We start from the raw sequence: 144,179 nt of genomic DNA, 5'->3' as shown, positions 1-144,179 counted from the left end.
TGGACTTCGACCGTGTCTGCATGTCAAAAGTTTTGCTTATCATTTTTAGTCGGAAATCATCTGCTTATCATTCTTAGGAAATTACCTGCTTATCATTACTAGTCTAGACACGTCTTGCTACATTAATTGCATGAGTAGTGTATAGACAAAATTCATATCTTAGCGTATCTGCTAAATCATATCTTATCGTATCTGTTACTTTAAACTTTACCTGACATATCCCGTAAATTCCTCCGTAATCTACGAAATCTTTTGTTCTATATCTATGGATATTCTATGTAATTAGAATACCATCCGATAATCGAAAATCATTTCATATCGAAAAAAATCCTTATTCAATCGTACGAAATGGAATTCATCATTAATTTAAGTTCCTCGGATTCCGAAATGGAATCCCACTCCAGCTCTGAAAGCAGTGTGACCGGAATGGATCAACCAATCAGCCATCATCTATTCTGGATGAATTGGGGATGGGTTCGTAGCCTCCTCAATCATTGGAGACAAGAAGAAGGTGATACCTTCCATCCACCCCATTGCCCTCTTAACGAAGAACCTGAAGCACTTACCGGCGAACCAATCTGAAACACCATTTTCTCTCTCATTTCCAGAGTATCTCGTCACGATTATATACTACATCAAATTCTAGATTATATTTATCCGCTCGTCCGAACCGACAATCACCCCGGTATAATAGAAGAAGTCAACGAGCTTGGCGCTCGGGTAGTGGCTTTGCAGAATATGGTGCAAAGATTACAAACACCAGCAGCAGCACCAGCAGCATAACCAGTACCACCATCATCAACGCCAACAGTACCATTACCACCTCCAACCACAACCGCGTCGTAAACCTCAACTTCACAATCTGTCCTATGAGCATCAACGTCATACGCACCATAGATACCAAGGAGTACCAACAACAATAACTGACGAAGTATTAATTCATAACTTCATTGGAGAAACATTCCGCGGCGATTATGTAATCTCTAAAGTCTTAGAGATTATCTAATCTAGCCCTAACCATAAATCAGTTAAACGAATCAAAATGATAGAAGGAAGAGTAGAAACCCTGACAAAAATGGTGTGTGATTAACAAGCTAAACTTGCTTTACCAACAGCATCAACAGTATCGTCAGCGTTACCAACATCGTCAGTACAGTCAACATCCGAATCAACAACACCGATAACATCACAAACTCCGTCAATTCAAGAATCACTGTGGACATCATTACGAATCAATAACGTGTATATTGTATCAACGAGTTATGAAGAATTAACTCATTCCCTCTTAAGAAATTATATGTTTATTATATATATATATATATATATATATATATATATATATATATATATATATATATATATATATATATATTTTGAAATAAATCTTTCCGTGCTAAGCTATTGTGTGTGAATCTTAACTACTCGGTTAATTCATATTACAAATATGCAATAATGTACGTCCTTCGGCCGCAACTTAACCAGCATTAACTACAATCTCTGTCGCAATTCAACAAATTCCAATTCATAATAAATCAAGTATATATTTGATTTTACACTTTCATCATCGATGTACTCGAAACTTTTCAGATAACATCATTCGTACTTTGCGAAATTCACAAGAATTCCACGAACCGAACATCATACATCAACAAATAACGAAGTATTGATTTATAATTTCAATGTCATTAAAGAAATACTGCGTAAAAGTTATGTACTTTTTAAAGCCTTTAGGGATTATTCAATTATAGTTTTAACCGTAAATCAAATGAGTTTAATTTAACATTAACTCATTAAATCTATGTTACATCTGAAGAAAATATACATATATATATTTTCATAAAGACTGTAATAAAATTCTTTTGTACAAAATATTAATTGTGAAATTTTTTTTAACTGGTAGGTAATACCCGAGAGATATATAAATTCACAATTAATATGTTACATTCTTCGAATCTGATTTAGCAAATCATCCATTATACTCCCTACTTTCACAACAATATACATTCTTTTATAGAAATCAAAACAACCATACTCATTCAAAATTTAATTACATATTCTGATTTTGAAATCTCAAAATTCAACTTGAGATAAGACCAAAATCATCACTCTTAGATCCTTACATCTTTCATAAGCTATATTTTGACTTCAAAACTGTGTTAGAACATCAAATGTATGTTAACGATTACAATATGTGTTCAAACCCTTCGAAAATTTCTGAAGACACTTCGAATGATGAGCAATCGAGATGATGATCCAACCACATGTTACCCACAGTTATGTACCCGAAAAACTCTTGAAACCAAAGTAAAAGTTTAAACAACGTATCCGCGTCAGATTCTTTGGCATTTATTAGCAAAAATAACTTTGCGACTCCTATTCAAAGTAGCCAGTTTTGTCACAGCTCCAGCAAGTCAACTTCGACTTTTCAGTCAGACTAACCTTATTATAACCTTGAGATATACACCATCGTTACCAGGGAACCTTTTACATTCCACCGCATTATTAGCAGATGTACCAACAACTTCATTACCCTTTGACTTTAGCCTCTCCAAAAAGTCATTATAATTATTCATTGAAACCCTATCATTTACTCATTCGCATCTTGTAATGAGAATTGCCATACGAATCATTGGGAATTAGCAATCAGTATTTTGAAATCTCGCAGGATGTCTACGTCAACAGTTATATGTGTATATATAACGTCTATCTTCTGGACTTAATTTGAATGTGAAGTTTCTGAAAAACACTCCGAACTACGAATTGGTTCTCCGAAAATGGAAAAAAAAATGCTGATGAAGCAGCGAAAACTATAAACGACTTTAAACGGTAAAAGCTGGATTATAATGATGAAGTGTGCTGGCAAAGCGCAGAAAAAGAGAAGTTTTAGAACTGGAAAACGGATTGAGCAAAGTAGGAAAGAGGCTGTGGACAAATTACAAAGACTGGACCTGACTTGAAAGGATCCAAATGATTCAGTACCTTCTGAAATCATTAACGAATAACTTGCTCCTGACTCTAAACCCCTGCGAACAATATTCTTCATCATCCTCTGATATTAGAAATTCTAAAATATCATCACATCTTTCATTATAAATATCCTCCATATTTCTGAAGATATTTTCTTAATTTTTCTTATTTGAAATCATTTACCTCTTCGCGCTATCTGTATTACATCATAAAAGAAACTATTTTACTTTCTAAATTCTGAAACATTCAAGTTTAAAATAGGAATATTTTGAAGTAATGTTGGGAACTGAAGCATGAATTAGTATAATATAATGACACTTGATCAATGTGATTATATTACAGTAAGTCATGCTGAGTTTCTAAATGGAACGTGATGATTCACAGATCATAACATCATCATGTGCCATGTTATACGACTCTTGTATTCTATTTAACCTCTAAAATTTCAAGAAAATATTTCTTGATGATTCGGCCTTTTCTAAGGTATTCTAGTAATTTGACAAGTCAAGATCGTGCCATCACAATTTCCTTCCTAGAACATTAACAATGTTCATTCCGAAATTCATATCTGTGAATTCTGGACCATTACAAGCGTTGCTTAATCGCAAGAAGAAGAAACGAAAGGACAAAACTCCGAAATAGAAATTGGGGTATAAATTGCAGCAAATAAAATAGAGCATTAACTGTGAATGATAATGATTATAGAAGACAGAAGCAGAGACTTTGAAATATAAGGGAACATATAAATCCTAACGACAAACCAGAAATTATAAACCATATATATCGATGCATATAACAATATAAAGACACGGGAGAACTAGAACACTATAAACCCAAGAGTATAGTAGAAGTAAATAGATTCTTCTGGCGGTAGATGAAAAAAAAAAAGAATGACCGATATGAAAGTTAGAAGTATATCGAGAATCAAAACTGGATGGAGCATATTGATGAATACTTTAAAATATGAGTTGAGGGGGAAAGAATAGAAGGTGATGAAACATGACTAGGAACTTAGAAATCAACAGATTTAACTCACACAATGACGGAATAAGTGAATCAAACCCTCTAGTGAATAGGTTAAGTTTTTTTTTAATTAATTTAGTCAAATCACAACTAAATCAAGTGTGATTAGATCAACACCTAGAGCTATTATTCACCACCTGGGTGATTTGGACTGAGAGAGAATCGGAGGAGCTCACTAGATCTGAGTGTGTGTAACAAATGAGAGGCTTAACCTAAAATGAAGAACATAAGACTTTATATACCCCTGCTGTTGACTCACCCATACGATTCATTCATCACACGTACGAGTTGGCTTCATCAGCCGTACGGGTGATCACTCACTCGTGTCTTCTCATTTAGATTGTAATTGTGATTTAGCTCAGCATCAATCGTGCGTATGAGCCTATCAGCCGTACTAGTGAGGCTTCACTCGTACGTCTGACTAAGTCTAACATAGTTAAACATCTAAATCTCGTTCCTGCAGTTCCTGTAACCACATACAAACACGGATAGGATAATAACGAGCAATCATGGTGGCCTGTAAACTGTTGTACCTGCAATGGACGTGGGTAGATGTCTAGGGAGTTGCATAAAATGCATCAACAGAAGGTGTGAGTTGTAAGGAAATGAAGGAGGTGAATTTATAAGAAAATCTCCGATAGAACAATTAAAATGGACGATCGCATTTAAAGCGGATCCTAATTTCCTTGATTACCGGAGAGTCAAATCTTATTAAGAAGATTTTCTTCAAATCCCTTGAAATCTGGGAATCAATCATATCTACGTCAAATGATAAGATGAATCTACACTTACTCATTTCACACTTCTATGTTAGCTTCATTCGTACTCTTCATATAAATGGATTGTTTATCCAAATTATTCGCTGATGAGAAAACTCTAATTTTCAGCCCGTATGCATCATGAAAACATACTTATTATCATTCACGACCTTTCCACTCAAATTTCGGGACGAAATTTCTTTAACGGGTAGGTACTGTGACAACCTGGAAATTTCCAACCAAATTTAAACTTTAATCTTTATATGTTTCCGACACGATAAGCAATATTTGTTAAGTTAAATTGCAAGGATTTTAAACTATGTTCATACATTCATTCAACCTCGACCAAGTTCCAACGATTCACGAACCATTAAATGAATATGATTATATATGTATATGTGTATATGTGTATATATATTATAACTTGAAACGTAAACAAAATATTAGATTAAATACTTTATATGATTGTATCTGTTTCAAAATGTTTATCAATGGAATTAGAAGATAAGATCAAATGATTGAATTATCAGATATATTGAATTATGATTACAAGTCTCTGTTGAAAGGCCCACGTTGATTTGAGAAATCTTTCCATTTTAACAATATTCGGAAAATGGTAAAGTGATTTATAAATAAGAATAAATTGTCAATCATTAAGAACTAGACAAAGGATAGTGGAAGATTGAATCTCATAAAGACTCGATTGATCTATTTAGTTTCAAACGTACAAAAACGTTTTCAGTTTAAAAAGAACTTTATTATTAAAACGTATATAACTTTTATAAATATCTAGAACCACTTTTGACAACTCATTACTTAACTAGTATGATAAAGATAACGATATTTATATTTTATTTTATTAAATATATATAATGATTTAAATTAATATTATATATATTTATACGCGTATTATACGTACATAGTTTTATACTTTTACTATACTTAAACTTTACCTTTACTTTACTTTAACTTTAATAATTCACTTTAATAATTCATACTTTAATAATTCACTTTAATAATTCACTTTAATAATTCATACTTTAATAATTCACTTTAATAATTCATACTTTAATAATTCACTTTAATAATTTAAAAATCTATTATAAATAGAATTCAATAGGTTTCATTATTTCATAGAAACTTGAAAATATTTTTCTCTAAACTCTCTCAATCGATTTACATATATATTTACTCCGTATTATTTCAAGATATTATTAGTATACATAAAATATTACGACGGAGTGCTGTCCAAGTGATTTCGAAATTGTTTTTCGTGTAGGATAGGATTAAGAAAATTATGGGTTATAGCTATGGAGGTGATTGAGTATGGTTCATGGGTATGCTCGTGAGGTCAATATAGTGTTTATCATTTTCGTTGCGTCTACGTACCTTTCCTGCAATATTGAATCTCAATATTGATACGTGAGTACTCATAATTTAACTTTTACATACTAATAGTGTATCCCTGACTAGTGCTCGAGTATTTTGGATTATGCATGCTTGTACTTTTGATATTGCCCTTAGACATGTTAGGTTGAATATTGAATTAGTTACACTTGTGGTTGAGATAAGGTATAAGATATGCATGTCCTTGGAAAGCTAGCGAAAAATTAAGAACTTTTCCTTTAGATATCGAATGGTTTCGATGAACGGATTAGAAGTTATAATCAATTGAATTTTCGATATTTTTATTAAAAATGATTATTATTATCGTTGTTTTTTTATCGTCGTTCTAGTTTTATCTTATTATTATCATTATTATTATCTTTATAAATAAAAGGGATTTATCATTAAAAATTGTAATTTTTTTTATTATTACTATCGTTATTATCGTTAAAGTTATAATTAGTATTATTATTATTATCCAATTATTATTATTATTATTATTATTATTATTATTATTATTATTATTATTATTATTAGTATTATTATTATTATTATTATCATTATTAATATATATATATATATATATATATATATATATATATATATATATATATATATATATATATATATATATATATATATATATATATATATATATATATATATCATTATTTAAAAATGGTTATTGTTATTGTTATTATTATTATTACTATATTATCATTAAGATAATTATTAGTATTATTGTCAATAATGTTATAGTAACTATCATTATTAATATAAGTGTAATTAAAACAAATATTGGTAACACCTAATTATTTTGATTACTATTATTATCATTATTATGAACACGATATAAAAGACGATTAAAAGCTATTTAACGAAACGATTAGGAAATAATGAGTAAGAATTTCATGATGAAATTAAAATATTATAAGATATTGATTTAGATAAAATTATCGTTCTTATTATTTTTATCATTACTATTATTATTAAAAGTATCGTTAGTATTAAAACTATCATTTTAACAAAAATTATCATTTTAATAGAAATGTCATTGTTACTATAAAATATCATTATTATTATTATTTTAAATAGAATTATTATTTTAAAGATAATATTAAAAATTATCGTAAATATTAAAGTTATCATAATTAGAATTATCGTTTTATCATAATGTCATCTTAGTAATTATAAATATTGATATTTTTATAATAATATATTTTTATAATAATAATTATTATTACAAAATAATACAACTTTTACTTACTATCATTATAGATATTATTTTATCAAATAAATATGTGATATAAACATATTTTACTACTTGTAATAACTTACTTTAATAATACCTATCATATTATCTTTTTGATATTAAATAAACCCGATAAATTTTATTACTTAATATATATAAAAGTATATTTTATTACATAAATTTAATATAAAATTTTATTTATTAATAAATAAATTATATTATTACTCTAATAAATCTTTTAAAAATATTTAAAAATATAAAATGACGATATTTAAACTATATATTAATCATGTATAGATTTTTGGAAATTATTTTGAGTCAAATTTACTTTTGTTGACTTTTGCATATTAGTCTCGAGCATTAGAATTGTGGTACACTATGACTTGACCTAATTTGTTAGACAAATATTGACCAACACATAATTATATATAATTAATTTAGGTTCGTGAATCCGAGGCCAACCTTGCACTTGTTCAATGACGTTATATGTATTTTTACTACGAAATACAGTATGGTGAGTTTCATTAATCCCTTTTTAAATGCTTTTGCAATATATATTTTTGGAACTGAGAATACATGCGCTGTTTTTTAACTGTTTTACGAAATAGACACAAGTAATTGAAACTACATTATATGGTTGAATGATCGAAATCGAATATGCCCCTTTTTATTAAAGTCTGGTAATCTAAGAATTAGGGAACAGACACCCTAATTGACGCGAATCCTAACGATAGATCTATTGGGCCTACCAAACCCCATCCAAAGTACCGGATGCTTTAGTACTTTGAAAGTTATATCATGTCCGAAGGAGGATCCCGGAATGATAGGGGATATTCTTATATGTATCTAGTTAATGTCGGTTACCAGGTGTTCACCATATGAATGATTATTTTTGTCTCTATGCATGGGACGTATATTTATGAGAACTGGAAATGAAATTCTTGTGGTCTATTAAAATGATGGAAATAAATGATTATGATAAACTAATGAACTCACCAACCTTTTGGTTGACACTTTAAAGCATGTTTATTCTCAGGTGTTAAAGAAATCTTCCGCTGTGCATTTGCTCATTTTAAAGATATTACTTGGAGTCTTTCATAGCATATTTCGAAGAACGTTGCATTCGAGTCATTGAGTTCATCAAAGATTATTATTAAATCAATTTATAGTTGGATAGTGGATATTATGAAATGGTATGCATGCCTGTCAATTTTCAATGTAAAGAAAGTTTGTCTTTTAAAAACGAATGCAATGTTTGTAAAATATATCATATAGAGGTCAAATACCTCGCAATGTAATCAACAATTGTGAATCGTTTATAATGTATATGAACGGGTCCTTTCAGTTGGTATCAGAGCGGTGGTCTTAGCGAACCATGTCTGCATTAGTGTGTCTAACTGATAAGTCGTTAGGATGCATTAGTGAGTCTGGACTTCGACCGTGTCTGCATGTCAAAAGTTTTGCTTATCATTTTTAGTCGGAAATCATCTGCTTATCATTCTTAGGAAATTACCTGCTTATCATTACTAGTCTAGACACGTCTTGCTACATTAATTGCATGAGTAGTGTATAGACAAAATTCATATCTTAGCGTATCTGCTAAATCATATCTTATCGTATCTGTTACTTTAAACTTTACCTGACATATCCCGTAAATTCCTCCGTAATCTACGAAATCTTTTGTTCTATATCTATGGATATTCTATGTAATTAGAATACCATCCGATAATCGAAAATCATTTCATATCGAAAAAAATCCTTATTCAATCGTACGAAATGGAATTCATCATTAATTTAAGTTCCTCGGATTCCGAAATGGAATCCCACTCCATCTCTGAAAGCAGTGTGACCGGAATGGATCAACCAATCAGCCATCATCTATTCTGGATGAATTGGGGATGGGTTCGTAGCCTCCTCAATCATTGGAGACAAGAAGAAGGTGATCCCTTCCATCCACCCCATTGCCCTCTTAACGAAGAACCTGAAGCACTTACCGGCGAACCAATCTGAAACACCATTTTCTCTCTCATTTCCAGAGTATCTCGTCACGATTATATACTACATCAAATTCTAGATTATATTTATCCGCTCGTCCGAACTGACAATCACCCCGGTATAATAGAAGAAGTCAACGAGCTTGGCGCTCGGGTAGTGGCTTTGCAGAATATGGTGCAAAGATTACAAACACCAGCAGCAGCACCAGCAGCATAACCAGTACCACCATCATCAACGCCAACAGTACCATTACCACCTCCAACCACAACCGCGTCGTAAACCTCAACTTCACAATCTGTCCTATGAGCATCAACGTCATACGCACCATAGATACCAAGGAGTACCAACAACAATAACTGACGAAGTATTAATTCATAACTTCATTGGAGAAACATTCCGCGGCGATTATGTAATCTCTAAAGTCTTAGAGATTATCTAATCTAGCCCTAACCATAAATCAGTTAAACGAATCAAAATGATAGAAGGAAGAGTAGAAACCCTGACAAAAATGGTGTGTGATTAATAAGCTAAACTTGCTTTACCAACAGCATCAACAGTACCGTCAGCGTTACCAACATCGTCAGTACAGTCAACATCCGAATCAACAACACCGATAACATCACAAACTCCGTCAATTCAAGAATCACTGTAGACATCATTACGAATCAATAACGTGTATATTGTATCAACGAGTTATGAAGAATTAACTCATTCCCTCTGAAGAAATTATATGTATATTATATATATATATATATATATATATATATATATATATATATATATATATATATATATATATATATATATATATATATATATATATATATATATATATATATATATATATATATATATTTTGAAATAAATCTTTCCGTGCTAAGCTATTGTGTGTGAATCTTAACTACTCGGTTAATTCATATTACAAATATGCAATAATGTACGTCCTTCGGCCGCAACTTAACCAGCATTAACTACAATCTCTGTCGCAATTCAACAAATTCCAATTCATAATAAATCAAGTATATATTTGATTTTACACTTTCATCATCGATGTACTCGAAACTTTTCAGATAACATCATTCGTACTTTGCAAAATTCACAAGAATTCCACGAACCGAACATCATACATCAACAAATAACGAAGTATTGATTTATAATTTCAATGTCATTAAAGAAATACTGCGTAAAAGTTATGTACTTTTTAAAGCCTTTAGGGATTATTCAATTATAGTTTTAACCGTAAATCAAATGAGTTTAATTTAACATTAACTCATTAAATCTATGTTACATTTGAAGAAAATATACATATATATATATTTTCATAAAGACTGTAATAAAATTCTTTTGTACAAAATATTAATTGTGAAATTTTTTTTAACTGGTAGGTAATACCCGAGAGATATATAAATTCACAATTAATATGTTACATTCTTCGAATCTGATTTAGCAAATCATCCATTATACTCCCTACTTTCACAACAATATACATTCTTTTATAGAAATCAAAACAACCATACTCATTCAAAATTTAATTACATATTCTGATTTTGAAATCTCAAAATTCAACTTGAGATAAGACCAAAATCATCACTCTTAGATCCTTACATCTTTCATAAGCTATATTTTGACTTCAAAACTGTGTTAGAACATCAAATGTATGTTAACGATTACAATATGTGTTCAAACCCTTCGAAAATTTCTGAAGACACTTCGAATGATGAGCAATCGAGATGATGATCCAACAACATGTTACCCACAGTTATGTACCCGAAAAACTCTTGAAACCAAAGTAAAAGTTTAAACAACGTATCCGCGTCAGATTCTTTGGCATTTATTAGCAAAAATAACTTTGCGACTCCTATTCAAAGTAGCCAATTTTGTCACAGCTCCAGCAAGTCAACTTCGACTTTTCAGTCAGACTAACCTTATTATAACCTTGAGATATACACCATCGTTACCAGGGAACCTTTTACATTCCACCGCATTATTAGCAGATGTACCAACAACTTCATTACCCTTTGACTTTAGCCTCTCCAAAAAGTCATTATAATTATTCATTGAAACCCGATCATTTACTCATTCGCATCTTGTAATGAGAATTGCCATACGAATCATTGGGAATTAGCAATCAGTATTTTGAAATCTCGCAGGATGTCTACGTCAACAGTTATATGTGTATATATAACGTCTATCTTCTGGACTTAATTTGAATGTGAAGTTTCTGAAAAACACTCCGAACTACGAATTGGTTCTCCGAAAATGGAAAAAAAAAATGCTGATGAAGTAGCGAAAACTATAAATGACTTTAAACGGTAAAAGCTGGATTATAATGATGAAGTGTGCTGGCAAAGCGCAGAATAAGAGAAGTTTTGGAACTGGAAAACGGATTGAGCAAAGTAGGAAAGAGGCTGTGGACAAATTACAAAGACTGGACCTGACTTGAAAGGATCCAAATGATTCAGTACCTGCTGAAATCATTAACGAATAACTTGCTCCTGACTCTAAACCCCTGCGAACAATATTCTTCATCATCCTCTGATATTAGAAATTCTAAAATATCATCATATCTTTCATTATAAATATCCTCCATATTTCTGAAGATATTTTCTTAATTTTTCTTATTTGAAATCATTTACCTCTTCGCGCTATCTGTATTACATCATAAAAGAAACTATTTTAGTTTCTAAATTCTGAAACATTCAAGTTTAAAATAGGAATATTTTGAAGTAATGTTGGGAACTGAAGCATGAATTAGTATAATATAATGACACTTGATCAATGTGATTATATTACAGTAAGTCATCTTGAGTTTCTAAATGGAACGTGATGATTCACAGATCATAACATCATCATGTGCCATGTTATACGACTCTTGTATTCTATTTAACCTCTAAAATATCAAGAAAATATTTCTTGATGATTCGGCCTTTTCTAAGGTATTCTAGTAATTTGACAAGTCAAGATCGTGCCATCACAATTTCCTTCCTAGAACATTAACAATGTTCATTCCGAAATTCATATCTGTGAATTCTGGACCATTACAAGCGTTGCTTAATCGCAAGAAGAAGAAACGAAAGGACAAAACTCCGAAATAGAAATTGGGGTATAAATTGCAGCAAATAAAAGAGAGCATTAACTGTGAATGATAATGATTATAGAAGAGAGAAGCAGAGACTTTGAAATATATGGGAACATATAAATCCTAACGACAAACCAGAAATTATAAACCATATATATCGATGCATATAACAATATAAAGACACGGGAGAACTAGAACACTATAAACCCAAGAGTATAGTAGAAGTAAATAGATTCTTCTGGCGGTAGATGAAAAAAAAAAGAATGACCGATATGAAAGTTAGAAGTATATCGAGAATCAAAACTGGATGGAGCATATTGATGAATACTTTAAAATATGAGTTGAGGGGGAAAGAATAGAAGGTGATGAAACATGACTAGGAACTTAGAAATAAACAGATTTAACTCACACAATGGCAGAATAAGTGAATCAAACCCTCTAGTGAATAGGTTAAGTTTTTTTTTTAATTAATTTAGTCAAATCACAACTAAATCAAGTGTGATTAGATCAACACCTAGAGCTATTATTCACCACCTGGGTGATTTGGACTGAGAGAGAATCGGAGGAGCTCACTAGATCTGAGTGTGTGTAACAAATGAGAGGCTTAACCTAAAATGAAGAACATAAGACTTTATATACCCCTGCTGTTGACTCACCCATACGATTCATTCATCACACGTACGAGTTGGCTTCATCAGCCGTACGGGTGATCACTCACTCGTGTCTTCTCATTTAGATTGTAATTGTGATTTAGCTCAGCATCAATCATGCGTATGAGCCTATCAGCCGTACTAGTGAGGCTTCACTAGTACGTCTGACTAAGTTTAACATAGTTAAACATCTAAATCTCGTTCCTGCAGTTCCTGTAACCACATACAAACACGGATAGGATAATAACGAGCAATCATGGTGGCCTGTAAACTGTTGTACCTGCAATGGACATGGGTAGATGTCTAGGGAGTTGCATAAAATGCATCAACAGAAGGTGTGAGTTGTAAGGAAACGAAGGAGGTGAATTTATAAGAAAATCTCCGACAGAACAATTAAAATGGACGATCGCATTTAAAGCGGATCCTAATTTCCTTGATTACTGGAGAATCAAATCTTATTAAGAAAATTTTCTTCAAATCCCTTGAAATCTGGGAATCAATCATATCTACGTCAAATGATAAGATGAATCTACACTTACTCATTTCACACTTCTATGTTAGCTTCATTCGTACTCTTCATATAAATGGATTGTTTATCCAAATTATTCGCTGATGAGAAAACTCTAATTTTCAGCCCGTATGCATCATGAAAACATACTTATTATCATTCACGACCTTTCCACTCAAATTTCGGGACGAAATTTCTTTAACGGGTAGGTACTGTGACAACCTGGAAATTTCCAACCAAATTTAAACTTTAATCTTTATATGTTTCCGACACGATAAGCAATATTTGTTAAGTTAAATTGCAAGAATTTTAAACTATGTTCATACATTCATTCAACCTCGACCAAGTTCCAACGATTCACGAACCATTAAATGAATATGATTATATATGTATATGTGTATATGTGTATATATATTATAACTTAAAACGTAAACAAAATATTAGATTAAATACTTTATATGATTGTATCTGTTTCAAAATGTTTATCAATGGAATTAGAAGATAAGATCAAATGATTGAATTATCAGATATATTAAATTATGATTACAAGTCTCTGTTGAAAGGCCCACGCTGATTTGAGAAATCTTTCCATTTTAACAATATTCGGAAAATGGTAAAGTGATTTATAAATAAGAATAAATTGTCAATCATTAAGAACTAGACAAAGGATAGTGGAAGATTGAATCTCATAAAGACTCGATTGATCTATTTAGTTTCAAACGTACAAAAACGTTTTCAGTTTAAAAAGAACTTTATTATTAAAACGTATATAACTTTTATAAATATCTAGAACCACTTTTGACAACTCATTACTTAACTAGTATGATAAAGATAACGATATTTATATTTTATTTTATTAAATATATATAATGATTTAAATTAATATTATATATATTTATACGCGTATTATACGTACATAGTTTTATACTTTTACTATACTTAAACTTTACCTTTACTTTACTTTAACTTTAATAATTCATACTTTAATAATTCACTTTAATAATTCACTTTAATAATTCATACTTTAATAATTCACTTTAATAATTCATACTTTAATAATTCACTTTAATAATTTAAAAATCTATTATAAATAGAATTCAATAGGTTTCATTATTTCATAGAAACTTGAAAATATTTTTCTCTAAACTCTCTCAATCGATTTACATATATATTTACTCCGTATTATTTCAAGATATTATTAGTATACATAAAATATTACGACGGAGTGCTGTCCAAGTGATTTCGAAATTGTTTTTCGTGTAGGATAGGATTAAGAAAATTATGGGTTATAGCTATGGAGGTGATTGAGTATGGTTCATGGGTATGCTCGTGAGGTCAATATAGTGTTTATCATTTCCGTTGCGTCTACGTACCTTTCCTGCAATATAGAATCTCAATATTGATACGTGAGTACTCATAATTTAACTTTTACATACTAATAGTGTATCCCTGACTAGTGCTCGAGTATTTAGGATTATGCATGCTTGTACTTTTGATATTGCCCTTAGACATGTTAGGTTGAATATTGAATTAGTTACACTTGCGGTTGAGATAAGGTATAAGATATGCATGTCCTTGGAAAGCTAGCGAAAAATTAAGAACTTTTCCTTTAGATATCAAATGGTTTCGATGAACGGATTAGAAGTTATAATCAATTGAATTTTCGATATTTTTATTAAAAATGATTATTATTATCGTCGTTTTTTTATCGTCGTTCTAGTTTTATCTTATTATTATCATTATTATTATCTTTATAAATAAAAGGGATTTATCATTAAAAATTGTAATTTTTTTTATTATTACTATCGTTATTATCGTTAAAGTTATAATTAGTATTATTATTATTATCCAATTATTATTATTATTATTATTATTATTATTATTTTTATTATTATTATTATTATTAGTATTGTTATTATTATTATTATCATTATTAATATATATATATATATATATATATATATATATATATATATATATATATATATATATATATATATATATATATATATATCATTATTTAAAAATGGTTATTGTTATTGTTATTATTATTATTACTATATTATCATTAAGATAATTATTAGTATTATTGTCAATAATGTTATAGTAACTATCATTATTAATATAAGTGTAATTAAAACAAATATTGGTAACACCTAATTATTTTGATTACTATTATTATCATTATTATGAACACGATATAAAAGACGATTAAAAGCTATTTAACGAAACAATTAGGAAATAATGAGTAAGAGTATCATGATGAAATTAAAATATTATAAGATATTGATTTAGATAAAATTATCGTTCTTATTATTTTTATCATTACTATTATTATTAAAAGTATCGTTAGTATTAAAACTATCATTTTAACAAAAATTATCATTTTAATAGAAATGTCATTGTTACTATAAAATATCATTATTATTATAATTTTAAATAGAATTATTATTTTAAAGATAATATTAAAAATTATCGTAAATATTAAAGTTATCATAATTAGAATTATCGTTTTATCATAATGTCATCTTAGTAATTATAAATATTGATATTTTTATAATAATATATTTTTATAATAATAATTATTATTACAAAATAATACAACTTTTACTTACTATCATTATAGATATTATTTTATCAAATAAATATGTGATATAAACATATTTTACTACTTGTAATAACTTACTTTAATAATACCTATCATATTATCTTTATGATATTAAATGAACCCGATAAATTTTATTACTTAATATATATAAAAGTATATTTTATTACATAAATTTAATATAAAATTTTATTTATTAATAAATAAATTATATTATTACTCTAATAAATCTTTTAAAAATATTTAAAAATATAAAATGACGATATTTAAACTATATATTAATCATGTATAGATTTTTGGAAATTATTTTGAGTCAAATTTACTTTTGTTGACTTTTGCATATTAGTCTCGAGCATTAGGATTGTGGTACACTATGACTTGACCTAATTTGTTAGACAAATATTGACCAACACATAATTATATATAATTAATTTAGGTTCGTGAATCCGAGGCCAACCTTGCACTTGTTCAATGACGTTATATGTATTTTTACTACGAAATACAGTATGGTGAGTTTCATTAATCCCTTTTTAAATGCTTTTGCAATATATATTTTTGGGACTGAGAATACATGCGCTATTTTTATAACGGTTTTACGAAATAGACACAAGTAATTGAAACTACATTATATGGTTGAATGATCGAAATCGAATATGCCCCTTTTTATTAAAGTCTGGTAATCTAAGAATTAGGGAACAGACACCCTAATTGACGCGAATCCTAAAGATAGATCTATTGGGCCTAACAAACCCCATCCAAAGTACCGGATGCTTTAGTACTTCGAAAGTTATATCATGTCCGAAGGAGGATCCCGGAATGATAGGGGATATTCTTATATGTATCTAGTTAATGTCGGTTACCAGGTGTTCACCATATGAATGATTATTTTTGTCTCTATGCATGGGACGTATATTTATGAGAACTGGAAATGAAATTCTTGTGGTCTATTAAAATGATGGAAATAAATGATTATGATAAACTAATGAACTCACCAACCTTTTGGTTGACACTTTAAAGCATGTTTATTCTCAGGTGTTAAAGAAATCTTCCGCTGTGCATTTGCTCATTTTAAAGATATTACTTGGAGTCTTTCATAGCATATTTCGAAGAACGTTGCATTCGAGTCATTGAGTTCATCAAAGATTATTATTAAATCAATTTATAGTTGGATAGTGGATATTATGAAATGGTATGCATGCCTGTCAATTTTCAATGTAAAGAAAGTTTGTCTTTTAAAAACGAATGCAATGTTTGTAAAATATATCATATAGAGGTCAAATACCTCGCAATGTAATCAACTATTGTGAATCGTTTATAATGTATATGAACGGGTCCTTTCATACTATTCATCATCTTCATCGATCTTCTTTCCTCAAAAACACCTTCAAGAAATCACTTGATCATAAAATCGTTTACATATTCGGACTCCTCTCGAAGAGCTCTACACATCTATACTAATAATTTCTTGATTAGGGTAAGTTTTAAAAACTCTAATTTTTGAGTTTTCATGTTTTTGATACATATTAGGGTAGATATAGTGTCTAGTGCTCAAGTCCTTGAATATTTACAAATGAAATGGTGTTTAATTGATCATTTGAGTAGTTATAATGAAATTCCATTTTTGAACTGATATGAACTCATTCTTACATGTTAAATACAGTTAATCAAAGTTCATAATTGAATTGCTATCGAAGAGTAGTTAATTTTTCATATAGATATTGCGCGATTTTGATTTCTAGATCAAAAATTGTGATTAATTGATTTTGATTTGAAAATTCGTATTTGATATTGCTAATCTGGAAAACTTGAGTTTACAATCTGTTCTTGGCATGATAATATTTGAAAAGATCTTGAAAAATTATTAACTTTTCGTTTAGATATCATATGTTTTCGATTTATAGAACTTAAGTTATGAACGATTGAAGTTATGTTTTTGTATGAATAAAGGTGAACGTTTTTGGCATGCTAAATGACATATAACTGATAATATAAGTTCATGGGGTTGTTGGACTTGAAAAACCACTGATATTAGACTCAAGAATCGGGTCGATTCGAATTTTCTTTAGACTTTTACGCTCGTTCAAAGTTTGGTACATGTTAATAAAAATGCTGTTTGATTTCTGAAAACTAAACGAACATAGTTTAACGTATTCTGTAACTGGGGCTATTCTGGGACAAATCAGACTATACGAAAAATTAGGTAGATTCTATACTTAAAAACGCCGCATCTCCAATTAGCAGTGACTGATTTGGAGTTGTGATGATTTTTCTAAAAATCACAGAAGTTGCTGCTGTAAACCTTGTTTTAAACTTGTGTTTTTACAAATGTTTCGGGTTATAAAAATAATGACCAATACTTGAGACTTGAAAATTTTTGTATGAACTTAATAAACTTATATTAACTATTTCATATAGTGTAGAGTGTTCTAAAGTGGTAATTTTGTATATGTATAAACCATGTAATTTAAACCGTCCGTTTGGACATTTAACCCGTTTAAGCCAAAAAGTGTCAAAATGGGTAACGGGCACCGAGGACACGTCCGATATATCAATTTAAGTAAGTTTGAAGTTTGTAATATTTTAAAAATGATTTTGGCATGTTTTGATCAAAATGGGTATTTATGACCCATTTGAGTTATACGCGTCTACTCTGACCAATATGCGAAATTTTGAGGATCAAAGGTATGTAACACGTCTAAAATATCATTTTTAAACTTATGACATGATTTTTACATGCTCAAGTATTATGGTTTGAAATTTGAGTTGTCAATGAAATTTTTTTATTATTTTAGTGAAATTGTCAAAATGACTCTCGGGCTCAATTTGTAGGCTCGTAAATTATAAATGATTAAGTTATGGCGAAAGCTATTAATTGGGTCAGACAGTAGATATGAGATGCTTCAAAATAATATAAGATATGTATGATTTTGTCGAGTCAAAACTAGTTTAAAACGAGCCTGAAAACAGGATGTTGGGGCTGACTTTTAGTTTTGGTAAAGTGTCAAAAATGACTCTTGGGTCTACTTTGCGGACTCGTAAGTTGAAATCAGTTAAGTCTGGATAAAAACTATTAATTGGCATTAAAAGTATTTATGACATGCTTTAAAACGATATATTATATGTATGATTTTGTTTAAGTCTAAACAGGTTTAAAATAAGCGTGAAAATGGGTAATCGTTGCTGATTTTGAACACTTAGCATTTTATCAGCAGTTTACATTTTATCAGCAGTTTATGTTTCGGGAGGCTATTTTCGCGAGGCCATAACTTTTAAACCGTAACTCCGTTTTCGTCAAATAAACTGTCTATAGAAAGGTGGGATGATATACTTTCCAATGGTCATGACCTAAGGTATTATATAAAAGTTTATGGGACTCGAAATCAGCTGCAAAATACCTAAAAAATACATATATGTAAATAATATTTTATCTAAGTAAAAATAGATAACCTAAGTTTGACTTATGTTTGACTATTTGACCAACTTGGGTAATATTATGAGATTGTTTATTTGTCTTGACCATGTTGACTGTGTTTGACTTGCGTTTGACTTACATTTGACTTACTTTGACTTCAGCTGACTTTTGTTGACTTTTGCTAAACTTTGCTAAATTTATGAGTCGGACTTGAGCAATAGGACTATACTTACCCTATGGACCGACCTAGCTTATTAGACACTTATTGACCAACATATGTTCTCTAGGTTGAGGTCTACGGTTACTTTCATTCCGATATTCGGTCACATCTCTGTGATTTATTTCTGAAGTTGTCAGGTGAGTTTCATTTGCTCCCTTTTTAATTGCTTTTGCAATATATATTTTTGGGCTGAGAATACATGCGCTGCTTTTATAAATGTTTACAAAATAGACACAAGTACTTAAAAATATATTCTACGTTGAGTTATACCACTGGCATATTTCCCTGTAGCTTGGTAACTACTATTTACATGGGTATTGTAAACGCGAATCCTGTTGATAGATCTATCGGGCCTGACAACCCCAACCGGACTGGACGACCAGTATTCAACGGTTGCACAGTACTTCGTTTTGGTGACTACACTTGGTACGGTGTAGTGAGATTTCATAATAAAGGGAATATGCGATGTTGATTAAATGTTAAGTATGGTTACCAAGTGCTCAACCACTTAGAATGCTTTACATACACTTGCGAGTGTATTATGTTTATGATTATGAAATCTTGTGGTCTATTGAAACTATCGATAACGGTTGTTACGATAAACTTATGAACTCACCAACCTTTTGGTTGACACTTTTAGCATGTTTATTCTCAGGTTTTTCAAAAGTGCTTCCGCTGTCTGCTTGCTATTTGCTCAAGGTGCTGCATGGAGTCTTTTATGCCATATTTTCAAAAAGACATTGCATTCAAATATTATTGTTATAATCTGTTATTAAATAAATTGATGATTTAGTCATTTTGTATAAGTTGTCATATATATTTGGGATATGTCTATATTTTGGTAAACTTTCTATGTATAGAAAGTATTTAAAAAAAAAAGAAAGCAATATTTTATCAAAACGTATCATATAGAGGTCGAAACCTCGCTGTGGGACCGTAGATAACGTACCGCGTCAATAGCGATTTTGGCGGGTCGTTATAATGTCCATTTAGGAAAGCGGTCTTGACATCCATTTACCATATTTCATAATCATAATGAGCAGCAATGGCAAGTAATATCCTAATAGACTTTAGCATTGTCACTGGCGAAAAGGTTTCATCATAGTCAACCCCTTGAGTTTGATTGAAACCTTTTGCTACAAGTCTAGCTTTATATGTATCCAAGTTTCCATGTATGTCAGTTTTCATTTTGAAAATCCATTTACAATCAACTAGCCTAGAGCCAGGAGGTTGCGCAACAAGTTCCCAAACTTGGTTGTCATACATGGATTGCATCTCAGCGTTCATGGCTTCCTGCCATTTATCTTTATCAATCCTTGATAAAGCATCTTGGTAGTTAGTTGGTTCATCCAAATCAACCACATAGCATCCATCCATGAGAAACCCATATCTCTCAGGTGGATTACTAATCCTACCAGATCTGTGAACGTCTTGTGTATTTTGATCATCCATTTGATCACTCTCAACATTTTCATGTTGAGTGCTAGTGTCAACCAATTGTGTATCATCTACTTGATCTTGAATCTCTTAAAGATTTATTTTCCTTTCACTTTCGCCTTCCATTAAGAACTTAGTTTCAAGGAATTCTGCCTTCCGAACAACAAATACATTTTGCTCGGTCGGATCATAGAAATAGTATCCCATATCATCCTTGGGATATCCTATGAAGATACACTTCGTGGATCGAGCATGCAACTTATTAGCATCATAGCGCTTAGGATAAGCTTCACATCCCCACACTTTCAAGTATGATAGAGAAGGAGGTTTTCCAAACCACATCTCGTGAGGAGTTCGTTCCACTTTCTTGGTTGGGGCCATATTTAAAATACGAGCCGCGGTGCTTAGATAATAACCCTAAAATGATAGAGGTAACGAGCTTCTTGCCATCATAGATCGAACCATATCCATTAGGGTTCGGTTCCTCCTTTCGAAAACCCCATTAAGTTGGGGTGTTCCTGGTGAAGTAAGTTGTGAGATAATCCCACAACTCCTAAGATGATCTTGGAAAGCATCGTTAGGTATTCACCTCCTCTATCGGTACGAAGTACCTTGATTGTCTTGTTGAGTTGATTTTGTACTTCGTTTTGATATTCTTTGAATGCTTCAAAAGTTTCATCCTTATGTCTTAATAAGTAGACATATCTGAAACGACTAAAGTCATCAATGAAAGTAACAAAGTATCTTTCACCATTCCTAGTCATGGGTTTAAAGGGTCCACATACATCCGAATGTATTAATCCCAATAAATCTTTAGCCCTTTCATAGGTCCCTTTGAAAGGTGATTTAGTCATTTTGCCTTGTAAAAAAGATTCACATACATCAAACGAGTCCATCTCATTTGATTTCAAAAGTCCATTCTTTTGAAGTGTACGCATTCGGTTCTCGTTTATGTGACCAAGGCGACAATGCCATAAGTAGGAATCACTCAAATCCTTTTTGAGTTTCTTGGTGCTAGTATGGTATATTGAGCTACTAGATGATGTATTATCATGAACCAATTCATAAATTCCATTTGAAGGCGAAGCCTTAAAATAGAATACATTATCTAAATAAACGTGGATATCATCATTAACAAAATTAAGATAAAAACCACATTGTTTTAAACGGGAAACTGAAATAATGTTTCCACATAAATCCGGTGCATACAAAACATTGTTCAAAATAAGTTCCAAACCACTTGGAAGCTTTAATACAAAGTCTCCTTGAGCCTTCACTTGCACTTTGGCTCCATTACCCATAAAGAGACTTGATGTTCCCGCTTGCTTGCTACTTCTTTTGAACCCCTGCAAACAATTGCAAGTGTGAGTTCCACATCCAGTGTCTAATACCCATGTATTAGAAGAAGTAATACTAAGCTCTATATATACCATATATATATTACCTGAGGTTTGCCCCGCATCCCTCTTTTCCTTCAACTCCGTAAGGTAGACCGGGCAGTTGCGTTTCCAGTGACCCATTTCACCGCAACCGAAGCACGGGTCTTCCTTGGGGTTTGCTTGTCCGGCAACCTTTTGCTTCTTGTTCTTTTTTTTGGTTGGGGTAACCATCTTCCCCTTTCCCTTGACTTGATGGGCGGGTCCTTTCCTCTTAGTCGCCTTTGGCTTAGAGGTGTTATTACCTTTGGACCCACCATCATTGACCATTAGCACGGGTGAAGCCCTCTTACCCATGCTAGTTTCCGCCGTCCTAAGCATGCCATGAAGTTCGCCAATGGTCTTATCCATCCCATTCATATTGTAATTAATTACAAATTGGTCAAACCTCTTTGACAAGGAGTTTAGGATAAGATCCGTGGCTAGCTCATTAGATATGTTGAGATTAAGAAGGTTTACGAGATCAATGAGGCTTTTCATCTTAACGACATAAGATGAAACGGATTAGGAGTCATCCATACGACATGCATGAAGCGCTCGAACGGTCTCGAAGCGCTCGGCACGTGCTTGTTGAAGGAACATCTCCTTCAATTGCGTGATCATGTCGTATGCAGTATGATGCTCGAAATTCTTTTGGAGTTCAGGTATCATAGTCCCAAGCATTAGGCAGGCGACTTGCACCGAATCGGTGCAATACTTATCCCAATAAGCCATGCCTTCCGTATCATCCTCGTCGGGTTGATCGAGAATGGGGTCTTCCAACACATACGCTTTATCCTCGAGTTTGAGGACAATCCTAAGATTGCGAAACCAATCCATAAAGTTCGTATGGTTGAGTTTGTCTTTCTCGAGGAGAGACCTTAACGATAGGTTGTTCAAGTTAATAGGTGCGTTTTGTATGTTGTTTTTATTGGCGGCCATCTACAAAATTTAACAAATTTCATTTAAGTATCGATTTTAAATTTATTAAACAATACCCTTTAAATATTAATTGACTTATTAAATATTAGAATCCAACGGTAAATCAAATTTCGGTTAGGTGACCTTTATCCCGTTATTTGATTTAGCTAGGTAGTCATTTATATGACAATTGCAATCCTTTTGCAACTTCTAAATTATGGGATCATGCAATCCTTTTGCATGGCATATTTATCCCATCAACGCCTATTTGTTCCTCATGCTTCGGTGACCCTAAGTTCATGATTCCCAAATCAAGTCGTCCTACTTGTGTAAACATGTAAAATTAACATACAAGTGATTAGGTGACCTTTATCCCACAAGAATGCGAATTTTACCTTAACCATATTAGTTAGCTCATAACGGTTAGGTAACCTTTATCCCATTATGAGTTGCCTACTATGTTTAAGTGTCCCACAAAAGGATGGCGTTAAACTTGTTTACCTTGTTTTAGTTTTAAAGGGATTTTCGGCTTTCTTTATTCTAGTTTAAGAAAACATATTGCCATACACCAACATGCATTTGGTGTATAGTACATTATGAAAAACCTATTTTAATGTCTTAGTAATAAAACCAATTACTTGATATAAACCATTTTATATACATTGTCATCTTGTTCTTAATAACCATTTATTAGTGTCCTTTTGTTGTTTTAAATATAACCAATTATAATGTCGTTTTGCAAGTTGTTAACATGTGATTTTCTTGTATCAACCAAACATACAAACACAATAATCATACAAGCATGCATAACAACAATGTTCACAATCAAGCCAAAGTGGTGGACACTTGTTTAGTCGAAAACAAGTGTCACCGGTAAAGGGTTAAATCACAAAGTAAGAGATTTTTAAAATCTCCCACTAACTCTTGCATCCATATGCTCCATCTTGTGATTTTCTTCATCATCTTGAATCTTCATTTCTTTTACAAAAAATATACAACCTAATACATTTTTTCTTGGAAAAAGAAATTACATCCTAATCTATTTTACATACCAAATATAAAATAAATTACATAACCAAATGAATGAATATTACAACCAAATGAATAAATTAATTATTACATACCAAATGAATAATACAAATCATTCAAACACACATGCATTCAAACATAAGGTCAAGGCATTGATTGTGAACTACAACATATGAACAAATATGACCAATTTGCAAGTTCCAAACCCTCTTGGAACCTCCAAGAATTCGGCCAAGCTTACAAACCCACCCAAACCCGAACATTTTTACATTCCATATTCATGCATGTGCATGGAATGCAAATATAGTGGGTTTAAAGACCATAAAAGAAGCATAATCCATAGACTTCGGTTCTGATACCATTGATGGAATTCAATGAGTTCATAAAACATGTCAATAAGGTTAACATAGTTACAAAACCAACTTGTAATTGTTAAGAAAGCGGAAGCATGATTATCAATAAAACAAGTTTATATGATTAACCATTTATAATGAATTCCATATAGTCATCAAGCCATGAATGTATGCTTACATAAAATAGCAAGGAAGTAAGATTATACCTCCTCTATGTTGAGTTAAGAGCTGAATTTGGACAGCAGCAAGTTTGGAAAGATGATGATGAAAGCAAGCTCCAAAACTATGGAACCTCAAGAGATAATACCCCAAACTTGTCACCAACACTTAGCCTTTGGTTAGGATTTAATTACCATTTGAAAATAAGCTTGCAAATCACAAAATAAACTCTCTTTATCTCCCTATACCTCACGGCCAGAAGACAGCAGCAAAGGAGCAGAATGCAGTTTTTTTTTTTTTGTTAGTTTTTTGTGTATTGCTAGTCACACTTGAGTCAAGGCCCTTGGTAAACTAATAGGCATGTACCTTGGCACTTGTGTGGTCATAAACTAAACAAAAAGAAGCATGGGTGTGGCATCTTGGAGACCAAAAAATCTGCACACCACATATATATTTTATAACAAGATTTATTTTATAAAACTTGTATTTATTTTATAAAACTTGTATAAAATAAACATGTATTTGTTACTTGTAATTATTTTATAAACTATTTTATAAAATATAACACAACATAATTATTTAAACCTATAAATAATTAAATCCACATCATATATAAATTATCCAAAAAATTTATCTCAAGTGATCATAATTTAGAAAACCGATTTTCTAAAGTTCAAGTGTCGCGTATTCATTTAACAATCCAACCGTTAAAATAAATACATATAAATTGTTGGTAAGCTTGTTATTGGGTATGACCTGACTTGGATCATAACATAGTGGCCACATTAATTTAATATGTCTCTCGGGCATACGAAATACCTTCAAATATCTCATAAAATTACAAAAATATTAGTAATCATTCATGACTTATTTACATGAAAACAAAATTACATATCCTTTATATCTAATCTATATACCAACGACAAAAAACACATACAAAAAATTTCATTCTTCAATTTTCTTCATATAATTGATCTCTCTCAAGTTCCATCTTCAAGTTCTAAGTGTTCTTCATAAATTCCATAAGTATAGTTTCATAAAAATCAAGAATACTTCCAAGTTTGCAAGTCTACTTCCAAGCTTTCTAATCCATTCCAAGTAATCATCTAAGATCAAGGAACCTTTGTTATTTATAGTAGGTTATCTTTCTAATTCAAGGTAATATTCATATTCAAACTTTGATTCAATTTCTACAACTATAACAATCTTATTTCGAGTGAAAATCTTACTTGAACTGTTTTCGTGTCATGATTCTGCTTCAAGAACTTTCAAGCCATCCAAGGATACTTTGAAGCTAGATCCATTTTTCTCATTTCCAGTAGTTTTATCCAGAAAACTTGAGGTAGTAATGATGTTCATAACATCATTCGATTCATACATATAAAGCTATCTTATTCGAAGTTTTAAACTTGCAATCACTAGAACATTGTTTAGTTAATTATAAACTTGTTCGTAAACAAAAGTAAATCCTTCTAACTTGACTTTTAAAATCAACTAAACATATGTTCTATATCTATATGATATGCTAACTTAATGATTTAAAACCTGGAAACCAGATGAACACCATAAAATCGGATATACGCCGTCGTAGTGAAACCGGGGGCTGTTTTGGTTTGGATAGTTAAAAACTATGATAAACTTTGATTTAAAAGTTTTTATTCTGGGAAAATGATTTTTCATATGAAAATGAAACTATATCCAAAAATCTTGGTTAAACTCAAAGTGAAAGTATGTTTTTCAAAATGGTCATCAAGATGTCGTTCTTTCGACGGAAATGACTACCTCTTTAGTAATTGACATGTAACTTAAATTTCTGACAATAAACCTATACTTTTTCTGTTTGGATTCTTAAATTAGAGTTCAATATGAAACCATAGCAATTTGATTCACTCAAAACGGATTTAAAATGAAGAAGTTATGGGTAAAACAAGATTGGATATTTTTTATCTTTTTAGCTACGGGAAATGTTTAACAAATCTATACAAATCATATCCTAGCTAACTTATATTGTATTATACATGTATTCTAATATATTATTTAATCTTAGGATACCATAGACACGTATGCAAATGTTTTGACATATCATATCGACCCATGTATATATATTATTTGGAACAACCATAGACACTCTATATGTAGTAATGTTGGAGTTAGCTATACAGGGTTGAGGTTGATTCCAAATATATATATACTTTAAGTTGTGATCTGGCCTGAGACGTGTATACACTGTGTCGTGAATTGATTCAAGATAATATATATCGATTTATTTCTGTACATCTAACTGTGGACAACTAGTTGTAGGTTATTAACGAGGACAGCTGACTTAATACACTCAAATCTTTAAAACATAATAAAAATGGTTGTAATTATATTTTGATCATACTTTGATATATATGTACATATTTGTATAGGTTCGTCAATCGATCCGTGGCCAAGTCTTATTTCCGAGGAAGGAAATATCTGTGAAAGTGAGTTATAGTCCCACTTTTAAAATCTAATATTTTTGCGATGAGAATACATGCAGGTTTTATAAATGATTTACAAAATAGACACAAGTACGTGAAACTACATTCTATGGTTGAATTATCGAAATCTAATATGCCCCTTTTTATTAAGTCTGGTAATCTAAGAATTAGGGAACAGACACCCTAATTGACGCGAATCCTAAAGATAGATCTATTGGGCCTAACAAACCCCATCCAAAGTACCAGATGCTTTAGTACTTTGAAATTTATATCATATCTGAAGGGTGTCCCGGAATGATGGGGATATTCTTATATATGCATCTTGTTAATGTCGGTTACCAGGTGTTCACCATATGAATGATTTTTATCTCTATGTATGGGATGTGTATTGAAATATGAAATCTTGTGGTCTATTGTTACGATTTGATATATATAGGTTAAACCTATAACTCACCAACATTTTTGTTGAAGTTTAAAGCATGTTTATTCTCCGGTGAATACTAAGAGCTTCCGCTGTTGCATACTAAAATAATGACAAGATTTGGAGTCCATGTTTGTATGATATTGTGTAAAAACTGCATTCAAGAAACATATGTCGATGTAATATATTTCTATTGTAAACCATTATGTAATGGACATGTGTAAACAGTATATTTTAGATTATCATTATTTGATAATCTACATAATGCTTTTAAAACCTTTATTGATAAAATAAAGGTTATGGTTGTTTTAAAAATGAATGCATTCTTTGAAAAACGCCTCATATAGAGGTCAAAACCTAGCAACAAAATCAATTAATATGGAACGTTTATAATCAATATGAACGGGACATTTCACCAAATTTGTTCAATTTAGCATTTATAGACCCATAATCATCATAAGCACCAGTGGTTTCGGTCCTCTTTACTGAAGCTGAACGGGGTAACTCATGATCTTGATGCCACTCATGAGTGTAGGCAGCTTACTTTTCAATGATCTCTAACGCTTCTTCTTCTGTCTTATCCATCAAAGCACCTCCTGCTGCTTGATCAATACTCTGGCGAGTTTGAATGTCACAACCCTTATAGAAAATCTGGATCTTTTGTAAATCATTCAACCCGTGTTGCGGACACGAGCGTAACATATTAGAATAACGGTCCCAAGCATCAAATAATGTCTCACTGCTCTTTTTTCTGAATTGCAAAATATCTGCTTGAAGTCTAGCAGCTCGAGACGCAGGGAAAAACTTTGCTAAAAACTTATCTACCAAAACTTCCCAAGAGGTAATCGCTCCCTCTGGTTGCTTATCTAACCATCTCTTAGCTTCTCCCTTAAGAGTCCAGGGAAAAAGCCTTATCTTGATCGAAGTATCGGCAACCTCATGCAGCTTGAATAAGTTGCAAACATCATTAAAAATACGAAGATGCTCGTTAGCATCCTCACTATCCTTGCCATGAAACTGGCAATCAGAAGAAATCAAACTCATAATAGGCCCTATGATTTGGAAAGGATGAGTGATGTTTGATTGAGTAATCAAATTGCTTTGGCCAGCTCGGGTGGTCTTCAACTTTTCTGCCATAGTCTGAGGACGAGGTGGTTGATCAGCCATCTCTTCAGTCTCGAAAATATCTAATAAAACGTAAGAGTCTTCTGCTTCGTTGATTTCAGGTGGTGTATCGAGCACCACAATCTTAGAACTACTACCCAAATGAATTATTTTATGACTTGAAGAAGCTGATGAATCCACTGTAGAATGTTTCTCTTGACTTAACGCTCTAAATAACTCTCTTTCGGGTTCGACAAATGGTTGAAGAATAGGAGAATTAGAAGAACGCGTACGTGGCATGCGCTACCTGTTATCTGCGAAATCACAACTAACAACAGATTAAACGCACCGATTCAACTTAGAATAAACGAAAAGTAATAATAAACTATAATTAAAACTAAACTAAGAATAATTAGATAACAATCTTAATTTTCGACACAACTATCCCCGGCAGCGGCGCCAAAAAATTGATGTGTATGTGACAACCTTGAAATTTCCGAACAAATTTAAACTTTATCTTTGTATTATTCCGACACGATAAGCAAAGTTTGTTAAGAATTTTAAATTGTGTTCATACATTCATTTAACCTCGACCAAGTTCTGACGATTCACGAATCATTATATAAATGAATATGATTATATATATATGTAAATATATTATAACTTGAAAACGTTAACAAAGTATTAGACGTATAATACTTTACATGAACGTATTTGTTTCAAAATATATTTAAAATAATTATCGACGGAATTAAAAGATAATATCAAATGATTAAATTATCAGATACATTAAATTTTGATTACGGGTCTCTGTTGAGAGGTCCACATTGATTTGAGAAATCTTCCCATTTTAACAATATTCGGAAAAATGGTAAGGTGATTTACAAGTAAAAACAAATATGTCAATTAACGAGAGTTAGACAAATATTAGTGGAAGACTAAATTACATAGTAATCAATGGATGTAGTTTCCAAATGTACGAAAACGCTTTTCGATATAATAGAACTTGATTATTTAAAATGTCTTTGATTAAATAAATGTGAGTTGGAATATTGGTTGTTAAATATATAGATAACTTGCAACGTGTATTTAAAACGTGTTCATTAAATATTTATGTTTTCAAATTAGTTAAGTACACGATAGTAAAACTAGCTTAGTGATGCGATTGATATTTAAAACGTTAGTACATCAATGAATTATATCTATTTAAGTTTTAAAATGAAAACGTTATATGATATAATATTTCTATTATGTAAACGATCTAAATTATATTTGGAAATATAATTACTTTTGAAAAACTAAAATATAATATTATTAAATAAATATTTCAATCCTATATAATATGTACAAAAATTATATTTTTCTTTGAGAATATATATATATATATATATATATATATATATATATATATATATATATATATATATATTTTACAAAGTGATTAAATATAATATTAACTATATACAAAACATTTTGATTTAAATTAATATTATCATATACAACGAGACGTCGATTTAAAGAAGCAAATGACCAAAACACTCTAATAAATAAGTTACATTTCAATTAGTATAATTATTGGTGAAATAAGTCTAGTTATTGATAAAGGTACGTATCGCGAAACGTAAAGTACAAGTTTTCTAAGCGTACGAAAGGACGTTCGAAAAACTGGAACCGGTACGTAAGTCGAGCGACGACGTACAATTCATCGGTGCAAAAATTACAAATCAACTGTGCACGAGAATATAATATAATATTTAATTAATTCTAAAGATTAAATATATTATAAATTAAATAATATATATATATAATATATATATATATATATATACACTAAATCTAAAGTGTCGATAGCATAAGTTAAAATGTACGTGGCCAGAGAAATGAAACCATGCGATCGCATGGCCATTTCACTTCAGCCCCATGCGATCGCATGGTAGGGTTAGGTGGCTCAACTCCTTTAAATTAGATTGATGCAGTTTTGTGAATTCATAAATTCTTCTATCTATCTCTCTGCAACATATATACATAAATATATATTATAATTTATATTATTATTATTATTATTATTATTATTATTATTATTATTATTATTATTATTATTATTATTATTATTAATAATATTATTAATATTATTATTATTATTAAGATTAATATTAGTATTATTAATCATATTATCAATATTAGTAGTAGTATTATTATTAGTATTATACATAAAATACTACGACGAGGTTCTGCTCGCATGTTTTCAAAATGGGTTTTTCAAGAGGGATAGAGCTAAGGAAATTATGGGTTATAGCTATGGAGGTTATGGGTATGGTTCGGGGGAATAGCTCGCGAGGTCAAACTAGTGTTTATCATCTCCGTTGCGTCTACGCACTTTTCCTGCAATATTAAATCACAATATTGATACGTGAGCACTCATAACTTAACTTTTATATATTAATAGTGTATCATTGACTAGTGCTCGAGTATATAGGATTATGCATGCTTGTACGTTTGATTTTGTCATTAGATAGTTTATGATAGATCATGAATTAAATACATATGCTACTAGGATAAGGTATATGATATGCATGTCGTTGGAAAGCTGACGAAAAATCAATAACTTTTCATTTAGAAATCGTGTGGTTTAGATGAACGGATTAAAAGATATAGTCAACTGAATTATAATTAATTTTAGTATTATTATTGTTAATATGATTATTATTACTATCATCGTTATTATCGTCGTTATAATTTTTATCTAATAATTATTATTATTATTACTATCACTATCGTTATAAGTATTATCATTAAGAAATGTCATTGTTATTAGTATTACTATCATTATTATCATTAAAGCTATCATTAATATTATCATTATTATTATTAAAGCTATCATTAATATTATCATTTCAGTAATAGATATAGACCACAAGATTTTTGTTTATAAAAGTAGATCTCGCAGGGATCTAAAAGTAGTGCCAAGTTTGTGATATTTAGACTAAACAGTTTCAAAGTTTGCCCCGTGAAAAGTTGTATTGTCCTTGTCGGTTTGAATCATTATTAAGTAATACAATGACTTGATCAAATATATCGGGGACGTTACTCCCGATAGGCCTACCCCCAATAATTAAGAATGCGTTATGTAAAAGCAATTAAAAATATCACAGTGGGGACTTGCAGGACATAGCCAGATATAGCACAGTTTAATAGTTGGTACTTGTGTCTAACGTGTAAAACAGTTATAAAAGTTGCGCATGTATTCTCAGCCCAAAAATATATATAAAAAGGGAGCTATGAAAACTCACGATACGATACGATAGTTTGTAGTAAATATGCATAGGATGGCACTGAACAAGTACAGAGTTGATCTCGGATTCACGAACCTTAATATGCTTTTCTTAAAATAAATGCCCAAGACGGGACTCGAACCTGTGACCTCTCGCTCACCCGCTAACACCCTCAACCATCCTTCTATTTCTGTTTTTCTGAAATTATACTAACTTAATATATATTTAACCCGTATTATTGTTATTCTCTTCTTCTTCCTCCTTCTCATCAAATCAATCGACCGGAGTAAACCATAACAGTTAGATTATTTGTTTGATGTAATACACGTATTTGAAACATAAACAATTAAATTTGGGTGTTTGAAGTATTATAACAGAAAAAAATAAAAAAAAATAAAAAGAAAAGTTGCTGCTCGCTGTGGAGTAAAAAGAAATTTTTTATTGATTTTGATTTTTGAGATCATTTTAGACTAAGATCATAACACGAAATACTTTGTAACTCACTCATAGAAACTATCTCAAACATCAATTGAACCAAAAACTGCAACACGATTTCGAATTTCGTGATGAACACAAAATTTGACTTTTTGTAAAATATCTTTGACTCGAAAATTAAAGCTTGATATAATGAATTGGAAGCTAAGATTTTGCAGAAAGATCGTTTAGAGGATTCCTAACAACACTGCATTTTTAGATTTTGAAAACGATTCGATATCGAGCTTTTGTAAAATTGAATTAAGAACAGAGGTATACGAGCTCTATATTTAAAAAAATCAATTTAATTCACTAAATTTTTTTTTGTTGTAATTGATAATTGATAGTGTGATTGCCATCGATTTATAATAGATTTAGTCAACAAGAGTTGGAACTAAAAAAATAAAAGCTCGTTCATAAAAATAAAAAATTTATCACGATGGCTAAAGAAATAAAAAAATAGAAGATCATGATCTAATATAAAAATAAAAGCAGATATGATTTAATTAAAATAATTAAAAAGCAGAAAAAATTACATGATTAGTTCATTGTTTTTGACTTTTAATTTATTTGATGTTAATAATTATTATTAATACTAATAATACTAATTATATTAATAATAATAATAATACTTTTAATAATAAAAATACTAATACTAATAATAATAGAATTGATAATAATAGTAATAATAATAATAATAATAATAATAGTAATAATAATAATAATAATAATAATAATAATAATAATAATAATAATAATAATCATAATAATAATAATACTAATGATAAAATTAATAAAAATAATGATAATAATGTTAATATGAAAATATTAATAATAATAACAATGATAATTTTACTTATAATTAATAATAATGAAAATAATCATTATAACATGTTAATAATACTAATAATATCATTAATAATAAATGATATTTTTATAGTAATACTTATTTTAATAATAATATTAATGTAAATAATAGAAATCATAATTTTATGACTAATTATAATATTGATGATAACAATAATACTAGTAATAATAATATAATAATTTAAATGTATCACATTTCATTATATTGAAAATAATAATATAACTAATACTAATATTAATATTAATATGAATTTTAATAATAGTAATAATATAACAACAATATTATCTTGTATATGATTTTTCATATTTGATTATAATTAAATCGTATTTTAAATTATATTTCAGGTTTTATATATATATATATATATATATATATATATATATATATATATATATATATATATATATATATATATATATATATATATATATATATATATATATATATATATATATATATATATATATATATATATATATATATATATATATTAAGTAATTAAAATTATTTGTTCGTGAATCGTCGGAATCATATAAATGTTAGGTTTAAATTTAGTCGGAAATTTTCGGGTTGTCCTATAATTTTTATCTAATAATTATTATTATTATTACTATCACTATCGTTATAAGTATTATCATTAAGAAATGTCATTGTTATTAGTATTACTATCATTATTATCATTAAAGCTTTTATTAATATTATTATTATTATTATTATTATTATTATTATTATTATTATTATTATTATTATTATTATTATTATTATTAGTATTATCATTAATATTATTTTTATACTTATTAATATCATTATCATTAAAAACTAATATTAGTATCACCTAATTATTATGATTGCTATTATTATCATTATTATGAATACGATATAAAAGAGGATTAAAAGCTATTAAACAAGTAGATTAGGAAATAATGAGTATGAGTATCATGATGAAATTTAAAATATCATAAGATATTGATTTAGATAAAAATATCATTTTCATTATTTTTTTTATCATTATTGTTATTAAAAGATTCACTAATGTCAAAACTATCACTTTTATTAAAATTATCATTCTAATAGAAATATAATTGTTATTATAAAATATCATTTTTATTATCATTTTAGTATTATTATTAATAAAAATTATCATTTGGAATAGAATTATTATTTTTACAAAATATTATTATTATTACAGCTAATATTAAAAAGTATCGTTATTATTAAGATTATCATAAGTAGAATTATCATTTTATCATAATTAATATCATCTTTAATAAATATAAATATTGTTATTATTATTATGAGTATAATAATAATAATTATAATTACAAAATAATACCACTTTCACCCATTATTATTATTATCAATATTATTTTATCAAATAGAGATGTGATACAAAGATAGTTTTACCACACGTAATATAATTACATTAACAATACATACCACTATATTTTTATGATATTATGTGAACCTTATAAATTTTATTACTTAAGATATATAAAAGTATATTTTTATTATATAAACTTAGAATTATTAATAAATGATTTATATTATTTACTTTAATAAAAACCCGTTAAATATATTTAAATATATAAAACTACTATATTTAAGTTATATAATAATCATGTATAAATTTTAGAAATCATTTTGGATCAGGTTGACTTTTGTTGACTTTTGCATATTAGTCTCGAGCATTAGGATTGTGATACACTACGGTTTAACCTAAATTGTTAGACAAATATTGACCTACATATAAATATATATAATTAATATAGGTTCGTGAATCTGAGGCCAATCTTGCACTTGTTCAATGCCGTCATATGTATTTTTACTATGAAATACAGTATTGTGAGTTTCATTTGCTCCCTTTTTAAATGCTTTGCAATATATATTTTTGGGACTGGGAATACATGCGCTGCTTTTATAAATGTTTTACGAAATAGACACAAGTAATCAAAACTACATTCTATGGTTGGATTATCGAATCGAATATGCCCCTTTTTAGCTTGGTAGCCTAAGAGTTGGTGTTTATTATAATTGCCACCAATTGATGCGAATCCTAAAGATAAATCTATCGGGCCCAATGAGCCCCATTCGGGTTACGGATACTTTAGTACTTCGAGTTTATCATGTCCGATGAGAGTCCCGGAATGATGGGGATATTCTATATGCATCTTGTTAAGGTCGGTTACCAGGTGTTCACCATATGAATGAATTTTAATTTACGGGTTACGCGTGTTATTATGTACTCGGGTTACGTGTACAATTAAATATCTGAAATCTTGTAGTCTATTAAAATGATGAAAATGAATGATTATGATAAACTAATGAACTCACCAACCTTTTGGTTGACATTTGAAAGCATGTTTATTCTCAGGTATTAAAGAAATCTTTCGTTGTGCATTTACTCATTTTAAAGATATTAATTTAAGTCAGTCATGGCATATTTCAAAAGACGTTGCATTCAAGTCATTGAATTCAATAAGGATTATTATTAAGTAAATGACAGATTAGGTCATTTATAGTTTGGATATTATGAAATGGTATGCGTACCTGTCAACTTTAGAAGAAATGAAACTTTGTCTTTTAAAACGAATGAATGTTTGTAAAATGTATCATATAGAGGTCAAATACCTCGCAATGTAACCATATGTTATTGTATTCGTCCTTATGGATTAGGACGGGTCGTCATATGTGGTATCAGAGCGGTGGTCTTAGCGAACCAGGTCTTTCATTAGTGTGTTTAACGGATAGTCATAAAGATGCATTATTGAGTCTGGACTTCGACCGTGTCTGCATATCAAAAAGTTTTGCTTATCATTCTTTGTCGAAAATTACCTGCTTATCATACTTAAGTCTAGACACGTTTTCCTGCATTTATTGCATACATAGTGTACAAACGAATTCATATCTTAGCGTATCTGCTAATTCATATCTTAGCATATCTGTTACTATAAACTTTGCCTGGCATATTCCGTAAATCCCTCCGTAATGTACGAAATCTTTTGTACTATATATATAGATAATCTATGTAATTAGAATACCATTCGATAGCCGGAAATCATTTCATATCAAAAAATCCTTTATTTAATCGTACGAAATGGAACTCGCCACTAGTTCTAGTCCCTCGGATTCCGATATGGAGTTCCACTCAAGCTCCGAAAGCAGTGTGACCGGAATGGATCAACCAATTAGCCATCATCTATTCTGGATGAATTGGGGATGGGTTCGTAGTCTACTTAGTCATTGGAGACAAGAAGAAGGTGATCCCTTCCATCCACCACATTGCCCTCTTGGCGAAGAACCTGAAGCACTTACCAGCGAACCTGTCCGAGACACCATTTTCTCTCTCATTTCCAGAGTGTCTCGTCACGATTATATATTATCTCAAATCTTAGATCTTATTCACCCACTCGTTCGAACCACCGATCACCCTGGTGTAATAGAAGAAGTCAACGAGCTTCACGCCGGGGTAGTGACTTTGGAGAATATGGTGCGAAGGTTACAAGCACCAGCAGCAGTACCGGTAGCAACAGTACCATCATCAACAACACTAACAGTACCATCACTGAAGTGTCCTGTTCTTATTGATTAAAAACGTTCCATATTAATTGATTTCGTTGCGAGGTTTTGACCTCTATATGAGACGTTTTTCAAAGACTGCATTCATTTTAAAACAAACCATAACCTTTGTTTCATCAATAAAGGTTTAAAAAGCTTTACGTAGATTATCAAATAATGATAATCTAAAATATCCTGTTTACACGCGACCATTACATAATGGTTTACAATACAAATATGTTACAACGAAATAAGTTTCTTGAATGCAGTTTTTACACAATATCATACAAGCATGGACTCCAAATCTCGTCCTTATTTAAGTATGCGACAGAGGAAGCTCTTAATAATCACTTGAGAATAAACATGCTTAAAACGTCAACAAAAATGTTGGTGAGTTATAGGTTTAACCTATATATTATCAAATCATAATAATAGACCACAAGATTTCATATTTCAATACACATCCCATACATAGATATAAAAATCATTCATATGGTGAACACCTGGTAACCGACATTAACAAGATGCATATTTAAGAATATCCCCATCATTCCGGGACACCCTTCGGATATGATATAAATTTCGAAGTACTAAAGCATCCGGTACTTTGGATGGGGTTTGTTAGGCCCAATAGATCTATCTTTAGGATTCGCATCAATTAGGGTGCCTGTTCCCTAATTCTTAGATTACCAGACTTAATAAAAAGGGGCATATTCGATTTTGATAATTCAACCATAGAATGTAGTTTCACGTACTTGTGTCTATTTTGTAAATCATTTATAAAACCTGCATGTATTCTCATCCCAAAAATATTAGATTTTAAAAGTGGGACTATAACTCACTTTCACATATTTTTACTTCGTCGAGAAGTAAGACTTGGCCACTGGTCGATTCACGAACCTATAACAAATATGTACATATATATCAAAGTATTTTCAAAATATATTTATAACACTTTTAATACATTTTAATGTTTTAAGTTCATTAAGTCAGCTGTCCTCGTTAGTAACCTACAATTAGTTGTCCACAGTTAGATGTACAGAAATAAATCGATATATATATTATCTTGAATTAATCCACGACCCAGTGTATACATATCTCAGTATTGATCACAACTCAAACTATATATATTTTGGAATCAACCTCAACCCTGTATAGCTAACTTCAACATTCACATATAGAGTGTCTATGGTTGTTCCGAAATATATATAGATGTGTCGACATGATAGGTCGAAACATTGTATACGTGTCTATGGTTCGAAGTAAGATCATCACTTGAAATAAGATCGTTATAGTTATAGAAATTGAACCAAAGTTTGAATATTATTATTACCTTGTATTAGAATGATAACCTACTATAAGAAACAAAGATTTCTTGAGGTTGGATGATCACCTTACAAGATTGGAAGTGAGCTAGCAAACTTGAAAGTATTCTTGATTTTATGTAACTAGAACTTGTAGAATTTATGAAGAACACTTAGAACTTGAAGATAGAACTTGAGAGAGATCAATTAGATGAAGAAAATTGAAGAATGAAAGTGTTTGTAGGTGTTTTTGGTCGTTGGTGTATGGATTAGATATAAAGGATATGTAATTTTGTTTTCATGTAAATAAGTCATGAATGATTACTCATATTTTTGTAATTTTATGAGATATTTCATGCTAGTTGCCAAATGATGGTTCCCACATGTGTTAGGTGACTCACATGGGCTGCTAAAAGCTGATCATTGGAGTGTATATACCAATAGTACATACATCTAAAAGCTGTGTATTGTACGAGTACGAATACGGGTGCATACGAGTAGAATTGTTGATGAAACTGAACGAGGATGTAATTGTAAGCATTTTTGTTAAGTAGAAGTATTTTGATAAGTGTCTTGAAGTCTTTCAAAAGTGTATGAATACATATTAAAATACTACATGTATATACATTTTAACTGAGTCGTTAAGTCATCGTTAGTCGTTATATGTAAGTGTTGTTTTGGAACCTTTAGGTTAACGATCTTGTTAAATGTTGTTAACCCAATGTTTATAATATCAAATGAGATTTTAAATTATTATATTATCATGATAATATGATGTATGAATATCTCTTAATATGATATATATATACACTAAATGTCGTTACAACGATAATCGTTACATATATGTCTCGTTTCAAAATCATTAAGTTAGTAGTCTTGCTTTTACATATGTAGTTCATTGTTAATATACATAATGATATGTTTACTTATCATAATATCATGTTAACTATATATATATATCCATATATATTTCATCATATAGTTTTTACAAGTCTTAACATTCGTGAATCACCGGTCAACTTGGGTGGTCAAGTGTCTATATGAAACCTATTTCAATTAATCAAGTCTTAACAAGTTTGATTGCTTAACATGTTGGAAACACTTAATCATGTAAATAATAATTTCATTTAATATATATAAACATGGAAAAGTTCGGGTCACTACAGTACCTACCCGTTAAATAAATTTCGTCCCGAAATTTTAAGCAGTTGGAGGTGTTGACGTATCTTCTGGAAATAAGTGCGGGTATTTATTCTTCATCTGATCTTCTCATTCCCAGGGGAACTCGGGTCCTCTACGAGTATTCCATCGAACCTTAACAATTGGTATCTTGTTTTGTTTAAGTCTTTTAACCTCACGATCCATTATTTCGACGGGTTCTTCGATGAATTGAAGTTTTTCGTTGATTTGGATTTCGTCTAACGGAATATGTCACGACCCGGAAAATTTCGATTAATTTTAAACCAAGCTCTCGATAAGATTTAATATTTTGACAAGATAAGGCAATCTGTTAGGATGAGTCTCAAAAATTTTGAACTGTTTTATTTCATTCATTTAACCTCGGCCAATTTTGACGATCCACGAACAAATAATTGTATATAGATATGTGTGTGTATATATATATATGTATATATATGAATATTACTTGTATACATATATATTGATATATTAAATTTAATTGTTTAAAATATTTAATTAATATATTTATTTACGTAGTAAAATTTGTTATTTAAAAATGTTCTTATATATATAAAGTGTATATTGAATAAAAATGATTTCGGATCTAAATTGTAAACATCTGCAACTCCCGATTGATGTTTCGTTGATTTTAATATAGACCTATATATATCTATGAGGGTTTAAATAAAAGTTGGTCCGCATAGTGATTAAAGAGAGTATGGGCTCGATAAAAATATTTTTACCCCTTTTAGTTTAAGTTTTAGTACTCCGTACACGTTAATTGAAATAGAAAATAAATAATTAGTGAACCTTTATGATCAGGTTTCAAACAGTTAATGAGTGAAATAATTAAATATACTTGAGCTAAAATTTGGGATTTTTTTAGAAACACTTTTATACGTTAACTGTTTAGCAATGGACACGATATATTAGCCCGTGAAAACTGTCAGTAGATATCTAAAGATTACTATTGCTCAAACACGTTTTAAAATTTTATAGAGATATTATAATAAAAACTTGCTTTCTCACTTTTGGCATTACTCATACTAAAATGATCCGTGATATTGAATTGTAAACAAACTTTCTGTTTACTCTCTTGTTTTCTTCTTTTCTCAAATACCTTTACAACATATATATCCATATCTACTTACATATACCCGTGATTATATGAATTATGACACAGACAAATTACAATCACCTTTTTCTTTCCTTTATATATGCATATACATATACACCTATATTTACATTTACAGAATTATATATAAACCACCACCCTCTCTTTCTAACTCCACCCTAGACCAAATAACCAACCTTCATCGGTGATATCCATCACTATCACCGTCATGTACCTTGAAACCACCCTACCACCATCATTATAACTGCAACTACTAACTTCCCTCTAATTATGTTGCGTTGTTATCACAAAACTGAAAATCACCATGTCCCTCATCAACCAAATATCACTTATGCTCATTGTTTCGAATCACCATTATCTACCATCTGCTACATCTTACTGCTACTTCTGTTTTTCTAATATAAACCGTCACACAAGCACTACCTATAGAACCATCATAACCGCCACTTTCTTCTTCACCTTCTATATTTAATCCAAAATCACCACCATTGAAACTCGTAAAATACCATCACCTTTGATTTCCTCTTCTACCTAATTTCCTACCACCATTTCCATCACCACCTCTCATCCACTGCTGAGAACCATCACCATCACCAAACCATCGCCACCTTGTTGTTCCCATCTTATTCTAAAATATATATATATATATATATATATATATATATATATATATATATATATATATATATATATATATATATATATATATATATATATATATATATATATATATATATATATATATATATATATATATATATATATATATATATTTAATAATAATAATAACACACACCGCCACCTTATATTGCAAGTGCAAGCTTTATATAAAGATAAAGTTCAAAACTAATTTGGCATGTTATATTTTTAAATGGCCAACCAATATAGGCTAGTCAAAAGGGACGTTCGAATTTATTTATTTAAGTAATCATGTTATGTACACAAGTGGCCATGAAGACCCTACCCATTTGATTCTATCGAAGGACTCGTCAAGTCTGGAGGATTTTGCTGTATTCGTTTATATTTTGAATTCCAACATTCATGATTCATTAAAGGAGTAATATGTTGGGCTAACCAATATTGGGCCATTTAATCCATTAATTTTTTTTTTTGTTAACCGGCTCATGATTTTTTTTTGGGCCGCGGGTTGTATTGTATCCTTTTGGGGTCATGACCTAGTTGAGTTTCTGTTTTGGCCAACACAATAAGAACATGGTGATGATGGTGTAAGAGTATGATGATGATAATCATAATAGTTAAAGATGATACATAATACGAAGGTGATGAAGGATGATGTACGAGGTTAATCATGATGATAAACATAAATCGTTGTTAATATTGATGATGAGGGTGACCGTGAGCTGTGAAGAATCGTGAATGAATCAAGATAATGTATAAGTGACTAGATGAAGATGTTAATGGGGTTTTGTCTTTAGAAGAAGATGAAGAAAACAGAAATAATCGGGTTAAATATATATATTATACAAGTTATTTCAGAAAAACACGCAACAGATGGATGGTTTAGGGGTGTTGGGGGTTAAGCAAAAGGTCGTGGTTCGAATCCCGTTTCGGGCATTTATTTTTAGAAGCTAGTTTTAAGGTAGTATTTCAATTATTATTATTATTATTATTATTATTATTATTATTATTATTATTATTATTATTATTATTATTATTATTATTATTATTATTATTATTATTATTATTATTATTATTATTATTATTATTATTATTGTTATTATTATTATTATTATTATTATTATTATTATTATTATTATTATTATTATTAATATTATCATTAATGCTATTAGTAATTATTATATTTATTACAAATATTAAAAATATAAATATTAGCATCATTATTATTATTAGTAAAATCAGCATTTTTTTAGTTATTATTATTAGTATTAATTACTATTAAGATTAACATTTTTATTAAAAAGCATTATTTTTATTAAAGTTATCATTTTATCATTTATACTAAAAGTATCATTTTTTTTAACTTTATCATTATTATTATTTTTACTAATATTATTTTAGTATTATTATACTTTTGACAAAACAAACGATATGTATATATATAAAAAAATATATATTTAATACATATAACATAACAAAATTTATATTTTTAATTATTTTGAATATATAAAATGAATCTATGAAACCTATAGGTTATTAATATAAAAATGATATGACTAATAAGCTGATATATACATAAATTGTTCGATTACAATTATATGTGTTAATATATATACAAATGATATAGGTTCGTGAATCCGAGGCCAACCCTATACTTGTTCAATGTCGTCATATGTATTTTTACTACAATATACAGTATGGTGAGTTTCATTTGCTCCCTTTTTAATTGCTTTTGCAATATATATTTTTGGGCTGAGAATACATGCGCTGCTTTTATAAATATTTACGAAATAGACACAAGTACTTAAAAAATATATTCTACGTTGAGTTGTACCACTGGCATATTTCCCTGTAGCTTGGTAACTACTATTTACATGAGTATTGTAAACGCGAATTCTGTTGATAGATCTATCGGGCCTGACAACCCCAACCGGACTGGACGACCAGTATTCAACGGTTGCACAGTACTTTATTTTGTAGGCTACACTTGGTACGGTGTAGTGAGATTTCATAATAAAGGGAATATGCGACGTTGATTAAATGTTAAATATGGTTACCAAGTGCTCAACCACTTAGAATGCTTTACATACACTTGCGAGTGTATTATGTTTATGATTATAAAATCTTGTGGTCTATTAAAATATTGAAAAGATTGTTATGATAAACCTATGAACTCATCAACCTTTTGGTTGACACTTTTAAGCATGTTTATTCTCAGGTACGAATTAAGTCTTCCGCTGTTCATTAGCTCATTTTAAGGACATTACTTGGAGTCGATCATCGCAATGGGACCAAATGTTGATGACTTCGTCCAGGTGGATAAGGACGGGTCATTACAGGTGGTATCAGAGCGTGGTCTTAGTGAACCAGGTCTTGAATTAGTGTGTCTTACCAGATACTGTTAGGATGCATTAGTGAGTCTGGACTTCGACCTTAGCTGCATATTATAAGTATTGTTTATCATTCCTTGTGGAAAAATTACCTGCTTATTATTCTTAAGTCTAGACACGTCCTACTGCCTTTATTGCATAAATAGTGTACCGACAAATCCATATCTTAGCGTATCTGCCAATTCATATCTTAGCGTATCTATTACGATAAACTTTGCCTGATATCTCCCGTAAATTTCTCCGTAATTTAAGGAATCCTGGTACTATATATATCTATGCATATTATGCATTGAGAATATCATCCAAGTATCAGTTGCTATCACTAAACGTTTCATACCAAAAATATTTTTCTGTGATCGCGAAAGATGGCCTCTACGAATCGTCCAAGTTCCTCTGACTCTGAAGACAGTGTGACGGGAGCACACCAACCAATCGACTACCGTGATTACTGGAGAAGATGGGGGTGGGTTCGCGACATACTCACCCTATGGAGAAGGGAAGAAGGTACTCCATATCATGAACCGAATCTACCACCTAACCTTGGAGTACTCGACCCGCTCACCGGTGAACCTGTTCGCAACACCGTTTATACCCTTTTTGCGAGAATTTTTCGTCTTGAGACTACCATTAACGGAACTAGAGAGGTTTCCGATCTCTACCTCACACTGATAACCAACCAGGGTTAGTAGAAGAAGTTAAAGAACTTCGAGCTCGAGTGCTAACCTTGGAGAATATGGTTCAAAACTTACAAGCACCAGCAGCATCACCGGTACTAACAGTACCACCAACATCAGTATCACCAACACCAGTAACATCACCAGCCTCAGCACCACCAGCACTAGTAACACCAACTACAACATCCACGTCACCAGCTTCGACATCTCATTCTGTACCTCGAGTATAATCATCGTTCTACATATCGTTCTACATCGATTATCTTTGCTCGACATGGCGATTACGTAATTTCTAAAGTTTTAGAGATTATGTAATCTAGTATTAACGATAAATCAAATGAGTTTAATATCTTATTGACTCATTAAATCCATGATTACATCTGAAGAAAATATATATGTATATATGTTTTCATAAAGAATGTAATTAATAATTCTTTTGTACAAATTGTTAATGGTGAAAATATTTTAACGGGAAGGTAATACCCGAGGAATATTTAGATTTCACATTAATAAGTTACACTGTACATTCTTTCAAATCTGATTCAACAGTCATTTACTATCCTGTTTACATCTACAGATATACGTATCCATTCACCGTAGAATAATCATATTCATCCAATTTCATATTTGGATTTTGATTTATCAAAAATCAAGTGGCTTAATGAAGGAAACATTTGACAAAATAAAATTTGTTAGAAACAAACAAATTAACAATGAGAAATTTTGTTAAGAATCCATGCTAACTGTTCCTAGCTAATTGTTCCTAGCTAACTAATTACATTTTATTTATCGCAATTTAATTATCGCAATTTACATTCTCGCAATTTTATTTATCGTCATTTAATTTATGTTATTTACTTTACGCATTTTATTTATCGTCATTTAATTTCTGTATTTATTTTACGCACTTAAAATATTAGGACACGTATACAAGGTTTTGACATATCATGTCGACGCATCTATATATATTATTTGGAATCACCATAGACACTCTATATGCAGTAATGATCGAGTTCTCTATACAGGGTTGAGGTTGATTCTATAATAATATATATACTTTGAGTTGTGATCGAGTCTGAGACGTATACGGGTCACGACATGTATTAATTAATTCGAATATAATATAATAAAATATATATGAATTAATGGACTGTTAACTGTGGACTATCGACTGTGGACTAATAACATTGGACAATTAAAATGAATTAAAATATTGATTATAACATATGAAACTAAACAATTCTTCAAGTTTGCCACTTGATTTCATCTTAAACCTCATTTGAATCTTGACGACCCCAATTCATGTTCAAATCTTTCATGATTTTTGAAAACACGTCGATCGAGAGGATGAACCAGCTGCACTTCATCTACGGAAGAAAAGATTGATGCATATAGTTATGCACCTGAAAAACTCTCAGAACCTGAGTAAACATTTAATACATATCTGTGCTAGCTCCTTTGGCGATAATATTACCAAAAATAACTTTGCAAATCCTTTCCAAATTAGCCAAATTTTGTCACAGCTCTAGCAAGTTGATTTCGACTTTTCACTCAAAACAACCTTATTATAACCTTTATATATATATATATGCGTACTCTTATATCGTTACCGGAGAACCTTTCATATTCCACCATACTACCATCAGCGTTTAATCATCTAAAAACACAATTCTCCTGAAACCACCTCGGTTTGATAACCGATGACCCAGATCTGTTAACTTTGAAAATGCTGACGAAGTAGCATGTTATAGATGGTCTTAATGGCCAAAAGTTGATGATAAAGAAGGAAGTGTTAGGAACGCTCGATAGAAAATTTGGTACTAAAAATCGGATTGAGCACACCATGAAGGAGATCAAGAACAAATACAAGGACCAAACCCTATATTCAAAGAATCCAGGTAATTCTAGATTCGATGAAATCTTTAGAGAATATCTTGCTCCAAAGTCATGTTAAAATCTTGCGGAAAATTTTTCTTTATCAACCTTCGAACTTAGAAATTCCAAAATATCGTCATAAATATCTTCGATATTTCTGAAGATATATTCATAAATACTCTGGTTCGAAATTATCTATCTCTTCGTGCTATCTGTGTTACATCCTAAAAGAAACTATTTTAGTTTCTATATTCTTTAAAATTCAAGTTAAAATTATGAATGATTTCCTAGAGAAGTGTTGGGAATTGAAGCATGAGTTAGTATAATATAATGACGTCAGGCCAACATAATTATATTACAGTAAGTCATGCTAAATTTTTAATGAAACGTGATGATTCTCAGTACCATCATCATGTGCCATGTTACACAACTCTTTCATTCTACTTAATCTCTAAGCATATCACGAAAATATTTCCTTGATATTTCTGTTCTTCCGTAATTCCAACAAATTGCTAATAAATCGTGTTATTACATTTTCTTTCTGATTAGAAGATTTTCTTCAAATTCCATGAATTCCGAAAATCAACCTTGACTATGTCAGAAGTTAAGACGAACCTCTAATCACTTCATTTCACTCTTTTGTGATAGCTTCACTCGTACGCCTCACATAATCAAATCATTTTATCTATATTACTCAATGATGATAAAACTCTATTTATCCACTCATATTTGTCATGAAAACATACTTATTGTCAACCATGACGATCTCTACCAAATTTCGGGGACGAAATTTCTTTAACGGGTAGGTACTGTCACGACCCAGAAAATTTCGATTAATTTTAAACCAAGCTCTCGATACGATTTAATATTTTGACAAGATAAGGCAATCTGTTAGGATGAGTCTCAAAAATTTTGAACTGTTTTATTTCATTCATTTAACCTCGGCCGATTTTGACGATCCACGAACAAATAATTGTATATAGATATGTGTGTGTATATATATATGTATATATATGAATATTACTTGTATACATATATATTGATATATTAAATTTAATTGTTTAAAATATTTAATTAATATATTTATTTACGTAGTAAAATTTGTTATTTAAAAATGTTCTTATATATATAAAGTGTCTATTGAATAAAAATGATTTCGAATCTAAATTGTAAACATCTGCAACTCCCGATTGATGTTTCGTTGATTTTAATATAGACCTATATATATCTATGAGGTTTTAAATAAAAGTTGGTCCGCATAGTGATTAAAGAGAGTATGGGCTCGATAAAAATATTTTTACCCCTTTTAGTTTAAGTTTTAGTACTCCGTACACGTTAATTGAAATAGAAAATAAATAATTAGTGAACCTTTATGATCAGGTTTCAAACAGTTAATGAGTGAAATAATTAAATATACTTGAGCTAAAATTTGGGATTTTTTTAGAAACACTTTTATACGTTAACTGTTTAGCAATGGACACGATATATTAGCCCGTGAAAACTGTCAGTAGATATCTAAAGATTACTGTTGCTCAAACACGTTTTAAAATTTTATAGAGATATTATAATAAAAACTTGCTTTCTCACTTTTGGCATTACTCATACTAAAATGATCCGTGATATTGAATTGTAAACAACCTTTCTGTTTACTCTCTTGTTTTCTTCTTTTCTCAAATACCTTTACAGCATATATATCCATATCTACTTACATATACCCGTGACTATATGAATTATGACACAGACAAATTACAATCACCTTTTTCTTTCCTTTATATATGCATATACATATACACCTACATTTACATTTACAGAATTATATATAAACCACCACCCTCTCTTTCTAACTCCACCCTAGACCAAATAACCAACCTTCATCGGCGATATCCATCACTATCACCGTCATGTACCTTGAAACCACCTTACCACCATCATTCGAACTGCAACTACTAACTTCCCTCTATTTATGTTGCGTTGTTATCACAAAACCGAAAATCACCATGTCCCTCATCAACCAAATATCACTTATGCTCATTGTTTCGAATCACCATTATCTGCCATCTGCTACATCTTGCTGCTACTTCTGTTTTTCTAATATAAACCGTCACATAAGCACTACCTATAGAACCATCATAACTGCCACTTTCTTCTTCACCTTCTATATTTAATCCAAAATCACCACCATTGAAACTCGTAAAATACCATCACCTTTGATTTCCTCTTCTACATGATTTCCTACCACCATTTCCATCACCACCTCTCATCCACTGCTGAGAACCATCACCATCACCAAACCATCGCCACCTTGTTGTTCCCATCTTATTCTAAAAAAAATTATATATATATTTAATAATAATAATAACACACACCGCCACCTTATATTGCAAGTGCAAGCTTTATATAAAGATAAAGTTCAAAACTAATTTGGCATGTTATATTTTTAAATGGCCGACCAATATAGGCTAGTCAAAAGGGACGTTCGAATTTATTTATTTAAGTAATCATGTTATGTACACAAGTGGCCATGAAGACCCTACCCATTTGATTCTATCGAAGGACTCATCAAGTCTGGAGGATTTTGCTGTATTCGTTTATATTTTGAATTCCAACATTCATGATTCATTAAAGGAGTAATATGTTGAGCTAACCAATATTGGGCCATTTAATCCATTAATTTTTTTTTTGTTAAATGGCTCATGATTTTTTTTTGGGCCGCGAGTTGTATTGTATCCTTTTGGGGTCATGACCCAGTTGAGTTTCTGTTTTGGCCAACACAATAAGAACATGGTGATGATGGTGTAAGAGTATGATGATGATAATCATAATAGTTGAAGATGATACATAATACGAAGGTGATGAAGGATGATGTACGAGGTGAATCATGATGATAAACATAAATCGTTGTTAATATTGATGATGAGGGTGACCGTGAGCTGTGAAGAATCGTGAATGAATCAAGATAATGTATAAGTGACTAGATGAAGATGTTAATGGGTTTTGTCTTTAGAAGAAGATGAAGAAAACAGAAATAATCGGGTTAAATATATATATATTATACAAGTTATTTCAGAAAAACACACAATAGATGGATGGTTTAGGGGTGTTGGGGGTTAAGCAAAAGGTCGTGGTTCGAATCCCGTTTCGGGCATTTATTTTTAGAAGCTAGTTTTAAGGTAGTATTTCAATTATTATTATTATTATTATTATTATTATTATTATTATTATTATTATTATTATTATTATTATTATTATTATTATTATTATTATTATTATTATTATTATTATTATTATTATTAATAATATTATTATTATCATTAATGCTATTAGTAATTATTATATTTATTACAAATATTAAAAATATAAATATTAGCATCATTATTATTATTAGTAAAATCAGTATTTTTTTTAGTTATTATTATTAGTATTAATTACAATTAAGATTAACATTTTTATTAAAAAGCATTATTTTTATTAAAGTTATCATTTTATCATTTATACTAAAGGTATCATTTTTTTAACTTTATCATTATTATTATTTTTACTAATATTATTTTAGTATTATTATACTTTTGACAAAACAAACGATATGTATATATATAAAAAAATATATATTTAATACATATAACATAACAGAATTTATATTTTTAATTATTTTAAATATATAAAATGAATCTATGAAACCTATAGGTTATTAATATAAAAATGATATGACTAATAAGCTGATATATACATAAATTGTTCGATTACAATTATATGTGTTAATATATATACAAATGATATAGGTTCGTGAATCCGAGGCCAACCCTATACTTGTTCAATGTCGTCATATGTATTTTTACTACAAAATACAGTATGGTGAGTTTCATTTGCTCCCTTTTTAATTGCTTTTGCAATATATATTTTTGGGCTGAGAATACATGTAGTGACCCGAACTTTTCCATGTTTATATATATTAATTGAGATTGATATTTACATGATTAAATGTTTCCAACATGTTAAGCAATCAAACTTGTTAAGACTTGATTAATTGAAATATGTTTCATATAGACAATTGACCACCCAAGTTGACCGGTGATTCACGAACGTTAAAACTTGTAAAAACTATATGGTGACATATATATATATATATATATATATATATATATATATATATATATATATATATATATATATATATATATATATATACAGTTAACATGATACTATGATAAGTAAACATATCATTAAGTATATTAACAATGAACTACATATGTAAAAACAAGACTACTAACTTAATGATTTTTAAACGAGACATATATGTAACGATTATCGTTGTAAAGACATTTAATGTATAAATATATCATATTAAGAGATATTCATACATGATAATATCATGATAATATAATAATTTAAAATCTCATTTGATATTATAAACATTGGGTTATCAACATTTAACAAGATCGTTAACCTAAAGGTTTCAAAACAACACTTACATGTAACGACTAACGATGACTTAACGACTCAGTTAAAATGTATATACATGTAGTGTTTTAATATGTATTTATACACTTTTGAAAGACTTCAATACACTTATCAAAATACTTCTACTTAACAAAAATGCTTACAATTACATCCTCGTTCAGTTTCATCAACAATTCTACTCGTATGCACCCGTATTCGTACTCGTACAATACACAGCTTTTAGATGTATGTACTATTGGTATATACACTCCAATGATCAGCTCTTAGCAGCCCATGTGAGTCACCTAACACATGTAAGAACTATCATTTGGAAACTAGCATGAAATATCTCATAAAATTACAAAAATATGAGTAATCATTCATGACTTATTTACATGAAAACAAAATTACATATCCTTTATATCTAATCCATACACCAACGACCAAAAACACCTACAAACACTTTCATTCTTCAATTTTCTTCATCTAATTGATCTCTCTCAAGTTCTATCTTCAAGTTCTAAGTGTTCTTCATATATTCTACAAGTTCTAGTTACATAAAATCAAGAATACTTTCAAGTTTGCTAGCTCACTTCCAATCTTGTAAGGTGATCATCCAACCTCAAGAAATCTTTGTTTCTTACAGTAGGTTATCATTCTAATACAATGTAATAATCATATTCAAACTTTGGTTCAATTTCTATAACTATAACAATCTTATTTCAAGTGATGATCTTACTTGAACTTGTTTTCGTGTCATGATTCTGCTTCAAGAACTTCGAGCAATCCAAGGATCCGTTGAAGCTAGATCCACTTTTCTATTTTCCAGAAGGTTTATCCAAGGAACTTAAGGTAGTAATGATGTTCATAACATCATTCGATTCATACATATAAAGCTATCTTATTCGAAGGTTTAAACTTGTAATCACTAGAACATAGTTTAGTTAATTCTAAACTTGTTCGCACACAAAAGTTAATCCTTCTAACTTGACTTTTAAAATCAACTAAACACATGTTCTATATCTATATGATATGCTAACTTAATGATTTAAAACCTGGAAACACGAAAAACACCGTAAAACCGGATTTACGCCGTCGTAGTAACACCGCGGGCTGTTTTGGGTTAGTTAATTCAAAACTATGATAAACTTTGATTTAAAAGTTGTTATTTTGAGAAAATGATTTTTATTATGAACATGAAAGTATATCCAAAAATTATGGTTAAACTCAAAGTGGAAGTATGTTTTCTAAAATGGTCATCTAGACGTCGTTCTTTCGACTGAAATGACTACCTTTACAAAAACGACTTGTAACTTATTTTTCTGACTATAAACCTATACTTTTTATGTTTAGATTCATAAAATAGAGTTCAAAATGAAACCATAGCAATTTTATTCACTCAAAACGGATTTAAAATGAAGAAGTTATGGGTAAAACAAGATTGGATAATTTTTCTCATTTTAGCTACGTGAAAATTGGTAACAAATCTATTCCAACCATAACTTAATCAACTTGTATTGTATTTTTTGTAATCTTGAGATACCATAGACACGTATACAATGTTTCGACCTATCATGTCGACACATCTATATATATTTCGGAACAATCATAGACACTCTATATGTGAATGATGGAGTTAGCTATACAGGGTTGAGGTTGATTCCAAAATATATATAGTTTGAGTTGTGATCAATACTGAGATACGTATACACTGGGTCGTGGATTGATTCAAGATAATATTTATCGATTTATTTCTGTACATCTAACTGTGGACAACTAGTTGTAGGTTACTAACGAGGACAGCTGACTTAATAAACTTAAAACATCAAAATATATTAAAAGTGTTGTAAATATATTTTGAACATACTTTGATATATATGTATATATTGTAATAGGTTCGTGAATCAACCAGTGGCCAAGTCTTACTTCCCGACGAAGTAAAAATCTGTGAAAGTGAGTTATAGTCCCACTTTTATAATCTAATATTTTTGGGATGAGAATACATGCAGGTTTTATAAATGATTTACAAAATAGACACAAGTACGTGAAACTATATTCTATGGTTGAATTATCGAAATCGAATATGCCCTTTTTTATTTAGTCTGGTAATCTAAGAATTAGGGAACAGACACCCTAATTGACGCGAATCCTAAAGATAGATCTATTGGGCCTAACAAACCCTATCCAAAGTACCGGATGCTTTAGTACTTCGAAATTTATATCATATCCGAAGGGTGTCCCGGAATGATGGGGATATTCTTATATATGCATCTTGTTAATGTCGGTTACCAGGTGTTCACCATATGAATGATTTTTATCTCTATGTATGGGATGTGTATTGAAATATGAAATCTTGTGGTCTATTATTATGATTTGATATATATAGGTTAAACCTATAACTCACCAACATTTTTGTTGACGTTTTAAGCATGTTTATTCTCAGGTGATTATTAAGAGCTTCCGCTGTCGCATACTTAAATAAGGACGAGATTTGGAGTCCATGCTTGTATGATATTGTGTAAAAACTGCATTCAAGAAACTTATTTTGTTGTAACATATTTGTATTGTAAACCTTTATGTAATGGTCATGTGTAAACAGAATATTTTAGATTTTCATTATTTGATAATCTACGTAAAACTTTTTAAAACCTTTATCTATGAAATAAAGGTTATGGTTTGTTTTAAAAATGAATGAAGTCTTTGAAAAATGTCTCATATAGAGGTCAAAACCTCGCAACGAAATCAATTAATATGGAACGTTTTTAATCAATAAGAACGGGACATTTCAGTTGGTATCAGAGCGTTGGTCTTAGAGAACCAGAATTTTGCATTAGTGTGTCTTATCGAGTTTGTTAGGATGCATTAGTGAGTCTGGACTTCGACCGTGTTTACTTGAAAAGATGATTGCTTAACAAATTTTGTTAGAAACTATATATTTTTAACATGTGAATATTATGTGATATATTAATCTCTTAACGCGTTTGATATTATGTGATAGATGTCTACCTTTAGAACAAGTCCCATTAACTCACCTAATAATAATGAAGAGTCAAATGTAAATTGGAATGATTCGTGGACTGATTCACAAGTTCCCGAAGAGGAACCGGAAGAAGAGTCGGAACCGGAAGAAGAAACAAGCGAGTCGTAATAAGATAGTTGTATTCGTGTGGTGAAATATATGTAATATAGTGTGCTTATGCTTTATGATATATGTAAAAATTGCTTGTATTAATAAGTATTTTTTTTATGAATCTAACTCTTGTCTATTATACAGTATAAAAACACAAAATGGATAGACAACCCAATATTTTAAGAGACCTACCCGGAGACATGATTGATGAAATCTTGTATAGAGTCGGTCAGAATTCTTCGGCACAACTATTTAAGGTGAGATCAGTTTGTAAGACATTCGAAGAACGTTCCAAGAATTCCTTGGTTTATAAAAGGCTTTCGTTCGAAAGATGGGGGATATCACATTGGGAAATCTATAAGTTACGATGTGTTTACTTTGATGCATATATTGCGGGAACCCAAATGCTATTTTATGCAATGGGTTAAGAAATTATTTTGACTCAATATATCCGAATATTGGACTTCATGATTTAGAAAAAGCGGCTAACATGCAACATAAAGAAGCATGTTATGCTTACGGATTAGTAATGTTCGCTTCTCACCAAAGTGAGAACAAGAACATCGGGCTACAACTATTAAACAAAACGTTTCCACAAGTGACAGAGTCGGTAATTGGGGTAAGAAATGAGGTTTTTAGATTGTTACGGGACTGTTGGACATTACGTAACCCTCGTCCCTTTGACGACGTTACAACACGCTGTCTTATCAACGGCCATAACGGTTATGTTCCACAAGACCAAGGATGGGAAGTAATCCTAGTAAAACCAGAATGCATGACTTGTTTCTGGACGTATGAATTACGTTTCTTTATTGCCTTTGCTGAACGACTTGTGTACTAGCTAGAATTATCTTCACAACCATCTTGTATCAAATTTATTGTGTGCTATATTTCATGCTATATGTAAAATAAGCGGTGTTGTAAGTTTGTAAAATATTGTGTAAAAGTTTGAATGCGAAATATTATTATAATCAGTTTTTCATATAGAATTGTAGTAGTTGAATTGTATATTAGCTACGAAGTATGAACTTAACGGGTAGGTACTACCCGAATTTAAACTTATAAAACGCTAATATGAAGAAAAAGCTTTTATAAATGAGTTCATATTATGCTACGAAATACTATTAACTTCTCTTAATATTCTGTATGATTAACTTGTTCCATTTGACTATTTTGAAGGAAATGGCACCGACTACTCGACACACCGTGAATATGAATGAAGAGGAATTCTGTACTTTTCTAGCTTCAAACATAGCCGCAGTACAGGCTGCGCTACATACCAACAATAACCTTGGATCTAGCAGTACAGGAAATCGTGTAGGATGCACCTACAAAGAATTCACTGCCTGCAAACCTTTGGAATTTGATGGAACCGAAGGACCGATCGGATTGAAACGGTGGACCGAGAAGGTCGAATCGGTGTTTGCCATAAGTAAGTGTACTGAAGAGGACAAAGTGAAGTACGCTACGCATACCTTCACAGGTTCTGCGTTAACATGGTGGAATACCTATCTAGAGCAAGTGGGACAAGACGATGCGTACGCACTACCGTGGTCAGCATTCAAGCACTTGATGAACGAGAAGTAACGTCCCAAAACCGAGGTCAATAAGCTCAAGACAGAACTTAGAGGGTTACGAACCCAAGGATTTGATATTACCACGTACGAAAGACGATTCACAGAATTGTGCCTATTGTGTCCGGGAGCATTCGAAGATGAGGAAGAGAAGATCGACGCATTTGTGAAAGGATTACCGGAAAGAATCCAAGAAGATATAAGTTCACACGAGCCCGCCTCCATACAACAGGCATGTAGAATGGCTCACAAACTAGTGAACCAGATTGAAGAAAGAATTAAAGAACAGACTGCTGAAGAGGCCAATGTGAAGCAAGTCAAAAGAAAGTGGGAGGAAAACGGTGATAAGAATCACCAATACAACAACAACAGCAATTACAACAATAATCGCAACAATTATCCCAACAATCGCAACATCAATCGCAACTACAACAAACGGCCCAACAACAACAATAACAACAACAACAACAGCAACTACAACAATCATCCCAATAACAATAATAACCGCAACAACAACAATAATCAGAAGCAGCTATGCCAAAGGTGTGAAAAGTATCACTCGGGGTTCTGCACCAAATTTTGCAACAAGTGTAAAAGAAATGGTCATAGCGCAGCGAAGTGTGAGGTCTATGGACAAGGGGTTAAATAGAACGAAAGGAACAAATGGTGTCGGAACGAGTAATGGCGGAGCAAGTAGTGTCGGAGCAAGTTATGCCAATGTAGTTTGTTATAAATGTGGAAAACCGGGCCAAATTATTAGAAATTTCCCGAACCAAGATAACACGAATGGACAAGGCCACGGAAGAGTTTTCAATATTAATGCGGCAGAGGCACAGGAAGACCCGGAGCTTGTTACGGGTACGTTTCTTATTGACAATAAATCTGCTTACATTTTATTTGATTCGGGTGCGGATAGAAGCTATATGAGTAGAGATTTTTGTGCTAAATTAAGTTGTCCATTGACGCCTTTGGATAGTAAATTTTTACTCGAATTAGCAAATGGTAAATTAATTTCAGCATATAATATATGTCGGAATCGAGAAATTAAACTGGTTAGCGAAACATTTAAGATTGATTTGATACCAGTAGAGTTAGGGAGTTTTGATGTGATAATCGGTATGGACTGGTTGAAAGAAGTGAAAGCAGAGATCGTTTGTTACAAAAATGCAATTCGCATTATACGAGAAAAAGGAAAACCCTTAATGGTGTACGGAGAAAAGGGCAACACGAAGCTACATCTTATTAGTAATTTGAAGGCACAAAAACTAATAAGAAAAGGTTGCTATGCTGTTCTAGCACACGTCGAGAAAGTACAAACTGAAGAAAAGAGCATCAATGATGTTCCCATTGCAAAAGAATTTCCCGATGTATTTCCGAAAGAATTGCCGGGATTACCCCCACATCGATCCGTTAAATTTCAAATAGATCTTGTACCAGGAGCTGCACCAATAGCTCGTGCTCCTTACAGACTCGCACCCAGTGAGATGGAAGAACTGCAAAGCCAATTACAAGAACTTTTAGAGCGTGGTTTCATTCGACCAAGCACATCACCGTGCGGAGCTCCTGTTTTGTTTGTCAAGAAGAAAGATGGTACATTCAGGTTGTGTATCGACTACCTAGAGTTGAACAAACTTACCATCAAGAACCGCTACCCACTACCGAGAATCGACGACTTATTTGATCAACTACAAGGCTCGTCTGTTTATTCAAAGATTGACTTACGTTCCGGGTATCATCAAATGCGGGTGAAAGAAGATGATATTCCAAAGACTACTTTCAGAACACGTTACGGTCATTACAAGTTTATGGTCATGCCGTTTGGTTTAACTAATGCACCAGCTGTGTTTATGGACCTTATAAACCGAGTTTGTGGACCATACCTTGACAAGTTTGTCATTGTTTTCATTGATGACATACTTATTTACTCAAAGAATGACCAAGAACATGGTGAACATTTGAGAAAGGTGTTAGAAGTATTGAGGAAGGAAGAATTGTACGCTAAGTTTTTAAAGTGTGCATTTTGGTTGGAAGAAGTTCAATTCCTCGGTCACATAGTGAACAAAGAAGGTATTAAGGTGGATCCGGCAAAGATAGAAACTGTTGAAAAGTGGGAAACCCCGAAAACTCCGAAACACAAACGCCAGTTTTTAGGACTAGCTGGTTACTACAGAAGGTTCATCCTAGACTTTTCCAGAATAGCAAAACCCTTGACTGCATTAACGCATAAAGGGAAGAAATTTGAATGGAATGATGAACAAGAGAAAGCGTTTCAGTTATTGAAGAAAAAGCTAACTACAGCACCTATATTGTCATTGCCTGAAGGGAATGGTGATTTTGTGATTTATTGTGACGCATCAAAGCAAGGTCTCGGTTGTGTATTAATGCAACGAACGAAGGTGATTGCTTATGCGTCTAGACAATTGAAGATTCACGAACAAAATTATACGACGCATGATTTGGAATTAGGCGCGGTTGTTTTTGCATTAAAGACTTGGAGGCACTACTTATATGGGGTCAAAAGTATTATATATACCGACCACAAAAGTCTTCAACACATATTTAATCAGAAACAACTGAATATGAGGCAGCGTAGGTGGATTGAATTATTGAATGATTACGACTTTGAGATTCGTTACCACCCGGGGAAGGCAAATGTGGTAGCCGATGCCTTGAGCAGGAAGGACAGAGAACCCATTCGAGTAAAATCTATGAATATAATGATTCATAATAACCTTACTACTCAAATAAAGGAGGCGCAACAAGGAGTTTTAAAAAAGGGAAATTTAAAGGATGAAATACCCAAAGGATCGGAGAAGCATCTTAATATTCGGGAAGACGGAACCCGGTATAGGGCTGAAAGGATTTGGGTACCAAAATTTGGAGATATGAGAGAAATGGTACTTAGAGAAGCTCATAAAACCAGATACTCAATACATCCTGGAACGGGGAAGATGTACAAGGATCTCAAGAAACATTTTTGGTGGCTGGGTATGAAAGCCGATGTTGCTAAATACGTAGGAGAATGTTTGGCGTGTTCTAAGGTCAAAGCTGAGAATCAGAAACCATCAGGTCTACTTCAACAACCCGAAATCCCGGAATGGAAATGGGAAAACATTACCATGGATTTCATCACTAAATTGCCAAGGACTGCAAGTGGTTTTGATACTATTTGGGTAATAGTTGATCGTCTCACCAAATCACCACACTTTATGCCAATAAGAGAAGATGACAAGATGGAGAAGTTAGCACGACTGTATTTGAAGGAAGTCGTCTCCAGACATGGAATACCAATCTCTATTATCTCTGATAGGGATGGCAGATTTATTTCAAGATTCTGGCAGACATTACAGCAAGCATTAGGAACTCGTTTAGACATGAGTACTGCCTATCATCCACAAACTGATGGGCAGAGCGAAAGGACGATACAAACGCTTGAAGACATGCTACGAGTATGTGTTATTGATTTCGGAAACAGTTGGGATCGACATCTACCGTTAGCAGAATTTTCCTACAACAACAGCTACCATTCAAGCATTGAGATGGCGCCGTTTGAAGCACTTTATGGTAGAAAGTGCAGGTCTCCGATTTGTTGGAGTGAAGTGGGGGATAGACAGATTACGGGTCCGGAGATTATACAAGAAACTACCGAGAAGATCATCCAAATTCAACAACGGTTGAAAACCGCCCAAAGTCGACAAAAGAGCTACGCTGACATTAAAAGAAAAGATATAGAATTTGAAATTGGAGAGATGGTCATGCTTAAAGTTACAATTTGGAAAGGCGTTGTTCGATTTGGTAAATGAGGGAAATTAAATCCAAGGTATATTGGACCATTCAAGATTATTGATCGTGTCGGACCAGTAGCTTACCGACTTGAGTTACCTCAACAACTCGCGGCTGTACATAACACTTTCCATGTCTCGAATTTGAAGAAATGTTTTGCTAAAGAAGATCTCACTATTCCGTTAGATGAAATCTAAATCAACGAAAAACTTCAATTCATCGAAGAACCCGTCGAAATAATGGATCGTGAGGTTAAAAGACTTAAGCAAAACAAGATACCAATTGTTAAGGTTTGATGGAATGCTCGTAGAGGACCAGAGTTCACCTGGGAGCATGAAGATCAGATGAAGAAGAAATACCCGCATCTATTTCCAGAAGATTCGTCAACACCTTCAACAGCTTAAAATTTCGGGACGAAATATATTTAACGGGTAGGTACTGTAGTGACCCGAACTTTTCCATGTTTATATATATTAATTGAGATTGATATTTACATGATTAAATGTTTCCAACATTTTAAGCAATCAAACTTGTTAAGACTTGATTAATTGAAATATGTTTCATATAGACAATTGACCACCCAAGTTGACCGGTGATTCACAAACGTTAAAACTTGTAAAAACTATATGATGACATATATATGGATATATATATATGGTTAACATGATACTATGATAAGTAAACATATCATTAAGTATATTAACAATGAACTACATATGTAAAAACAAGACAACTAGCTTAATGATTTTTAAACGAGACATATATGTAACGATTATCGTTGTAAAGACATTTAATGTATATATATCATATTAAGAGATATTCATACATGATAATATCATGATAATATAATAATTTAAAATCTCATTTGATATTATAAACATTGGGTTAACAACATTTAACAAGATCGTTAACCTAAAGGTTTCAAAACAACACTTACATGTAACGACTAACGATGACTTAACGACTCAGTTAAAATGTATATACATGTAGTGTTTTAATATGTATTTATACACTTTTTAAAGACTTCAATACACTTATCAAAATACTTCTACTTAACAAAAATGCTTACAATTACATCCTCGTTCAGTTTCATCAACAATTCTACTCGTATGCACCCGTATTCGTACTCGTACAATACACAGCTTTTAGATGTATGTACTATTGGTATATACACTCCAATGATCAGCTCTTAGCAGCCCAGGTGAGTCACCTAACACATGTGGGAACCATCATTTGGAAACTAGCATGAAATATGTCATAAAATTACAAAAATATGAGTAATCATTCATGACTTATTTAAATGAAAACAAAATTACATATCCTTTATATCTAATCCATACACCAACGACCAAAAACACCTACAAACACTTTAATTCTTCAATTTTCTTCATCTAATTGATCTCTCTAAAGTTCTATCTTCAAGTTCTAAGTGTTCTTCATATATTCTACAAGTTCTAGTTACATAAAATCAAGAATACTTTCAAGTTTGCTAGCTCACTTCCAATCTTGTAAGGTGATCATTCAACCTCAAGAAATCTTTGTTTCTTACAGTAGGTTATCATTCTAATACAAGGTAATAATCATATTCAAACTTTGGTTCAATTTCTATAACTATAACAATCTTATTTCAAGTGATGATCTTACTTGAACTTGTTTTCGTGTCATGATTCTGCTTCAAGAACTTAGAGCCATCCGAGGATCCGTTGAAGCTAGATCCACTTTTCTATTTTCCAGTAGGTTTATCCAAGGAACTTAAGGTAGTAATGATGTTCATAACATCATTCGATTCATACATATAAAGCTATCTTATTCGAAGGTTTAAACTTGTAATCACTAGAACATAGTTTAGTTAATTCTAAACTTGTTCGAAAACAAAAGTTAATCCTTCTAAATTGACTTTTAAAATCAACTAAACACATGTTCTATATCTATATGATATGCTAACTTAATGATTTAAAACCTGGAAACACGAAAAACACCGTAAAACCGGATTTACGCCGTCGTAGTAACACCGCTGGCTGTTTTGGGTTAGTTAATTAAAAACTATGATAAAATTTGATTTAAAAGTTGTTATTCTGAGAAAATAATTTTTATTATGAACATGAAACTATATCCAAAAATTATGGTTAAACTCAAAGTGGAAGTATGTTTTCTAAAATGGTCATCTAGACGTCGTTCTTTCGACTGAAATGACTACCTTTACAAAAATGACTTGTAACTTATTTTTCTAACTATAAACCTATAATTTTTATGTTTAGATTCATAAAATAGAGTTCAATATGAAACGATAGCAATTTGATTCACTCAAAACGGATTTAAAATGAAGAAGTTATGGGTAAAACAAGATTGGATAATTTTTCTCATTTTAGCTACGTGAAAATTGGTAACAAATCTATTCCAACCATAACTTAATCAATTTGTATTATATATTATGTAATCTTGAGATACCATAGACACGTATACAATGTTTCGACCTATCATGTCGACACATCTATATATATTTCGGAACAACCATAGACACTCTATATGTGAATGAGGGAGTTAGCTATACAGGCTTGAGGTTGATTCCAAAATATATATAGTTTGAGTTGTGATCAATACTGAGATACGTATACACTGGGTCGTGGATTGATTCAAGATAATATTTATCGATTTATTTCTGTACATCTAACTGTGGACAACTAGTTGTAGGTTACTAACGAGGACAGCTGACTTAATAAACTTAAAACATCAAAATATATTAAAAGTGTTGTAAATATATTTTGAACATACTTTGATATATATGTATATATTTTTATAGGTTCGTGAATCAACCAGTGGCCAAGTCTTACTTCCCGACGAAGTAAAAATCTGTGAAAGTGAGTTATAGTCCCACTTTTATAATCTAATATTTTTGGGATGAGAATACATGCAGGTTTTATAAATGATTTACAAAATAGACACAAGTACGTGAAACTACATTCTATGGTTGAATTATCGAAATCGAATATGCCCCTTTTTATTTAGTCTGGTAATCTAAGAATTAGGGAACAGACACCCTAATTGACGCGAATCCTAAAGATAGATCTATTGGGCCTAACAAACCCCATCCAAAGTACCGGATGCTTTAGTACTTCGAAATTTATATCATATCCGAAGGGTGTCCCGGAATGATGGGGATATTCTTATATATGCATCTTGTTAATGTCGGTTACCAGGTGTTCACCATATGAATGATTTTTATCTCTATGTATGGGATGTGTATTGAAATATGAAATCTTGTGGTCTATTATTATGATGTGATATATATAGGTTAAACCTATAACTCACCAACATTTTTGTTGACATTTTAAGCATGTTTATTCTCAGGTGATTATTAAGAGCTTCCGCTGTCGCATACTTAAATAAGGACGAGATTTGGAGTCCATGCTTGTATGATATTGTGTAAAAACTGCATTCAAGAAACTTATTTTGTTGTAACATATTTGTATTGTAAACCATTATGTAATGGTCATGTGTAAACAGGATATTTTAGATTATCATTATTTGATAATCTACGTAAAGCTTTTTAAAACCTTTATCTATGAAATAAAGGTTATGGTTTGTTTTAAAATTTGAATGCAGTCTTTGAAAAACGTCTCATATAGAGGTCAAAACCTCGCAACGAAATCAATTAATATGGAACGTTTTTAATCAATAAGAACGGGACATTTCAATACATGCGCTGCTTTTATAAATATTTATGAAATAGACACAAGTACTTAAAAAATATATTCTACGTTGAGTTGTACCACTGGCATATTTCCCTGTAGCTTGGTAACTACTATTTACATGAGTATTGTAAACGCGAATCCTATTGATAGATCTATCGGGCCTGACAACCCCAACCGGACTGGACGACCAGTATTCAACGGTTGCACAGTACTTCGTTTTGTAGGCTACACTTGGTACGGTGTAGTGAGATTTCATAATAAATTGAATATGCGACGTTGATTAAATGTTAAGTATGGTTACCAAGTGCTCAACTGAAAGGACCCGTTCATATACATTATAAACGATTCACAATGGTTGATTACATCGCGAGGTATTTTGACCTCTATATGATACATTTTACAAATATTGCATTCGTTTTTAAAAGACAAACTTTCTTTAGAACGAAAGTTGACGGCATGCACACCATTTCATAATTCATCCAACTATAATTGACATAATAATAATCTTGATGAACTCAATGACTCAAATGCAACGTCTTTCAAAATATGCCATGAATGACTCCAAGTAATATCCTTAAAATTAGCTAATGCACAGCGGAAGATTTCTTTAATACCTGAGAATAAACATGCTTTAAAGTGTCAACCAAAAGGTTGGTGAATTCATAGGTTTATCATAACAATCATTTCAATATATTAATAGACCACAAGATTTCCGTTTATAAATATATGTACACTCGCAAGTGTATAAGAGTATTCTATAAATTGTAGGCACCCGGTAACAAGCCTTAACGTTCATGTTTTACCCTCTGAAGTACACCAGATCAGGTGTGTTTAAAATAACCTCGAAGTACTAAAGCATCCCATAGTCAGGATGGGGTTTGTCAGACCCAATAGATCTATCTTTAGGATTCGCGCCTACCGTACATAGACAAGTAGTTTAATGTTACCAAGCTAAGGGTATATTTCTAGTTTAAACCCACGTAGAATTAGTTTTAGTACTTGTGCCTATTTCGTAAAACATTTATAAAAACAGCGCATGTATTCTCAGTCCCAAAAATATATATAAAGGGGAGCAAATGAAACTCACCGTACTGTATTTCGTAGTAAAAATACATATAAAGTCATTTAACGAGTGCAAGGTTGGCCTCGGATTCACGAACCTATATTAATTATATATATTTATATGTTGGTCAATATTTGTCTAACAATTTTTGGTCAAGTCATAGTGTACCACAATCCTAATGCTCGAGACTAATATGCAAAAGTCAACAAAAGTCAACGTGACCCAAAATGACTTCTAAAATTTATACGTGTTTATTATATAACTTAACTATAGTCGTTTTATATGTTTAAATATATTTATTAGATTTTATAATAATAAAAGTCATTTATTAATAAAAATTTATATTAACGTTTATATATGATAAAATATACTTTTATATATCTTAAGTAGTAAAATTTATAAAGTTCACTTAATTTCTTAAAACTATAGTGGTAAGTATTATTAATGTAATTATATTACGCGTGGTAAAAAATATCTTTGTATCCCCTATTTATTTGATAAAATAATATTGATCATAATAATAATAAGTAAAAGTTGTATTATTTTGTAATAATAATTATTATTATTCTATAAAAAAATAACAATATTTATATTTACTAAAAATGTTATTATGATAAAATGATAATACTAACATAATAGTAATAATGATATTTTATAATAACAATGATATTTCTATTAAAATAATAACGACGATAGTAATAATAATCATTTTAACAATAATACTAAAATTCAGTTGACTATAACTTCAAATCCGTTCATCGAAACCATTTGATATCTAAATGAAAAGTTCTTAATTTTTCGCTAGCTTTCCAATGATATGCATATCATATACCCTATCTCAGTAGCATATGTATCTAATTCAGGATTCAACAAACCTATCTAAGGATAATATCGAATGTACAAGCATGCATAATCCTATATACTCGAGCACTAGTCAGGGATACACTATTGATATATAAAAGTTAAGTTATGAGTGCTCACGTATCAATATTGAGATTCAATATTGCAGGAAAGTACGTAGACGCAACGGAGATGATAAACACTAGATTGCCCTCACGAGCATACCCATGAACCATACCCATCACCTCCATAGCTATAACCCATAATTTCCTTAGCTTCGACTCATTCAAAAAACTATTTTGAAATCACTCGGACATCACTCCGTCGTAATATTTTATGTATACTAATAATATCTTGAAATAATATAGAGCAAATATATATATATGTAAATCGATTGAGAGAGTTTAGAGAAATATATTTTCAAGTTTCTATTAAATAATGAAACCTATTGAATTCTATTTATAATAGATTTTTGAATTATTAAAGTGAATTATTAAAGTATGAATTATTAAAGTGAATTATTAAAGTATGAATTATTAAAGTGAATTATTAAAGTGAATTATTAAAGTATGAATTATTAAAGTGAATTATTAAAGTATGAATTATTAAAGTGAATTATTAAAGCATGAATTATTAAAGTGAATTATTAAAGTATGAATTATTAAAGTGAATTATTAAAGTTAAAGTAAAGTAAAAGTAAAGTAAAGGTAAAGTTAAAGTATAGTAAAAGTATAAAAACTATGTATGTATAATACGTGTATAAATATGTATAATATTAATTTAAATCGTTATATATATTTAATGAAATAAAATATAAATATCGTTATATTTATTATACTGGTTAAGTAATGAGTTGTCAAAAGTGATTCTAGATATTTATAAAAGTTATATACGTTTTAATAATAAAGTTCTTTTTAAACTGAAAACGTTTTTGTACGTTTAAAAATAGATTAATAGAATATTATGGAAACCAATTCTCCACTAGCTTTTGTCTAACTTTCGTAAATGACACTTTTAATTTTTATTTATAAATAGCTTTACAAATTATTCCGAATATCGTTAAGAGGAATAGATTTCTCAAATCATAGTGGACCTCTCAATAGAGACTTGTAATCATAATTCAATGTTTCTGATAATTCAATCATTTAATATATATTTTTTTAATTTCGTCGATAATCATATTGAAACAAATACGTTCATATAAAGCATTATACTTTTAAATACTTTGTTGACATTTTCAATTTATAACATATACACATATACATACATATTCATATATGTTCATTTAATGGTTCGTGAATCATTGGAATTTGGTCGAGGTTTAAATGAATGTATAAACATAGTTTAAAATCCTTGAGATTTAACTTAACAAACATTGCTTATCGTGTCAGAATAATATAAAGATAAAGTTTAAATTTAGTCAGAAATTTTCGGGTCGTCACAGTACCTACCCGTTAAAGAAATTTCGTCCCCGAAATTTGATAGAGGTCGTTATGGCTAACAATGAGAATGTTATTATGACGATTATGAAGTTTTATCATGTCTAAGAAGTATGGATAAAATAATTTGATTATTCAAAGCGTATGAGGGAAGTTATCGTAAATGAAGGAAATAAGATTATAGTGATTCGTCATATCTTTTGACGTCATCACAATTGATCTCCGAATTTAAAGAAAATCTTTGTAATCTATGTTAGATTTGATGCTTCGGTGATTAAGGAGATTATGATTCTCTTCGAATTAATACGATAATCCATCTTGATTTCTCTGTCGGGTATTTCACTATAAATCCACCTCCTTCGTTTCCTTACAACTCACACCTTCTATTCTTTCTCCCTCAACTCATATTTTAAAGTATTTGTCAATATGCTTCATCCAGTACTGATTCTCGATATACTCCTCACTTTCATATCTGTCGTTCTTCTTTTTCATCTGCCTCCGGAAGAATCTATTTACTTCTACTATACTCTCGGTTTTATAGTGTTTTTAGTTCTTCCGTGTCTTTATATTGCTATATGCATCGATATATACGGTTTATAATTTTTGGGTGGTTGTTGGGTTTTATATCTTCCCTTAAATTTCAAAGCCCCTGCTTTTGTCTTCTATAATCATTGACATCCACAGTTAATGCTCCCTTCTATTTGCTGCGATTTATACTCCAATTTCTATTTTGGAGTTTTGTCCTTTCGTTTCTTCTTCTTGCGATTAAGCAACGTTTGTAATGGTCCAGTATTCGCAGATATGAATTTCAGAATGAACATAGTTAATGTTCTAAGAAGGAAATGGTAATGGCACAATCTTGATTTGTTAATTTACCAGAATACCCTGAAAAGACCGAATCATCAAGAAAATATATTCTTGATATTTTTAGAGATTAAATAGAATACAAGAGTCGTGTAACATGGAACATGATGACGGCATGGTCTGTGAATCGTCATGTCCCATTAGAAACTCAGCATGACTTACTGTAATATAATCACGTTGATCAAGTGTCATTATATTATACTAACTCATGCTTCAGTTCCCAACACTACTTCAAAACATTCATAATTTAAACTCGAAAGTTTATAGAATATAGAAACTAATAGTTTCTTATATGATGTAACACTGATAGCGCAAAGAGATAAATGACTTCAGATAAGATTAGTTGTGAAAATATCTTCAGAAATATCGCGGATATTTATAATGAAAGATATGATAATATCTTAGAATTTCTAATATTGATAGATGATGATGAAGATTTGTCTGTAAAGGTTTAGAATAAAGAGTAAGGTATTCGTTAATGACTTTAGCAAGCACTGAATCATTTGGATTCTTTGAAGGCAGATTTAGTCTTTGTGATTTGTCCACAGCCTCCTTCATAGTCTGTTCAATCCGTTTTCCAGTTCCAAACCTTCTCTTTTTCTCAGCTTTACCACCTTACTATTCTTTGTCATCAAACTTTTTACTGTTAAGATCGTTTACAGTTTTTGATGCTTCGTCAGCTTTTCAAGAACTAGTTTGCAGTTCAAAATATTTTTCAGAACGTCACATTCAAAGTATGTAAGTCCAGGAGATAGACGTTTTACGTACACATATAACTGTTGGCGTAGACATGCTGCGAGATTTTAAAATACTGGTTACTGTTTTTCGATGATTCGTATGACAATTCTCGTTACAAGATGCGAATGAGTAAATGATGTGATTTCAATAAATATAATGATTTTTCAAAAAGTCAAAGATAATTGAAGTTGTTAGTAAGTTTATTGCTAAGGTGGCGAGATATGAAAGGTCCCCAGTAACGATGACGAAAGGGCAACGTATCTATCGAGGTTATAATAAGACTAGTCCGATTGAAAAGTCGAAGTTGACTTGCTGGAGTTGTGACAAAACAGTCTACTTTGAAAAGGAATTTAAAAGTCATTCTAGCTAATAAATGCCAAAGGGTCTGACACGGATACGCGTCGAACTATGACTTTGGCTTCGAGAGCTTTTTAGGTACATAAATGTGGGTAATATGTGGTTGGATCATCATCTCGATTGTTCATTGTTTGAAGTGTCTTCGAAAACTTCGGAGAGTTTGAACACAGTTTGTAATCGTTAATATACATATGATGTTCTAACACGGTTTTGAAGTCAAAGTATAGCTTTGAAAGATGTAGGAATATAAGAGTGATGTCTTCTGTTAAATCATGACTTGGATTTTGATTTGTCAGAATCAGAATGCGTAATCAAATTTGGGTGAGAATGGTTGTTTTGATTTCTATACAAGAATGTATATTGTTGTGAGATTTTGGGAGTATAGTTGATGATTTGCTTAATCAGATTCGAAAAATGTAATATATTAATTGTGAATTTATATATCTCTCGGGTATTACCTACCCGTTAAAAAAAAATTTCACAATTAATATTTTGTACAACAGAATTTTATTACAGTCTTTATGAAAATATATGTGTGCATATTTTCTTCAGATGTAACATAGATTTAATGAGTTAATATTGAATTAAACTCATTTGATTTACGGTTGAAACTAGAACTGAATAATCCCTAAAGACTTTAGAAATTACATAACTTTTACGGAGTATTTATTCAATAAAATTGAAATTATGAATTAATACTTCGTTATTTGTTGGTGTTTGTAACCCTTGCACCATATTCTCTAAAGCCACTACTCGAGCGCGAAGCTCGTTGACTTCTTCTATTACACCGGGGTGATTGTCGGTTCGGACGAGCGGATAAATAAAATCTAGAATTTGATGTAGTATATAATCGTGACGAGATACTCTAAAAATGAGAGAGAAAATGGTGTTTCGGACCGGTTCGCCGGTAAGTGCTTCAGGTTCATCGCCAAGAGGGCAATGTGGTGGATGGAAGGGATCACCTTTTTCTTGTCTCCAATTATTGAGGAGGCTACGAATCTATCCCCAATTCATTCATAATAGATGATGGCTAATTGGTTGATCCATTCCGGTCACACTGCTTTCGGAGCTTGAGTGGGATTCCATATCGGAATTCGAGGGACTTGAACTAATGACGAATTCCATTTTGTTCGATTGAATAAAGAATTTTTCGATATGAAATGATTTTTTTGGCTATCGGGTGGTATTCTAATTACATAGAATATCTATATAAATAGCACAAAAGATTACGTAGATTACGGAGGAAATTACGGGATATGTCAGGCAAAGTTTAAAGTAACAGATACGCTAAGATATGGATTAGCAGATACGCTAAGATATGAATTTTGTCTATACACTATTCATGCAATCAATGCAGTAAGACGTGTCTAGACTAAGAATGATAAGCAGGCAATTTCCGACAAAAATGATAAGCAAAACTTTTGACATGCAGACACGGTCGAAGTCCAGGCTCATTAATGCATCCTAACGACTATCAGTTAGACACACTAATGCAGACCTGGTTCGCTAAGACCACCGCTCTGATACCAACTGAAAGGACCCGTTCATATACATTATAAACGATTCACAATGGTTGATTACATCGCGAGGTATTTTGACCTCTATATGATACATTTTACAAACATTGCATTCGTTTTTAAAAGACAAACTTTCTTTACAACGAAAGTTGACGGCATGCACACCATTTCATAATACATCCAACTATAATTGGCTTAATAATAATCTTGATGAACTCAATGACTCGAATGCAACGTCTTTCAAAATATGTCATGAATGACTCCAAGTAATATCCTTAAAATGAGCTAATGCACAGCGGAAGATTTCTTTAATACCTGAGAATAAACATGCTTTAAAGTGTCAACCAAAAGGTTGGTGAGTTCATAGGTTTATCATAACAATCATTTCAATATATTAATAGACCACAAGATTTCCGTTTATAAATATATGTACACTCGCAAGTGTATAAGAGTATTCTATAAATTGTAGGCACCCGGTAACAAGCCTTAACGTTCATGTTTTACCCTCTGAAGTACACCAGATCAGGTGTGTTTAAAATAACCTCAAAGTACTAAAGCATCCCATAGTCAGGATGGGGTTTGTTAGACCCAATAGATCTATCTTTAGGATTCGCGCCTACCGTACATAGACAAGTAGTTTAATGTTACCAAGCTAAGGGTATATTTCTAGTTTAAACCCACGTAGAATTAGTTTTAGTACTTGTGCCTATTTCGTAAAACATTTATAAAAACAGCGCATGTATTCTCAGTCCCAAAAATATATATAAAGGGGAGCAAATGAAACTCACCGTACTGTATTTCGTAGTAAAAATACATATAACGTCATTTAACAAGTGCAAGGTTGGCCTCGGATTCACGAACCTATATTAATTATATATATTTATATGTTGGTCAATATTTGTCTAACAATTTTTGGTCAAGTCATAGTGTACCACAATCCTAATGCTCGAGACTAATATGCAAAAGTCAACAAAAGTCAACGTGACCCAAAATGACTTCTAAAATTTATACGTGTTTATTATATAACTTAACTATAGTCGTTTTATATGTTTAAATATATTTATTAGATTTTATAATAATAAAAGTCATTTATTAATAAAAATTTATATTAACGTTTATATATGATAAAATATACTTTTATATATCTTAAGTAGTAAAATTTATAAAGTTCACTTAATATCTTAAAACTATAGTGGTAAGTATTATTAATGTAATTATATTACGCGTGGTAAAAAATATCTTTTTATCCCCTATTTATTTGATAAAATAATATTGATCATAATAATAATAAGTAAAAGTTGTATTATTTTGTAATAATAATTATTATTATTCTATAAAAAAATAACAATATTTATATTTACTAAAAATGTTATTATGATAAAATGATAATACTAACATAATAGTAATAATGATATTTTATAATAACAATGATATTTCTATTAAAATAATAACGACGATAGTAATAATAATCATTTTAACAATAATACTAAAATTCAGTTGACTATAACTTCAAATCCGTTCATCGAAACCATTTAATATCTAAATGAAAAGTTCTTAATTTTTCGCTAGCTTAACAATGACATGCATATCATATACCCTATCTTAGTAGCATATGTATCTAATTCAGGATTCAACAAACCTATCTAAGGATAATATCGAATGTACAAGCATGCATAATCCTATATACTCGAGCACTAGTCAGGGATACACTATTGATATATAAAAGTTAAGTTATGAGTGCTCACGTATCAATATTGAGATTCAATATTGCAGGAAAGTACGTAGACGCAACGGAGATGATATACACTAGATTGACCTCACGAGCATACCCATGAACCATACCCATCACCTCCATAGCTATAACCCATAATTTCCTTAGCTTCGACTCATTCAAAAAACTATTTTGAAATCACTCGGACATCACTCCGTCGTAATATTTTATGTATACTAATAATATCTTGAAATAATATAGAGAAAATATATATATATGTAAATCAATTGAGAGAGTTTAGAGAAATATATTTTCAAGTTTCTATGAAATAATGAAACCTATTGAATTCTATTTATAATAGATATTTGAATTATTAAAGTGAATTATTAAAGTATGAATTATTAAAGTGAATTATTAAAGTATGAATTATTAAAGTAAATTATTAAAGTATTAATTATTAAAGTGAATTATTAAAGTATGAATTATTAAAGTGAATTATTAAAGTATGAATTATTAAAGTGAATTATTAAAGCATGAATTATTAAAGTGAATTATTAAAGTATGAATTATTAAAGTGAATTATTAAAGTGAATTATTAAAGTTAAAGTAAAGTAAAAGTAAAGTAAAGGTAAAGTTAAAGTATAGTAAAATTATAAAAACTATGTATGTATAATACGTGTATAAATATATATAATATTAATTTAAATCGTTATATATATTTAATGAAATAAAATATAAATATCATTATATTTATTATACTGGTTAAGTAATGAGTTGTCAAAAGTGATTCTAGATATTTATAAAAGTTATATACGTTTTAATAATAAAGTTCTTTTTAAACTGAAAACGTTTTTGTACGTTTGAAAATAGATTAATAGAATATTATGGAAACCAATTCTCCACTAGCTTTTGTCTAACTTTCGTAAATGACACTTTTAATTTTTATTTATAAATAGCTTTACAAATTATTCAGAATATCGTTAAGAGGAATAGATTTCTCAAATCATAGTGGACCTCTCAACAGAGACTTGTAATCATAATTCAATGTTTCTGATAATTCAATCATTTAATATATATTTTTTTAATTTCGTCGATAATCATATTGAAACAAATACGTTCATATAAAGCATTATACTTTTAAATACTTTGTTGACATTTTCAATTTATAAGATATACACATATACATACATATTCATATATGTTCATTTAATGGTTCGTGAATCATTGGAATTTGGTCGAGGTTTAAATGAATGTATAAACATAGTTTAAAATCCTTGAGATTTAACTTAACAAACATTGCTTATCGTGTCAGAATAATATAAAGATAAAGTTTAAATTTAGTCGGAAATTTTCGGGTCGTCACATCAACCACTTAGAATGCTTTACATACACTTGCGAGTGTATTATGTTTATGATTATGAAATCTTGTGGTCTATTAAAATATTGAAAAGATTGTTATGATAAACCTTTGAACTCACCAAAATTTTGGTTGACACTTTTAAGCATGTTTATTCTCAGGTACGAATTAAGTCTTCCGCTGTGCATTAGCTCATTTTAAGGACATTACTTGGAGTCGATCATCGCAATGGGACCAAATGTTGATGACTTTGTCCAGGTGGATAAGGACAGGTCATTACAGAATAGTGAGATCTTCTTTAGCAAAACATTTCTTCAAATTCGAGACGTGGAAAGTGTTATGTACAGTCGCGAGTTGTTGAGGTAACTCAAGTCGGTAAGCTACTGGTCCGACACGATCAATAATCTTGAATGGTCCGATATACCTTGGATTTAATTTCCCTCGTTTACCAAATCGAACAACACCTTTCCAAGGTGCAACTTTAAGCATGACCATCTCTCCAATTTCAAATTCTATATCTTTTCTTTTAATGTCAGCATAGCTCTTTTGTCGACTTTGGAAGGTTTTCAACCGTTGTTGAATTTGGATGATCTTCTCGGTAGTTTCTTGAATTATCTCCGGACCCGTAATCTGTCTATCCCCCACTTCACTCCAACAAATCGGAGACCTGCACTTTCTACCATAAAGTGCTTCAAACGGTGCCATCTCAATGCTTGAATGGTAGCTATTGTTGTAGGAAAATTCTGCTAACGGTAGATGTCGATCCCAACTGTTTCCGAAATCAATAACACATGCTCGTAGCATGTCTTTAAGCGTTTGTATCGTCCTTTCGTTCTGCCCATCAGTTTGTGGATGATAGGCAGTACTCATGTCTAGATGAGTTCCTAATGCTTGCTGTAATGTCTGCCAGAATCTTGAAATAAATCTGCCATCCCTATCAGAGATAATAGAGATTGGTTTTCCATGTCTTGAGACGACTTCCTTCAAATACAGTCGTGCTAACTTCTCCATCTTGTCATCTTCTCTTATTGGCAGGAAGTGTGCTGATTTGGTGAGACGATCAACTATTACCCAAATAGTATCAAAACCACTTGCAGTCCTTGGCAATTTAGTGATGAAATCCATGGTAATGTTTTCCCATTTCCTTTCTGGGATTTCGGGTTGTTAAAGTAGAAACATCGGCTTTCATACCCGGCCACCAAAAATGTTTCTTGAGATCCTTGTACATCTTCCCCGTTCCAGGATGTATTGAGTATCTGGTTTTATGAGCTTCTCTAAGTACCATTTCTCTCATATCTCCAAATTTTGGTACCCAAATCCTTTCAGCCCTATACCGGGTTCCGTCTTCCCGAATATTAAGATGCTTCTTCGATCCTTTAGGTATTTCATCCTTTAAATTTCCCTCTTTTAAAACTCCTTATTGCGCCTCCTTTATTTGAGTAGTAAGGTTATTGTGAATCATTATATTCATAGATTTTACTCGAATGGGTTCTCTGTCCTTCCTGCTCAAGGCATCGGCTACCACATTTGCCTTCCCCGGGTGGTAACGAATCTCAAAGTCGTAATCATTCAACAATTCAATCCACCTACGCTGCCTCATATTCAGTTGTTTCTGATTAAATATGTGTTGAAGACTTTTGTGGTCGGTATATATAATACTTTTGACCCCATATAAGTAGTGCCTCCAAGTCTTTAATGCAAAAACAACCGCACCTAATTCCAAATCATGCGTCGTATAATTTTGTTCGTGAATCTTCAATTGTCTAGATGCATAAGCAATCACCTTCGTTCGTTGCATTAATACACAACCGAGACCTTGCTTTGATGCGTCACAATAAATCATAAAATCATCATTCCCTTCAGGCAATGACAATATAGGTGCTGTAGTTAGGTTTTTCTTCAATAACTGAAACGCTTTCTCTTGTTCATCTTTCCATTCAAATTTCTTCCCTTTATGCGTTAATACAGTCAAGGGTTTTGCTATTCTGGAAAAGTCTTGGATGAACCTTCTGTAGTAACCAGCTAGTCCTAAAAACTGGCGTATGTGTTTCAGAGTTTTCGGGGTTTCCCACTTTTCAACAGTTTCTATCTTTGCCGGATCCACCTTAATACCTTCTTTGTTCACTATGTGACCGAGGAATTGAACTTCTTCCAACCAAAATGCACACTTTGAAAACTTAGCGTACAATTCTTCCTTCCTCAATACTTCTAACACCTTTCTCAAATGTTCACCGTGTTCTTGGTCATTCTTTAAGTAAATAAGTATGTCATCAATGAAAACAATGACAAACTTGTCAAGGTATGGTCCACACACTCGGTTCATAAGGTCCATGAACACAGCTGGTGCATTAGTTAAACCAAACGGCATTACCATAAACTCGTAATGACCGTAACGTGTTCTGAAAGCAGTCTTTGGAATATCATCTTCTTTCACCCGCATTTGATGATACCCGGAACGTAAGTCAATCTTTGAATAAACAGACGAGCCTTGTAGTTGATCAAATAAGTTGTCGATTCTCTGTAGTGGGTAGCGGTTCTTGATGGTAAGTTTGTTCAACTCTCGGTAGTCGATACACAACCTGAATGTACCATCTTTCTTCTTGACAAACAAAACAGGAGCTCTCCACGGTGATGTGCTTGGTCGAATGAAACCACGTTCTAAAAGTTCTTGTAATTGGCTTTGCAGTTCTTTTATCTCGCTGGGTGCGAGTCTGTAAGGAACACGAGCTATTGGTGCAGCTCCTGGTACAAGATCTATTTGAAATTCAACGGATCGATGTTGGGGTAATCCCGGTAATTCTTTCGGAAATACATCGGGAAATTCTTTTGCGACGGGAACATCATTGATGATCTTTTCTTCAGTTTGTACTTTCTCGACGTGTGCTAGAACATCATAGCAACCTTTTCTTATTAGTTTTTGTGCCTTCAAATTACTAATAAGATGTAGCTTCGTGTTGCCCTTTTCTCCGTACACCATTAAGGGTTCTCCTTCTTCTCGTACAATGCGAATTGCATTTTTATAACATACGATCTCTGCTTTCACCTTCTTCAGCCAGTCCATGCCAACTATTACATCAAAACTCTCTAACTCTACTGGTATCAAATCAATCTTAAATATTTCGCTACCCAGTTTAATTTCTCGATTCCGACATATTTAATCTGCTGAAATTAATTTACCGTTTGCTAATTCGAGTAAAAATTTACTATCCAACGGCGTCAATGGACAACTTAATTTAGCACAAAAATCTCTACTCATATAGCTTCTATCCACACCCGAATCAAATAAAATGTAAGCAGATTTATTGTCAATAAGAAACGTAACCGTAACAAGCTCCGGGTCTTCCTGTGCCTCTGTCGCATTAATATTGAAAACTCTTCCACGGCCTTGTCCATTCGTGTTCTCCTAGTTCGGGCAATTTCTAATAATGTGGCCCAGTTTTTCACATTTATAACAAACTACATTGGCATAACTTGCTCTGACACTACTTGCTCCGCCATTACTCGTTCCGACACCATTTGTTCCTTTCGTTCTGTTAACCCCTGGTCCGTAGACCTCACACTTCGCCACGCTATGACCATTTCTTTTACACTTGTTGCAAAATTTGGTGCAGAACCCCGAGTGATACTTTTTACACCTTTGGCATAGTTGCTTCTGATTGTTGTTGTTGTTGCGGTTATTATTGTTGTTGGGATGATTATTGTAGTTGCTGTTGCTGTTGTTGTTGTTGTTGTTAATGGGCCGTTCGTTGTAGTTGCGATTGATGATGCGATTGTTGGGATAGTTGTTGCGATTATTGTTGTAATTGCTGTTGTTGTTGTATTGGTGATTCTTATCACCGTTTTCCTCCCACTTTCTTTTTACTTGCTTCACATTGGCCTCTTCAGCAGTCTGTTCTTTAATTCTTTCTTCAATCTGGTTCACTAGTTTGTGAGCCATTCTACATGCCTGTTGTATGGAGGCGGGCTCGTGTGAACTTATATCTTCTTGGATTCTTTTCAGTAATCCTTTCACAAACGCGTCGATCTTCGCTTCCTCATCTTCGAACGCTCCCGGACACAATAGGCACAATTCTGTGAATCGTCTTTCATACGTGGTAATATCAAATCCTTGGGTTCGTAACCCTCTAAGTTCTGTCTTGAGCTTATTGACCTCGGTTCTGGGACGGTACTTCTCGTTCATCAAGTGCTTGAATGCTGACCACGGTAGTGCGTAAGCATCATCTTGTCCCACTTGCTCTAGATAGGTATTCCACCATGTTAACGCAGAACCTGTGAAGGTATGCGTAGCGTACTTTACTTTGTCCTCTTCAGTACACTTACTTATGGTAAAAACCGATTCGACCTTCTCGTTCCACCGTTTCAATCCGATATGTCCTTCGGTTCCATCAAATTCCAAAGGTTTGCAGGAAGTGAATTCTTTGTAGATGCATCCTACATGATTTCCTGTACTGCTAGATCCAAGGTTATTGTTGGTATGTAGCGCAGCCTATACTGCGGCTATGTTTGAAGCAAGAAAGGCACGAAATTCCTCTTCGCTCATATTCAAGGTGTGTCGAGTAGTTGGTGCCATTTCCTTCAAAATAGTCAAATGAAACAAGTTAATCATACAGAATATTAAGAGTAGTCAATAGTATCTCGTAGCATAATATGAACTCATTTATAAAAGCTTTTTCTTCATATTAGCGTTTTATAAGTTTAAATTCGAGTAGTACCTACCCGTTAAGTTCATACTTAGTAGCTAATATACAATTCAACTACTACAATTCTATATGAAAACTGATTATAATAATATTTCGTGTTCAAACTTTTACACAATATTTTACAAACTTACAATACCGCTTATTTTACATATAGCATGTAATATAGCACACAATAAATGTGATACAAGATGGTTGTGAAAATAATTCTAGCTAGTACACAAGTCATTCAGCAAAGGCAATAAAGACACGTAATTCATACGTCCAGAAACAAGTCATGCATTCTGGTTTTACTAGGACTACTTCCCATCCTTGGTCTTGTGGAACACAACAGTTATGGCCGTTGATAAGACAGCGTGTTGTAACGTCGTCAAAGGGACGAGGGTTACGTAATGTCCAACAGTCCTGTAACAATCTAAAAACCTCATTTCTTACCCCAATTACCAACTCCGTCACTTGTGGGAACGTTTTGTTTAATAGTTGTAGCCCGATGTTCTTGTTCTCACTTTTGTGAGAAGCGAACATTACTAACCCGTAAGCATAACATGCTTCTTTATGTTGCATGTTAGCCACTTTTTCTAAATCACGAAGTCCTATATTCGGATATATTGAGTCAAAATAATTTCTTAACCCGTTGCGTAAAATAGCATTTGGGTTCCCCGCAATATATGCGTCAAAGTAAACACATCGTAACTTATGGATTTCCCAATGTGATATCCCCCATCTTTCGAACGAAAGCCTTTTATAAACCAAGGGATTCTTGGAACGTTCTTCGAATGTCTTACAAACTGATCTCGCCTTAAATAGTTGTGCCGAGGAATTCTGACCGACTCTAGACAAGATTTCATCAATCATGTCTCCGGGTAGGTCTCTTAAAATATTAGGTTGTCTATCCATTTTGTGTTTTTATACTGTAAAATAGACAAGAGTTAGATTCATAAAAAAAATACTTATTAATACAAGCAATTTTTACATATATCATAAAGCATAAGCACACTATATTACATATATTACACCACACGAATACAACTATCTTATTCCGACTTGCTCGTTTCTTCTTCTTCAGTTTTGGTTCGTTTTGCCAAGTTTCTAGGGATATATGATGTTCCCCTAATACGAGCCGTCGTTTTCCACATTGGTTTAGAAAAACCTGGTGGTTTAGAGGTTCCCGGGTTATTGTCACAACTTAAGAAATACGGGTGTTGACGATACATATAAAGTTCATCGGGTTTGGAATCAAATTTCTCTAATTTTATTCCCTTTCTCTTATTGTTCTCTTTTGCCTTATTAAATTGTGTTGGGGTAATTTCTATAACATCATCGGAATCCTTGTCGAGATCCGATTCATTGGAGAATTGGTAATCCTCCCAATACTTTGCTTCCTTGGCGGAAACACCATTGACCATAATTAACTTTGGTCGGTTGGTTGAGGATTTTCTTCTACTTAACCGTTTTATTATTTCCTCCACTGGTTCTATTTCTTATTTCGGTTCCGATTCTTCTTCCGGTTCCGACTCTTCTTCCGGTTCCTCTTCGGAAATTTGTGAATCAGTCCACGAATCATTCCAATTTACATTTGACTCTTCATTATTATTAGGTGAGTCAATGGGACTTGTTCTAGAGGTAGACATCTATCACATAATATCAAACGCGTTAAGAGATTAATATATCACATAATATTCACATGTTAAAAATATATAGTTTCCAACAAAATTTGTTAAGCAATCATTTTTCAAGTAAACACGGTCGAAGTCCAGGCTCACTAATGCATCCTAACAAACTCGATAAGACACACTAATGCAAAATTCTGGTTCTCTAAGACCAACGCTCGGATACCAACTGAAATGTCCCGTTCTTATTGATTAAAAACGTTCCATATTAATTGATTTCGTTGCGAGGTTTTGACCTCTATATGAGACGTTTTTCAAAGACTGCATTCATTTTAATACAAACCATAACCTTTATTTCATCAATAAAGGTTTAAAAAGCTTTACGTAGATTATCCAATAAGGATAATCTAAAATATCATGTTTACACGCGACCATTACATAATGGTTTACAATACAAATATGTTACAACGAAATAAGTTTCTTGAATGCAGTTTTTACACAATATCATACAAGCATGGACTCCAAATCTCGTCCTTATTTAAGTATGCGACAGCGGAAGCTCTTAATAATCACCTGAGAATAAAGATGCTTAAAACGTCAACAAAAATGTTGGTGAGTTATAGGTTTAACATCTATATTATCAAATCATAATAATAGACCACAAGATTTCATATTTCAATACACATCCCATACATAGCGATAAAAATCATTCATATGGTGAACACCTGGTAACCGACATTAACAAGTTGCATATTTAAGAATATCCCCATCATTCCGGGACACCCTTCGGATATGATATAAATTTCGAAGTACTAAAACATCCGGTACTTTGGATGGGGTTTGTTAGGCCCAATAGATCTATCTTTAGGATTCGCGTCAATTAGGGTGTCTGTTCCCTAATTCTTAGATTACCAGACTTAATAAAAAGAGTCATATTCGATTTTGATAATTCAACCATAGAATGTAGTTTCACGTACTTGTGTCTATTTTGTAAATCATTTATAAAACCTGCATGTATTCTCATCCCAAAAATATTAGATTTTAAAAGTGGGACTATAACTCGCTTTCACAGATTTTTACTTCGTCGGGAAGTAAGACTTAGCCACTGGTCGATTCACGAACCTATAACAAATATGTACATATATATCAAAGTATGTTCAAAATATATTTATAACACTTTTAATACATTTTGATGTTTTAAGTTCATTAAGTCAGCTGTCCTCGTTAGTAACCTACAACTAGTTGTCCACAGTTAGATGTACAGAAATAAATCGATATATATTATCTTGAATCAATCCACGACCCAGTGTATACATATCTCAGTAATGATCACAACTCAAACTATATATATTTTGGAATCAACCTCAACCCTGTATAGCTAACTCCAACATTCACATATAGAGTGTCTATGGTTGTTCCGAAATATATATAGATGTGTCGACATGATAGGTCGAAACATTGTATACGTATCTATGGTATCTCAAGATTACATAATATACAATACAAGTTGATTAAGTTATGGTTGGAATAGATTTGTTAGCAATTTTCACGTAGCTAAAATGAGTAGTTTTTACCAATTTTGTTTTGCTCGCCATTTCTTCGTTTCTAATCCGTTTTGAGTGATTTAAGCGGCCATGATTTCGTATTGAACTTGACTTTATGAAAATAAACAGAAAAGGTATAGGTTTATAGTCGGAAATACAATTTACAAGTCATTTTTGAAAGAGGTAGTCATTTTCGTCGAAAAAAACGACATCTTGATGACTGTTTTGAAAAACATACTTTCACTTTGAGTTTAATCATGATTTTTGGATATGGTTTCATGTTCATAATAAAAATCATTTTCCCAGAAGTATAGCTTTTAAATCAAAGTTTTTCATAGTTTTTAATTATCCAAACCAAAACAGCCCCCGGTTGTAACTACGACTGCGTAAATCCGGTTTTATGGTGTTTATCGTGTTTTCGGGTTTTAAATCATTAAGTTAGCATATCATATAGATATAGATCATGTGTATAGTTGATTTTAAAAGTGTAGTTAGAAGGATTAACTTTATTTGCGAACAAGTTTAGAATTAACTAAAATATGTTCTAGTGATTACTAGTTTACCACTTTGAATATGATAGCTTTTTATGTATGAATCGAATGATGTTATGAACATCATTACTACCTTAAGTTCCTTGGATAAACCTACTAGAAAAGAAAAAAATGGATCTAGCTTCAACGGATCCTTGGATGGCTCGAAGTTTTTGAAGCAGAATCATGACACGAAAACAAGTTCAAGTAAGATCATCACTTGAAATAAGATCGTTATAGTTATAGAAATTGAACCAAAGTTTGAATATGATTATTACCTTGTATTAGAATGATAACCTACTGTAAGAAACAAAGATTTCTTGAGGTTGGATGATCACCTTACAAGATTGGAAGTGAGCTAGCAAACTTGAAAGTATTCTTGATTTTATGTAACTAGAACTTGTAGAATTTATGAAGAACACTTAGAACTTGAAGATAGAACTTGAAAGAGATCAATAAGATGAAGAAAATTGAAGAATGAAAGTGTTTGTAGGTGTTTTTGGTCATTGGTGTATGGATTAGATATAAAGGATATGTAATTTTGTTTTCATGTAAATAAGTCATGAATGATTACTCATATTTTTGTAATTTTATGAGATATTTCATGCTAGTTGCCAAATGATGGTTCCCACATGTGTTAGGTGACTCAAATGGGCTGCTAAAAGCTGATCATTGGAGTGTATATACCAATAGTACATACATCTAAAAGCTGTGTATTGTACGAGTACGAATACGGGTGCATACGAGTAGAATTGTTGATGAAACTGGACGAGGATGTAATTGTAAGCATTTTTGTTAAGTAGAAGTATTTTGATAAGTGTCTTGAAGTCTTTCAAAAGTGTATGAATACATATTAAAACACTACATGTATATACATTTTAACTGAGTCGTTAAGTCATCGTTAGTCGTTACATGTAAGTGTTGTTTTGGAACCTTTATGTTAACGATCTTGTTAAATGTTGTTAACCCAATGTTTATAATATCAAATGAGATTTTAAATTATTATATTATCATGATAATATGATAATATGATATATGAATATCTCTTAATATGATATATATACACTAAATATCGTTACAACGATAATCGTTACATATATGTCTCGTTTCAAAATCATTAAGTTAGTAGTCTTGCTTTTACATATGTAGTTCATTATTAATATACATAGTGATATGTTTACTTATCATAATATCATGTTAACTATATATATATCCATATATATGTCATCATATAGTTTTTACAAGTTTTAACGTTCGTGAATCACCGGTCAACTTGGGTGGTCAATTGTCTATATGAAACCTATTTCAATTAATCAAGTCTTAACAAGTTTGATTGCTTAACATGTTGGAAACACTTAATCATGTAAATAACAATTTCATTTAATATATATAAACATGGAAAAGTTCGGGTCACTACAATCACCACCACTAACAACAGCATCTACATCCCACACCTCAACATCACAATCACCACCATAACTTCATTGGAGAAACATTCTGTGGCGACTATGTAATCTCCAAAGTCTTAGAGATTATCTATTCTAGCCCTAACCATAAATCAGATGAATGAACCAAAATGATAGAAGTAAGAATAGAAACCCTGACAAGAATGGTACGTGATTCACAAGCTAGACTTGTTTTACCAGCAGCATCAACAGTACCGTTAGCATCACCAGCGCAGTCAGTACCATCAGCATCGTCAGAATCAGCAGCACCTATAACATCACAAGCTCCGCCAGTTCAAGAATCACCGTGGACATCATTACGAATCAACAACAATTATATTGTATCAACGAATTACGAAGCATTAACTCAATTCCTCTGAAAAATTTATATGTATATCTTATCTATATAAATTTTGAAACCATCATAAATCTTCTCGTACTAAGCTATTATGTATGAATTGAAAAAGGGTAGATACTACTCAGTTAAATTCATATTACTAATATGCTATAATCCTTCGTTAACAACTTAACGATCATTAACCACAATCTCTGTTTCAAATTCAATGAATTCCGTTTCATAATAAACTAAGTGTATTATTCAATTACATATTTGATTTTACACTTTCGATATACTCGAAACTTTCTAGAAACATCATTCATATCTTGCAAAGTTCACAAGAATTCCACGAGCACCAACCTCATTCACTGAGTAAATATCAATAAGAATGAATAATGAAGTATTGATTCATAATTTCATTTACGTTGAAGAAATAATCCACGAAGATTACGAAATTTCTAAAGTTTTAGAGATTTCTCATTTCTAGTTCCAGCCGAAAATCAAATGAGTTTAATTTAATATTAACTCATTAAATCTATATTACATTTGAAGAAGAGATACATATTTTCATAAAGACTGTAATAAAATTCTTCTGTACAAAATATTACTTGTGAAACTTTTAACGGGTAGGTAATACCCAAGAGATATATAAATTTACAACTAATATGTTACATTTTCAGATTCTGATTCAGCAAATCATCCACTATACTCCCTACTTTCACAACAATATACATTCTTTTATAGGAATCAAAACAACCATACTCATTCAAATCCAATTACATATTCTGATTTTGAAATCTCAGAATTTAATTCGAGATATAACCGAAATCATCACACTTAGATTCTTACATCTTTCAAAACTATACTTTGACTTCGAAACTGTGCTAGAACATCATATGTGTATTAACAATTACAATCTGTGTTCAAACTCATCGAAATTCATGAAGACACTTCAAATAATGAACAATCAAGATGATGATCCAACCACGTGTTACCCACAGTCTTGTTCCCGAAAAACCCTTGAAACTAAAGTCATAGTTTAACACGTATCTGTGTCAGACCCTTTGTCATTTATTAGCAAAAATAACTTTTCAATCTCCTTTCAAAGTAGACAGTTTTGTCACAGCTCCAGCAATCAACTTCAATGGTTCATTTGAATAAGTCTTATTAAACAATTTCCCCTTCATCATCATTACCGGGGAACCGTTTATGTTCCACCACATTAGCAATAAACTTACCAATAACTTCACTAATCTTTGATGTTCTGAAAAATTATTATATTTATCGAAACCCCATCATTTACTCATCTGCATCTTGTAACGAGAATTGCCATACGAATCATCGGGAATTAGCAATTAGTATTTTGAAATCTCGCAGCATGTCTACGCCAACAATTATGTGTGTACATATAACGTATATCTCCTGGATTTACATACTTCGAATGTGAAGTTTCTGAAAAACACCCCAAACTGCGAACTAGTTCTCGAAACTTTGAAAAATGCTGATGAAGTAGCAAAAACTGTGAAATGACCTTAACATCCAAAAGTTTGATGATAAAGAATAGTGTGTTGGCAAAGCTCAGAAAAAGAGAACATTTGATACTGAGAAACGGATTGAGCAAACCATGAAGGAAGCTGTGAAAAAGTCATAAAGACTAAATCTTCCTGCAAAGGATCCAAATGATTCAATGCCTACTGAAGACATTACTTCTGACTCTAAACCTTTATGGACAAATCTCCTTCATCATCCATCGATATTAGAAATTCTAAGATATCATCGTATCTTTCATTATAAATATCCTCCATATTTCTGAGGATATCTTCATAACTATCCTTATCTGAAATCAATTATCTCTTCGAGCTATCTGTATTACAACATAAAGGAAACTATTTAGTTTCTATATTTTGAAAATCTTTGAGTTTAAAATATGAATGTTTTGAAGAAGTGGTGGGGACTGAAGCATGAGTTAGTATAATATAATGACACTTGATCAACAAGATTATATTACAGTAAGTCATGTTGGGTTTCTAATGGAACATGACGATTCACAGACCGTACCGTCATCATGTGCCATGTTACACGACTCTTGTATTCTATTTAACCTCTAAAATATCAAGAAAAATATTTCTTGATGACTCAGTCCTTTTCGAGGTATTCTGATAATTTGACAAATCAAGATCGTGCCATTACCATTTCCTTCTTAAAATATTAATTATGTTCATTCCGAAATTCATATCTACGAATTCTGGACCATTATTCGCTTGATTTAAAGTCGGAAAAAGAAAACAAAGGCATGAAGCTCCGAAATAGAAATGGGAGTATAAATCACAGCAAATAAGAGAAAGCATTAACTGCGGATGTCAATGATTATAGAAAGACAGAAGTAGGGACATTGAAATACAAAGGAAGATATAAAATCCAACAACCCAGAAATTACAAACCATATATATCAATGCATATAGAAATATAGAGACACGGGAGAACTAAAAACACTATAAAACCAAGAGTATAGTAGAAGTAAATAGATTCTTCCGGCAGTAGATGAAAAAGAAGAATGATAGATATGAACATTAGGAATATATCAAGAAGTAGAACTAGATGAAGCATATTGACGAATGCTTTAAAGTATGAGTAGAGGGAGAAAGAATAGAAGTTGTGAGCTGTAAGGAAAAGAAGGGGGTAGATATATAGTAAAATATCCGACAGAGTAATCAAAACAGATTATCGCATTTAATTAAAGTGGATCCTAATTTCCTTAATTACCGAAGAATCAAATCTTATTACGAAGATTTTCTCCAAATCCCTTGAACTCTGGAAATCAATCCTATCTACGACAAAAGATATGACGAATCTACACCTACTCATTTCACTCTTTTGTGATAACTTCACTCGTACGCTTCACTTAAGCAAATTGTTTTATCCATATTACTTGATGATGATAAAACTCTAATTTTCAGCTCATATGAGTCATGAAAACATACTTATGGTCAGCCATGACCATCCTAATCAAATTTCGGGACGAAATTTCTTTAACGGGTAGGTACTGTGACAACCCGGAAATTTTCGAACAAATTTAAACTTTATCTTTGTATTATTCCAACACGATAAGCAAAGTTTGTTAAGAATTTTAAACTGTGTTCATACATTCATTTAACCTCGACCAAGTTCCGACGATTCACGAATCATTATATAAATGAATATGATTATATATATATATATGTATATATATTATAACTTGAAAACGTTAACAAAGTATTAGACGTATAATACTTTACATGAACGTATTTGTTTCAAAATATATTGAAAATAATTATCGACGGAATTAAAAGATAATATCAAATGATTAAATTATCAGATACATTGAATTTTGATTACGGGTCTCTGTTGAGAAGTCCACATTGATTTGAGAAATCTTCCCATTTTAACAATATTCGGAAAAATGGTAAGGTGATTTACAAGTAAGAACAAATATGTCAATTAACGAGAGTTAGACAAATATTAGTAGAAGACTAAATTACATAGTAATCAATGGATGTAGTTTCCAAATGTACAAAAACGCTTTTCGATATAATAGAACTTGATTATTTAAAATGTCTTTGATTAAATAAACATGAGTTGGAATATTGGTTGTTAAATATATAGATAACTTGCAACGTGTATTTAAAACGTGTTCATTAAATATTTATGTTTTCAAATTAGTTAAGTACACGATAGTAACACTAGCTTAGTGATGCGATAGATATTTAAAACGTTAGTACAAAAATAAATTGTATCTATTTAAGTTTTAAAATGAAAACGTTATATGATATAATATTTCTATTACGTAAACGATCTAAATTATATTTGGAAATATAATTACTTTTGAAAACTAAAATATAATATTATTAAATAAATATTTCAATCCTATATAATATGTACAAAAATTATATTTTTCTTTGAAAATATATATATATATATATATATATATATATATATATATATATATATATATATATATATATATATATATATATATATATATATATATATATTTTACAAAGTGATTAAATATAATATTAACTATATAGAAAATGTTTTGATTTAAATTAATATTATCATATACAACGAGACGTCGATTTAAAGAAGCAAATGACCAAAATACTCAAATGAATAAGTTACATTTCAATTAGTATAATTATTGGTGAAATAAGTCTAGTTATTGATAAAGGTACGTATCGCGAAATGTAAAGTACAAGTTTTCTAAGCGTACGAAAGGACGTTCGAAAAACTGGAACCGGTACGTAAGTCGAGCGTCAACGTACAATTCATCGGTGCAAAAATTACAAATCAACTGTGCACGAGAATATAATATAATATTTAATTAATTTTAAAGATTAAAAATATTATATATTAAATTTTATATATATATATATATATATATATATATATATATATATATATATTAAATCTAAAGTGTCGGTAGCATAAGTTAAAATGTATGTGGCCAGAGAAATGAAACCATGAGATCGCATGGCCATTTCACTTCAGCCCCATGCGATCGCATGGTAGGGTTAGGTGGGTCAACTCCTTTAAATTCGATCGATGTAGTTTTGTGAATTCATAAATTCTTCTATCTATCTCTCTGCAACATATATACATAAATATATATTATAATTTATATTATTATTATTATTATTATTATTATTATTATTATTATTATTATTATTATTAAGATTAATATTAGTATTATTAATCATATTATCATTATTAGTAGTAGTATTATTATTAGTATTATACATAAAATAATACGACGAGGTTCTGCTCACATGTTTTCAAAATGGTTTTTTCGAGAGGGATAGAGCTAAGGAAATTATGGGTTATAGCTATGGAGGTTATGGGTTTTGTAGTGACTCGAACTTTTCCATGTTTATATATATTAAATGAAATTGTTATTTACATGATTAACTGTTTCCAACATGTTATGCAATCAAACTTGTTAAGACTTGATTAATTGAAATAAGTTTCATATAGACAATTGACCACTCAAGTTGACCGGTGATTCACGAACGTTAAAACTCGTAAAAACTATATGATGACATATATATGATTATATATATAGTTAGCATGATATTATGATAAGTAAGTATCTCATTAGGTATTTTAACAATGAATTATATACATAAAATTGAGTTTATTGAATTAAGAAACTCAAAACGATATATATAACGATTATCGTTATAACAACGTCTTACTAAATACATATGACTCATATTAAGATATTGATATACTTTGTTTAATCATGATAAATGATAAGTAAACATGTCATTAAGTGTATTAACAATGAACTACATATGTAAAAATAAGACTACTAACTTAATGATTTCGAAACGAGACATATATGTAACGATTATCGTTGTAACAACATTTAACTGTATATATATATCATACTAAGATATATTAATATATCATAATATCATGATAATGTAATAATTTAACATCTCTTTAGATATAATAAACAATGGGTTAACAACATTTAACAAGATCGTTAACCTAAAGGTTTCAAAATAACATTAACATGTAACGACTAACGATGACTTAACGACTCAGTTAAAATGTATATACATATAGTGTTTTAATATGTATTCATACACTTTTGAAAGACTTCAAGACACTTATCAAAATGTAGAGACCCGTCCTAATCCATCCAGACGAAGTCCATATTGATTATAAATGATTCACAATAGTTGATTACATCGCGAGGTACTTGACCTCTATATGATACATTTTACAAACATTGCATTCGTTTTTGAAAAGACAATCTTTCATTACATCTAAAGTTGACGGCAGGCATACCATTTCATAATATATCTAACTATAATTGACTTAATAATAATTTTGATGAATGCAACGACTCGAATGCAACGTCTTTTGAAATATGTCATAAATGACTCCAAGTAATATCTCTAAGATAAGCAAAATGCACAGCGAAAGATTTCTTTCATACCTGAGAATAAACATGCTTTAAAGTGTCAACCAAAAGGTTGGTGAGTTCATTAGTTTAACATAAATAATCATTTCCATCATTTTAATAGACCACAAGATTTCATATTTCCATTTCTCATAAACATACGTCCCATGCATAGAGACAAAAATATCATTCATATGGATTGAACACCTGGTAAATGACATTCACAATATGCATATTAGAATATCCCCATCATTCCGAGATCCTCCTTCGGACATGATATAAATTTCGAAGTACTAAAGCATCCGGTACTTTGGATGGGGCTTGTTGGGCCCGATAGATCTATCTTTAGGATTCACGTCAATTAGGGTGTCTGTTCCCTAATTCTTAGATTACCAGACTTAATAAAAAGGGGCATATTCGATTTCGATAATTCAACCATATAATGTAGTTTCGATTACTTGTGTCTATTTCGTAAAACATTTATAAAAATTGCGCATGTATTCTCAGCCCAAAAATATAAAGTGTAAAAAGGCAAATGAAACTCACCTAATGTATTTTGTAGTAAAAATACATATGACGACATTAAACAATTGAACAATGCAGGGTTGGCCTTGGATTCACGAACCTATATCATTTGCATAATCATTAATACCTATAATTGTAATCGAACCATTTCATATATTATAACTTTTATATACTAGTTATATGATTTGTATATATATATTTAAAAACAGTTATTATTTATATAGTTTTACATATATATATATATATATATATATATATATATATATATATATATATATATATATATATATATATATATATATATATATATATTAAAATACGTAATTTGTTATATATGAATATTTATATAAAGATTGTTAATATAAATATTTCATACTTATAGGTAATGTTACTTTTAAGTATATTTTATATACATGATAATATATAATATTAATAATAGTGAATAAAAGTTATATTTGATTATAATTATAATAATTTTCAATGTTAACAATAATTCCCATATTGGTAATACCCATGATAATAATAATAATAATAATAATAATAATAATAATAATAATAATAATAATAATAATAATAATAATAATAATAATAATACTTGTAAAAATTAATTTTACTGTAAATGATGGTTATGATAATGATTTTTGTAACTACCTAATAATATTGATAACAATGAAAATAATAGTTTTAGTGATCTCAAGATAATAATTTTATTAATTATAATACTTATTATCATTTTAAGAACTTAAAGGGGTTATATCTATATTTATATATGTATAGCTATTTTGTTTACAATGCGCACGATCATAGTTAAATCCTAGTCAATGTCAATCTTATATTTATCTAAATAGTTATCTTATTTCAGATCACAAAAGTTTCCATATTTTCCAAGTTTAGTTCATAAACGTATAATACTTATTAATAATCCTAATCATAATTGTACGATATATAAAAATAACAATCTTAATACTAATGATAATATCAACAATAATATTAGTTAATAATAATGCTATTAATAGTAATGATATTAATATTAATAATACAATAATAATAACAATCATAATTGAATATTTAATTTTTATAATAATAATAAGTAGCAACTAATACTTATATTTGTAATACTAATAATAATTATAATAATAACACTAATATCAATAACACTAATAATAATAATAATAATAATAATAATAATAATAATAATAATAATAATAATAATAATAATAATAATAATAATAATAATAATAATAATAATAATAGAAATGGAAATGGAATAAAAAGTGTATACCCTCAAAAAAATGCTCCAAGTGGGACTCGAACCCGTGACCCTTTGAATACCCGAACACCTCCCTAACCATTGCACCATCCTTAGTTTTCTGTTTAAAACTCCAAACCAAAAATATTTATCCCGAAAAAAATGCTTTCTCTTTTCTTCTTCTTCCTTCTCGAAATTAAATCAATTAGATGTTCCAACTAACTAACAACAAGTTACGTAATTAATTTTAGGACTTTAAATAAATATAAAACGATTTGTGGGTTGTTAAAAAAAATAAAAAAAAACCTGCAGCATAAACTGCTGCTGTCGCAGGTTACATAAAAAAAATACATTTTGCATTTTTATAACGTTTTGGAAAAAGATTATAAAACGAATTGTTCTTCAAATCACTTATATAAACTTTATCAATCGTTAATTTAACAAAAAATCTCAAAACGAGTTCGAATTTCACGAAGAACACAACCTTTGACTTTTTGAAAATAAACTTTGACTTAGAAATTCGACTTCAATTTGAGGAATTAAAATTTGAAATTTTACAGATAGTTTGCTCAAAGGATTCCTAACATAACTGCATTTCCAGTTTTTAAAAATTGATTTGAATTCAAAGTTTTGAAGAAAAGAAAAAAAAAACGAATACAAAGGTTACGGTATTTCTTTTTTTTTTTTTATTTGATAACTGATATCTGTAGTGGAATAATTAATTGATGTCTTGTATCAATGCCTTAATCGACAATTTATAAATCACAAACAGGAATTTTATTGAAAATAGCTGGCGATAAAAACGGATTTTTGTTTGTGTCTTGTAGTGAGGTTGAGGGAGACAGTAATATCACGGGCATAGAAGAGAAACAACAACAAAAATAAAAATCAGATAAGATCTGAACTAAATTAATACGCGTTCAAATCTTGGTTCCATATGTCTATATATTTTATATTCATTATTAAAAATTATTAAATATATTAAATATAATAATATGCTAATATTAATAGTAACAATGATAATAACTAATAATAATAATGATACAACTTTTAATAATAACAATACTAATCATATTAATCATAATATTGATATCCCTTATGTTTTTTAAAAAAAATTATTATACTAATTATAAAATAATACTAATACTAATATTTATAATGATAAATATATTAATAATAATAATATCATTAATAATACTTGTACGTCTCAAGTTTTTATCTATCTCTTTTATAAATAATAAGACAAATATTACTATTAACATCTATAATGAAAGTAAGGGTATTAGTATATCTTTTATATTTTAACTTGTAGATAGATTTGCTATGTAGAGTTTATATCTTATTAACTATGTAATAATTACTAATTATATTATATATCCTATGACAACATTTGTTAGATTTTGAATATTCATATATTTTATATACATTATAATATAATACCAATTAATAGGAATTCATATTTATATACATATAATTTCATAATAATCTCGTATACCTGTTTATATATATTCATTTTAATTGTTCATAATTATTCTGTTTATAAATTTTACTTTTTTTATTAATTAAAGTGTATTTTTATTTATGCAAAGTATTATATATACACACTTATATTTATTTTTTATATAAATATATTTACATATTTATTTACAAACAATTGTTCGTGAATCGTCGATAATAGTCGAAGGGTAATTGCATATATGAAATAGTTCAAAATTTTTAAGACTCAACATTACATACATTGCTTTTCGCATCGAAACCATATAAAGATTAAGTTTAAATTTGGTCAGAAATTCCCGGGTCATCACACAAAATACTTCTACTTAACAAAAATGCTTACAATTACATCCTCGTTCAGTTTCATCAACAATTCTACTCGTATGCAACCGTACTCGTACTCGTACAATACACAGTTTTTAGATGTATGTACTATTGGTATATACACTCCAATGATCAGCTCTTAGCAGCCCATGTGAGTCACCTAACACATGTGGGAACTGTGACGACCCGAGAATTTCTGACCAAATTTAAACTTAATCTTTATATGTTTTCGACAAGATAAGCAATGTTTGTAATGTTGAATCTCAAAAATTTTGAAGTATTTCCATTTATGCAATTACCCTTTGACTGTTCTCGACGATTCACGAACCATTAATCGTAAATATAAAGGTATATAAAAATAAATAATTATACATGTAAATAATTATATTATAAATTAAAAATATTAATGAATTATTATGTGATTAGAAAGAAAACTTAAACTTGGTAATTAAATATGATTCATTATGTAGTAGTGGAAATATATAAAGATATATATATATATATATATATATATATATATATATATATATATATATATATATATATATATGATTAATATACATAATTATTAATTGTATGTAAATTATAATATATATACATATAATGTATAAATATTAAATATTCAATATATGTTATATTATATAATTAATAAAAATACATAACTAATAATTATACATGTAAATAAATATATTAAATTTAACTACAAGTTAAAATATAATTGTTATTATTATTATTATTACTTTCATTATCAATGTTAATATCAGTATTACTAAAATTATTAATCTATTATATAATGTATAGATATGAGATTTGATACGCATAGTTGTTATATCAATACTAATAGTGTTATCTTTATTAATATTATTAATATCATTATTATTGTTATTAAATAGTATAATTACTAATATTGTTATTAATGATATTAGTAATACCATTGTTATGAAAATTAGTAAAATTTTTATAATTTCTGTTATGGTTATTACAAGACAACTTATTATATATACTATCATCGATATTATTATTTATGTTATTTTTGTTAATAATAAATATTACTATGATTGATACTAATATTATTATTATTGTTAGTATTTATTAATTATATTAAAAGTATTATTATTATTAATATTATTATTATTTCTATTATCATTATTATTAGTATTTTTATTATTATTAGTATTATTATTATTAATATATTTATTAATTACTAATATTAATATTAATTACATATAAATCATAAAGATATATATATAACCGTATGAATATGTTAAACAATCCCTATCTACTTTTCACATTTTTCTTCTGCATTCCATTTGGCTTGTGAGTATAGTCGACACCTACGATGGATACTTGATCCTCTTACTAATTAAGGTCATTAAATTTTACATCCTCATAATCAATACTGCTCCTTCTATATGATACAGGTGATTAAGCATATATTTTTTTTTATATATTTTTATTTTTTTATATCTCTGTTCGTGTAATCCTTTTTTATCATAATTCGAAATCGAGTCCATGTTAAAAATCTGAAAGTGCAGATGTGTCTTAAATCATGTCATGAATGTTTCCTCAAATTCTCAGGTTCCAATTCGTAACATCAAATGAGAATTTGAGGAGTCAAACTTGAATTTCAAAAAGTCAAATTTGTGTTCATCAGTAAAATTCGGATTTTCTGTTTTAAATTGAGTTAAATTAAGGATCCAGAAATATTTTATAAGAGATTTGAAAAATGTTTGGTATTATAATCTTTGGCTAAAACACTACCGAATTAAAAATCAAATTTTTTTTAAAACAGTTCTGACGAGCAGCAGGTATGTTTTTTTTTTATAAATTTTTTTTTATTTTTTTTTATTTTTGTTAATCAAGTATCACACTTTATAACTCTCTGTTTATTTATAAGTCTTGAACGAACATTAATTCGAACTTAGGACTGGTTATTGATAAATTGAAATTGGGTTGTGGAAGAAGAAGGAAGACAGAATTATATGACTTATAATAATCAGGAGCTAGATTATAACAAATAAACATACACAGTGTAATGGTTAAGAGAGGGTTTGGGTTTCCGAGAGGTCACGGGTTCTAGCCCGGTCTTGGGTAACTCTTTTTATAAATCCGATTTTAAGGTAGTTTTCAATTTATTTTATTACTATTATTATTATTATTATTAATGTTATTATTATTATTAATATTATTATTATTATTATTATTATTATTATTATTATTATTATTACTAATATTATTATTATTATTATAAATGTTATTATTATTATGATAAGTTATTATTATTAGTACCAAACTTACAATTATTATTATTATTATTATTACCATAATTATAAGTATTATAATTATTACTAACATTAATATTAGTATTAGTATTTAGTATAAGTATTATTTATATTTGTATAATTATTATTAATTTTATCATTTAAAGTATCGTTAATAATATGATTATTAAGATTGTTGTTATTGCTAGTATTATAATTATTATTAATAATAATATCATATTTATATTACAAGTATTAAAAATGTCATTTACATTAGTATGTTGTAAATATTATTAAGATTATTATAAATTGTACCCTTTAAATAGTATTATTATTATTATTATTATTATTATTATTATTATTATTATTATTATTATGAATATTATTATTATTACAGTATGAAAATAATAAAACTTATTAGTATTTTCGTTAATATGAGTATTAGAATCATTTTAAAATTTTTAGAATTATTAATATTGACGTAAGTATTATTATTAATATTAGTTTTTTCGTTAATAAGAGTATCATTAACAAGTACTATTATTATTGAAAATTTTATATAATAATTATTAAAAGTATTATTGCGTTAAATCTATATTTTTATACAAACTATTATTAATACTATCATTAATATAACAAATACATCATTAATAATAAATAAATTTATTCGATTACGAGTATATGTTTTAATATATATTCAACTAATATAGGTTCGTGAATCCAAGGCCAATCTTGCATTGTTCAGTTGTTTAATGTTGTTATATGTATTTTTACTACAAAATACATTAGGTGAGTTTCATTTGCTCTCTTTTTAAATGCTTTTGCAATATATATTTTTGCGACTGAGAATACATGCACTGCTTTATAAATGTTTGACGAAATAGACACAACTACTTAAAACTACATTCTATGGCTGGATTATTAAACTGAATATGCCCCTTTTTAGTCTGGTAATCTAAGAATTAGGGAACATACACCCTAATTGACGTGAATCCTAAAGATAGATCTATTGGGCCCAACAAGCCCCATCCAAAGTACCGAATGCTTTAGTACTTTGAAATTTATATCATGTCCGAAGGAGGATCCCGGAATGATGGGGATATTCTTATATGCATATTGTGAATGTCGGTTACCAGGTGTTCACCATATGAATGATTATTTTTGTCTCTATGCATGGGACGTATATTTATGAGAAATAGAAATGAAAATCTTGTGGTCTATTAAAATGATGGAAATGATTATTTATGTTAATCTAATGAACTCACCAATATTTTGGTTGACACTTGAAAGCATGTTTATTCTCAGGTATGAAAGAAATCTTCCGCTGTGCATTTGCTCATTTTAGAGATATTACTTGGAGTCATTCATGACATATTTCAAAAGACGTTGCATTCGAGTCATTGAGTTCATCAAGATTATTATTAAGTCAATTATAGCTAGATATATTATGAAATGGTATGCATGCCGTCAACTTTTGATGTAATGAAAGATTGTCTTTTCAAAAACTAATGCAATGTTTGTAAAATGTATTATATAGAGGTCAAGTACCTCACGATGTAATCAACTGTTGTGAATCGTTTATAATCGATATGGACTTCGTCCGGATGGATTAGGATGGGTTTCTACAGTTGGTATTAGAGCGGTGGTCTTAGCGAACCAGGTCTGCATTAGTGTGTATAATTGATAAGTCGTTAGGATACATTAGTGAGTCTGGACTTCGACCGTGTCTGAATGTCAAAAGTTTTGCTTATCATTTCGTGTCGAAAATCATCTGCTTATCATCCTTAGGAAATTACCTACTTATAATTCTTAGTCTAGACACGTCTTACTGCCTCTATTACATAGACAATGTATAGATACATTCATATCTTAGCGTATATGTTATTGTTACCTTTGCCTGATAGTTTCCGTAGATTCCTCCGTAAATTATGGGATTTTAGTATTATATATGCATATGTAAAGTATGTATTGTAGGGTACTAATCTACATTCTATAATCTATTTCTTATCGAAAATCCTTCATCTGATCATACGAGATGAATCCTCCAACCAATTCGAATCCCTCAGATTTCGATAGCTATTCTGATATTTATTTCGACAGTTATTCCGACATGGATATTCACCTAAGCTCCGAAAGCAGTGTCACAAAAATGAATTAACCAATCGTCCATCCCCAAATCATCTGATGAGTCCGTAGTTGACTTATTTAACGGAAAAGAGAAGAAGGCAATTCCTTTTCACCAATCAAATGTCCCTCTAGGCGAAGAACTTGAAACATTTACCGGCGAATCAGTCCGAAACACCATTTTCACCCTCATTTCCAGGATATCTCGTAAATATTATATATTATCCACAATTCTAAATCTTATTCATCTGCTCGTTTCGACCGACAATCATCCCGGAATAATAGAAGAAGTCAACGAACTTCGCGCTTGAGTAATCAATTTGGAGAATATGGTGCAAAACTTACCAGCTTCAGCAACAACATCAATACCATTACCACCAACAACCCAAGTTTCAACGTCACACGCCTCAACGTCTCATTCGGTACCTCGAATATAATCATCGTTCTACGAATCGTTCTACATAAACTATCTTCGTCCTTCATGGCAATTATGTGATCTTTAATGTTTTAGAGATTATGTACTCTAGTTTTAGCCGTAAATCTGATGAGTTTAATATCACATTGACTCATAAAATCCATGATGACGTCTGAAGAAAATATATATGTATATATGTTTTCATAAATATTGTAATTAAAAATTCTTTTGTACAAACTGTTAATGGTGAAAATATTTTAACGGGTAGGTAATACCCGAGGAATATTTAGATTTCACATTAATAAGTTACACTGTACATTCTTTCAAATCTGATTCAACAGTCATTTACTAGCCTGTTTACATCTACAGATATACGTATCCATTCACCACAGAATAACCATTTTCATTCAATTTCATATTAGGTTTTGACCTATCAGAATCCAACAAGTGGCATAATGAAGAAAACATTTGACAGAATAAAATTTGTTAGAAACAAACGAATTAACTATATGAAATTCTGTTAAGAATCCACGCTAACAAAATTCTAGCTAACTGTTCCTAGCTAACTGTTAATTCCGTATTACATTTTATTTATCGCAATTTAATTATTGCAATTTATTTATCTCAATTTAAATTCTCGCAATTTTATTTATCGTCATTTAATTTCTGTTATTTATTTTACAAACTTTAAATATCGGGACACGTATACAAGGTTTTGACATATCATATCGACACATCTATATATATTATTTGGAATCACCATAGACACTCTATATGCAGTAATGCAGGAGTTAGCTATACAGGATTGAGGTTAATTCTACAATAATATATATAGTTTGAGTTGTGATCGAGTCTGAGACATGTACACGGGTCACGATACGTATTAATAAATTCAAATATTATATATTAAATTATATATGAATTATTGGACTGATAACTGTGGACTATCGACTATGGACTAATGACATTGGACAATTAAAATGAATTAAAATATTGTTTATAACAGATGAAACTAAATAATTCTTCAAGTTTGCCACTTGATTTCATCTTAAACCTCATTTGTATCTTGACGATTACAATCTGCGATTCAAACCTTTCATTATTCTTGAAAACATTTCAAGCAAGAGAATGAACCGACCGCACTTCATCTACGGAAGGAAAGATTTATGCATATAGCTATGCACCTGAAAAACTCTCGGGAACTGAGTAAAAGTTTAACACGTAGCTGTGCTAACTCCTTTAGCGTTATTATTACCGAAAACATCTTTTTAATTTCTTTCCAAATTAGCGAAATTTATCACAGCTTCAACAAGTCAACTTCGACTTTTCGTTCGAAATAACCTTATTATAACCTTGATATATATGTGTGCCCTTTTGTTGTTACCGGGGAACCTTTTATATCCCACCATATTATCAGTAGACGTACCAGCAACCTCGTTGCTCCTTGGTTTAAATCTCTCCAACAAATTACTATATTTATCTATTGAAGTCTCATCATGTACTCATCTGCATCTTGTAACAAGAATTGCCATATCAATTACCGGGAATCAGCAATCAGTACTTTGAAAACTCACAGCATATCTACATCAACAGTTATATGTATAACATTCACCTATGAGAATTATGATCTTTCATTATGAAATTCTGAAAAGCACTCAGTCTACAAATCAAAACATTGAACTTTGAAAAAGCTGAATGAAGCAGCAGAAACTGTAGGCAACCGTAAACGACCTTAATCATCGGAAGTTGATGATAAAAAAAAATAAAAATTGTATGTTGTTAAAGCTCAGAAAAAGTTTGAAACTGAAAAACTGATTGAGCAAACTATGAATGAATCCGTGGACAAATCACAGAGAATAAGTTTGACTTCAAAGAATCTAAATGATTCAGTACCTGCTAAAGTCATTAATGAATACCTTGCTTTTGACTCTAAAATCTTGCGAATAAATTTTCTTCACCATCCTTCGATATTAGAAATTCCAAGATATCATCATATCTTTCATTATAAATATCCTCCATATTTATGAAGATATTATCATAACTATTCTTATCTGAAATCATTAATCTCTTCGTGCTATCAGTATTACATCATATAGAAACTGTTAGTTTCTATATTCTGTAAACTTTCGAGCTTAAAATATGAATGTTATTGAAGTGATGTTGGGAACTGATGCATGAGCTAGTATAATATAATGACACTTGATCAACGTGATTATATTACAGTAAGTCATGCTAACTTTCTAATGAAATGTGATGATTCACAGACTCTAATGTCATCATGTGCCATGTTACACGACTCTTGTATTCTATTTAAACCTCTAAAATATCAAGAAAATATTTCTTGATGATTCGGTCTTTTCCAGGGTATTCTGGTAATTTAACCAATCAAGATCGTGCCATTTCCATTCCCTTCTTAGAACATTAACAATGTTCATTCTGAAATTTATATTTGCGAATTATGGACCATTACAAGAGATGCATAACTGCAAGAAGAATAAACGAAGGGACAAAGCTCCAAAAATAGAAATTGGAGTATAAATCGCAGTAAGTAGGAGGGAGTATTAACTGTGGGTGACAATGATTATAGAAAACAGAAATAGGGACATTGAAATATAAGGTGAGATATAAAGCCCGATAACAACACATAAATTATAAACCGTGTATATCAATGTTAATCGTAACATAAAGAGACGGGAGAATTATAAGTACTATAACCCCGAGGGTAAAGTAGAAGTAAGCAGATTCCTCTGGTGGAAGTTGGAAAAGGAGAATAATTGTTGCGATAGTAAGGATAAGGACAAGGATTAGAACTGAATTAAGCATTTTCATAATCTTTTGAATTTGAGAATTGAGTATAGGAATGATAAAAGTAATGGAACGGAAGAAGTTAATTTATAGTGAAATATTTGATAGAAAAATCAAGACAGATCTCCGCATTTAATTAGAGAGATTTTAATTTCCTTATTCGCCGAAGAATCAAATCTTTTAGATTTCGAAGATTTTCTTTAAATCCCTTGAATTCCGGAATTCAACCAAGATAACGTCAAAAGTTAAGACGCACCTTATTTTCTAAATTCAACCAAGACAACATCAAAAGTTAAGATATACCTTATTTTTCGAAATCCAACCCTCTACGTCAAAAGCTATGATGCACCATATTTTCTAAATTCAACCATGACTAGTTGAAAGTTATGATGAAACTTGTCTATCTCATTTCACTATTTAGTGATAGCTTCATTTGTACGCTACGAGTAATCAAATTGTTTTATCTATATTATTCAATATTGATAAAACTCTATTTAACAACTCAGATTCGTCATGAAAACATTTTTATTGTTAGCCATGACCACCTCACTCAAATTTCGGGATGAAATTTCTTTAACGGGTAGGTACTGTGACGACCCGAGAATTTTTGACCAAATTTAAACTTAATCTTTATATGTTTCCGACAAGATAAGCAAAGTTTGTAATGTTGAATCTCAAAAATTTTGAAGTATTTCCATTTATGCAATTACCCTTTGACTGTTCTCGACGATTCACGAACCATTAATCGTAAATAGAAATGTATATAAAAATAAATAATTATACATGTAAATAATTATATTATAAATTAAAAATATTAATGAATTATTATGTGATTAGAAAGAAAACTTAAACTTGGTAATTAAATATGATTAATTATGTAGTAGTTGAAATATATAAAGATATATATACATATATATATATATATATATATATATATATATATATATATATATATATATATATATATATATATATATATATATATATATATATATTATATAATTAATAAAAAATTCATAATTAATAATTATACATGTAAATAAATATATTAAATTTAACTACAAGTTAAAATATAATTGTTATTATTATTATTATTACTTTCATTATCAATGTTAATATCAGTATTACTAAAATTATTAATCTATTATATAATGTATAGATATGAGATTTGATACGCGTAGTTGTTATATCAATACTAATAGTGTTATCTTTATTAATATTATTAATATCATTATTATTGTTATTAAATAGTATAATTACTAATATTGTTATTAATGATATTAGTAATACCATTGTTATGAAAATTAGTAAAAATTTTATAATTTCTGTTATGGTTATTACAAGACAACTTATTATATATACTATCATTGATATTATTATTTATGTTATTTTTGTTAATAATAACTATTACTATGATTGATACTAATATTATTATTATTTTTAGTATTTATTAATTATATTAAAAGTATTATTATTATTAATATTATTATTATTTCTATTATCATTATTATTAGTATTTTTATTATTATTAGTATTATTGTTATTAATATATTTATTAATTACTAATATTAATATTAATTACATATAAATCATAAAGATATATATATAACCGTACGAATATGTTAAACAATCCCTATCTACTTTTCACATTTTTCTTCTGCATTCTATTTGGCTTGTGAGTATAGTCGACACCTACGATGGATACTTGATCCTCTTACTGATTAAGGTCATTAAATTTTCCATCCTCATAATCAATACTGCTCCTTCTATATGATACAGGTGATTAAGCATATTTTTTATTATTTTTTTTAAATTTTTATATCTCTGTTCGTGTAACCCTTTTTGATCATAATTCGAAATCGAGTCCATTTTAAAAATCTAAAAGTGCAGATGTGTCTTAAATCATGTCATGAATGTTTCCTCAAATTCTTAGGTTCCAATTCGTAACATCAAATGAGAATTTGAGGAGTCAAACTTGAATTTCAAAAAGTCAAATTTGTGTTCATCAGTAAAATTCGGATTTTCTGTTTTAAATTGAGTTAAATTAAGGATCCAGAAACATTTTATAAGTGATTTGAAACATGTTTGGTATTATAATCTTTGGCTAAAACACTACCGAATTAAAAATCAATTTTTTTTAAAACAGTTCCGACGAGCAGCAGGTATGTTTTTTTATAAATTTTTTTTAATTTTTTTTATTTTTGTTAATCAAGTATCACACTTTATAACTCTCTGTTTATTTATAAGTCTTGAACGAACATTAATTCGAACTTAGGACTGGTTATTGATCGATTGAAATTGGGTTGTGGAAGAAGAAGGAAGACAGAATTATATGACTTATAATACTCAAGAGCTAGATTATAACAAATAAACATACACGGTGTAATGGTTAAGAGAGGGTTTGGGTTTCCGAGAGGTCGCGGGTTCGAGCCCGGTCTGGGGCAACTCTTTTTAGAAATCCGATTTTAAGGTAGTTTTCAATTTATTTTATTATTATTATTATTATTAATGTTATTATTATTATTATTAGTATTATTATTATTATTATTATTATTATTATTATTATTATTATTATTATTATTATTATTATTATTATTATTATTATTATTATTATTACTAATATTATTATTATTATTATTATAAATGTTATTATTATTATGATAAGTTATTATTGTTATTATTATTAGTACCAAACTTACAATTATTATTATTATTATTATTATTATTACCATAGTTATAAATATTATAATTATTACTATCATTAATATTAGTATTAGTATTTAGTATAAGTATTATTTATATTTGTATAATTATTATTAATTTTATCATTTAAAGTATCATTAATAATATGACTATTAAGATTGTTGTTATTGCTAGTATTATAATTATTATTAATAATAATATCATATTTATATTACAAGTATTAAAAATGTCATTTACATTAGTATGTTGTAAATATTATTAAGATTATTATAAATTGTACCCTTTAAATAGTAGTAGTAGTATTATTATTATTATTATTATTATTATTATTATTATTATTATTATTATTATTATTATTATTATTATGATTATGAATATTATTATTATTACAGTATGAAAATAATAAAACTTATTAGTATTTTCGTTAATATGAGTATTAGAATCATTTTAAAAATTTTTAGTATTATTAATATTGACGTAAGTATTATTATTAATATTAGTTTTTTCGTTAATATGAGTATCATTAATAAGTACTATTATTATTGAAAAATTTATATAATAATTATTAAAAGTATTATTGCTTTAAATCTATATTTTTATACAAACTATTATTAATACTATCATTAATATTATTAGTATTATGAAAATATATAAATAAATAATGAAACTTATAAATTATTAATATAACAAATACATCATTAATAATAAATAAATTTATTCGATTACGAGTATATGTTTTAATATATATTCAAATAATATAGGTTTGTGAATCCAAGGCCAACCCTGCATTGTTCAGTTGTTTAATGTTGTTATATGTATTTTTACTACAAAATACATTAGGTAAGTTTCATTTGCTCCCTTTTTAAATACTTTTGCAATATATATTTTTGGGACTGAGAATACATGCACTGCTTTATAAATGTTTGACAAAATAGATACAAGTACTTAAAACTACATTCTATGGCTGGATTATTAAATCGAATATGCCCCTTTTTAGTATGGTAATCTAAGAATTAGGGAACAGACATCCTAATTGACGCGAATCCTAAAGATAGATCTATCGAGCCCAACAAGCCCCATCCAAAGTACGGGATGCTTTAGTACTTCGAAATTATATCATGTTCGAAGGAGGATACCGGAATGATGGGGATATTCTTATATGCATATTGTGAATGTCGGTTACCAGGTGTTCACCATATGAATGATTATTTTTGTCTCTATGCATGGGACGTATATTTATGAGAAATGAGAATGAAAATCTTGTGGTCTATTAAAATGATGGAAATTATTATTTATGTTAAACTAATGAACTCACCAACCTTATGGTTGACACTTGAAAGCATATTTATTCTCAGGTACGAAAGAAATCTTCCGCTGTGCATTTGCTCATTTTAGAGATATTACTTGGAGTCATTCATGACATATTTCAAAAGACGTTGCATTCGAGTCATTGAGTTCATCAAGATTATTATTAAGTCAATTATAGTTAGATATATTATGAAATGGTATGACTGCCGTCAACTTTTGATGTAATGAAAGATTGTCTTTTCAAAAACGAATGCAATGTTTGTAAAATGTATTATATAGAGGTCAAGTACCTCGCGATGTAATCAACTGTTGTGAATCATTTATAATCGATATGGACTTCGTCCGGATGGATTAGGACGGGTTTCTACAGGAACCATCATTTGGCAACTAGCATGAAATATCTCATAAAATTACAAAAATATTAGTAATCATTCATGACTTATTTACATGTAAACAAAATTACACATCCTTTATATCTAATCCATATACCAAAGACCAAAAACACCTACAAACACTTTTATTCTTCAATTTTCTTCATCTAATTGTTCTTTCTCAAGTTCTATCTTCAAGTTCTAAGTGTTTTTCATAAATTCTATAAGTTCTAGTTTCATAAAATCAAGAATACTTCCAAGTTTGCTAGCTTACTTCCAATCTTGTAAAATGATCATCCAACCTCAAGAAATCTTTCTTATTTACAGTAAGATATCTTTCTAATACAAGGTAATAGTCATATTCAAAATTTGATTCAATTTTTATAACTATAACAATCTTATTTCGAGTGGAAATCTTACTTGAACTTGTTTTCGTGTCACGATTCTGCTTCAAGAACTTTCAAGCCATCCAAGGATCCTTTGAATCTAGATCTATTTTTCTCATTTCCAGTAGATTTATCCACAAAACCTGAGGTAGTAATGATGTTCATAACATCATTCGATTCATTTATATAAAACTACCTTATTCGAAGGTTTAAACTTGAAATCACTAGAACATAGTTTAGTTAATTCTAAAGTTGTTCGCAAACAGAAGTTAATCCTTCTAACTTGACTTTTAAAATCAACTAAACACATGTTCTATATCTATATGATATGCTAAATTAAGGATTTAAAACCTGGAAACAAGAAAAACACCGTAAAACAAGACATACGCCATCGTAGTAACACCGCGGGCTGTTTTGGGTTTGATAATTAAAAACTATGATAAACTTTGATTTAAAAATTGTTCTTCTGAGAAAATGATTTTTCTTATGAACATGAAACTATATCCAAAAATCATGGTTAAACTCAAAGTGGAAGTATGTTTTTTCAAAATGGTCATCAAGACGTCGTTCTTTCGACTGAAATGACTACCTCTTACAAAAATAACTTGTAACTTATATTTCCAATTATAAACCTATAATTTTTCTGTTTAGATTCATAAAATAGAGTTCAATATGAAACCATAGCAATTTTATTCACTCAAAACGGATTTAAAACGAAGAAGTTATGGGTAAAACAAGATTGGATATTTTTTTATTGTTGTAGCTACGGGAAATATTGTAACAATTCTATACAAATCATATCTAAGCTAAGTTATATTATATTATATTATACATGTATTATAATATATTATGTAATCTTGGGATACCATAGACACGTATACAAATGTTTGACATATCATATCGACCCATGTATATATATATTATTTGGAACAACCATAGACACTCTATATGCAGTAATGTTTTAGTTAGCTATACAGGGTTGAGGTTGATTCCAAAAATATATATACTTTGAGTTGTGATCTAGCCTGAGACGTGTATACACTGGGTCATGGATTGATTCAAGATAATATATATCAATTTATTTTTATACATCTAACTATGGATAACTAGTTGTAGGTTACTAACGAGGACAGCTGACTTAATAAACTTAAAACATCAAAATGTATTAAAAATGTTGTAAATATATTTTGAACATACTTTGATATATATATGTATATATTTGTTATAGGTTCGTGAATCGACCAGTGGCCAAGTCTTACTCCCGTCGAAGTAAAAATCTGTGAAAGTGAGTTTCATTTGCCTTTTTACCCTTTATATTTTTGGGCTGAGAATACATGCGCAATTTTTATAAATGTTTTACGAAATAGACACAAGTAAATGAAACTACATTATATGGGTGAATGATCGAAGCCGAATATGCCCCTTTTGCTTGGTAGCCTAAGAATTAGTAAAATGATCTACTAATTTATGCGAATCCTAAAGATAGATCTATTGGGCCTAACGAACCCCATCCAAATTACCGGATGCTTTAGTATTTCGAATTCATTTTTATCATGTCCGAAGGATTTCCCAGAATGATAGGGGATATTCTTATATGCATCTTGTTAATGTCGGTTACCAGGTGTTCACCATATGAATGATTTTTATCTCTATGTATGAGATGTATATTGAAATATGAAATCTTGTGGTCTATTATTTTGATTCGATAATATATAGGTTAAACCTATAACTCACCAACATTTTTGTTGACGTTTTAAGCATGTTATTCTCAGGTGATTATTAAGAGCTTCCGCTGTTGCATACTAAAATAAGGACAAGATTTGGAGTCCATGCATGTATGATATTATGTAAAAACTGCATTCAAGAAACTTAATTTTGATGTAATATATTCTTATTGTAAACCATTATGTAATGGTCGTGTGTAAACGGTATATTTTAGATTATCATTATTTGATAATCTACGTAATGATTTTTAAACCTTTATAGATAAAATAAAGGTTATGGTTGTTTTAAAAATGAATTCAGTCTTTGAAAAGCGTCTCATATAGAGGTCAAAACCTTGCGACGAAATCAATTAATATGGAACGTTTATAATCAATATGAACGGGACATTTCAGTTGGTATCCGAGCGTTGGTCTTAGAGAACCAGAAATTTGCATTAGTGTATCTTATCGAGTTTGTTAGGATACATTAGTGAGTCTGGACTTCGACCTTGTTTTCTTTAAAAACGATTGCTTAACACTTTTGTTGGAAACTATATATTATTAACATGTAAAAATTATGTGATATATTAACCTCTTAATGTGTTTGATATTGTGTGATAGTTGTCTACCACTAGTACAAATCCCATCGATTCACCTAATAATAATGAAGAGTCGAATATATTTTGAGAAGATTCACAAATTCCCGAAAAAGAACCGAAAGAGGAGGAACCGAAGAGGAGGAACTGGAAGAGGAGGAACCGAAAGAAGAGGAACCGGGAGAGGAGGAACCGGAAGAGGAGGAACCAGAAGAAGAAGAGGTTCCGGAGGAACAAATATTGATACCTATAGTAAATCGATTAAATAAAAGAAAATCCTCAACCAACAGACCAAAGTTAATAATGGTCAATGGTGTTTCCGCCAAGGAAGCAAAATATTGGGAAGATTACCAATTTTCCGATGAATCGGATCCCGATGAGGATTCCGATGATGTTATAGAAATTACCTCGACCTAATTTAATAAAGTGAAAGAAAATAATAAGGGAAAAGGTATAAAAATAGAGAAACCCGATTCCAACCCCGATGAACTTTATATGTATCGGCAACATCCGTATTTCCTAAAATGTAACAATGACCCGGGAACCTCTAAACCACCAGGTTTTTCTAAACCATTATGGAAAATGACGGCTCGTATTAGAGGAACACCATATATTCCTAGAAAATTAGGAAATCGAACCAAGTCCGAAGAAGAAGAAACCAGTGATTCAGATTAGAGGGTTGTAATCATGTTGTGTATTATATGTATTGTAGTGTGCTTGTACTTTTATGTTCTATGTAAAAATTGCTTGTATTGTTTGTTAATTATCTTTTACGAATCTAATCCTTGTCTATTTTACAGTATAAAAACAAAATGGATGTTAAGGGTAGACAACCGAATATTTTAGAAGATCTACCAGAGGATATGATTGAGAAAATCTTATCTAGAGTCAGTCAGAATTCATCAGCACAATTATTTATGGCAAAATTAACTTGTCAAACATTTGAAAGACTTTCCAGAAATGCCTTAGTTTATAAAAGGCTTTCCTTTGATATGTGGGGTATATCACATTGGGGAGACCACAAGTTACGGCGTGTTTTATTTAAAGCGTTAAATGCGGGGAACCTAAATGCAATTTTACGTTACGGGTTAAGAACCTATTTTGACTTAACATATCCCAACATAGGATTTCGTGAATTAGAAAGAGCTTCTAACATGCAACATAAAGAAGCATGTTATGCTTACGGGTTAGTGATATTCGCTTCTTACCAAAGTGAGAAAAAGTACATCGGATTGCAACTTTTAAATAAAACCTTCCCACAAGTGACGGATTCAGTAGTTGGGGTGAGAAACAAGGTTTTTAGATTATTACGGGACTGTTGGATATTACGAAACACTCATCCTTTTGACGACATTACAACATGCTGCCTAGCCAATGGTCATAACGGTTATTTTCCACAAGACCAAGGATGGGAAGTCGTCTTAGTAAAACCAGAATGCATGACTTGTTTATGGACTTATGAATTACATGTCTTTATTTCCTTTGCTGAACAACTTGCGTATTAACTAGATTTATCTTCAAAACTGTCATGTATCAAAGTGTACTATATTTCATGTTATATGTAATATAGTGATTGAAATGCCCCGTTCATATTAATTATAAACGTTTCATATTAATTGATTTCTTTGCGAGGTTTTGACCTCTATATGAGACGTTTTCAAAGCTTGCATTCATTTTAAAATAACCATAACCTTTATTATTGAATAAAGGTTTAAAAGCATAAGTTTTGATTGTCGATCAAAGACAATCTCATCAAAATACATGTATTTTACACATACCATTACATACTTGCCAACAATATATTACAAATACAATTTCCGAATGCAAGTTTATTTATTTAGAAAAGCATGATGACTCCAAATCTTGACGTTGAGTAAACATGCAACAGCGGAAGCTTTCTAATAATCACCTGAGAATAAACATGCTTAAAAAGTCAACAAAATTGTTGGTGATTCATAGGTTTAGTTTCTATATAATAATCATAACATTTAATAAGCCACAAGATTTCATTTAATTAAATGCGCAGGATCATTACAACTGCAAAAATCATTCATACGGTGAGTTGCCTGGTAACTGACCTTAACATAGAGCGCTTAAGATATCTGGCATCATACATTTCACTATTCAAATGTATGACAAGAACCCTTCGAAGTACTAAAGCATTTTCACTATTCGAAAATGGGGGTGGTTGGTGCCCGTAGATCTACCATTAGGATTCGCGTCAATTAGTGTTTTTCACTAATTCTTGGGTTACCAAGCATAATAATAATAAGTACAGATATCCGGTATAACAAAACAATCGTAGAATGTAGTTTTATGAACTTGTGCTTATTTTGTAAAACATTTATAAATTTGCATGTATTCTCATTTCAAAATAATTTACATAGTAAAAATGGGACTATAACTCACTTGTGATGATTTCCGAATAGATTGTGGTAAGACTTGGCCTTTGACAAATTCACGAACCTAGTAATAATATTCTTGTATCAAGAGATATATATATAATTAATATTCCATACTCATGATACTTGTGATAATTTTAATTGTCCATTGTTAGTAGTCCAACGTTCATAGTCCAATAGTCCAACAGTATAAATATATATATAAATATAAATGCGTATATTGTGTTAGAATTCACTAACACTATAATATATTGTCTTAATATAATAAGACACATAATATGTATATTGTCTGAAGCAATCCGTGATCCATTGTATACATGTCTCAGGCTCGATCACCACTCAAAGTATATAATATTTTGGAATCCACTTCGAGCCATAGCTAACTCGAAATTACTACCAATGGTGTCTTATAATTAGTTCCAATAATATATATAGAAGAAATCAAAATGATATGTCAAAACGCTGTATACGGATCCACAGTGATCAAGTCATATATATATGGTGTCTTACGATCTTTATTAAGACTATAATATATTGTCGTAGAACTTAATCACGACTATTATAAATTATATTTCCATAAGTTCGGGAACAAGACATGTATAAATACATGTAGGATACAAGGTAAGTTAGCTAGGATAAGGTTAGCATCCATTTTTATTAATCAAAACCGTAGCTAAAAACAAGCAAAAATATCCAATTTTGTTTTACCCATAATTTCTTCATTACAAATCCGTTTTGAGTGATTCGAGTTTCCATGTTTTCGTATCGAACTCAACATTATTAATCTTTACATAAAAAGTATAAGTTTATAGTTGAAAATACATCTTAGGTGTCAAATAAGAGAAGATAGTCATATCCGTCGTAAGAACGACATCTTGATGACCCTTTTGAAAAACATACTTCCACTTAGAGTTTAACCATAGATTTTGGATATATTTCATATCCATATAAAATAAGATTTTTCACCAAAGGAAATCTTTTAATTCAAAGTTTAAGATAGGTTTTTAAAATTAAACCCAAAACAGCCCCCGATGATCTATGACGATGTATGTTCAGTTTTAAGGTGTTCTTCGTGTTTACAAGTTTTATATCCATATGTTAACTTGATATACTGTCATAATACATGTGTTGAAGTATTTTAAAAGTCAAGTTAGAAGGATTAAATTTGTTTGTGAATAAGTTTAGAATTAATCTAAACTATGTTCTTGTTGTTGTAAGTTATAAACTCATAATAAGATAGCTATATGGATATGAATCGAAAAAGATTATGAATAAGGTGACTACCTCAAATTAAATGAATAAAGTTGCTGAGAAAATAAGATGATAATCTTGTGATCAAAGATATCCTTGATGGGTTGTAATCCTTGGAGTAGAATCATAGAATGAACAAAAGTTCGAATAAGATTTCTATCTTGAATTAAGATAGTTATAAGTATATGAATTGAACCAAAGCTTATATATGATTCTTACCTTGATAAAGAGGAGTAGATGAGTTAATAAAGTGTTCTTGAAGCTAGTTTATGATCAAATTGAATGAAGATTTTAAAGTACTTGAAGTATGTGTGTTTAAAGAGTGTTTAAAGAGTAAGAATGGAGAGAATACTTGGAGTTCTTGTGTGTGAGTATTATGAGAGTGAAGGTAAGTTAAATAGCTGATATGAATGAGTAAAAAGAGTGTTAAAAGTCGTGGTTCATGCATATGGTTAAGAGACTTTATCAAAATTTGGAATATAGCATTTTTGGTTCCCACAAGTCTCCATAATGTTTATCCTTGTCTTGTGACTCATAGGGCTGCTAAGGAGGCTATGATTGGTATTTCATATTGGTATATACTCATAGTATTTAAGTATGGAAGCTGGGTATGATACGGGTGTAAATACCGAATGAATACGAATAGAATTCTTGATGGAATTGAATGAGATTATGAGTATAGCTATCTTTGTTGAGTATAAGTATGTTAGTATATATGTTTAAGTCCTTCAAAAGTATATTAATATATATTAATACAATACATATACATACATTTTAATTTAGAAGTTATTACAACGTTAATCGTTATATATATGTATATAGTCTTGAAGTCTTTAAGTTAGTAATCTCATTTTATGTATATAACCAATTGTTAATATATGTAATGAGATAATTAAATTTCATTTAACAATCATGAGTATATATTTATATTCATATATACGTCATTAAATAATTATTACGAATTATGACGTTCGTGAATCGTCAGACAGACGGGTGGCCAAATGTTTGTATAAAATTCATTTCAAATAACCAAGTCTTAATGAGTTTGATTGCTTAACATGTTGGAAACATTAATTATGTAAATATTAATCTTCTATATATTAACAGAAAAATCCGGGTCGTTACATTACATACCCGTTAAATTAAATTTCGTTCCGAAATTTAGAATAGTACCTAGTTAACTTGCGATATCGAAAAACAAATGTGGGTACTTCAGCTTCATTTGGTCTTCTCGTTCCCAAGTGAATTCATGTCCTCTACGAGCATTCCATCGAACCTTAACGATTGGTATCTTACTTTGTCTGAGTCGTTTGACCTCACGATCCATAATTTCGACGGGTTCTTCGACGAAATTTAGTTTCTCGTCAATCTTAATTTCGTCTAAAGGGATAATGAGATCTTCGGTAGCTAGGCATTTCTTCAGGTTCGAAACATGAAAGGTGTTGTGAATCTTTTCTAATTGTGGAGGTAGCTCAAGTCGATAGGCCACCGGCCCAATGCGTTTTTCAATCTTGAATGGCCCAATGTATCTTGGGCTCAATTTCCCCCGCTTTCCAAAATGAATAACACCTTTCCAAGGTGATACCTTAAGCATAACCATATCACCCTACTCAAACTATAAAGGTTTTCTCCTAACATCTGCATAGCTCTTTTGTCGACTCCGGGCTGTTTTCAATCGTTGCTGAATCTGAATGATTTTATCGGTGGTTTCTTAGATAATTTCTGGACCTGTAATCTGTTTATCCCCCACGTCACTCCAACAAATCGGAGACCTGCACTTCCTACCATAAAGTGCCTCGAATGGTGCCGCCTCAATACTAGAATGGTAGCTTTTGTAGTAGGAAAACTCAGCTAACGGTAGATGTCGATCCCAACTGCTTCCAAAATCAATAACACATGCTTGTAGCATGTATTCGAGTGTCTGAATTATCCTTTCACTCTGCCCATCAGTTTGTGGATGGTAGGCAGTACTTAAATCTAGCGAGTTCCCAACGCTTCGTGTAATGCCTGCCAGAATCTGGAAGTAAATCTGCTATCACGATCAGAGATAGTAGAGATTGGTATACCATGTCTATAAACAACTTCTTTCAGGTATAATCGTGCTAATTTCTCTATAACATCCTCTTCTTTTATTGGCAGAAAGTGTGCTGACTTAGTAAGACGATCGACTATTACCCAAATCATATCATAACCACCTGCGGTTCTCGGTAACTTAGCAATGAAATCCATGGTAATGTTTTCCATTTCCATTCTGGGATTTCAGGTTATTAGAGTAGACCCGATGGTTTCCAATGTTCAGCTTTGACTTTAGAACAAGTCAAACATGCTCCTACATATGTGGCTATATCGGCCTTCATTCCTGGCCACCAAAAGTTTCTCTTGAGGTCTTGGTACATTTCCCCCGCTCCGGGATGTATTGAATATCTGGTTTTATGTGCTTCATCTAGTACCACTTTCCTCAAATCCCCATTCTTTGGTACCCAAATTCTTTCAGCTAAATACCTGGTTCCGTCTTCTCGAATATTAAGCTGTTTTTCTAATCCTTTGGGTATTTCCTTTCCAAAAATTCCTTCCTTCAAAACATCCTGTTGTGCCTCTTTTATTCGAGTAGTAAGATTAGTATGAATAATCATGTTCATAGCTTTTACTCGAATAGGTTCTCTTTTCTTTCGACTCAAGGCATCGGCTACCACATTCGCTTTTCCCAGGTGGTAACGGATTTCACAATCATAATCATTTAGCAGCTCAACCCACCTACGCTGCCTCATATTTAGTTGCTTTTGATTTAAAATATGTTGGAGACTTTTGTGGTCGGTGTATATGATAAACTTAACCCCATATAGATAATGTCTCCACATCTTTAATGCAAAAACAACGGCGGCCAATTCCAGATCGTGTGTGGTGTAGTTTTGTTCATGAATTTTGAGTTGTCGAGAAGCATATGCAATCACCTTCTTCTGTTGCATAAGAACACAACCAAAACCTATTCATGATGCGTCGTAGTAGATAACAAAATCTTCCATTCCGTTAGGTAACGATAAAATATGTGTCGTAGTCAACTTCTTTTTCAATAATTGGAAGGCACCCTCTTGTTCGGAAGTCCATTCATACTTTTTACCCTTGTGTGTCAAGGCAGTTAAAGGTTTGGCTACTCGGAGAAATCTTGAATAAATTGTGACAACCCGGAAATTTCCAATCAAATTTAAACTTTAATCTTTATATGTTTCCGACACGATAAGCAATATTTGTTAAGTTAAATTTCAAGAATTTTAAACTATGTTCATACATCCATTCAACCTCGACCAAGTTCCAACGATTCACGAACCATTAAACGAATATGATTATATATGTATATGTGTATATATATTATAACTTGAAACGTAAATAAAATATTAGATTAAATACTTTATATGATTGTATCTGTTTTAAAATATTTATCAATGGAATTAGAAGATAAGATCAAATGATTAAATTATCAGATATATTGAATTATGATTACAAGTCTCTGTTGAAAGGCCCACGTTGATTTGAGAAATCTTTCCATTTTAACAATATTCGAAAAATGGTAAAGTGATTTATAAATAAGAACAAATTGTCAATCATTGAGAACTAGAGAAAGGATAGTGGAAGATTGAATCTCATAAAGACTCGATTGATCTATTTACTTTCAAACGTACAAAAACGTTTTCAGTTTAAAAAGAACTTTATTATTAAAACGTATATAACTTTTATAAATATCTAGAACCACTTTTGACAACTCATTACTTAACTAGTATGATAAATATAACGATATTTATATTTTATTTTATTAAATATATATAACGATTTAAATTAATATTATATATATTTATACGCGTATTATACGTACATAGTTTTATACTTTTACTATACTTAAACTTTACCTTTACTTTATTTTTACTTTACTTTAACTTTAATAATTCACTTTAATAATTCATACTTTAATAATTCACTTTAATAATTCATACTTTAATAATTCACTTTAATAATTCATACTTTAATAATTCACTTTAATAATTCATACTTTAATAATTCACATTAATAATTCAAAAATCTATTATAAATAGAATTCAATAGGTTTCATTATTTCATAGAAACTTGAAAATATTTTTCTCTAAACTCTCTCAATCGATTTACATATATATATTTACTCCGTATTATTTCAAGATAATATTAGTATACATAAAATATTACGACGGAGTGCTGTCCGAGTGATTTCGAAATTATTTTTCTAGTAGGATAGGATTAAGGAAATTATGGGTTATAGCTATAGAGGTGATTGAGTATGGTTCATGGGTATGCTCGTGAGGTCAATATAGTGTTTATCATTTCCGTTGCGTCTACGTACCTTTCCTGCAATATTGAATCTCAATATTGATACGTGAGTACTCATAATTTAACTTTTACATACTAATAGTGTATCCCTGACTAGTGCTCGAGTATTTAGGATTATGCATGCTTGTACTTTTGATATTGCCCTTAGACAGGTTAGGTTGAATCTTGAATTAGTTACACTTGCGGTTGAGATAAGGTATAAGATATGCATGTCCTTGGAAAGCTAGCGAAAAATTAAGAACTTTTCCTTTAGATATCGAATGGTTTCGATGAACGGATTAGAAGTTATAATCAATTGAATTTTCGATATTTTTATTAAAAATGATTATTATTATCGTCGTTTTTATCGTCGTTCTAGTTTTATCTTATTATTATGATTATTATTATCTTTATCAATAAAAGTGATTTATCATTAAAAATTGTTATTTTTTTTTATTATTACTATCGTTATTATCGTTAAAGTTATAATTAGTATTATTATTATTATCCAATTATTATTATTATTATTATTATTATTATTATTATTCGTATTATTATTATTATTATCATTATTAATATATATATATATATATCATTATTTAAAAATGGTTATTGTTATTGTTATTATTATTATTACTATATTATCATTAAGATAATTATTAGTATTATCGTTAATAATGTTATAGTAACTATCATTATTAATATTAGTGTAATTAAAACAAATATTTGTAACACCTAATTATTTTGATTACTATTATTATCATTATTATGAACACGATATAAAAGACGATTAAAAGCTATTAAACGAAATGATTAGGAAATAATGAGTAAGAGTATCATGATGAAATTAAAATATTATAAGATATTGATTTAGATAAAATTATCGTTCTTATTATTTTTATCATTACTATTATTATTAAAAGTATCGTTAGTATTAAAATTATCATTTTAACAAAAATTATCATTTTAATAGAAATGTCATTGTTACTATAAAATATCATTATTAATATTATTATTATTTTAAATAGAATTATTATTTTAAAGATAATATTAAAAATTATCGTAAATATTAAAGTTATCATAATTAGAATTATCGTTTTATCATAATGTCATCTTAGTAATTATAAATATTGATATTTTTATAATAATAATTATTATTACAAAATAATACAACTTTTACTTACTATCATTATACATATTATTTGATTAAATAAATATGTAATACAAACATATTTTACTACGTGTAATAACTTACTTTAATAATACCTATCATATTATCTTTATGATATTAAATGAACCCTATAAATTTTATTACTTAATATATATAAAAGTATATTTTATTATATAAATTTAATATAAAATTTTATTTATTAATAAATAAATTATATTATTTACTCTAATAAATCTTTTAAAAATATTTAAAAATATAAAATGACGATATTTAAACTATATATTAATCATGTATAGATTTTTGGAAATTATTTTGAGTCAAATTTACTTTTGTTGACTTTTGCATATTAGTCTCGAGCATTAGGATTGTGGTACACTATGACTTGACCTAATTTGTTAGACAAATATTGACCAACACATAAATATATATAATTAATTTAGGTTCGTGAATCCGAGGCCAACCTTGCACTTGTTCAATGACGTTATATGTATTTTTACTACGAAATACAGTATGGTGAGTTTCATATGATCCCTTTTACCCTTTATATTTTTGGGCTGAGAATACATGCAAATATTTTATTAACTGTTTTACAATATTTATATGCGTGAGTTTCATTTGATCCCTTTTACTCTTTACATTTTTGGGCTGAGAATACATGCAAATGCTTTATTAACTATTTTACAATATCTATATGCGTGAGTTTCATTTGCCTTTTTACCCTTTATATTTTTGGGCTGAGAATACATGCGCAACTTTTATAAATGTTTTACGAAATAGACACAAGTACGTGAAACTACATTCTATGGTTGAATTATCGAAATCGAATATGCCCCTTTTTATTAAGTCTGGTAATCTAAGAATTAGGGAACAGACACCCTAATTGACGCGAATCCTAAAGATAGATCTATTGGGCCTAACAAACCCCATCCAAAGTATCGGATGCTTTAGTACTTCGAAATTTATATCATGTCCGAAGGAGGATCCCGGAATGATAGGGGATATTCTTATATGTATCTAGTTAATGTCGGTTACCAGGTGTTCACCATATGAATGATTATTTTTGTCTCTATGCATGGGACGTATATTTATGAGAACTGAAAATGAAATTCTTGTGGTCTATTAAAATGATGGAAATAAATGATTATGATAAACTAATGAACTCACCAACCTTTTGGTTGACACTTTAAAGCATGTTTATTCTCAGGTGTTAAAGAAATCTTCCGCTGTGCATTTGCTCATTTTAAAGATATTACTTGAAGTCTTTCATAGCATATTTCGAAGAACGTTGCATTCGAGTTATTGAGTTCATCAAAGATTATTATTAAATCAATTTATAGTTGGATAGTGGATATTATGAAATGGTATGCATGCCTGTCAATTTTCGATGTAAAGAAAGTTTGTCTTTTAAAAACGAATGCAATGTTTGTAAAATGTATCATATAGAGGTCAAATACCTCGCAATGTAATCAACTATTGTGAATCGTTTATAATGTATATGAACGGGTCCTTTCAGTTGGTATCAGAGCGGTGGTCTTAGCGAACCAGGTCTGCATTAGTGTGTCTAACTGATAAGTCGATAGGATGCATTAGTGAGTCTGGACTTCGACCGTGTCTGCATGTCAAAAGTTTTGCTTATCATTTTGTGTCGAAAATTAACTACTTATCATCCTCAGGAAATTACCTGCTTATCATTTTTAGTCTAAGACACGTCTTGCTGCATTGATTGCATAAATAGTGTATAGACAAAAATTCATATCTTAGCATATCTGCTAAATCATATCTTATCGTATCTGTTACTTTAAACTTTGCCTGTCATATCCCGCAAAGTCCTCCGTAATCTATGAAATCTTTATATATATATATATATACATATATATTCTATGTAATTAGAATACCATCCGTTAGCCAAAATCATTTCATATCGAAAAGAAAAAAAATCCTTTATCCAATCATACGAAATGGAATTCGTCATCAGTTCAACTCACTCAGATTCCGAAATGGAATCCCATTCAAGCTCCGAAAGCAGTGTGATCGGAATAGACCAACCAATTAGTCATCACCTATTCTGGATGAATTGGGGATGGGTTCGTAGCCTCCTCAATCATTGGAGACAAGAAGAAGGTGATCCCTTCCATCCACCACATTGCCCTCTTGACGAAGAACCTGAAGCACTTACCGGCGAACCTGTCCGAAACACCATTTTCTCGCTCATTTCCAGAGTATCTCGTCACGATTATATATTACATCAAATTTTAGATTTTATTTGTCCGCTCGTCCGAACCGACAATCACCCCGGTGTAATAGAAGAAGTCAACGAGCTTCGCGCTCGGGTAGTGGCTTTGGAGAATATGGTGCAGAGATTACAAACACCAGCAGCAGCATCAGCAGCATAACCAGTATCACCATCATCAACGCCAACAGTACCATTACCACCTCCAACCACAACTGCGTCGTAAACCTCAACTTCACAATCTGTCCCACGAGCATCAACGTCATACGCACCATAGATACCAAGGAGTACCAACAACAATAACTGACAAAGTATTAATTCATAACTTCATTGGAGAAACATTTCGCGGCGATTATGTAATCTCTAAAGTCTTAGATATTATCTAATCTAGCCCTAACCATAAATCAGTTAAGCGAATCAAAATGATAGAAGGAAGAGTAGAAACCCTGACAAAAATGGTGTGTGATTAACAAGCTAAACTTGCTTTTCCAACAACATCAATAGTACCGTCAGCGTTACCAGCATCGTCAGTACAGTCAACATCCGAATCAACAACACCGATAACATCACAAACTCCGTCAGTTCAAGAATCACTGTGGACATCATTACGAATCAATAACGTGTATATTGTATCAACGAGTTATGAAGAATTAACTCATTCCCTCTGAAGAAATTATATGTATATTATATATATATATATATATATATATATATATATATATATATATATATATATATATATATATATATATATATATATATATATATATATATATATATATATATATTTTGAAATAAATCTTTCCGTGCTAAGCTATTGTGTGTGAATCTTAACTACTCGGTTAATTCATATTACAAATATGCAATAATGTACGTCCTTCGGCCGCAACTTAACCAGCGTTAACTACAATCTCTGTCGTAATTCAACAAATTCCAATTCATAATAAATCAAGTATATATTTGATTTTACACTTTCATCATCGATGTACCCGAAACTTTTCAGATAACATCATTCGTACTTTGCGAAATTCACAAGAATTCCACGAACCGAACATCATACATCAACAAATAACGAAGTATTGATTCATAATTTCAATGTCATTAAAGAAATACTGCGTAAAAGTTATGTACTTTTTAAAGCCTTTAGGGATTATTCAATTCTAGTTTCAATCGTAAATCAAATGAGTTTAATTTAACATTAACTCATTAAATCCATGTTACATCTGAAGAAAATATACACATATATATTTTCATAAAGACTGTAATAAAATTCTTTTGTACAAAATATTAATTGTGAAATTTTTTTTTAACGGGTAGGTAATACCCGAGAGATATATAAATTCACAATTAATATGTTACATTCTTCGAATCTGATTCAGCAAATCATCCATTATACTCCCTACTTTCACAACAATATACATTCTTTTATAGAAATCAAAACAACCATACTCATTCAAAATTTAATTACATATTCTGATTTTGAAATCTCAAAATTCAACTTGAGATATGACCAAAATCATCACTCTTAGATCCTTACATCTTTCACAAGCTATATTTTGACTTCAAAACTGTGTTAGAACATCAAATGTATGTTAACGATTACAATCTGTGTTCAAACCCTTCGAAAATTTTTGAAGACACTTCGAATGATGAGCAATCGAGATGATGATCCAACCACATGTTACCCACAGTTATGTACCCGAAAAACTCTTGAAACCAAAGTAAAAGTTTAAACAATGTATCCGCGTCAGATTCTTTGGCATTTATTAGCAAAAATAACTTTGCGACTCCTATTCAAAGTAGCCAGTTTTGTCACAGCTCCAGCAAGTCAACTTCAACTTTTCAGTCAGACTAACCTTATTATAACCTTGAGATATACACCTTCGTTACCAGGGAACCTTTTACATTCCACCACATTATTAGCAGATGTACCAACAACTTCATTACCCTTTGACTTTAGCCTCTCCAAAAAGTCATTATAATTATTCATTGAAACCCCATTATTTACTCATTCGCATCTTGTAATGAGAATTGCCATACGAATCATTGGGAATTAGCAATCAATATTTTGAAATCTCGCAGGATGTCTACGCCAACAGTTATATGTGTATATATAACGTCTATCTTCTGGACTTTATTTGAATGTGAAGTTTCTGAAAAATACTCCGAACTACGAATTGGTTCTCCGAAAATAGAAAAAAAAAATACTAATGAAGCAGCAAAAACTATAAACGACTTTAAACGGTAAAAGCTGGATGATAATGATGAAGTGTGTTGGCAAAGCGCAGAAAAAGAGAAGTTTTGGAACTGGAAAATGGATTGAGCAAAGTAGGAAGGAGGCTGTGGACAAATTACAAAGACTGAACCTGACTTCAAAGGATCCAAATGATTCAGTACCTGCTGAAGTCATTAACGAATACCTTGCTTCTAACTCTAAACCCCTGCGGACAATATTCTTCATCATCCTCTGATATTAGAAATTCTAAAATATCATCATATCTTTCATTATAAATATCCTCCATATTTCTGAAGATATTTTCTTAATTTTTCTTATTTGAAATCATTTACCTCTTCGCGCTATTTGTATTGCATCATAAAAGAAACTATTTTAGTTTCAAAATTCTGAAACATTCAAGTTTAAAATAGGAATATTTTGAAGTAATGTTGGGAACTGAAGCATGAATTAGTATAATATAATGACACTTGATCAATGTGATTATATTACAGTAAGTCATGCTGAGTTTCTAAATGGAACGTGATGATTCACAGATCATAACATCATCATGTGCCATGTTATACGACTCTTGTATTCTATTTAACCTCTAAAATATCAAGAAAATATTTCTTGATGATTCGGCCTTTTCCAAGGTATTCTAGTAATTTGACAATTCAAGATCGTGCCATCACAATTTCCTTCCTAGAACATTAACAATGTTCATTCCGAAATTCATATCTGTGAATTCTGGACCATTACAAGCGGTGCTTAATCGCAAGAAGAAGAAACGAAATGACAAAACTCCGAAATAGAAATTGGGGTATAAATTGCAGCAAATAAAAGAGAGCATTAACTGTGAATGATAATGATTATAGAAGACAGAAGCAGATACTTTGAAATATAAGGGAACATATAAATCCCAACGACAAACCAGAAATTATAAACCATATATATCGATGCATATAGCAATATAAAGACACGGGAGAACTAGAAACACTATAAACCCAAGAGTATAGTAGAAGTAAATAGATTCTTCCGGCGGTAGATGAAAAAGAAGAATGACCGATATGAAAGTTAGAAGTATATCGAGAATCAGAACTGGATGGAGCATATTGATGAATACTTTAAAATATGAGTTGAGGGGGAAAGAATAGAAGGTGATGAAACATGACTAGGAACTTAGAAATCAACAGATTTAACTCACACAATGGCGGAATAAGTGAATCAAACCCTCTAGTGAATAGGTTACGTTTTTTTTTTTTTTATTAATTTAGTCAAAACACAACTAAATCAAATGTGATTAGATCAACACCTAGAGCTATTATTTACCACCTGAGTGATTTGGACTGAGAGAGAATCGGAGGAGCTCACTAGATCTGAGTGTGTGTAACAAATGAGAGGCTTAACCTAAAATGAAGAACATAAGACTTTATATACCCCTGCTGTTGACTCACCCATACGATTCATTCATCACACGTACGAGTTGGCTTCATCAGCCGTAAGGGTGATCACTCACTCGTGTCTTCTCATTTAGGTTGTAATTGTGACTTAGCTGAGCATCAACCGTGCGTATGAGCCTGTCAGCCGTACTAGTGAGGCTTCACTCGTACGTCTGACTAAGTCTAACATAGTCAAACATCTAAATCTCGTTCCTGCAGTTCCTGTAACCACATACAAACATGGATAGGATAATAACGATCAATCATGGAGGCCTGTAAACTGTTGTACATGCAATGGATGCAGGTAGATGTCTAGGAACTTGCATAAAATGCATCAACAGAAGGTGTGAGTTGTAAGGAAACGAAGGAGGTGAATTTATAAGAAAATCTCCGACAGAACAATTAAAATGGACAATCGCATTTCAAGCGGATCCTAATTCCCTTGATTACCGGAGAGTCAAATCTTATTAAGAAGATTTTCTTCAAATCCCTTGAAATCTGGGAATCAATCATATCTACGTCAAATGATAAGATGAATCTACACTTACTCATTTCACTCTTCTATGTTAGCTTCATTCGTACTCTTCATATAAATGGATTGTTTATCCAAATTATTCGCTGATGATAAAACTCTAATTTTCAGCCCGTATGCATCATGAAAACATACTTATTATCATTCACGACCTTTCCACTCAAATTTCGAGACGAAATTTCTTTAACGGGTAGGTACTGTGACAACCCGGAAATTTCCAATCAAATTTAAACTTTAATCTTTATATGTTTCCGACACGATAAGCAATATTTGTTAAGTTAAATTTCAAGAATTTTAAACTATGTTCATACATCCATTCAACCTCGACCAAGTTCCAACGATTCACGAACCATTAAACGAATATGATTATATATGTATATGTGTATATATATTATAACTTGAAACGTAAATAAAATATTAGATTAAATACTTTATATGATTGTATCTGTTTTAAAATATTTATCAATGGAATTAGAAGATAAGATCAAATGATTAAATTATCAGATATATTGAATTATGATTACAAGTCTCTGTTGAAAGGCCCACGTTGATTTGAGAAATCTTTCCATTTTAACAATATTCGAAAAATGGTAAAGTGATTTATAAATAAGAACAAATTGTCAATCATTGAGAACTAGACAAAGGATAGTGGAAGATTGAATCTCATAAAGACTCGATTGATCTATTTAGTTTCAAACGTACAAAAACGTTTTCAGTTTAAAAAGAACTTTATTATTAAAATGTATATAACTTTTATAAATATCTAGAACCACTTTTGACAACTCATTACTTAACTAGTATGATAAATATAACGATATTTATATTTTATTTTATTAAATATATATAACGATTTAAATTAATATTATATATATTTATACGCGTATTATACGTACATAGTTTTATACTTTTACTATACTTAAACTTTACCTTTACTTTATTTTTACTTTACTTTAACTTTAATAATTCACTTTAATAATTCATACTTTAATAATTCACTTTAATAATTCATACTTTAATAATTCACTTTAATAATTCATACTTTAATAATTCACTTTAATAATTCATACTTTAATAATTCACATTAATAATTCAAAAATCTATTATAAATAGAATTTAATAGGTTTCATTATTTCATAGAAACTTGAAAATATTTTTCTCTAAACTCTCTCAATCGATTTACATATATATATTTACTCCGTATTATTTCAAGATAATATTAGTATACATAAAATATTACGACGGAGTGCTGTCCGAGTGATTTCGAAATTGTTTTTCTAGTAGGATAGGATTAAGGAAATTATGGGTTATAGCTATAGAGGTGATTGAGTATGGTTCATGGGTATGCTCGTGAGGTCAATATAGTGTTTATCATTTCCGTTGCGTCTACGTACCTTTCCTGCAATATTGAATCTCAATATTGATACGTGAGTACTCATAATTTAACTTTTACATACTAATAGTGTATCCCTGACTAGTGCTCGAGTATTTAGGATTATGCATGCTTGTACTTTTGATATTGCCCTTAGACAGGTTAGGTTGAATCTTGAATTAGTTACACTTGCGGTTGAGATAAGGTATAAGATATGCATGTCCTTGGAAAGCTAGCGAAAAATTAAGAACTTTTCCTTTAGATATCGAATGGTTTCGATGAACGGATTAGAAGTTATAATCAATTGAATTTTCGATATTTTTATTAAAAATGATTATTATTATCGTCGTTTTTATCGTCGTTCTAGTTTTATCTTATTATTATGATTATTATTATCTTTATCAATAAAAGTGATTTATCATTAAAAATTGTTATTTTTTTTTATTATTACTATCGTTATTATCGTTAAAGTTATAATTAGTATTATTATTATTATCCAATTATTATTATTATTATTATTATTATTATTCGTATTATTATTATTATTATCATTATTAATATATATATATATATATCATTATTTAAAAATGGTTATTGTTATTGTTATTATTATTATTACTATATTATCATTAAGATAATTATTAGTATTATCGTTAATAATGTTATAGTAACTATCATTATTAATATTAGTGTAATTAAAACAAATATTTGTAACACCTAATTATTTTGATTACTATTATTATCATTATTATGAACACGATATAAAAGACGATTAAAAGCTATTAAACGAAATGATTAGGAAATAATGAGTAAGAGTATCATGATGAAATTAAAATATTATAAGATATTGATTTAGATAAAATTATCGTTCTTATTATTTTTATCATTACTATTATTATTAAAAGTATCGTTAGTATTAAAATTATCATTTTAACAAAAATTATCATTTTAATAGAAATGTCATTGTTACTATAAAATATCATTATTAATATTATTATTATTTTAAATAGAATTATTATTTTAAAGATAATATTAAAAATTATCGTAAATATTAAAGTTATCATAATTAGAATTATCGTTTTATCATAATGTCATCTTAGTAATTATAAATATTGATATGTTTATAATAATAATTATTATTACAAAATAATACAACTTTTACTTACTATCATTATACATATTATTTGATTAAATAAATATGTAATACAAACATATTTTACTACGTGTAATAACTTACTTTAATAATACCTATCATATTATCTTTATGATATTAAATGAACCCTATAAATTTTATTACTTAATATATATAAAAGTATATTTTATTATATAAATTTAATATAAAATTTTATTTATTAATAAATAAATTATATTATTTACTCTAATAAATCTTTTAAAAATATTTAAAAATATTTAAAAATATAAAATGACGATATTTAAACTATATATTAATCATGTATAGATTTTTGGAAATTATTTTGAGTCAAATTTACTTTTGTTGACTTTTGCATATTAGTCTCGAGCATTAGGATTGTGGTACACTATGACTTGACCTAATTTGTTAGACAAATATTGACCAACACATAAATATATATAATTAATTTAGGTTCGTGAATCCGAGGCCAACCTTGCACTTGTTCAATGACGTTATATGTATTTTTACTACGAAATACAGTATGGTGAGTTTCATATGATCCCTTTTACCCTTTATATTTTTGGGCTGAGAATACATGCAAATATTTTATTAACTGTTTTACAATATTTATATGCGTGAGTTTCATTTGATCCCTTTTACTCTTTACATTTTTGGGCTGAGAATACATGCAAATGCTTTATTAACTATTTTACAATATCTATATGCGTGAGTTTCATTTGCCTTTTTACCCTTTATATTTTTGGGCTGAGAATACATGCGCAACTTTTATAAATGTTTTACGAAATTGACACAAGTACGTGAAACTACATTCTATGATTGAATTATCGAAATCGAATATGCCCCTTTTTATTAAGTCTGGTAATCTAAGAATTAGGGAACAGACACCCTAATTGACGCGAATCCTAAAGATAGATCTATTGGGCCTAACAAACCCCATCCAAAGTATCGGATGCTTTAGTACTTCGAAATTTATATCATGTCCGAAGGAGGATCCCGGAATGATAGGGGATATTCTTATATGTATCTAGTTAATGTCGGTTACCAGGTGTTCACCATATGAATGATTATTTTTGTCTCTATGCATGGGACGTATATTTATGAGAACTGAAAATGAAATTCTTGTGGTCTATTAAAATGATGGAAATAAATGATTATGATAAACTAATGAACTCACCAACCTTTTGGTTGACACTTTAAAGCATGTTTATTCTCAGGTGTTAAAGAAATCTTCCGCTGTGCATTTGCTCATTTTAAAGATATTACTTGAAGTCTTTCATAGCATATTTCGAAGAACGTTGCATTCGAGTTATTGATTTCATCAAAGATTATTATTAAATCAATTTATAGTTGGATAGTGGATATTATGAAATGGTATGCATGCCTGTCAATTTTCGATGTAAAGAAAGTTTGTCTTTTAAAAACGAATGCAATGTTTGTAAAATGTATCATATAGAGGTCAAATACCTCGCAATGTAATCAACTATTGTGAATCGTTTATAATGTATATGAACGGGTCCTTTCATAAATCTCCTATAATAACCGACTAAACCCAAAAATTGACGTATTTGCATTGGAGTTTTCGGGGTTTCTCAATTTTTGATGGCTTCGATCTTGGCGGGATCAACATTGATTCCATTACAACTGACTACGTGGCCAAGAAATTGTACTTCATTTAACCAAAAAGCGCACTTAGAGAATTTTGCATAAAGTTGTTCTTTTCTTAACAACTCTAATACAAGTCTCAAGTGTTGTTCGTGTTCTTGGTTATTCTTCGAATAGATAAGAATGTCATCAATAAAGACAATAACAAACTTATCTAAATATGGACTACATACTCGGTGCATGAGATCCATGAAAACTGCGGGTGCATTAGTTAGACCGAATGGCATAATCATGAATTCGTAATGGCTATAACGAGTTTTGAAGGCTGTTTTTGGTATATCGGCTTCTTTAACCCTCAGTTGATGATAACCCGACCTTTAGTCGATTTTAGAGTATACGCTCGAACCTTGGAGTTGATCAAATAGGTCGTCGATTCGTGGTAAAGGGTATCGGTTTTTGATGGTTACTTTGTTCAGCTCACGGTAATCGATACACATGCGAAAAGACCCATCTTTCTTTTTAACGAATAAAATTGGAGCTCCCAAGGTGACGTACTTGGTCGGATAAAACCACGTTCTAATAATTCTTGTAGCTGACTTTGTAATTCTTTCATTTCAGTGGGCACAAGTCTATATGGAGTACGAGCTATTGGTGTGGCTCCTGGTACAAGATCTATTTGAAATTTAACGGATCGGTATGGAGGTAGTCCCGGTAATTCGTCCGGAAACACCTCAGGAAATTCTATTGCAACAGGAACGTCATTTATTTTCTTTTCTTCTTTTTCAACCTTCTCGACGTGTGCTAGTATAGCATAGCAACCTTTTCTTATTAGTTTGCGCGCCTTCAAACTACTAATAAGATTTAATTTGGCATTACCCTTTTCTTCGTACACCATTAAGGGTAACCCGTTTTCTCTTGGAATGCGAATCGCCTTCTCATGAAAAACAACTTCGGCTTTCACCTTGGACATCCAGTCCATTCCAATAATTACGTCGAAGCTTCCCAATTCCACCGGTATTAAATCAATTGCAAACATTTCACTAATTAAACTAATTATTCGATTTCGGCAAATTTTATCAACCATCATTAGTTTACCGTTTGCTACTTCAACTATACACTTTTTATCCAAAGGCGTTAACGGGCAATTTAATTTGGCACAAAATTCTCTACTCATATAACTTCTATCGGCACCCGAATCAAATAAAACATAAGCAGGTGTATTGTTGATAAGAAACGTACCCGTAACAAGTTCCGGGTCTTCCTGTGCTTTCTCCTCATTAATGTTGAAAGCTCTCCCACGACCTTGCCTATTTCCATTCCGGCACTGGTTTATGGTATGGCCCGGTTTTCCACATCCATAGCAAATAATGCCGTTATTATTTGTTCCGACATTATTTGCTCCTTTGTTTCTATTTGGTCCGTAGACTTCACACTTTGCCGCAATATGGCCATTCCTGTTGTACCTGGTACATAACTCTCTACAAAAACACTCCGGATGAAACGTATCACACCTTGGGCATATAGTTCTTTGCTTTTTTTTGTCGTTGTTGCTGTTGTTAGGGTTATTGTTGTTGAGATGGTTGTTGTTGTTATTGTTATGATTGGGGTTATTGTTGTTGTAGTTTTGGTTGCGGTTGTTGTTGTTGTAATTGTTATTGGAATGGTTGTTGCGGTTATTGTTGCGGTTGTTGCTGCGAGTATTGTTGTTATGGGGGTGGTTGCGATTGTTGTTGTAGTTGTTGTTAAGATTGTTGTTGTTGGACTGGTGACCCTGATCACTGCTTTCCTCCCACTTTCTCTTTCCCTGTTTCATTATGGCCTCCTCGGCCGCCTCTTTCTTTATCCTTTCTATAATTTGGCCTATCAATTTGTGGGCTATACGACTCGCTTTCTGCATTGTTGCAGGGTCGTTAGCACCTACATGCTCTTGGATTCGTTCCGGCAACCCTTTTATGAACGCTTCAATTTTTGCCTCTTCATCCTTAAATACTCCAGGACACATTAAAACCAGTTCGTTGAAACGTCGCTCGTAGGTAATGACGTCTAACCCTTAGGTTGTCAGTGCTTTAAGCTCTTCCTTGAGCTTGTTGATTTCGGTTCTGGGATGGTACTCTTCCGTCATCATGTGCTTGAAAGCGGACCACGGAAGTGCGTATGCGGTATTCTGTCCTACGTAATCCATGTAGGTATTCTACCATGTCAAAGCAGTACCCCTGAAAGTATTTGTGGCATACTTAACTTTATCCTCTTCTACGCAGTTGCTGATTGCGAACACGGCTTCAACCATCTCTGTCCACCGCTTTAGTCCAACGGGTCCTTCAGTTCCTTCAAACTCATTGGGTTTGCAGGCCATAAAAGCTTTGTAGGAACATCCTACCCGGTTGCCATTGTTTCCTCCGCTGCTGGAACCCGATTGGTTATTGTTGTTCATTGCATTCACCACTGCAGCCATATTTGCAGCGAAAGCTTGAAGTTCTTCTGTGTTCAATTGTTGTTGTCTAGTAGCTAGAGGAGACATTTCCTTCAAAAATAGCCGACTGAGTTAATCATATAGAATTTTAGAAATAGCCAAAAAGTATTTTGTAGCTTAATATGAATTTATTATTATAAAAGCCTTTTCTTCATACTAGCATTTTATAACTATAATAATGTTCATACTTAGCAGCTAACACACAAATTAACTACTAAAATTCTAATATGAAAAACTATGGTAAGTTATTACGTTACTACGTAATAATAAGTTGTAATAATAATAATAAACCTTCCATGCTTATTCTTATTATTATACAATCATAAGGAAAATTACATTGCGGATTTTCTTTCAAACTTAAACACACAATATAATACATATTATACAATGCATGGAATACAGGGTTGCTGTTGATGGTTCAAGATCGGCGAGATTTCTTAGATGTTGACGTTGTTTCTTTCTAGGCCAAACGTTTGGATTTTCGTTTGGATAGTTCTTTTTCCAATTCCTCGCAATTGGTTCTTTCGGCTAATTGTTTGGGAGCAAAACCAACAGTCGTTATACGAGCGGTCATTTTATAAACTGGTCTCTTAGGTGGTTCAGGTGGATGATCACAAACATTTTGGGTCATAATAGGTTCATCGGGTTTGGGATCGGGTATGACAGCCAAAGATTTTTCCAAATCACGTTGTGGTTCGGTAATTTTCACAACTTCTTCAGAATCCTCTTCTTCGGGTTCCTCTTAGGGATCTTCTTCTGGATCCTCTTCTGGAACCTCTACTGGCAATTGTGAATCTTCCCAATTTTCCCAACAATTTTCCACTTTAATGGTAGCACCAAAAGTTAACTTTTCCGTTAGTTTATAGGTCGTATGCTTTGACTCAGCCTCCGAATCACTTGATAAGTAAATGATCTGAATCACTAGAGATACTTATGTGATCGGATGAAGTCATCTATCACATAATAGCAGGCACGTTAAGAGAATGATATATCTTATAATATTTATATGTTAATAATCTTATGTTTCCAACAATTATATTAAGCAATCATTTTTAAAATAATTACGGTCGAAGTCCAGACTCACTAATGCATCAAAAATCAGTTAGACACACTAATGAAAAATTTTCTGATTCTCTAAGACCAACGCTCTGATACCAACTGAAATGCCCCGTTCATATTAATTATAAACGTTTCATATTAATTGATTTCTTTACGAGGTTTTGACCTCTATATGAGACGTTTTCAAAGCTTGCATTCATTTTAAAATAACCATAACCTTTATTATTGAATAAAGGTTTAAAAGCATAAGTTTTGATTGTCGATCAAAGACAATCTCCTCAAAATACATGTATTTTACACACACCATTACATACTTGCCAACAATATATTACAAATACAATTCCTGAATGCAAGTTTATTTATTTAGAAAAGCATGATGACTCCAAATCTTGACGTTGAGTAAACATGCAGCAGCGGAAGCTTTCTAGTAATCACCTGAGAATAAACATGCTTAAAAAGTCAACAAAATTGTTGGTGAGTCATAGGTTTAGTTTCTATATAATAATCATAACATTTAATAAGCCACAAGATTTCATTTAATTAAATGCGCAGGATCATTACAACTGCAAAAATCATTCATACGATGAGTCGCCTGGTAACCGACCTTAACATAGAGCGCTTAAGATATCTGGCATCATACATTCCACTATACAAATGTATGACAAGAACCCTTGGAAGTACTAAAGCATTTCCACTATTCGAAAATGGGGGTGGTTGGTGCCCGTAGATCTACCTTTAGGATTTGCGTCAATTAGTGTTTTTCACTAATTCTTAGGTTACCAAGCATAATAATAATAAGTACAGATATCCGGTATAACAAAACAATCGTAGAATGTAGTTTCATGAAATTGTGTTTATTTTGTAAAACATTTATAAATTTGCATGTATTCTCATCCCAAAATAATTTAGATAGTAAAAATGGGACTATAACTCACTTGTGATGATTTCCGAATAGATGGTGGTAAGACATGGCCTTTGACAAATTCACGAACCTAATAATAATATTCTTGTATCAAGATATATATATATATATATATATATATATATATATATATATATATATATATATATATATATATATATAATTACTATTCCATACTTATGATACTTGTGATAATTTTAACTGTCCATTGTTAGTAGTCCAATGTTCGTAGTCCAATAGTCCAATAGTCCAACAGTATAAATATATATATAAATATAAATGCGTATATTGTGTCAGAATTCACTAACACTATAATATATTGTCTTAATATAATAAGATACATAATATGTATATTGTCCGAAGCAATCCGCGACCCATTGTATACATGTCTCAGGCTCGATCACAACTCAAAGTATATAATATTTTGGAATCCACTTTGACCCACAGCTAACTCGAAATTACTGCCAATGGTGTCTTATAATTCATTCCAATAATATATATAGAAGAAATCAAAATGATATGTCAAAACGCTGTATACGGATTCACAGTGATCAAGTCATATATATATGGTGTCTTACGATCTTTATTAAGACAATAATATATTGTCGTAGAACTTAATCACGACTATTATAAATTGTATTTCCATAAGTTCGGGAACAAGACATGTATAAATACATGTAGGATACAAGGTAAGTTAGCTAGGATAAGGTTAGCATCCATTTTTATTAATCAAAACTGTAGCTAAAAACAAGCAAAAATATCCAATCTTGTTTTACCCATAATTTCTTCATTACAAATCTGTTTTAAGTGATTCGAGTTGCCATGGTTTCGTATCGAACTCAACATTATTAATCTTAACAGAAAAAGTATAAGTTTATAGTCAAAAATACAGCTTAGGTGTCAAATAAGAGAAGATAGTCATATCCGTCGTAAGAACGACATCTTGATGACCCTTTTGAAAAACATACTTCCACTTAGAGTTTAACCATGGATTTTGGATATATTTCATATCCATATAAAATAAGATTTTTCACCAAAGTAAATCTTTTAATTCAAAGTTTAAGATAGGTTTTTAAAATTAAACCCAAAACAGCCCCCGATGATCTATGACGACATATGTTCAGTTTTAAGGTGTTCTTCGTGTTTAAAAGTTTTATATCCTTATGTTAGCTTGACATATTATCATAATACATGTGTTGAAGTATTTTAAAAGTCAAGTTAGAAGGATTAAATTTGTTTGTGACCAAGTTTAGAATTAATCTAAACTATGTTCTTGTTGTTGTAAGTTATAAACTCATAATAAGATAGCTATATTGATATGAATCGAAAAAGATTATGAATAAGGTGACTACCTCAAATTAAATGAACAAAGTTGCTAAGAAAATAAGATGATAATATTGTAATCAAAGATATCCTTGATGGATTGTAATCCTTGGAGTAGAATCATAGAATGAACAAAAGTTCGAATAAGATTTCTATCTTGAATTAAGATAGTTATAAGTATATGAATTGAACCAAAGCTTATATATGATTCTTACCTTGATAAAGAGGAGTAGATGAGTTAACAAAGTGTTCTTGAAGCTAGTTTATGATCAAAGTGAATGAAGATTTTCTAGTACTTGAAGTATGTGTGTTTAAAGAGTGTTTAAAGAGTAAGAAATTGAGAGAATACTTGGAGTTCTTGTGTGTGAGTATTATGAGAGTGAAGGTAAGTTAAATAGCTGATATTAATGAGTAAAAAGAGTGTTAAAAGTCATGGTTCATGCATATGGTTAAGAGACTTTATCAAAATTTGGAATATAGCATAATACTGCAAACTAGAAGTTAAATGTTGGTTCCCACAAGTCTCCATCATATTTATCCTTGTCTTGTGACTCATAGGGCTACTAAGGAGGCTATGATTGGTATTTCATATTGGTATATACTCATAGTATTTAAGTATGGAAGCTGGGTATGATACGGGTGTAAATACCGAATGAATACGAATAGAATTCTTGATGGAATTGAATGAGATTATGAGTATAGCTATCTTTGTTGAGTATAAGTATGTTAGTATATATGTTTAAGTCCTTCAAAAGTATATTAATACATATTAATACAATACATATACATACATTTTAATTTAGAAGTTATTACAACGTTAATCGTTATATATATGTATATAGTCTTGAAGTCTTTAAGTTAGTAATCTCATTTTATGTATATAACCAATTGTTAATATATGTAATGAGATACTTAAATATCATTTAACAATCATGAGTATATATTTATATTCATATATACGTCATTAAATAATTATTACGAATTATAACGTTCGTGAATCGTCAGACAGACGGGGTGGCCAAATGTTTGTATAAAATTCATTTCAAATAACCAAGTCTTAATGAGTTTGATTGCTTAACATGTTGGAAACATTAATTATGTAAATATTAATCTTCTATATATAAACGGAAAAATCCGGGTCGTTACAGCGATGTTGTTAGTTTGAAGAATATTTGTATGTGATATATTATTATAATCAATTTTTCATATGGAATTGTAGTAGTTGAATTGTATATTAGCTACCAAGTATGAACTTAACGGGTAGGTAGTACCTGAATTTAAACTTATAAAATGCTAATATGAAGAAAAAGCTTTTATAAATGAGTTCATATTATGCTACAGAATACTATTGACTACTCTTAATATTCTGTATGATTAACTCGATTTAGTTGGCTATTTTGAAGGAAATGGCACCGACTACTCGACACACCATGAATATGAGCGAAGAGGAATTTCGTACCTTTCTTGCTGCAAACATAGCCGCAGTACAGGCTGCGCTACATGAAATGTCCCGTTCTTATTGATTAAAAACGTTCCATATTAATTGATTTCGTTGCGAGGTTTTGACCTCTATATGAGACGTTTTTCAAAGACTGCATTCATTTTAAAACAAACCATAACCTTTATTTCATAGATAAAGGTTTTAAAAAGCTTTACGTAGATTATCAAATAATGATAATCTAAAATATCCTGTTTACACACGACCATTACATAATGGTTTACAATACAAATATGTTACAACAAAATAAGTTTCTTGAATGCAGTTTTTACACAATATCATAAAAGCATGGACTCCAAATCTCGTCCTTATTTAAGTATGCGACAGCGGAAGCTCTTAATAATCACCTGAGAATAAAGATGCTTAAAACGTCAACAAAAATGTTGGTGAGTTATAGGTTTAACCTATATATATCAAATCATAATAATAGACCACAAGATTTCATATTTCAATACACACCCCATACATAGAGATAAAAATCATTCATATGATGAACACCTGGTAACCGACATTAACAAGATGCATATATAAGAATATCCCCATCATTCCGGGACACCCTTCGGATATGATATAAATTTCGAAGTACTAAAGCATCCGGTACTTTGGATGGGGTTTGTTAGGCCCAATAGATCTATCTTTAGGATTCGCATCAATTAGGGTGTCTGTTCCCTAATTCTTAGATTACCAGACTTACTAAAAAGGGGCATATTCTATTTCGATAATTCAACCATAGAATGTAGTTTCACGTACTTGTGTCTATTTTGTAAATCATTTATAAAACCTGCATGTATTCTCATCCCAAAAATATTAGTTTTAAAAGTGGGACTATAACTCACTTTCACAGATTTTTACTTCGTCGGGAAGTAAGACTTGGCCACTGGTTGATTCACGAACCTCTAACAATATATACATATATATCAAAGTATGTTCAAAATATATTTACAACACTTTTAATATATTTTGATGTTTTAAGTTTATTAAGTCAGCTGTCCTCGTTAGTAACCTACAACTAGTTGTCCACAGTTAGATGTACATAAATAAATCGATAAATATTATCTTGAATCAATCCACGACCCAGTGTATACGTATCTCAGTATTGATCACAACTCAAACTATATATATTTTGGAATCAACCTCAACCCTGTATAGCTAACTCCAACATTCACATATAGAGTGTCTATGGTTGTTCCGAAATATATATAGATGTGTCGACATGATAGGTCGAAACATTGTATACGTGTCTATGGTATCTCAAGATTACATAATATACAATACAAGTTGATTAAGTTATGGTTGGAATAGATTTGTTACAAATTTTCACGTAGCGAAAATGAAAAAAATTATCCAATCTTGTTTTACCCATAACTTCTTCATTTTAAATCCGTTTTGAGTGAATCAAATTGCTATGGTTTCATATTGAACTCTATTTTATGAATCTAAATAGAAAAAGTATAGGTTTATAGTCGGAAAAATAAGTTACAAGTCGTTTTTGTAAAGGTAGTCATTTCAGTCGAAAGAACGACGTCTAGATGACCATTTTAGAAAACATACTTCCACTTTGAGTTTAACCATAATATTTGGATATAGTTTCATGTTCATAATAAAAATCATTTTCTCAGAATAACAACTTTTAAATCAAAGTTTGTCATAGTTTTTAATTAACTAACCCAAAACAGCCCGCGGTGTTACTACGACAGCGTAAATCAGGTTTTACGGTGTTTTTCGTGTCTCCAGGTTTTAAATCATTAAGTTAGCATATCATATAGATATAGAACATGTGTTTAGTTGATTTTAAAAGTCAAGTTAGAAGGATTAACTTTTGTTTGCGAACAAGTTTAGAATTAACTAAACTATGTTCTAGTGATTACAAGTTTAAACCTTCGAATAAGATAGCTTTATATGTATGAATTGAATGATGTTATGAACATCATTACTACCTTAAGTTCCTTGGATAAACCTACTGGAAAAGTGAAAAATGGATCTAGCTTCAACGGATCCTTGGATGGCTCGAAGTTCTTGAAGCAGAATCATGACACGAAAACAAGTTCAAGTAAGATCATCACTTGAAATAAGATTGTTATAGTTATTGGAATTGAACCAAAGTTTGAATATGATTATTACCTTGTATTAGAATGATAACCTACTGTAAGAAACAAAGATTTCTTGAGGTTGGATGATCACCTTACAAGATTGGAAGTGAGCTAGCAAACTTGAAAGTATTCTTGATTTTATGTAACTAGAACTTGTAGAATATATGAAGAACACTTAGAACTTGAAGATAGAACTTGAGAGAGATCAATTAGATGAAGAAAATTGAAGAATGAAAGTGTTTGTAGGTGTTTTTGGTCGTTGGTGTATGGATTAGATATAAAGGATATGTAATTTTGTTTTCATGTAAATAAGTCATGAATGATTACTCATATTTTTGTAATTTTATGAGATATTTCATGCTAGTTGCCAAATGATGGTTCCCACATGTGTTAGGTGACTCACATGGGCTGCTAAGAGCTAATCATTGGAGTGTATATACCAATAGTACATACATCTAAAAGCTGTGTATTGTACGAGTACGAATACGGGTGCATACGAGTAGAATTGTTGATGAAACTGAACGAGGATGTAATTGTAAGCATTTTTGTTAAGTAGAAGTATTTTGATAAGTGTATTGAAGTCTTTCAAAAGTGTATAAATACATATTAAAACACTACATGTATATACATTTTAACTGAGTCGTTAAGTCATCGTTAGTCGTTACATGTAAGTGTTGTTTTGAAACCTTTAGGTTAACGATCTTGTTAAATGTTGTTAACTCAATGTTTATAATATCAAATGAGATTTTAAATTATTATATTATCATGATATTATCATGTATGAATATCTCTTAATATGATATACATACATTAAATGTCTTTACAACGATAATCGTTACATATATGTCTCGTTTAAAAATCATTAAGTTAGTAGTCTTGTTTTTACATATGTAGTTCATTGTTAATATACTTAATGATATGTTTACTTATCATAGTATCATGTTAACTATATATATATATATATATCCATATATATGTCATCATATAGTTTTTACAAGTTTTAACGTTCGTGAATCACCGGTCAACTTGGGTGGTCAATTGTCTATATGAAACATATTTCAATTAATCAAGTCTTAACAAGTTTGATTGCTTAACATGTTAGAAACATTTAATCATGTAAATATCAATCTCAATTAATATATATAAACATGGAAAAGTTCGGGTCACTACAGTACCTACCCATTAAATAAATTTCGTCCCGAAATTTTAAGATGTTGAAGGTGTTGACGAATCTTCTGGAAATAGATGCGGGTATTTCTTCTTCATCTGATCTTCACGCTCTCAGGTGAACTCGGGTCCTCTACGAGCATTCCATCGAACCTTAACAATTGGTATCTTATTTTGCTTAAGTCTTTTAACCTCACGATCCATTATTTCGACGGGTTCTTCGATGAATTGAAGTTTTTCGTTGATTTGGATTTCATCTAACGGAATAGTGAGATCTTCTTTAGCAAAACATTTCTTCAAATTCGAGACGTGGAAAGTGTTATGTACAGCCGCGAGTTGTTGAGGTAACTCAAGTCGGTAAGCTACTGGTCCGACACGATCAATAATCTTGAATGGTCCAATATACCTTGGATTTAATTTCCCTCGTTTACCAAATCAAACAACACCTTTCCAAGGTGCAACTTTAAGCATGACCATCTCTCCAATTTCAAATTCTATATCTTTTCTTTTAATGTCAGCGTAGCTCTTTTGTCGACTTTGGGCGGTTTTCAACCGTTGTTGAATTTGGATGATCTTCTCGGTAGTTTCTTGTATAATCTCCGGACCCGTAATCTGTCTATCCCCCACTTCACTCCAACAAATCGGAGACCTGCACTTTCTACCATAAAGTGCTTCAAACAGCGCCATCTCAATGCTTGAATGGTAGCTGTTGTTGTAGGAAAATTCTGCTAACGGTAGATGTCGATCCCAACTGTTTCCGAAATCAATAACACATGCTCGTAGCATGTCTTCAAGCGTTTGTATCGTCCTTTCGCTCTGCCCATCAGTTTGTGGATGATAGGAAGTACTCATGTCTAGACGAGTTCCTAATGCTTGCTGTAATGTCTGCCAGAATCTTGAAATAAATCTGCCATCCCTATCAGAGATAATAGAGATTGGTATTCCATGTCTGGAGACGACTTCCTTCAAATACAGTCGTGCTAACTTCTCCATCTTGTCATCTTCTCTTATTGGTAGGAAGTGTGCTGATTTGGTGAGACGATCAACTATTACCCAAATAGTATCAAAACCACTTGCAGTCCTTGGCAATTTAGTGATGAAATCCATGGTAATGTTTTCCCATTTCCATTCCGGGATTTTGGGTTGTTGAAGTAGACCTGATGGTTTCTGATGCTCAGCTTTGACCTTAGAACACGTCAAACATTCTCCTACGTATTTAGCAACATCGGCTTTCATACCCGGCCACCAAAAATGTTTCTTGAGATCCTTGTACATCTTCCCCGTTCCAGGATGTATTGAGTATCTAGTTTTATGAGCTTCTCTAAGTACCATTTCTCTCATATCTCCAAATTTTGGTACCCAAATCCTTTCAGCCCTATACCGGGTTCCGTCTGCCCGAATATTAAGATGCTTCTCCGATCCTTTGGGTATTTCATCCTTTAAATTTCCCTCTTTTAAAACTCCTTGTTGTGCCTCCTTTATTTAAGTAGTAATGTTATTATGAATCATTATATTCATAGATTTTACTCGAATGGGTTCTCTGTCCTTCCTGCTCAAGGCATCGGCTACCACATTTGCCTTCCCCGGGTGGTAACGAATCTCAAAGTCGTAATAATTCAACAATTCAATCCACCTACGCTGCCTCATATTCAGTTGTTTCTGATTAAATATGTGTTGAAGACTTTTGTGGTCGGTATATATAATACTTTTGACCCCATATAAGTAGTGCCTCCAAGTCTTTAATGCAAAAACAACCGCGCCTAATTCCAAATCATGCGTCGTATAATTTTGCTCGTGAATCTTCAATTGTCTAGACGCATAAGCAATCACCTTCATTCGTTGCATTAATACACAACCGAGACCTTGCTTTGATGCGTCACAATAAATCACAAAATCATCATTCCCTTCAGGCAATGACAATATAGGTGCCGTAGTTAGCTTTTTCTTCAATAACTGAAACGCTTTCTCTTGTTCATCCTTCCATTCAAATTTCTTCCCTTTATGCGTTAATGCAGTCAAGGGTTTTGCTATTCTGGAAAAGTCTTGGATGAACCTTCTGTAGTAACCAGCTAGTCCTAAAAACTGGCGTATGTGTTTCGGAGTTTTCGGGGTTTCCCACTTTTCAACAGTTTCTATCTTTACCGGATCCACCTTAATACCTTTTTTTGTTCACTATGTGACCGAGGAATTGAACTTCTTCCAACCAAAATGCACACTTTGAAAATTTAGCGTACAATTCTTCCTTCCTCAATACTTCTAACACCTTTCTCAAATGTTCACCGTGTTCTTGGTCATTCTTTGAGTAAATAAGTATGTCATCAATGAAAACAATGACAAACTTGTCAAGGTATGGTCCACACACTCGGTTCATAAGGTCCATGAACACAGCTGGTGCATTAGTTAAACCAAAAGGCATGACCATAAACTCGTAATGACCGTAACGTGTTCTGAAAGCAGTCTTTGGAATATCATCTTCCTTCACCCGCATTTGATGATACCCGGAACGTAAGTCAATCTTTGAATAAACAGACGAGCCTTGTAGTTGATCAAATAAGTCGTCGATTCTCGGTAGTGGGTAGCGGTTCTTGATGGTAAGTTTGTTCAACTCTCGTTAGTCGATACACAACCTGAATGTACCATCTTTCTTCTTGACAAACAAAACAGGAGCTCCCCACGGTGATGTGCTTGGTCGAATGAAACCACGCTCTAAAAGTTCTTGTAATTGGCTTTGCAGTTCTTTCATCTTGCTGGGTGCAAGTCTATAAGGAGCACGAGCTATTGGTGCAGCTCCTGGTACAAGATCTATTTGAAATTCAACGGATCGATGTGGGGGTAATCCCGGTAATTCTTTCGGAAATACATCGGGAAATTCTTTAGCGACGGGAACATCATTGATGCTCTTTTCTTCAGTTTGTACTTTCTCGACGTGTGCTAGAACAGCATAGCAACCTTTTCTTATTAGTTTTTGTGCCTTCAAATTACTAATTAGATGTAGCTTCGTGTTGCCCTTTTCTCCGTACACCATTAAGGGTTTTCCTTTTTCTCGTATAATGCGAATTGCATTTTTGTAACAAACGATCTCTGCTTTCACTTATTTCAACCAGTCCTTACCGATTATCACATCAAAACTCCCTAACTCTACTGGTATCAAATCAATCTTAAATGTTTCGCTAACCAGTTTAATTTCTCGATTCCGACATATATTATCCGCTGAAATTAATTTACCATTTGCTAATTCGAGTAAAAATTTACTATCCAAAGGCGTCAATGGACAACTTAATTTAGCACAAAAATCTCTACTCATATAGCTTCTATCCGCACCGGAATCAAATAAAACGTAAGCAGATTTATTGTCAATAAGAAACGTACCCGTAACAAGCTCCGGGTCTTCCTGTGCCTCTGCCGCATTAATATTGAAAACTCTTCCGCGGCCTTGTCCATTCGTGTTCTCCTGGTTCGGGCAATTTCTAATAATGTGGCCCGGTTTTCCACACTTATAACAAACTACATTGGCATAACTTGCTCCGACACTACTTGCTCCGCCATTACTCGTTTTGACACCATTTGTTCCTTTCGTTCTGTTAACCCCTGGTCCGTAGACCTCACACTTCACCGCGCTATGACCATTTCTTTTACACTTGTTGCAAAATTTGGTGCAGAACCCCGAGTGATACTTTTCACACCTTTGGCATAGCTGCTTCTGATTGTTGTTGTTGTTGCGGTTGTTATTGTTGTTGGGATGATTGTTGTAGTTGCTGTTGTTGTTGTTGTTGTTGTTGTTGTTGGGCCGTTTGTTGTAGTTGCGATTGATGTTGCGATTGTTGGGATAATTGTTGCGATTATTATTGTAATTGCTGTTGTTGTTGTATTGGTGATTCTTATCACCGTTTTCCTCCCACTTTCTTTTGACTTGCTTCACATTGGCCTCTTCAGCAGTCTGTTCTTTAATTCTTTCTTCAATCTGGTTCACTAGTTTGTGAGCCATTCTACATGCCTGTTGTATGGAGGCGGGCTCGTGTGAACTTATATCTTCTTGGATTCTTTCCGGTAATCCTTTCACAAACGCGTCGATCTTCTCTTCCTCATCTTCGAATGCTCCCGGACACAATAGGCACAATTCTGTGAATCGTCTTTCGTACGTGGTAATATCAAATCCTTGGGTTCGTAACCCTCTAAGTTCTGTCTTGAGCTTATTGACCTCGGTTCTGGGACGGTACTTCTCGTTCATCAAGTGCTTGAATGCTGACCACGGTAGTGCGTACGCATCGTCTTGTCCCACTTGCTCTAGATAGGTATTCCACCATGTTAACGCAGAACCTGTGAAGGTATGCGTAGCGTACTTCACTTTGTCCTCTTCAGTACACTTACTTATGGCAAACACCGATTCGACCTTCTCGGTCCACCGTTTCAATCCGATCGGTCCTTCGGTTCCATCAAATTCCAAAGGTTTGCAGGCAGTGAATTCTTTGTAGGTGCATCCTACACGATTTCCTGTACTGCTAGATCCAAGGTTATTGTTGGTATGTAGCGCAGCCTGTACTGCGGCTATGTTTGAAGCTAGAAAAGTACGGAATTCCTCTTCATTCATATTCACGGTGTGTCGAGTAGTCGGTGCCATTTCCTTCAGAATAGTCAAATGGAACAAGTTAATCATACAGAATATTAAGAGTAGTTATTAGTATTTCGTAGCATAATATGAACTTATTTATAAAAGCTTTTTCTTCATATTAGCATTTTATAAGTTTAAATTCGGGTAGTACCTACCCGTTAAGTTCATACTTAGTAGCTAATATACAATTCAACTACTACAATTCTATATGAAAAACTGATTATAATAATATTTCGCGTTCAAACTTTTACACAATATTTTACAAACTTACAATACCACTTATTTTACATAAAGCATGAAATATAGCACACAATAACTTTGATACAAGATAGTTGTGAAGATAATTCTAGCTAGTACACAAGTCGTTCAGCAAAGGCAATAAAGACACGTAATTCATACGTCCAGAAACAAGTCATGCATTCTGGTTTTACTAGGACTACTTCCCATCCTTGGTCTTGTGGAACATAACCGTTATGGCCGTTGATAAGATAGCGTGTTGTAACGTCGTCAAAGGGACGAGGGTTGCGTAATGTCCAACAGTCCCGTAACAATCTAAAAACCTCATTTCTTACCCCAATTACCGACTCCGTCACTTGTGGGAACGTTTTGTTTAATAGTTGTAGGCCGATGTTCTTGTTCTCACTTTGGTGAGAAGCGAACATTACTAATCCATAAGCATAACATGCTTCTTTATGTTGCATGTTAGCCGCTTTTTCTAAATCACGAAGTCCAATATTCGGATATATTGAGTCAAAATAATTTCTTAACCCATTGCGTAAAATAGCATTTGGGTTCCCCGCAATATATGCGTCAAAGTAAACACATCGTAACTTATGGATTTCCCAATGTGATATCCCCCATCTTTCGAACGAAAGCCTTTTATAAACCAAGGCATTCTTGGAACGTTCTTCGAATGTCTTACAAACTGATCTCGCCTTAAATAGTTGTGCCGAAGAATTCTGACCGACTCTAGACAACATTTCATCAATCATGTCTCCGGGTAGGTCTCTTAAAATATTGGGTTGTCTATCCATTTTGTGTTTTTATACTGTAAAATAGACAAGAGTTAGATTCATAAAAAAAATACTTATTAGTACAAGCAATTTTTACATATATCATAAAGCATAAGCACACTATATTACATATATTACACCACACGAATACAACTATCTTATTCCGACTCGCTTGTTTCTTCTTCTTCGGTTTTGGTTCATTTTGCCAAGTTTCTAGGGATATATGATGTTCCCCTAATACGAGCCGTAATTTTCCACATTGGTTTAGAAAAACCTGGTGGTTTAGAGGTTCCCGGGTCATTGTTACAACTTAAGGACTTCGGGGGTTGACGATACATATAAAGTTCATCGGGGTTGGAATTAGATTTCTCTATTTTTATGCCCTTTCCCTTATTATTTTCTTTTGCCTTTTTAAATTCAGTTGGGGTAATTTCTATAACATCATCGGAATTCTCGTCGGAATCCGATTCATCGGAGAATTGGTAATCCTCCCAATATTTTGCTTCCTTGGCGGAAACACCATTGACCATAATTAACCTTGGTCGGTTGGTTGAGGATTTTCTTTTACTTAACCGTTTTATTATTTCCCCCACCGGTTCTATTTCTTCATCCGGTTCCTCCTCTTCCGGTTCTGATTCTTCTTCTGGTTCTGACTCTTCTTCCAGTTCCTCTTCGGGAACTTGTGAATCAGTCCACGAATCATTCCAATTTACATTTGACTCTTCATTATTATTAGGTGAGTCAATGGGACTTGTTCTAGAGGTAGACATCTAACACATAATATCAAATGCGTTAAGAGATTAATATATCACATAATATTCACATGTTAAAAATATATAGTTTCCAACAAAATTTGTTAAGCAATCATTTTTCAAGTAAACACGGTCGAAGTCCAGACTCACTAATGCATCCTAACAAACTCGATAAGACAC

This window comes from Rutidosis leptorrhynchoides, chromosome 1 (assembly GCF_046630445.1).
Source record: "Rutidosis leptorrhynchoides isolate AG116_Rl617_1_P2 chromosome 1, CSIRO_AGI_Rlap_v1, whole genome shotgun sequence".
NCBI lineage: Eukaryota > Viridiplantae > Streptophyta > Magnoliopsida > Asterales > Asteraceae > Rutidosis > Rutidosis leptorrhynchoides.
This window is presented reverse-complemented; position numbering follows the sequence as displayed.